The sequence below is a fragment of the Hypanus sabinus genome, chromosome 12 (genome assembly GCF_030144855.1).
Source record: "Hypanus sabinus isolate sHypSab1 chromosome 12, sHypSab1.hap1, whole genome shotgun sequence".
NCBI lineage: Eukaryota > Metazoa > Chordata > Chondrichthyes > Myliobatiformes > Dasyatidae > Hypanus > Hypanus sabinus.
In genome coordinates, this window is record NC_082717.1 from 78,089,636 (window position 1) to 78,233,814 (window position 144,179).

Here is a 144,179-nt window from a genome sequence, read left to right on the forward strand (position 1 = left end):
GAATGGATTAGTCTAATTGCCCATTTGATTACTCATTTAATTGGTATGGCATAACATTGTGGGCCGAAGGGCCTGTTTTTGTAATGTACTGTTCTATGATCTTATGTTCTTTTTCTCAATGTCAATGCGTTCCAGCATATTAGTCTGTTCCGCATTTATCAAGGCCCCTCTCACTGGTGAATACTGAAGCAAGGTATGAATTAAGTTTCTCCCCTGTCTCCTCAGAAGCCACACACCTCTTTTATCCTTGATCTGTCCTACCATCACTCTAATCATCCTCTTCTTCAAGCACCTGTAGAATCCCAGCAGACTGATAGCTACCAAAAATGGAGAAACCAGTCAAAAGGAAAATCAATGTATAGCCTAATGAGGCAATCACTATGCTATAGCAAACACGAGGAAATCTGCAGATGCTGGAAATTCAAGCAACACACACAAAATGCTGGTGGAACACAAAAGGCCAGGCAGCTTCTACAAGGAGAAGCACTGTCGACATTTCGGGCTGAGACCCTTCGTCAGGACTAACTGAAAATAAAGATACTAAGAGATTTGAAAGTAGTGGGGGGAAGGGGGAAATGCGAAATAATAGGAGAAGAGCAGTGGGGTGGGATGAAGCTAAGAGCTGGAAAGGTGATTGATTAAAGTTAATGCCCCTCCTCCCCTTCTTACCCCATCCCTGACATATTTAGTTGTTTGTTTTTTTTCTCTCTCTCTGCCCATCACTCTGCCTGTTCTCCATCTCCCTCTGGTGCTCCACTTTCTTACTCCCGAGGCCTCCCATCCCATGATCCTTTCCCTTCTCCAGCTCTGTATCACTTTCACCAATCACCTTTCCAGCTCTTAGTTTCACCCCACCCCCTCCGGTCTTCTCCCATCATTTTGCATTTCCCCCTCCCACCACTACTTTCAAATCTCTTACTATCTTTCCTTTCAGTTAGGCCTGATGAAGGGTCTCGGCCCGAAACGTCAACAGTGCTTCTCCTTATCGATGCTGCCTGGCCTGCTGTGTTCCACTAGCATTTTGTGTGTGCACTATGCTATAGGACTGATTTGAACAGACTAAAGGGAGATGTTCAAAGAGGCCACCACAGAAAGTGATGACACAGACCTTGAGGAATATGCCACATCTGCCACTGGCTATGTCTGTAAGTGTGTAGATGACATTGGTCATCTCACGGCCCAACCAGAAGCTCTGGCTGGATGCAGAGGTGTGCTTCCTGCTAAAATCCTGGGACACTGCCTTCAAGTCTGGAGATAGAACCACTCTCAGAGCAGCCAGGATAAATCCCATCTTAGGCAGCAAAACAGCAAGGAACACCAACACACAAAAAAACCAGGAACACCTGTCCGACAACAAACCTGTACGTGGCTAGTATTAAGGGGATTACCGACTATGCAAGAAAAAACAGCATTCACTGCATCAGGGACACGTCCATCCCTGATGCTCTGAAGAACTTTCATACATGCTTTGAGACATGCTACACAATGCCAGCCATGAAATCGCCCACCATCCCACCCTCCCCCACCCCCCAGATGAGCAGCCACTGTCTGTCATAGCAGCAAACATGAGAAGGACTCTGCAGAGAGTCAACCCCCGTAAGACAGCTGGGCCAGACAAAATCTCAGACCGAGTACTGAAGAAATGTGCACATCATCTCACTGACATCGTCAGAGTCATCGTCAACACTTCAATCATCCATATTTCAAATCAGCTTCCATCATCTCTATACTAAAGAACTCTACACCTTCACAACTAAGCAACTACCGCCTGGTGGCACTAACACAAATCATCATGAAGTGCTTTGAACAGCTGATAATGATGATAATAGAACATATCAAAAACTCTATTCCTGCCACATTGGACACTCATCAATATGCTTACCAACAGAATTGCTCTACCACAGACACCATAACATCTGTCATGAAACTGGCCCTGACACACCTAGAAAACTAGGACACGTATGTCAGAACTCTGTTTCTGGATTTCAGTTCAGTATTCAATACTATTCTTTCACTGACCTTGGTGAGCAAACTCCTATTTCTCAGTCTAAATACACGACTGTGCAACTGGCTGATATTATCGATTGCAAGAATTCCTACTGGTAGTATAAAAACATTTAAAAAATGTCCTGCAATCACTTGAGTTTAAAAAAACATGCAAATAAGTTACGGTAATTCCTAACCCTTGGTCTAAGTACCTCACTGTGCCACTGGGTGTTGGACTTCTGAAACCAACAGTCCTCAGATAGTCAGGATGTACAACCACTCCTCCCTCCCCATCATCCTCAACACACTACCATTGTTGGACCATTTCATTGTTTTTGCATTCACTGTACATATTCAAGGCTGATTTATACTTTTGCGTAGTAGTCTACGCTGTAGCCTTCGTAAGTGGCCTGTGCCATTGTGAGCATTTATAACTGTGCATTGGTGAGTCTGCGTCACTCTGCAATTCACCGCCAAAATGCTAGTTGGCTGTGGGGTTTCTATGCCACCGTGTAGTTTCTTCATGTACTGAGCACATCATGTTGGAGTTGGAGCTAATAAATGTTGAACAAGGGTTACTTTTATTGAAATTACTGCATCGCAGAAAAGAGAGAAAATGTCGGAGGAGATGGTATGTACGACCATTGAATGGATTGAGCCAAAAGGAGGGTGAATTTTCTGTGCTTGTCCAGCCACTGAGAGACATGGACAAGGAAATGCATTTCAAATATTTTCAGATGTCACAGGTAGATTTGATGATTTGGTTCATCATCTCCAACCATTTAATTCGCATCAGTGTACGCACAGTATGCCTATAGACAGGAGGAAATGCGATGCTACCAAGTGGACCAAAGACTGTTGTTGAGGTCTGCGTTGCCGCGACGCACAGTTATATTTTTGGAGAGGTGCGCGTCAGGCTACAGTGTAGGGTACAGCGTAGGTTACACAGCTACGCCGTACCTATGGTGTTAATTTGACGCAGAAGTATGAATCAGCCTTAATACCATGTATACTGTTTACTCTGAGCTTTACACATGCAAGGAATTTCCTTGCATCCTGGGGTATATGGCAATAAACTAATCTCACCTCCAATGTTCTCCTTTCCTCTCTGGGGTCACTGTGCACCATATACAGAACCACAGCAGCAAAGTGTCACTGTTTCATCAATAGCAAATCACAACCTGCAGACTTCAGCACCCAGGAAGACAGGAGGAGTGAATGACTGCAGCATCACGATCACAGAGATACCCCAGAGTCACGACCTCCTTTATAGAAACTTGCTCAACTGTTGTGTCATCATTGGGAGTCACAGTTCCAAAACTTGCTACATAACATATGCTGAGAAGTTTTCTTCACGATGTGAACTGCAACTGTTTAAGGCTGCCCAAAGGTGAACAGTAAGTGCTGACTTTGCCAGTAGACAGCACTTTCCAAGAATGAATACAACAAAGTCTGTGAGAAACCGAACAAGGAAACATTCTTAGCAGTGTCGGAATCATGAATCCGACACTGCTCGTGAATAATCATCAATTTTTATTCCTTCTGAATTTTAGTTTTTTGCATGACATCTATGATTTAAGTGACCAATTTATCAGTCAGGATCTCCTGTTTGCAACCACAGACTCTGAGATACAGTAACTCCTACTCATCAAGAAATCCATTATGTCAAAGATAGCATCAGAAAGTTGGCAGCAATTTTAATCTCAAACGTTACTTTTGGCAGTTTTGAAAGTAATGGAATGGAAGTGATTTATATGAGGACACTATTTTTGAAGCTGTCAGAAAAGAGGGTTTAAAATCTTTTTTAAATCTTTTGTGAACTTGCCCTGCCATCTGCTGCTTTTTCCATCATTAGAGACCAAGATGACATCTTTCCCATCAGCCTTTCTCCCTCGTTCTCTCCAAGGCCGGCACACAAATTACAGTGCAGCGCCAAAGGTAGCAGAGAGTTCACAAATATGGCCATGGCATCTGAGCTTGCTCCATGCCTTTCGCAGGATCAGTCCGTGGTTAATGATAAGAACAGCTCGATGTTCTATAGTGCAGGGACAATTAGGCCAACCATATTTATTTTCCAGCCTCAACAGCTGGTACCACTCATCACAACCAATCATGTCACTGGCCAACTTGTCCTCTAATTCTCCCACACCCCCTGCCCTAAAATCTTAACCTGACCCCTAACTCCCCCCTCTGTCCCCAAGATCATCCATTTGATGGGTTGTGGTGAACTACATATACCTGTCTGGACACGCCCCCTGCTGACTGCTCCTGTGGCTCCTCCCATGGACCCCGGTATAAAGGCGATTGGAGACACAGTCCTGGCCTCAGTCTCCAGGATGTAGTGTGGTGGTCAATTGCTGCTTGTTCTTTCTCCCTGCCAATAAAAGCCTATACCTCGCCTCACGTCTCTGAGAATTATTGATGGTGCATCATGGGTCTAGGGCTAGGCAAAATAACAGTTCAGCACAGACTAGATGGGCCAAAGGGCCTCTGTGCTGTAGTGCTGTATGACAGACACAGGGATCTTTCATGTCTGTCACTTAGCCGGATGCCAATATCCAACTTTATCCTTCTCTCCTTCCAGCAATCTGTTCCAAAAAGTGACTAGATTTCAGAAGTTCAGGAAGATTGAGATGCCAAGTGTCATCTTCAAATTCTCTGGAGATAGAAGAAATAGAACTTCAAATTTGTTGGTAAACATCTGATATGCTGAATTATTGAATTCTATTACTCAACTTTAATTTGAATTATTCAGTTAAAATCAAGTGTTGGGAAGATGCTCTCAGAATTCTTATGGTTCAAAATAACCTCTTACCCAGTGTGTGCCAAGGACCCAAAGAAGGCAAACATCTCAAAAGCCTGTTTGCCATTAATATGTGTGGGATCTTCAAAGAAAGGAGTGAGGAAACCATCTGATTCAGACCAAACAAACAAAAAACATCCAAATTTCAGAAGGAAATAGCCGCAAAATCATGTGGACATGAAGGCTGGCACCTCCCTAGGCCCTGATATGGGGTGAAAGGAAAGCTCATTGAATAATGTCAGGAGCCCTGGGAAAGAGGAAGGCAAGATTCCCAATGTGATCATTTCAAATTGGGAATGCTTCAGGCAATTTATGTCACCCAGGTGCAGGTCAATATTTGAGCTGAGAGAGCACAGGGATGAACCCAAACCTCAGCCTGCAGACACGGAGGCTGCTACTGAACAATCATATGTGCCTCTCCAGAAACTGATATGTGGCAGAAAGAAATGTCCAAGAAGGTAGATAAGGAGAGGAAGTATGTGCAGGGGCTGAAAGCAGAAGTAAACTCAATACAAAAAGTAGATACACATCTGACAATACCTTCTGGGCACTTTGACATTTTGGAGTTTGCCCAGCTGATACAAACATCCGGGACAACAGCAGAGGGAATACTTCCATGGGCTGACACTATGGCGAGCAGTGTCGTCTGTGAGGCGCTGAGAGAGGCCATTCAAAATGTGAAGCAGTTGGACCAACAAGCTGTGTCCTCCTGCCAGATGCAGGCTCTGCCTGGCATGTGAACTGACAGCTCCAACCAAGAGCTGGAGATTGCCACAGGGAAAAGTTCAGAGAAAGAGGAGGCAGGTACCTTCAAGACACCAGAGACAGCAACAGAGGTGGACTATCCAAAAACATCCTCCTGCGAGACTCAGGCTCTTCTTGGCTCCCAGGCTGATAGCTCCAAGCAAGAGCTGGAGGTTTCTACGGGGAAAATTCCAAGAAAGTGGAGCCAAGCACCTTCAAGACAGGAGCAACTGCTATGGTTGACTCTGCAGAGGTGGAGTGCAAGTTGCAAGGGACAATCTGCACCAATGGAAAAGATTTCACTTGTTCAGGGTGACCTGCTGGCTGCAAAAAGTCAAAGGTAAATGCAAGCAGGTTTTTTGCATGAGACCACAAGGGAAAAGGTGAAATGTCTTCACCCAGAGGGCAGTGAGAGTGTGCAATCAGCTGCGGGCAGAAGTGGTGAATGTGGGTTTGATTTCAACATTCAATAGAAATTTGAGTAAGTACATAGTTAGGAGGGGAATGGAGTGCTGGGGTCCAGATGCACTTTGGTCAGACTAGGCATAATAGTTTGGCATGGACTAAATGGTCTGAAGGACCTGTTTCTAAGCTGTAGGCCTCCATAATTCTACAACCTTCTATGCTATTCACAGCCCCACCTACCCTTGTGTCATCTCCAAACTTGCAAGCTAACCCACCCTTCCACTTTCTCAACCAAGTCATTTATTTTGAAGCCTCCATCGGTCAGAGTTGACCATGGATATTGCATAGCCTCGGCAGTACGAAATGGAGAGCAAGCTGTTGCCCATGTAGCAAGCTCCACCTCTCCATGCAACTGATGAACCCAAAGGAACAGCAGAGACTGATACAGTTCGATACCAGCAGTGTCAAAAGAGTTGCCAATCAGCATTGAATTCAATGTAGGACTGCCTTAGAGACTCCAGCTCTGGATTTTTCTCTCAGAGTTTAACCCCCAAAGCTTTCCCCATGAGTCGGTTTAACCACAAGGCAGTGAAGGTTTAAGATCAGAGTTTTCCTTCTCCTAGATGAGCTGCCAACCATGGCTGATGAGCCCCATCTGCCTGAAGCGACTGGTTTTAAGGCACCAGTAACCCACCTTGGCCCCTTCTCCTGTCAGTAGAAACAGTTCCACCAGACTTAGTAGCTAAGCCATGCATGAAGGCCAGGAGCTGGACTTGGTTGTCAGAGGCTATTTGAGGTGCACACCATTGGGAGCATTTAATAGGTAGTGGGAGCTTGTCACCATTACCACCCCTGACTATAACAACCTTAAGGAACCAAGTCATTTGTTAAAAGTCACAAAAAACAGTAGTCTCAGAACAGATCCCTGAAGAACAACTCTCCAGGCAGAATATGATGCATCTATTACCACCCTCCGCCTTCTGTTGGGCAAGCCAGTTCTGAATTCATGCAGCCCAGTTTTTGTGGATCTCTTGACTGTCTAAATGAGTCTAACATGCTCTTCTATATACCACATTCACTGCTCTACTTTCATCAACGTGGATTGTCACTACCTCAAAGAACTCAATCAGACTCATGAAGCACAGCCTGCCCCTCACAAACCCATGTTGACTATGCCTAATCATATTATGCTTCTTCAAATAATCATAAATCCTGTTTCTAAGAATCCTTTACAACAGTAGCCCAATGAGATTAATGCAAGAGTCTTGGAAAAATGATTTCCTCCTCCCTTGCATTCCAGGTGGTTGATCATGTGTAGTGAATGAAGTCATCACAGCTTTGGGCACTGTTCCTTAGCAGAGATTAGAGTGAAACCTCACCAATCTCTTAGCCAGTCCTCAACCATTCGAATTAGTGTCAAACATTAACATGCTATAGAATCTGAACTGACACAGCATTGAAAGCTACTGTGAGAAATTAAGTATAATTATGTGAAACTGATGTGTGCATATAGGTGCATTTGCAGACCTCCAAAAATAAAGAGACTTGGAGAATTTAAAAGTGGTCACAGGCGGCAGAGGAGCAGCTATGGGATTGCTTCACGTCAGTGGACTGCATTGTATTCAAGGACTCATCTGTGTACAGTTGAGATCATATGCACGGAGCATTGTCACAGGAAAGCAGTATCCATCATCAGGGATCCCTGCTACCCAGGACATGCCCTCTTCTCACTGCTACCATCAGAAAGATACAGGAGTGTCAGGACTCACACCACCAGTTTCAGGAAGTTATTACCTCTCAACCATCAGTTTCTTGAACCAGAGCAGATAACTTCACTTGCCTCATCATTGATATGTTACCACAACCGATGGACACACTTTCAAGGTCTCTTCATCTCATGTTCTCAATATTTATCTTTTATTTATCTATTATTATTATTATTATTATTTCCTTCTTTTTGTATTTGCAGCTTGTTGTCTTTTGCACACTGGTTGAATGCCCAAGTTGGGCAGTCTTCCATTGATTCATAATGGTTATTATTCTATAGATTTATTGAGCACACTAAGGTTGGCATGGCCAGGGGTATGGGGGTAAGCTCCCACTATCTATAAAGTGCTCCAAATGGCATGTGACTCTAACAACCTCTGACACCAAGTCCAACTCTTGGCCTTCATGTGTGGTTGAGCTACTAGGCATGATGGAACTGTTTCTACTGACAAGGGGCAAGGACGGACCACTGGTGCCTCAAAACCAGTTTTTTCAGGGAGCTGGGGCTCATCAGCCTTGGATGGCAGCTCACCTGGGAGAAGGAAAACGCTGATTTTAAACCTCTGCTGCCTTGCGGCAAAACCCATCCATAGGAAAGGCTTTGGGAGTAAACCCTGAGGAAGAAATCTGGAGCTGGGACCTAATCTGGAAATCTGGAGCTGGGATCTGCTTAGGGACCTAAGCAGTTTGATGTTGTTTACAATCACTTCTGGCAACGTGTGTGACACTGGTGCCAAGCTGTATCAGTGCATGCCCTTCCCTTGGATTGCATCAGTGTCATGGAGAGGGGGACCCTGCTGCATGGGCAACAGCCGGTTCTTCAAATCTTCCCTCCTAGGCTTGCAACCTGGAGAGGGCACAGTCCACCAGAGACGCAAATACATGATCTCCTGGGATCGACGGCTGCCTACTATTGAGTATGCTCACAAGAAAATGAATCTCAGGGTTTTATATATATAGACAGATATGCACTTTAATAATAAATTTACCTTGAACTTTGTTGTTGTTTCCCTGTAGTCCACATTTTTCATATGGGGAAGGAAATTATAACCTGACATTCAGGGAATAGTTACTGTATTTGTTCACAGAACAAAGGTGAAAGACTCCTTGTGTTCTTTAATGTGAAAGTTAATTCTAAAAATATCCTGAGATCCTTGTCAGTCTGATAAGAAAATAGAAATATTTTACATTCATGTTTGGTTCCTGATGCTCACCAAAGTAATCCAGTGGTGACAAGTTGAACAAACATCTTTATCTTGGATATGGACCAAAATAGTCCTGAAATGATGCACATTGGCATGAGCTCAAAGAGCCTTACAAAGGTGACCTGACTCTGTTCTTGAAACCTGATGGACAGTAGTATATTGATTAGAATTGATAAGCCATGCAGTGTGTTTAAACCAAGGCTGTAGTTTTATCAAATCTATCAGCAATGAACTGTCATTGTCTAAGGGATTGTATGTTAGCAGAGGCTACACTCACCAGAAAACTTGGTTCATCAAGAAATGAAGATCCATTAAATTGGGTTAACGTTTGCATTTTGTTTAGACTGCCTTGACAACTTCCTAAGATGTGCCTTATATTGCATATTATTAATGCTCAACACTTCATAATAATTGTTATGAGGGCTTTGAGGTTTCCTCTCTTTCTGAATACCTCACCCTACACCCAATGAAATATGCCACCTGTTATTAAGGTAATGTTGGGAATTGATTGTCCAAACTGGACTGTCCTTCCAGCTCACTTCCCTGCCTTTGATAGACCTATCTCCAAGACAGTTCCTGTTTCATTAGTGATATTTTCCAGTATGTCATTAGGTTAATAAGGCAAATGCTGAACAGAGATTTACCACATTTCATTAACCAGGACAGAAGTCACAATTCAGCTGTCCATATTTGTTTATAACTGAATGTGAAATTGGTATTTGTACAGATTATATTATCCACGTGCCAAAGATATACAGGATACTTACACAAATTAAATAAGGATTAACATTTTTTAATAGGAAGTGAGTTGACACGCTGCTCTAATTTCATTTAATTGTGCACTGCACTACTTAACTTTGGAGTGCTTAGCAACTTCATTTGTTTTGGGCATGAGTGGTTTAAAATCTGAGTTTTAATCAAAAAATAATGTTAAAATCAAAATATTCTTTATGTGATGAAATTATTTTTGATCTAGTAATGTTATTAATTGACCAATTCTTTTTCAATGTAACAAAGCCTACCCCTGGGCTTTCTGTTTGGTCTTTGTCACACAGCCCAACCAAACGTTTAAAGATTGTTTAATGTCATTTCCAATATACAAGTACAAAAGAGAATGGAGTAATTGTTACTCCGGATCTGATGCAACACAAAAAATACAAAAACAGTAAAAAGCACAATAAATATATTAAATAGCTTATGAATATGGATTGATTATATATTCATAAAATAACATCAGGCACATAAGGTGACTGAGAAGAAAGAAATGATAAAGTAATGGTGGTGGGTGGGTTAGTGGGTGAAGGTGTTGATCAGCCTTACTACTTGGTGAATGAGAAGAGAGCAGGATCTGAGTAGAGTGGGACCCAATTAAAAGCAAGTCTCAGGAGAGTGAGATTTATTTGAGTCAATAAAATGAAGTGAGGCTTGAGCAGAGTGGCCATTGTGGGAGTGAGCAGTGTGAGAGTGGAGAACTGTGGCTTTGGCCCCAGATGCTTTGGTGAGAAGAGGCGGCACACGAGATTAGCAGGTAAGAACAGGTAGGATTTTTCGTTATATGTAGTAATAGTTTTATATAACTATCCTTAGACCTTAATTCAATGTAGAGAGGATGGTAGTTAAAATAGTGGAATGCTCCTCCTGGAAGATGTGGGATTCCAGGGTACCTAACAGTCTTCCTGATGACTACATCTGCTGGAAGTGCACCCAACATCAGCTTCTGGCTGAGTAGGTCAAGAAAATGGAGCTAGAGCTGGAGGTACTGAAGACCATCTGGGAGGCTGGAAACCTCAATGATGAAACTTTTACTTGAGGTGGTCACACCCACAGTGCAGGCTTCAGATGGGTGACCACTGGGAAGAGGGTAGGAGTAAGTGACAGTACCAAGTTTCACATGGCCATTACCCTCAGCAACTCCTTTAGATACTGCTGGGGGGGGGGGGGGCACTGTTGTGGGAGGAAGGACCTATTAGGGCACAGCAGCAGTAGCAGCTAGTCAGTGGCACAATGGCTGGCTCTAATTCTCAGTAAGTAAGAGTAAAATCAGTCAGAGCAATAATGATGGGAGACTTAATAGTTAAGAGGATAGATGGGAGATTCTGCTGCTGCTGCAAAAAAGATGACAATATGGTGTATTGCCTCCCAAGTGCTAGAGTGCAGAATGTCTAAGACCAGCTACAGAATATTCTCGAGATCAAGTTTATTGCCATTATTGTCATTCAATGCATACCACTAAACGAAATAATGTTCCTCGTTGTAATTAATTTAGATCACTTTGTAGAGATCTTTTTCACTTTGACATGAGTCTTTTTCTGTTGATCAGTGTCAAAAAAGCCAAAGTAAATTCATTGTGATTCAATATTCTAAAACAAGGGGGAGAGGTGAATATTTTTATAGGCACTGAGTATACATTGAATATATAAAACTCACAAGGTAATATTACAATTAAATCCAGAGTGGCATTTAACATAAAGTGCATTTATGACATGTTTAAAAGCAAGCAGTATAATGCTTCTAGCTCTTCATTTCATTATCATGAACCATGTGGGCTCTATGGTGTGCCATAGAGCTTTGGCTTTCTCGGTGTCTTGAGCACCTATTTTTACTAGTTGTTGTCTTAATGACAGTCATTAAAGTCCATGTACTTTCTGTTTAATCTTGTCCAGTTAATTGTTACTGGCACAGGTTTTCTGCTTTCTATGATTATGGACTCACATTTAGCATTATTTGTGGAGTCCTTGTGTTGAGAATGATTTGCTTCATGATGTTGCTTGGTCATGCTTGATTCTATATAATCACCTCTTGTTTTTGTCTCGATGTGGGAGTCTGGTGTTGCTCCATACCCGGGTTCAGTCTTTGTCAGCACTCACTGTGACCGAATCTACTGTTCCTCAGGATTCAGTCACTGCCAGTGCTCACCATGACACTCATGACCAATGTTCCCTCTAACTTGTAATGACAGGTGTGTGCAAAAATCTTGTGCTGTGCAATTTTTTTGTCCAGTGGTGACAGCATGTTTGCTCTGAATTTTATACTTAGAGGTGTTCATTTTAATGGCTAGCTTTGGTCATTTTTGCTCTCATTCATTTGCCCTCTTACAAAGCATATGTAGTAGGCTTGTAGCAGGTCATGAGGGATTTTTTCACCAGAGTTTAGACACACTGTCCATATGTGATTTGCTTGTGAAATGATGCTTTAAAAAGTCAAGTTTACATTTATCAATCTACTTCTTCCCATTTGCAATTTCTCCAGCAACTTTTGCATCACAACAATTCACACAGGCAACCCCAGTTTCTGTAATATACATCAATATTTCTCATAGCTACCCATTCCCAAACTTGTGAGCTTTCGGTGTAGCAGTTTCTACTGTTTCATTAAGCTATTCTGCTTTAAATGAACTAGCAGTTCTTTTGCACTTCATGTCAGTTGGAATTCGACATTGTGAATCAATAATTTCAATAAAAACAGTATAAATAAGCCAGTTCTAAAACCTGCAAACAAATCATCACTCCACGTTGTCAACACCATCCACATCAGAAACTGGAAAAGGAAATGTGATTGTGTACGATTGTGAAATATACTTAACAGCCCGGAAGAAGCAGTTGTTCTCATAACAGCCCTTGTCCTAATACTACTGTATGGTAGCATTACCTTACCTGATGCTAGGGAAACTCAGCAATACCTTGTCCTTTTGTAACTTTCAAAAACACTGGTGGTGTGAGACAGAAAGTTGTGTGAACTCCAAATAAAATAACAAAAATTTTCCAGGCCTAGATCATGAATACACCGATCGATGCTGTTTTTCTCTAGTTATGGAGACAGAACAGCATTTTTATTCTCTATTAAATGTAAGTAAACAGAATAAATGTAAATAATCATGTAGGTCAAATTATCCCCAAACTTAATGAAATGATTACAGACCATTTGTAAGTTCAAAATGAATAACAGCAGCTTTAATCTTAAGGGTCTCAAAGTTACTAACTCTAAATATTAACATCATTGAATTAAATATTTTATACAGTATGAATTGTAAATTACTGTAATAACAGAGCAAAGTAGAGTGTATGTACCAGAAATGGAAAAAAATCCTTTTGCTTTTCCAGATTATATCTTCACATCTATAGTTGTGAAGTGCAGGGCATATTGACTGGCTGCATCACAGCGTGGTATGGAAACTCCAATGCCTTTGAACGTAAAAATCCTGCAAAAAGTAGTGGATACGGCCAAGTTCATCATGGGTAAAGCCCTCTCCACCACCCAGTTCATGATCTCTTCTCGCTGCTGCCATCAGGAAAGTACAGCAGCATTCCCAATTCACATTACCAGCTTCAGGAACAGTTAATACCTCTCATTCATAGGGCTCTTGAACCAGAGGTGATAACTTTACTTCCCAATCACAGAACCGTTCCAATGAACTATGGACTCGTTATCTTATGCTCTCGCTATTTATTTGTTTTCCTTTTTCCTTTGTATTTGCAGAGTTTGTTATTTTTTGCACACTGGCTGTCAATCCTGTTGGGTGTGCTCTTTATTCTATTGTGATTATTAGATTTACAGAGTACATTCTGCAAGAAAATTAATCTCAGGGTTGTATATTGTGACATGTATCTACTTGGTTAATAAACTTACTTTGAACTTTTAAACATGAAGTATCTGTATTCCACTTCTGAATTAATTTTTGTATTCTGAAAATTCAGATCATGTTTTTAAGTAAACAAAAACATGGAAGTCTAAATAAATTTATTACTCCAAACAATGTAAGGGTGTGGACATTAAGTATATTTCTAAACTTAAATAAAATATAATTTTAGTATTTATTACACTCTCAAGATACAGTTCTATAATACTCAGAGAAGGTTTATCCAGTACATTTGTAAAAATGATACAGTCACGGTATATTTGAATCAACTAAAAGCTGTTTAAATAAATAACTCATACTACTAATTATTAAAGTAACATTTCTGCAGTAATTAGATATGCATTTCCATTCAATAAATATGCAAAGTGACAAAACAGGAAAAGTATTTTCTGATTTTTTTTTTCCCTTTCACATATGCTGAAAACTTTTCCAAATGCCTCAAATCATTTCCACAGTGGACTCCTACTTGTGGACAAGCAGAGATAAAACTCAATTGAAGAAATAAAGTTAGCTGACATGAAAGTTTGTTTTTCTGAATTTGAGACACGCAACATCAAACAGGCATTACACTAATCCACACACTTCGTTTCTGTCCCACAACTGATTTCAAAGTAATAGTTTATTATATATACTTTGGTCAAGATGTTCATGGTAGAAATTCTTAGATTTATATTTCTAAATAGGTTAACGCCACAAAATGACAGGATAATCTGACATATTTAAATCAGAAATTTCCATTATGCATTTAAATAAGTATTTATAATTGCAAACATGGAGACAAAATAATACAATTTAAAAATGACAAGTAAATGTCTGCATATGGCCTATTTCTAACTGTTCTCTATCACGCCTTTTACAAAAGACTGTTTGCAAACTCAAACTTCCCTTTGTGATATTATGTTGATCATTTGTAGATTTCTAATTCTTCTCTCTCCCATGCAACATGGACATGATTTCTAACTTAAAAGACATACTTCATGGAAGTAGAACACACAAACTTCTGGAGGGACTCAGCAGGTCAGGCAGCATCTATGGAGATGAAAAGAGTCAACAGTCTGGGCTGAGACCCTTCATCAGGACTCGTGAAGAAATTTGTACCTCTCCATAGATGCTGCCTGACCTGCTGAGTTCCTCCAACATTTTGTGTACATTACTCTGGATTTGCAGCATCTGCAGAATCCCCTGTGTTTATGAATTCCTGATGGAATTAATATAACTTCAGCTTCTTTTGCCTTTGACAAGGTTAAAACGATTCAACAAAGATACTTACCATTGGAGAATCCTTAGTCAGCAAGGAAGAATACTGATTAGCCTGCAATTACATAGTTTGGAGTTGATAAAGCCTTGCACCCTTTTTTAACAAGTAGCCCTGGTCATTCAAAGAGTGAACAAATCCTTCAAAGTCAGATACCTGCATAATTTAAGACAATATATTGGACTTTAATCTTCATCTGTGGTTACTAACACCACAAGATTAGCAAAGCACCTTAAACATACGTTATCCCAAGGTATTTTGCAAAGACAATAAGGAAACATCAGAATAAAAAAAAAATGAGGATATTGAGAGTCAGAAGAATTCGCCAAGGTTAGATGAAAAAGACAGGCTTGCAAGAGGTTTGAGGAGAAATATGATTTGAGGCAACAGTTTCTAAGAAGAACCAAAATAACTTCCAAGTTCCACCAAAGGTGGGCTGAGAGGGCAGTCAGAAAGTGAAATGTTGAATCAAGATGAGGCGGGTATGGAATGTAAAAGGATAGGGAAGACAAGAAGGGAAAATAACTAAAGGACACAAGAAATAAAAAAACCAACAAATATCATTTATGTACTTATAAGCTTAGGGTATCTAAATTCACATACCAAGCATTATGGTTTTAAATTACCTGTATTTGTACTTCTCTTGCTATTTCTTTGAGTTGGTTAAATTCAAAAATAGTTCTACAAGTCCGTTCTGCTATTCTGTTCAGAGCAGCCACAAATCGTTTTGCCTGGGATCGTTTGCTCATACCAGATCCATGTTGTGAGCGCTGAAAATCTAATCTTCCAAACTCATCAGAGAAAGTATCTAATAAGCTGTGAAAACAATGAAAATGATTTACTGCAACAAAAGAAATACATTAATGTGATAAAATATATTATAAAACATGCAATGTGAAACTGCCCAAACAAAAATCAACATGGCAGAAGTGAGTTAACCGAAGTTGTCATTTAAAAATTTTAGTGCATAACTTTATTGATAAGATATGACTGCCAAAAAAGATTAAGTAAGTTTAATTGGTTGCAATTTTCCTTCTCCGATGCTTTCTTGCAATCTTAAATTTTTATAAAATCTTTGAAATAAGTCACCTAATAGCATTCAACTAAACAGTACTAATTCCAAGAAGAATCGTCTAGATTCATCAAATCAGTCATGGAATTGAAATGCTCATCCTGTTTCTCTCACAACTGATCCCACCTGACTTACTGGGTGCTTTCAGGATCTTCTGTTTCTATTTCACATTTCCAGAATATAAAGTTTTTTTTTAAACTTTTCCTTCTAACTGTTCACTGCCAACATTAAATACAATTATGAGGAAAAACTGAATTAGCCTATCTTCATAACATAAGTTTCATAATGTAGCCTTGTATATTTTGCTCTTTAATTTCTACTTCTCATCCTGTAAAAGAATATTTGCAGAATATTTTCAAGTTTATTGAGAATACCTCAGTAAATATATTTAACACAAGATTGAATAGATTTTTGCACAGTAGGGGAATTAAGGGTTATGGGGAAAAGGCAGGTAGATGGAGATGAGTCCATGGTCAAATCAGCCATGAACTTATAGAATGGCGGAGCCGGCTTGATGGGCCAGATGGCCTACTCCTGCTCCTATTTCTTATATTCTTATTTGAAAGATTACCTGTGTTTCATGATATCCACAACATCCTCTGCATCACATTTTGATGCAGTTTCTCGAAGTTCTAATCTTGCTCTTGCCTTTGAAACAAAAATATAAACAAAGATTTATTTTCTAATATCTATACATATCAAACTGAACTAAACAATAATATATTCCCTACATAGAAAGTGGTACAGCTGTGCTTAAGATGACAGAAAACTCAGCCTGTTCCAAATATTTCAGGAGAGGATATCCCTAATATAATCACAAGGCACTTCACAAAAAGAATATTAAGGATTAAGGTTAAAGTAACCAGCAAAACACTTTCAATGAGACCATGGAAGATGAGGTCCAGACTGAGATTTAAGAACAATGAGCCAGAAAACTGCATCAATACAGTTGAAAACATTGTTAATAATGGTGTACTGGAAGGTGCCTCAATGGGACCTTGCCCATTAGATTTACCCTCCTAACCTGCACTCTAGACTGCCAGTTTTGCCACTACATCTTAGGTTTAGGAACATCTACATTCCTACATTTATCACTTTCTTGAACTGACCTGCACAATCCTAATACTACCTCAGCAACAGAATACAATGGACCATCTCTTGTTTCTAATTGTTTTGCATGGTATTTTTCTTCACTATTCATAGTTGTCCATAATTCATGACCAATTTCTGCCTTCTGTGTACTTTGAATCTCCATATATGCCTGCAATACTGCCGTAGCTTTTACATTGCATCTGTACTTCACCATGCTTCTGCATACAACAATAAACTTGAAAACATACAATTAAGTCCAGGAGAAAAATTCAGTAATTTATGCCTTCATGATAGTGCTGAAATAAACATAATTTTTTTCAAATTCATAAGCAGTTGTTAGGAAACTTTAGCAATGTAAAGAAATGCTATAAGACACAATGCTAGAAATTAAAATTTGGGAGGACTAGGATTTAACAACTTGTAGCTCCAGAGGCTGGTGAATCTTAAATAGCACCAAATAATCTCATATTCATCTCTGAGATACGAATGCATAAAACTTGTAAAAGGAAATTAATCTGCATATTGGTCATTTAGAAGTAAGTATAATATCTTTATTTTAAATATTATTAAAAAACTGGATGACTGAGAATTCCAGGCTTCAATTCTAGCAGCTGAAACCGGGGAAGGAGGCGTGAGTCCATGAGTGAAGTGACTTTACAGCATTGTTCCTGGACCAGTAAGTACATAATTACCTGACCATCTAATTTCCCATTTTGACCCCAGCTGTTGATCCAGACCCCACCCAAACATGGGGATCTGTATCCAAAATCTGAATCCTCCTTCCTCACACCATACTGTATCTGCTGCTCTTATCAGCTATGACGTCTTGAGAAAAACCTCTAATCCAAAAGGCAGAATTTACTCATACAAGTCACAACTTTATACTTTAAATAAGGCTCAAAATCATGACCTGTTTCAAGATCAAAATGTAAAACAAGGAAAATAGAAAACTCTGACATAATTATAAACTTCATTTCTTTATGTCAAATGTAAAATCAGCATCACCAGATGCACCAAGAACATTACATGCACTTAATTAAAATTAAGAACTTACTCCACGAATCGCAAAGCCCACAATTTTCCTCTCAAGTCTTTTGTGCATTTGATACCTGAAAAGCTATCCGCTCTTTAAGGAGGGAGGGAAAAAAACCCAGGAAATTATAAGCCAATAAGCCTGACTGATGTTGGAATCCATTAGTAGCTGACTATGGGAAGCACAGTGGGAACAAAGAAGGCCTTTTCCGGTTGGATGCAAGTGACAAGTAGTTTTCCACAGGTGTTGTATTGGGACAGCTTCTTTTACGTTACATGACAATGATTTGGATGACAGAATTGATGGATTTATGGCCAAGATTCTGGATGATAAAAGATAAGTGGAAGAGCAGGTATTGTCGAGGAAGCATGGAGTCTGCAAAAGGACTAAGATTAGGGGAATAGACAAAGAGGTGGCAGATGGAAAACAGTGTAGGGAAGTGTATAGTCATGCACTTTGATTGGAGGAATAAAGGTATATATTATTTTCTAAATAGGAAGCAAACTCAGAAATCAGAGTTGTAAAGGGACTTGGAAGTCCTCATGCAGGATTCCCTAAAGGTTAACTTGCAGGTTAAGTTGGTGGTAAAGAAGGCAAATGCAATGTTAGCATGTATTTTGAGAGGATGAGAGTACAAGAACAAGGATGTAATGCTGAGGCTTTATATGGCATTGGACAGACTGCATTTGGAATATTATGAGCAGTTTTGGGCCTCTTATCTAAGAAAAGATGAGCTCACATTGGTGAGGGCCCAGAGAAATTTCACGAGAATGTTCCTGGGAAGTGCATTTGTTAGTTCCAGGCCTGTACTCACTGGAGTTTAGAAGAATGAGGGGTGGATCTCATTGAAACCTACTGAATATTGAAAAGTCTAGCGTGGACATGCAGAGGGTGTTTTCTTTACAGAGGAGTCTAACAGCCGTGAACACAGCTGCAGAATAGAAAGACATCCTTTTAGAAGGGATGAAGAGGAATTTCATTAAACAGAGTATTGTGAATCTATCAATTTTGTTGCTACAAACTGCTTTGAAGGACAAGTCATTGGGCATATTTAAAGCAGAAGTTGATAGGTACTTGGTTAGTAAGGGATTCAAAGGTTACGAGGAAAAGGCCAGATAATGGGGTTGAGAAGGATAACAAATCAGCCATTATGGAATGATAGAGCCTACTTGATGGGCCAAATAGCTTAATTCTGCTCCTATATCTAAACTGCTTACAGAAGTAGGAAACCTCTATGAATTTCATTTGCACATGTATATGGGCTACATCTGCAGAAACAACTCTGCTCAGGAAACGAGAGGCATGCTTTGCCATAAGTAAAAAGAGGATCTGTCAGAGAACCTGGTGCTGAAAAATAGCTTTTGGTTGGGTTTACTCTTAAAATTAAAAATATAACATTCATAGTGATTCTTGATTAATGACTGCCCAACCCAACTCCTTGATCCATTATGCCACACAACTAAATATGACACCCACCCTCTACAATTTTGAGGGTCCCACTTACTCTGATCATGCCTTTTCTTCACAGCCCTTAGTCTAAAAGCAGAGTGGGTGGTTTTGTCTACTGTTAAGAATGCAAGGCATGCACAACACATACACAAGAGAATTTGTAGTTTCAGGCACTCTTAAGGAAAAAAAAATCTGTTGGCCTATTGAAAACTTCCCACTGAACTCATCAAAGAATATTTTAGCTTTCTAAAAGACATGCATATTTACCTCTGTGAGCCTTATAAGAGACTCCAGCTGTCTTGTGGTAATTGGAGTACTATCTGGGCCTTGATTTTGTCTTCTCAACTCCAGGTAAAACTCTTGCAGTACTTGAGCTGCTTCAGCAGATAACTTTGGACAAACATAATGACGCGCATATCCTACATATTTTCTTAGTAACTGATGAGGTACAGGATCAAAATTTTCTCCAGAGGAAACCTTTAAACACAAACGGAATGTTATACTGTGAAGGTCATAGACATTAGATGTTTACAATCAATTATGGAAAATGACATCTCCAGTCAACAGGATGTACCTAATAAAGTAGCCACTAAGTTTGTGTTCTTAGCCCATCCACTTCAAGATTTGATGAGTTGTGTTTTCAGAGATGCTCCTCTGCACACCACATGGTTAACTGTTACTGTTGCCTTCCTGTCAGCTTAAACCAGTCTGGCCATTCTCCTCTGAATTCTCTCATTAACAAGACATTTTCACCCATAGAACTGCAACTCACTGGATGTTTTTTCTTTGTTTTTTGCATTATTCTCTGTAAACGCTAAGGACTGTTGTGTGTGAAAGTCCTAGCAGACCAGCAGTTTTTGAGGTACTCAAACCACCCTGTCTGGCACTAACAATCATTCCATGGACAAAATCACTTAGATCATATTTCTTCCCTATTCTGATGTTTGAGTCTGCATGACAACTGAACCTCTTGAACATATTTGCATTCTTTTATACATTATGTTGCTGTCACATGACTGGCTGATTAGATAGTTGCATTAATGAGCAGGTGCAGACATGCACCTAGAAGTGGCCACTGTGTGTAAATGCCTAAGTAGATTCAGAGGATCATTCAGTTTCTGAAATTCAATTCTGTTGGCACAGTAAAATGCTCTGATGCTACACTATTGCACATTTATTGCTGACAGGAAATTAATTTATAGACGTGTATTAAATTATCCAAAAAAATACTTGTTTCAAATACAGAAAGCTACTTCAGTGGAGCTTAGACAATCATAAAAGTCACAAAATAGATTAATATCTTTAGTTTTATGGGACAGTACTCAATTACCTGGATCCTTAATTTCTAAATCCACATTGTTTCCCATTTCTTACTACATGACAATTGTCCTGGTCTCGTGGAACAGTATTGCCTTCTTGGCACATAGCTACAGCAGACATTAAAAACTATGAATTACGTGTAAGTTCAGAAAAATCATCCTTTATTCTGTCTCCATTATCAACCTAAACATCAGTCTTCGAAATACATCATGAAGCTCAACTGTGAATCTTATATATCTTATACACACACCTGGTGAAAGGTACAAATGTACTAATTATGAAAAGATTTTGTTGTGCCTCCACACTCTAAAATTGATAAAATTTATATCCAGACACCAACAGTGAAAGGATACTCCTCACCCAATATAATGTACATTAGCCCAGAGATTTTTTTGATTCTAAATTTTGAAATTTTAGCAATTCCATAGTGGTTTAACATCATCTGTATGACAATTATAAAACAATTTCAGTTTTGGGTTATTGGCTGTTAAGAATTTAATTAATACTTTAATTCCAATGCTGGTTAGTTGCTGTCTTAATCATGATTATTATGTAATTAGATATCAATAAATATTAATAGTTTCATTATTTCTGGATGTGTCCTTACCTTTAATCTGTCAGATAAAGGTCTATCTGATGCATTTTCAAGAAATGAACCATTTAAATCTTGTGTGCTTTGACGTGATACTGTGGCACCGCTGAAGACCGCATTCTTCCCAGCATGCAAGGCCATCACGTGCTCCGAAATAAGGTTGTCGTGATCTTCATTCGGAGTATCAAGCAGAATAAATACCAAATCAAACCTTGAAAGAAGGGCACTTCCCATTCTACAATATTAAATATAAAAATGTACTGTAGATATGAAACACCATTGTTATTTGAGTATAATTTCTTACCAAAAATGCAATTTACGATTCATACTGACCGCCATGCTTAATATTACTCTACACAAAAAAAAATCATATAGTTATCCTCAGGAAGCAATTTTTCCTCAAAAATGCAACTAAATTTTACTACTTGAAACTTTAAGACCCTAAATTTAGTTCCTTCTGGCTAATTAATAAGGCTTAAGGAAAAGTTATAAGAAATTTGTAAGGAGAAATAGAACTATTATACAAGACAAAATGATATAAATTACACATACAATATTATATATTATGGAATGATGGAAGGGCTGCCTGACACATAAGCAGAACTTACTTCAAATTCTCAGACACTGTTTTAGCTTTACTGTAGTGACCTCCTACTGGATTTGCAGCTGCAAGGATTGAAGTTCTGGCTGGTAAATTGCAAACAATTCCAGCTTTGGCTAGACTAATACTTTGTTGCTCCATGGCTTCCAGTAAGGCCTGATGTTGGTTTCCCATTTTATCAAATTCATCAATACAGCAAATCCCTGAAATGTGACAGAGAAAATTTAGTAAAATAACCTAACCGAAGAAATTTTAATGGCCTGCATACCACAATGACTGAATAATACTGGTAGCTTCTGGCAAACTGATAACCCTACAATAACACAGACACAAAAAATTCTGGAGGTGCTGGAAATCTTGAGCAACATGTAGATAATGCTGGAGGAAATCAACACTGCAGGTAGAAGCAACAACGGATGGGAATAAACAATTGATGTTTTGGGGTGAGATTTTTCATCAGAACTAGAAAGAAAGTTGGGGGGGGGGGAGGGTGTAGAAGCCAGAATAAGGAAAGGGAAGGGGGAGGAATACCAGCTGGCTTGTGATAGATGAGACCAATTGAGTGGGAAGGTGGGTGAGTGGATGAAATGTATGATGTGAAAAACTGAGGTGATGGATGGGAAGAGGTAAAGAGCTGAAGAAGAAGGAATCCAAAAGGAGATTGCATTGAACCATGCAATACAGGGAAGAGGCTAAGGAATACAAGAGAGGCTATGGGAAAGCTATGAAGGTGAGGGAAGGGAAGGGGGAGAGGGTGGAAGTTCTATTTTACGGATCTTAATTCATGGAATAGTTTCTTAATTTTCCCTTTATTTTGCCACCTTTATCAGGAAGATAAAAGATTCAGAAATATCCAATAATGATGAAATAGCAAAACCAGAAATGGATCCTCAAATTTGAATGGCTGTTTTCTCCTCAACCTCTCCTGCCTTTAGGAAAATAATTACACCATTCCTTCGATCTTTACTTATAAATAAACTTCATCCCAAACAAATTCATTCTGTAATCTTTCCAATGTCTTGCTGAAACACAGAACTTTTCACCAAATTATAGTCACCAAGCACAGAAACAGTCCTTCAGCCGACCAAGCTCATGTTCCCTTTCATAATCATTCTATATGATTTCTTTTTTATTCTCCCCATTTCCAATACACAATACGAATCACTTACACAGTGGTGGGGATTCACAGTTGCCAATTAATATACTGACAATGCAACTTTGGGATGAAGGTGGAAAATCGAGCAACCAGAATAAACCCATGCAGTCACAGGGGAATTGTCAAATACCACACAAGCAGAACTTGAGGTCAGTGTTCATCCTCAGAGTAAAAGGCAGTGGCTGTGCACAGAGGGACAAATAGTTTCTTGCAAATATGATTTCTTTAGTTTGTATTCTCTGCCCCAAAATAAAAGTATCCCACACACTTTTCTCAGCTTCTTCACCAAGCTCATCTCAAAGATCAAAGTGTAAATTTATTATCGAACTACATACATCACCATACAGAACCCTGAGATTCATTTTCTTGCAAGCATTCACAGTAAATACAAAGAAACACAATAGAATCACAAAGACAAACACCAATGTGCAAATACAAAAATAGAAAAAAACAATAATGCAAGTTGAGTAGCCCTTATGCTTGGCACCGGAAGTGATTCGGTGTTTGGAGATTGGTGGATTTTGGAATATATAATAAAATATATAACTTGGGGTTGGCATAATTTCCGACTCTGACTTTATATGTTACTGGTAGCAGACACTGTCTTACACTTGTTCATCACACATACGTACTAAACAGTAAAAATTATTTCATATTATTAATATAATAAAAATATAGTCTGCAGGGTAACAAAAGCAGCACAGCAGCATTGGGAGAGTACCCGAATCAGCTGTTCAATAACAAACGGCAGGCTTTCAGTCTCTACTTATGATGCTGTGTTTTGATTAACAAGTTACAGTACACTGTATTTGTATTTACTTTTTTTAGGTTTTATGTCAGTATTGTGTACTTGATCTGAAGTTAGATTTTCATCAGCAATGCTCTTCATAAACATATCAAAGAATTTCTCTGCTGCTTTGTCATCAGTAGATGCTTTATCTTAAAAAAAATTAAATATTTTAAATTTAATGCCTTGCCTTTTCTTAATTTCTGCAACCAGCCTGCTGAATACTCACAATTGCCTTCAATTTAAAGTTTGCTTGTTTCATGATCAGCATACCATTAAGCGGCATATGTTTAGTCTGATGCTGACGAATTAATTCTTTCAATGCATAGCGATTTCATTTTTCACTTTATGCAGTATTTTCCTATTTTTTTATTAATTTCTGTTCATTACATATTTAGTGTAGAGACTTGTGCATCACATGGGAACCTTCCCAGCACCTTGTGAAATTTTCCATTTGTGAAGTCATGTCAGCACTCAAATCATTTTTGAATTTGGAATTTTGGATAAGGGATACTCAACCTGTAATAATAAATAAATAAGCAAGGAATTTGAATAACATGAGGAAGAGTCCTTGAAAAAGAGTCTATGTGGGAACAGTTCAGTGATGGAGTAAGGGAAATTAACTGAAGTTCTCCCCTCTGGTTCAAAAGCCTGATGGTTGATGAGTGATAACTGTTCCTCGGCTTGGCAGCGAGGGCCTTGAGGCTCCTGTGCCTCCTTCCTAAAGGCAGCATCGAGAAGTGCATGTTCTGGATGGTGGGGTCTTTGATGATGGATGCTGCTTTCTTGCGACAGCACTCTAAGTATCCGGACCTAACTTGCACTACCTTACTTTCCCTTTTCTATTATCTAATTATGATTCGTAATTTAAATTTTTATTATATTTACTTTGATTTGTACTCCAGGGAGGACAAAGTGCAGAATCAAATATTGCTGTGATGATTGTACGCTCTAGTATCAATTGTTTGGTGACAATAAAGTAAAGTAGATGTGCTCAATGATGGGGAGGACTTTACCCATGATAGACTGGGCCTTATCAACTACCTTTTGTTGGCTTTTCTGTTCAAGGCCATCAGTGTTTCCATACTCAGCCGTGAAGTAACCAGTCAGTATACTCTCCAACACACATCTATAAAAGTTTCAGATGACATACCAAATCTTCACAAACTTCTGAGAAAGTACAGGTACTGCAATGCCTTCTTTGTAATGACACTTATATATGGAACCCAGGACAGATCCTCTATAGTGTTAACACTGAGGAATTTAAAGTTTCTGACCTTCTCCACCTCTGATCCCTCAATGAGGACTGACTCATGGAACTTCAGTTTTCTCATCCCACAGTCAATAATTAACCCCTTGGCCTTGCTGACACTGAATGAAAGGCTGTTGTTGTGGCTTCTCAGCCAGATTTTCAACCTGCCACCTTCAGGAGGCTGGCATATTGAGCAGATGAACAAGTTGAGCAGTATGGTACCCACAAAGAGCTGAGGAAGGGGTTCCACTGGATGAGGTCTTCAAAAGAAATTGTGATTTTTTTTTTCTTTTGCCGACTCTTGTGTGACATTTTTCTGCATTACTGTGTGCAATTATGCATCAGAAATTTAATATGTTAACTTCCAGCCACATTTGTTGCACATGTTAATAGCATTTTTGTTTTTGAGTACTGGCATAGAAATTGTAGTGAACCCTAAGCAGCATGTTAATGTAACGCAAGGGCAATCAGTTGGAATAGCCCTTTATTTATGATGACATCATGTACAATAGAGATTCCTCTAAATCGGGAAGTTGACACAAAAGGTTCTCTCTAGGACTGCTGTCTCAGCAAAAAGTGAAGCTAGCAGAGGGAGAAAAGGATTGCAGAGCTGTTGGGGTCAAGCGACAGTCCATAGGAAAGGAAAAGAGGTTGGGTGTCAGGAAGTTTGCAGTAAAAACCTGAGGGCATTGGCATTGGAGAAACAGTGAAGTCTAGGAGAAAATCACAGAGGAAAATGACACTAGAAAGATAGTGCAGTGACTCACCAGGTGGAGCTGCTGTCTCACACCTCCAAGCACCTGGGTTTAATATGATCTCTGGTGCTGTGTGCAGTTTGCATGTCTGCCCTTCACCCCTCACTCCCTCAGTTTCACTTAGCACATACCACCTTCAAATTCTTCCTTCCTTCCCCCCTCATTCTTGCTCTGACTTCTCATCTTTTTCCAGTCCTGATGAAGAGTCTCGGCCCAAAGCTACAGTTGTTTACTCTTTTCCATAGATGCTGCCTGGCCTGCTGAATTCCTCCAGCATTTTTTGTGTGTTGCTTGGATTTCCAGCGTCTGCAGATTTTCTTGTGCTTGAAATACTACCAAGAATTCAATTTGTTTCCAAAATACAGTCAACTGTGCTTAGCACATTGCACCTAGTTTCCTGTTCCTTTTAAGTAACTGGCAATTATTAACAGACAGCACCTCACAGGCTGGTGAATTAGACTAAATTAATTTTACAATTCTTAAACACTCAACCATGTACTGTGATCAGAAATACATTCAATGAACTTGCAGTTGTATTGTAATACCCAAGTTTTACAATATTATCAATATCTAATTTGTGAATTACCTTGATCGCCAAGTACAAGAGCCCCAGCTTCTAATGCAAAATCTCCTGATCCACTGTCCCGAGACAAAGTGACAGTAAGGCCTGAAGTGGTGGTGGTGTTGCCACAGACATATACTCCCCGGGGAGCAATATTGCATACTGCCTACGAATAAAATTAGAGTAGGTATTCAAGTAAAGTGCTAAATTAACACCAAGTTATGCAATCAATAGTCAATAAAATCAAAAGAGCAAACATGCCCATAAGTATTAAATCTTAGTATTTATTAAGCTTTTAATATTCCACAGTACACTATTTCCAACAAGTGTTCTCAACTAAATAAAATGCTCAACTATCCTACAGGGAACATCTGACTAAACAGAACAAAATAAATTTAAGGTATATAAATACAGGTTTATATTTTAACATTTACAACAGGTCCTTGATTTTAATGATATAACCTACAAGAATGGCATTCAAATTATAGCATAACTATAATCTATTTTCAGCCATTTACCAGGCACATCTGTGTATTTCACCAATGAAAAAAATCCATTAAATTATTCTGAAATACTACTGCATGAGGAATCAACATATATAAAGTTACTGCATCAATATTTTATCCATAATAAAGGGCACAATTCATATGCAATACATAAAAAAATGCTGGAGGAATTCAGCAGGTCTTGCAGATCTATGGAGGGAAATGAACAGTTGATGCGTAGAGGCAGGACCGTTCATCAGAATTTCTTGTGACACAAATCATAATGGGTATTAAATTGCTTAAATGTGCTTTGTTTCATAACTGAGGTTGATAACGCAGAGACAAATAAAAACCCAGGAATCTTTTTTCCCCAACAGTGCTTACTTTGCCCATTATAATCTGCTTTGGAATCAGCATGTCTCATTAGTATACCGAACTTCATCCAATGGTCCAATGAAAACAAACTACATTGAACAGCATGAAAACTTAGGTTTTCCACAGTGCAATAGTATTAGCAGACACAGCAAAGTAGAATTCACTGGTGGGATTAAAGAACGAGAAACACATTCAGCAAAAATAAAAGGCCCTATCGTGTTCCTGCTCTCATTCGCTGACATCCATTCCAGCTGAAATTCTTAGGTGTAAGATATAAGTTGGAGAAAAATCAGTTAGATATCCTTATCTTAAAGATACATTCAGCCTCTAAACATATTTGATAATGATAAGGAACCAAGTATCAGATAACAGCTGACTCTCCAGCTACTGTGCCTTGGTCCATAACTCAAGAATAAAAAATGTTGAAGGTATTTTGTTTTAAGGAAATTATTTATGCAAGTTTGATAATGGTCAAATTTTGCTTCTAAAGGTAATACCTGTACTTTAATACTTGCCTGTAAGAGTTGGCTTTTTCCAAGTCCAGGATCACCAACTATCAGCACATGAGGATCACCTCGAACAGGAATACGATTTTTATCATCCACATATTTTTGGCAGCCTCCAAAGAGTGCTAATATCAATCCCGCTTTGACAAGCTACAAATAGTGAAATAATTATTTATCTAGAGTTTAAGTTGTATTAAAAAATGCTGAATTAAATATGTTTGAACAGGGGATAAAGTTGTGACTTTTTTAAAACTATACTGACACACTCACCTCATGACCATATATGGCAGGACATAATGAACTGTAAAACAAAATATAAATGCATATCTTTAAAATTGTGCAATCATTCTGAAAGACAATTAAAAGATACAAGAATCAACATACTTAACAAATAACTTGAGAAGATTTTCTTCAGCTTGAATCTCTTGAATTGCATAAAGATCTTTAAGCGTAAACTCCATGGAAGATGAATCACCAGAAACTTCTTCAGAAACCATGTTCCTCCGTCCTTTGCTATTACTTATAGAGTTGGCCTCAATATACAAGAGAAACATGCATTTGTCATCTTTGTTTTTAGATTTTCCTGAAGAGACATTGAACAGAATAATGAATATGTAGTTAAAGAGGACGAGTATATTTTCCTTGAACCTAGTCACAGTTAACCAAAAGAATGAATGGAGTAAAAATTGCACAGACTAGGAACAGTCTCCCACATTGATGTGATTATTTGTATGCATCTGGCAAGGAACTCTACCAATTTTAAGCAGCTTTTCTGGAATATAAATGTGCAAAACCCCAAGTATTACTTTAGCTCCAATAATTTGTTGATTCAGAAACTGCCACTAAGGGCACAATTTCCTTTATTATATCCACATACAGCCAAAAATGAAATATTCAGCATAATGAACTCAGCATGCAAATACCTAGCACCCAAATCTTTTAAGCTGAAAAATATCTCAGTGATTTAGGCTGCATTGCAAAATTAACAGGATGACTTACTGCTTTGAAGCACCCTCCATTCAAATCAGTTTTCTGATAGTAAAGACTCAGGAGCATTTAGTTTGGACCATTCTTTCGTTGCTTTGGCATTCTAGATTAGCATTTGGAGTGTGGTGTGAGTATTAGTTTCTAACTAAGCTATCATTCTAGAACACATCACTAACCTAGATCATTTGAATCTTGTACAATAGAATCAGTTGCAAAATTCAACACAATCTGTCTTTAAAGAATGGCACTTCAGATTGAAAATACTTTACTAAATTCCTTCAGATAATCTTACATCATTTCTGATTGCTATGGAAGTTTCAAAGGAAATGTAGCAAAATAAGTTAGTTAGTAGTGTTAAATAACTTTAGTGCATAATATGTTGAGAGGGGGGAAAAACACTGACTGCAGCAATGGCACAAACACAGAGAATTGCTCACAGCAATCAAGATGAGAGGCCAGCTTTTCAGAGAATGAGAAAAATGGCATATATTGTGGACTGCCAACAAAACTTTCAGGTTTTAAACCTTCTACAGTGGTGAGGGTCATTTAGTAAATAGTGAGACTTGAGCCTGGGGCTGGATAGGCCCAGTTTCAGAACTACAAAGATAATGAAGCAACCCCACCCTCAGGTCATCAATGTTGAATGTTATCCTATTCAGTCCCCAGTCCTAACATCAATATTAAAATGGAAACATAAGAGAATGCAGGTACTGAAAACTGGAGCAAAAAACAAACTGCTGGAGGAACTCAACTGGTGAAGCAGCATCTGTGGAGGGAAAGATTTTGGACTGGGACTCTTCATCTGGACAGTATGATGGTTGAGAACAAGTGAATATCAACAGGAGTGACAGGACGACATGGTATGAGGTTTCAAAAAAATATATAAGATATTCTATCTGCCAACTGTTTTTTTTGAAAATTATTGGTACTAATAAATGGTCAATATTACTTTTCTAACTTGTTTTGTCTATAATAGGGTGCGAGCTTTTACCATTCCTCTAGCAATTTTGGACAGGAGTTTATGCATAAAGCATTACCAAAGGATGGATTTTTTTGCAATAAGCAACCTCAAAATATAACTGAATTTGGCTGCAAGAAAAAGATATACAATTTACTTGAACGTCAGTCATACCTTCACTACTATTTGCCACTTTGACAATTCCCGTGACAGTTACCATATCACCTGGAACACAACTGTCTACCAAGTCCTGAACAAGTTCACACTCTATAGTTCGAGGAATTCTCCCAGCCTCTCGCTTATCATCTGATGCAAGTTCTTGGAGTCTGTGTAACAATAAAATACAATACTTTAGTTAAATTTTAAATGGGTTTTCCAGGGTGAAATATTTGTCCCCATGTGTATGCTAGAAGTAAATTAATGCTTCCACTTTAAAATTTTCTCCTTGGAAACCAGACAATTCTACCACATTTCGATTACAAACTGGAGCTCTTTGACATAGAAAGCACCTCTGCCATTAACATATACATGAAGAAGGAAACAACAGCGAAAATACTGCTGATTAGTTCAGCATAATATAAATCTAACAAGCTCAGGCAAAAATAAGTGAGCTATCCAGTATCAGGAAAGAATGAACAAAAAATTAGTTATTTTTTCTAGATAGAATGACATTAAGGACAAAGTTGTTTTGTGAAAATTTTCAGACACATGCGCTCACTGAAGCACTATGTAGGCCCCAATAATTTACTATCAATGGAAAACTACCTCCTCCCTTCCTCACTTTGGTTAAATCATACCTTCCCCATCACAGATTAAAAGAAAGCAATTCTACTGGCTCTCCATCCTCACCCACTCACTGTGCTAATATAATTATCTCTAACATTGATATATGATGAAATGTTTCTCATTTAATGTAGAGAACAAATTAAACTACAGCTTTAGATGTCCTTCAATATTCTCAATTTCAATTTTTCTTTTCAACATTCCCAATAAAGAGAATCAAGCTAAAATAATTTTGATTTTTTTTCTAATTTGTTCCCATTGAAGGGATAAATTGAATCACAAGCCATCCCTGACTGAATACTTATTCATGTGACAACACAAAGGTTGGGGGTGTTGTGGATAGTGTGGAGGGCTGTCAGAGGTTAAAGTGGAATGTCGATAGCATGCAAAACTGGGCTGAGAAGTGGCAGATGGAGTTCAACACAGATAAGTGTGAGATAGTTCATTTTGGTAGGTCAAATATGATGGCAGAATATAGTATTAATGGTAAGACTCTTGGCAGTATGGAGGATCAGAGGGATCTTGGGGTCTGAGTCCATAGGACACTCAAAGCTACTGCGCAGGTTGACTCTGTGGTTAAGAAAGCATATGGTGCATTGGCCTTCAACAACTATGGGATTGAGTTTAAGAGCCAAGAGGTAATGTTGCAGCAATATAGGACCCTGGTCAGACCCCACTTGGAGTACTGCGCTCAATTCTGGTCGCCTCACTACAGGAAGGATGTGGAAACCATAGAAAGGGTGCAGAGGAGATTTACAAGGATGTTGCCTGGATTGGGGAGCATGCCTTCTGAGAATAGGTTGAGTGAACTTAACCTTTTCTCCTTGGAGCGATGGAGGATGAGAGGTGACCTGATAGAGGTGTATAAGATGATGAGAGGCATTGATCATGTGGATAATCAGAGGCTTTTTCCCGTGGCTGAAATGGCTAACACAAGAGGGGACAGTTTAAGGTGCTTGGAAGTAGGTACAGAGGAGATGTCAGGGGTACAATTTTTATGCAGAGAGTGGTGAGTGCGTGGAATGGGCTGCTGGCAATGGTGGTGGAGGTGGATACAATAGCATCTTTTAAGAACTCCTGGATAGGTACATGGAACAGAAAAATAGAGGGCTATGGGTAACCCTAGGTAATTTCTAAAGTAAATACATGTTCGACACAGCATTGTGGGCCAAAGGGCCTGTATTGCGCTGTAGGTTTTCTATGTTTTTATGTATAGCAACTTCAAACAGAAAAGCTAAAACACATTAGTTCACTTACTTGATAGATTGCCAGTCTACCGTAACTGTTAATGAAGAACTTCTGTTCGGTGTAAATGATCGACTGCGACAATCAGGTGCCAAACACTAAATAAGATTTTTTAAATCAGGTTAGACATTTAATCACCAATTTATCAGTTCTTTTTCTCTGCAAAATCGTAATCCAAATACCTTTGTTGGGAGTGTGTATTTTCCATCAGGAAGAGGTAGACTTTGAATATCGCCACATGTATTGCACAAAAAAGCCATTCTAGTACAAAAAGGTTTGACGTTGCTGACACGAACAACAGTTCCACGCAAAGAAACATACTTTCCATAGCAATTAGCTCGCAAATTTTTTAACAATGTCGAAGGCTCATAGTTATAGACCCTAAAAACAAACAAACATTGCATTAGTTATATATATATTTTTTCTTAATTAAAATAAAATGTTTTAGATATATTTTCACATATTTTAGTTTTCTACATTTTTATGCAGATTTTCTGGAAAAATTACAAATGCAAAATTTGAACTTATAATATCACACTGGTAGGAAAGCAATATGGTGACCAGCCATCACAAATAAACAAAGTAATTCTTAGCTTCCCTTTCAGAACATTCAGATGTATATATTGTAGCATAAAATATACATTAGGTGAACAGCTTAATACTTAAAACAAATCATATATAATCACAAGAATAGAATAGTTATATCCAAACTTCAAATTTTATGTCATGTTACTATGTACAATGGCATCAGTGAACTTGAAATTGTGAAAAATATTATTTGGGTTAACATAGCTGAGGCATGGATAGCTTCCTTATTTGAAATGTTCTAAACTAGTGCTAATAATAGCAAGTGTTTGGCAAATTGCTTTTATTAATGATGTTCAAACAAAAACCTTGAAAGTTTGATCAATAAATCTGGCATTTGCACCAGACATGGTATTACCAAAACCTTTTCACTAGACATTAAAAATACAACCTTTCAAGAAAATATTTTCATTTCAAAATTCTTGTTGTTTCAACATACCGTACATGAATGAATGGAACATTTACAATTGCAGTCTCTTCACTTGGTAACCCTTGTTCCAACTGAGCTGCCTGCTTTTCCAGATCTCTAGTTATTACCTGAATTAATATAGTATATAAAGTTAGAGTCACAGAAAAGTAGAGCACAGAAACAGGGCATTTGGTACTTCCAGTCCGTACCAAACCATTTAAATTGCCTAGTCTCATTGACCTGCACCCGGACTATAGCATCCAATACCCCTGCCATCCATGTATCTATTCAAACTGCTCTTGAACATTGAGATTAAGCTCACATGTACCATTTGCGCTGGCAGCTCATTCAACACTCTCACAATTCTCTGAGTGAAGAAATCTCACCTCATTTTCTTCTTAAAGTTTTCACCTTTCACCCTTAACCAATGGCATCTAGTTGTAATCCCTTCCAAACTTAGTGGAAAAAGCTTGCTCGCATTTGCTCGATCTAGACCCTCATAATTTTGTATATCTCCATCAAATCTCTGATCAATTTTCTACATTCTAAGGAATAAAGTCCTAAACTATTTAATCTTCCCTTATAACTCAGGTCTGCTGAGCCAGCAATATCCTTGTAAATTTTCTCTATACCCTTTCCACCTTATTTACAACTTCCCTGTAGGTAGGTAACCAAAACTGTACATAATACTCCAAATCAGGCCTCATCAACATCTTACCCAACTTCAACATATCATCCTGTACTCACTACTTTAGTTTATGAAGGCCAATGTGCCAAAAGCTTTCTTTACGACTCTATCTACCTGTGACATCACTTTCAACGAATTATGGTCCTGCATTCCCAGATCCCTTTGTTCTACCACACTCCTCAGAGTCCTACTGGTGTTGATTTTAATCAACGTTTCAACGACAAACTCTACCACCTTCAGAGTTTGTCATCGATTCGTTGGTTAAAATTGATACCTGCACCTGGCTGAAAGCCCGAGAAAAGTTTTAAATACACCTGAAAATCACTAGATCCCTTTTCGCATTTGACAAACTCGATCCCATCTAGTTTTTTTACAGTATCTGAGTCCCTGTGGGTAGTTAACAACCTTTTGTTTCTTGCAAGTCTGCGATAATATTCTTTTTCTAAATCCCTAGGACTGTTGGGTGGACTATAATATAATCTAATTAATGTGGACATAGCTTTCATATTCCTTAGTTCCACACATAAAGCCTCACTTCAATTTGTCCTGACTGAGCACTACAATAACATTTTCCCTGACCAGTAACCACACCCCCCCCCTCATCCCTCCGGCTCTGTCAATCTAAATCGACAGAACCCCGGAATATTGACTGCTCGCCTTGCCCCTTCTGCAACAAAATCTCACTAGTGACTACAAAATATTAATTCCATGTGTTAATCCATGCCCTGAACTCATCTGCCTTTCCTACAATACTTCCTGCATTGAAATACACACAGTTTAGAACATTAGTTGCACAATGCTCAATCTTCAGATTCATGACTTTGTCTGAAGTCTTTCTCCACTATATGTTCTGGCACTCTGGTTCCCATCCCACTATAGAGTAGTTTACTTTTAAAAGATACATTGAGACTGAAGACTAGGATTTTCACAACAATAGAATTTTTGTAAAACAGACAATGCCCTTTTACCTTTAGTTTTAAAAGAACTACCCAAAAAAAAGTATCCATTTGTTCCTGTAAAATAATGTATATCATTTGTGGCTCAGCATGGACAATTAACTAAGTGACTATGCAAAGAGTTACAAGATACTTTACCTGATGAACTGCCAAACCCAGGCAATCTAACAATTTTTCTGGCATATCCCTCAATTCATTGGGCAAATCAGGCATGAGAACACTTAGATCCTTATCATTCACAAGCTCCTTAAAGTCAACCAGGATGCTTCCTTTTCTTTCTATTTCATCCTTTGAAGAGAAATATTTTATATTTTCAAATGAATTTCATTTTTTACTTCCCCTATTACTGAACAGTGAAATAAATTTACTTCCATTTTAATAACACTGTAATGCAGTATATGAGTACTGCATATCATAATTTGCATTGACTATTGCAGCATTTTGGAAAGCTTGACTAAGAATTCTCTCAAAGAGTGAATGTGTACTTCTGATATTAAAAAAACACAAATATCATAAGACTCTGTTACACATGTTTCCAATGCAATCAAATATATAAATTCACAAGAGTAGTGCAATGCTTTACACTGCCAGTGATCACTGATCTGGGTTCAATTCCCACTGTTATCTGTAATGAGTTTGTAAGTTCTCCCTATAACTGCCTGGGTTTCATCCAGGTGTTCCAGTTTCCTCTCACATTTAAAAAAAAACTGACATACAGGTTAGGGTTAGGGATTATTAAATTGTGGGCATGCCATATTGATGCCTGAAGAATGGCAGCACTTGTGGGCTACCCCAGTATATCCTTGGATTGTGTTGGTCATTAACGCAATTGATGCACTTCACTATATGTTTCAATGTATTTGTCAAATACGGCTAATCTCCATTATCTTACCTTTAAAATAAACTCAAGAAAGTTTCTAATAAACACTGATGCTTTAAAAACACTAAACTAGTACCTCTTTATTACCTATTTTGTAAGTCAAGAACTTGCTATGAAAGGCCTAGCTACAAAAATACACACTGAGGCTCAAAAGTACATAGAAGTATTCTTACCTTATCATACAAATCGATATGATTTGTGAAGAACTTTTCAAAAGCTTTAATCTTTTGTACAAAGGGGGAGCTTGCAGAATAAGCTTTAAAAGAAAGTTGAAAATCAAATTGTATCATTTGCTTTATGAATGCAACAATTTAAATATATTAGCCTTTCTGGGAATCTCAAATAAAGGTTCGCAATAAAATGAATAAATTCCTCAATCAACTTCAAACATTGATAGGGATACCCAGGTTCATTATATTTCACCATGTTCTGTACAAAGTTTATTTTCTTCTTGAATTCTTGCTCCCATTTGTTTTAATTAGGCATTTACAATTATATTACTTTAATAAAAAATTTGCAGTTTATCAGTTGAGCAGAGCTCTTTTGCTAAAAGGAAATGCTAACTTGAAAGTGGCAACCAGTTTATCTCTTTGAAATCTACTGAATAGTGAAAAGTCTGGATAGAGTGGATGCAGAGAGTATATTTCCTACAGTGGGGGAGTCTAGAACCAGAGGGCACAGCCACAGAATAGAAGGCCGTCCCTTTAGAATAGAGATGAGGAGGAACTTCTTCAGCCAGATGGAATTCAGTGCCACAGATGGCTGTGAAGGCCAAATCATTGGGTATATTTAAAACAGATGTTGATTGGTTCTTGGTATGGGTGTCAAAAGTTATGGGGAGAAGGCAGCAGAATAGGGATGAGATGGGGACAATAAATCAGCCTTGTTGGAATAGAAGAGCAGACTCGATCAGTTGAATGACATGATTCTGTTCCTATGTCTACTAGTTTCTTATGTGCTTACCTTGTCTACCACCAGCTTTTACATCCATAAAAACACCCATAATATTGATGTAACTACCCAGTAAAATATTTAGTTAAAATAAGTTATCAAAATCGTCTAGGCCCAAAACATTGGCAGACTGTTTGTCGAAAATCAGGTATGTGGTTCCTGCTTTTTCCTATTGAAGGAAATCATAATCTGGTATTTACAACACCAATTTTACCATCATTTGTCAGTTCAAGTTCTTCACAGGATACTTTATCACTAATTGAAAGACTGGATATAAGCACTGAAATTTCCAAAAATTATCACGAGTAGGTGGAAATGTGCAGCTGAAGTTACAAACAGAATAGCCATAATTTTGTTGAATGGTGTTGACTGAAAAGGGCTGAGGCACTCAACCAGAATAGCCTTATCTCATTGAATGGCAAAGCTAACTCAAGGGGCCATCACACAAACTTGTGACTGATGAGATACACAAATATTCTTTATATTTGTTAAAAATTAAAGGAAAATGCTAAAACTTTCATACAGACAATTGCGATTATGTTCAATATAATTTCTTTTGAAAGTTTTACCTTCTGAAAAGTAAAGCTTCCAACCCTTATAGGGTATAAATTCATTCAAAGTTCCTTGAATTGGACGAGGATGAAGCTTTGGCTGTTGAATACCTAAAATAAATGAGGATTTTCATTCATCAGAATTGTTTGCAACATTAAAAACAATTTTTAACATTTTCAACTAATTAATCTGTGAATCTTGGAAGACATGACTATAATTGGATTATTCATAGAGAATAATGGATAAATATGCTGCAAAATACTGAGCTTTATGCAAACAAGTGTTAGAAACACAAAATCAGCTTACATGGCTAAACATGGTTTCAGTTTTGGTTACCATTCAAAGTTTAAAGTACTTATATGTCACCATAACCAATCCTGAGATTTATTTTCTTGTGGCCGTTCTCAATACAACTGTAGCATAATAACCATAACAGAATCAATGAAAGATCACTCAACTTAGGCATTCAACCAGAATGCAGAAGACAACGAAGTGTGCAAATACAAAATGAAAGAAATGATAATCATAAATAAATAAGAAATAAATATAGAGAACATGAGATGAAGAGTCCTTGAATATGAGTCCATTGATTGTGGGAACATTTCAATGATGGGGCACGTGAAGTTAAATAAGGTTATCCACTTTGGCTCAAGAGCCAGATGGATGAGTTTCCAAACTTGGTGGAGTGAAGGCTGATTTATACTTCTGCGTCACATCTACGCCATAGGTACCATGTACCCTACACTATAGGGTGATATGCACCTCCCCAGAAAAGTAACTCACGCGTCACGGCGACGCAGACCGCAACAACTGTGATTAGTCCGCTTGGTAGCATTGCATTTCCTCCTACGCATTTCCAGTTGCTTCTTCTTCACCACGTCTGTACAACAATGCAAAATAGATGAACTAAATCGTCAAATCTACCTGCCAACATGCGAAAATGTTTGAAATGTATTTCCTCATCCATGTCTCTCACGAAGAAACTCAACACAGTGGCATAGAAACCCCACCTCCAACTAGCGTTTTGGCGCACATCAATGCATGCTTGCTACGGCGTAGAGCGACGCAGAAGTGAAAATCAGGGCTACAGTGTAGGCTGCGGCATAGGCCGTACGCACAAGTATAAATCAGCCTTGAGCCCTGAGGCTCCTGTATGGTTTGTTCAATGGCAACAGTGAGAAAAAGCATGTTCTGGGTGGTGGGGTCCCTAATGATGGATGCTGCTTTCCTGGAAACTCCTAAGTAGAGGTGCTGCTGTGCTTTCTTTGTAATTGCACTTACAGGTTCTCTGAAATAATAGCACTGAGGAATTTAAAGTTGCTGACCTTCTTCACTTCTGATGATGACTGGTTCATGGACCTCTGGTTTCCTTCCCTGGATGTCAATAATCAGCTCCTTGGTCCTGCTGACAGTGAGTAAGAGGTTGTTCTGGCATCACTTAGCCAGATTTTCAATTTCTATCCTATATGCTGATTGGTTACCACCTTTGATTCAGCCTACAGCAGTGGTGTAGTCTGCAATCTTGAATATGGCACCTGAGTTTAGCCACACAGTCATAGTCTAAAACAAATAGAGCAGAGGCTAAGCACACAGCCTTGAGGTGCACCTGTGCTGACGGAAATTGCGGAGGAGATGCTGTTGCCAATCCGAACTGACTGCCATCTGCAAGTTAATAAATTGAGAATCCAATTGCACAAAGAGATATTCAGGTCAAGGTCTTGGAACATAAACAGTATATGAAATTTGCTAGCAAATGTAAATAAATGGCTTCCAAACACAGCAAGTTAATTAAATCAGATTCAGATGGGGTTAAACACTTTTTTGCTTCCGGGAAAAAGTGTCTAATTCACCTGAACATGATATATGTTGTTCCTTTGCGTACTCTGAAATATGCGCAACTTGAATATCTTTAAGTCTTGGTGGAAAAGGCTCAATGGTACAAATTTGCCTCTGGATAGAGTCTTCTAAATTAGATTGCGAATGAACTACAGGGGGAAACCTGTTGTTCTTATGAAACACAATTTCTTTTTATTTTCAAGATGGGGCTGTGAAACTTAGACCATTAGTTATTGAATCTAGATATAGAATGTCTGTTTTTGGAGGCCTTGGTGCTTCAATAACTATAGCTTTTGTTATATAAAGATACTCATTGATATTTTTTCCTTAAAACAAATCCTTTCAATTCAGTGCAAATATTACATGTAGTTGGGCTGCTCATCTAAAAGATGTGCAGGCATTGGAGGGGGTTCAGAGGAGGTTCACAAGGATGATTCCAGGAATGAAAGGGTCATCATACAAGGACCGTTTGATAACTCTGGGTTGTACTCGCTGGAATTTAGAACGATGAGGCAGGGATCTCATTGAAACCTTTCAAATGTTGAAAGGCCTGGACAGATTAGAAGTGGAAAGGATGTTTCCCATGGTGGAGGAGTCTAGGATGAGAGGGCACAACCTCAGGATAGACCAGTGTCCATTTAAAACAGAGATGCATAGAAATTTCTTTAGCCAGATGGTGGTGAATTTGTTGAATTTATTACTCCAGACAGCTATGGAGGCCAGGTCATTGGGTGCATTTAAGGCAGAGCTTGATGCATAAGTTCTTGATTGGACACAGCATCAAAGGTTACAGGGAGAAGGCTGGGGAGTGAGGCTGAGGAGGGGAGAAAGAGGATCAGCTATGATTGAATGGCAGAGAAGACTTGATGGGTCAAATGGCCTAATTCTGTTCCTATGTCTTATGGTGCTTTTACAAAGAAAGAAAAGTGAACTTAAAAGAACTTTCTACAGGGGCATAATTGAGATAATCCTGACTGGCTGCATCACTGCCTGGTATGGGAACTGTACCTCCCTTAAGCTCAGGATTCTGCAGACAGTGGTGCGGACAGCCCAGCGCATCTGTAGTTGTGAACTTCCCATGATTCAGGACATTTACAACGACAGGTGTGAAAAATGGTCCTGAAGGATCATTGGGAACCCAAGTCACCCCAACCGCAAACTGTTCCAGCTGCTACCATCCGGGCAAAGGTATTGCAGCATAAAAGCCAGGACCAACAAGCTCCGCGTCAGCTTCTTCCACCAGACCATCAGATTGATTAATTCACGCTGATTTGAGTGTATTTCTAAGTTACATTGACTGTTCTATTTATTATAAATTACTATGATTGCACATTTAGATGGAGACATAATGTAAAGATTTTTACTCCTTATGTATGCGAAAGATATAAGAAATAAAGTGAATTCAATTCAATTATTGAGCTCCTTTATGGTCTTCAAGGCACTATTTAAGTTTTAATGAGAGCACTTGTTCTCCCTCCCCCAAAAAATCTTAATAAATCAACTAGTTTTCAAATGCAAGACTAGGATTTTGCAAGACACTTCCTGCCAAGTTTGATACAGATCCTTCAATGTAACTTGACTCTGTTTTCACTTGGCAATAAAGTAAAACTGAAAATTAACTAACACAAGAGATTCTGCAGATGCTGGAAACTTTGAGCAAAACAGGCAAAATGTTACAGGAACTCAGCAAGTCAGACAGAATCTACAGAACAGACAACTGATGTTTCAGGCTGAGATCAGAGCCCTAATGAAAGGTTTTGGCCCGAAACATCGACTGTGTTTGCCCTCAGCTACCTGATTTACCTCCAGCTTTTTGTATGTAGGTTTGAAAGTTCACTACCCTTTGCTATGTGGGAATTACACTTGCATTTAATGTTTTGATACACTCTAATTCTTGCTGTACCTGCTTCTCTTAGTATTTCTGTGCAAATGAGGTTATGAGCTAATTGTCAAAAATCATTAATCCTGAGAGAAAAGTTTACACATTTCATTTTAATGAAAGTTAATTTTCTTTACATGATAATCAATTTAAGCAGTTTCCCCCTACCATATTTCCAGATAAGTGAAGAGAATATGAAGAAATGGCTATTTTTCCCTCATTCATGTTATCACTCTATCATCACCCTGTTGCCATGCTCCACCATCAAGTTCTTGATTAGACCATTAGTTATTGTTCTAATTAGCAATATTAACTATGAAATGTTCTATGGCCATCATAAATTGATATAAAATCCATGATTGTCATGTAACTACCCCCATCCTTTATTCAATTACAGACCTTTCCAAATGACCATCTTCCAACTTTTTGTAGCAACCTTGAAAGCTTTTCATTCTCCAACTTCGACTAGTTTGATGAAATATCAACATAAAACATTAACTGGAATGTATGTACCCAGTGTTTTCTGTGCATTTCAGTCACAAAGTTAATAAGGTCCTAGCATACATTTGTGCCGACAATAGAAATAAAACTAAAAATTAGATTACTCATAATATAAGTTATCATTACTCAATGATAATAACCTACATTACAGTTTACAAAGATTTTTCCTCACTTCATGGGAGTAGGGGAAGTGAATACTAGAGCAGAAAAATGACAAAAGTAAAATTTAAAAATGGATCCTTTGAGAACAACTAAACAAGAAATAGCAGTGTTAGTATTGAATAGCAGCAAATGAAATCAAAGTGATTCAAAGTTGATGTACTGTACAAGACACAAAAGGAAACTGGGAGGGCTAATTTTGCAAGCAGTTATAGGGAAGGTAAAATAAAGATTAGAATCTTATATTGTAAATACCGCAGAAGTCATCACCCTGACAGCTGGTTGTGGACTACAGGAGGAATGGAGACAGGCTAACCCCCATTGACATTAATGGATCTGGGGTTGAGAGGGTGACAGCTTTAAGTTCCATGGCATACACATCACCGAGGACCTCACGTGGTCAGTACATACCAGCTGTGTGGTGAAAAAAGCACAACAGCCCCTCTTTCACCTCAGATGGTTGAGGAAGTTCGGTATGGGCCCCCAAATTCTAAGGACTTTCTACAGGGGCGCAATTGACAGCATCCTGACTGGCTGCATCACTGCCTGGTATGGGAACCGTACTTCCCTTAAACGCAGGGCTCTGCAGAGAGTGGTGTGGACAGCCCAGCGCATCGATAGATGTGAACTCTCCACTATTCAGGACATTTACAGAGACAGGTGGAGACCCGAGTCACCCCAACTACAAACTGTTCTAGCTGCTACCATCCGGGAAACAGTACCACAGCCTAACAAGCTCCGGGACAGCTTTTTCCACCAGCCCATCAGGCTGATTAATTCACGCTGATAATATTGTATTTCTGTGCTATATTGACTGTCCTGTTGTACAGTCTATTCATTACAAGTTATTATAAATTGCACATTAAGACAGAGACTTAACGTAAATATTTTTACTCAGGTATGTGAAGGATGTGAGTAATAAAGTCAATTCAATTCAGAAAGTCAAAACAGTGCAAAAAAAGTGGTGTGCTAATAACCAGGACTGAAAAGGTTTAGATGAAATGATGCTTAGGGAAAGTTCAAAACAAATGGCTAACTATAAAAAGCAGTGTAACAAAATGCATGCGGACTTCATCTTCAGTTAAAAAATATATAAAGTGAAATACTTCGCAAAGTCATTAAAAAATAGCAATGAGGTGGCATTGATTGGATAGCCTTACAATGAGATATGAATTCTATGAATTCCTTAATTCTACAATTCTGTTCACTGGGTACGATCAAATATCCAACGATGGAATGAAATGCAACAAGGTTGAGTGGGCACAAGGTGTCTTAGTGGGGCAGAGGACAACTGATGAAAGAAGGTGGCATCCCACAGGCTAATTGGGAATGGTCGTTCACTATATTTCTCTTTCCATACATGCTGCACAATTTGATGCAGGTTTCCAGCATTTTCTGCCTTTAATATATTTTGTTTTCAGATTTCCAGCTCCTGCCACTCATGTTTAGACTTCCATCGGACTTACTTCCATCACCTCGCCTGGATCTGTCCCAATTTCCTCTTCCTCGCCACGGCCTCCCCCTCCACGTTTCTCTACCAGCCCCTCTGCCGCCTCTCCACCCGGCTGACATTTTCCCTTCTGCACTTCACCTCAGACCGGGCAGGGCAGGGCAGGGCAGGGCAGGGCAAGGCACCAGAAGCGCGGTTCAAATCGGCGGCCCGGCCCCGCGCGCTGCGGGACGTCACTTCCGCTTCCGGCTTGCGCGCGCGCCCGGCCGGCCGGGGTGTTGGGTCCCGACCGGTTGTCTGTGGCGGGTTTTTTTTTGTCTTTCGTGTGGTTCGACAGCCCCGTCCGCTGCTCTATTCGGAAGGAATGCTGGAAAATGGAAATAATTTGAACATCCCTGACCGCGGGGGGGAAGGCGATGAGGAAACGGTGGCGACGTCAGCCGTGGCAGATGCACCGAGTCCCGACGCAATCTGTGAGGGACACCATGTGGTCCTAAAGCGAGACGAGGTCTTTAAAGCCGTGCAAGTGTGCAAGAGGAGGTATTTTTTGCTTTAGTACTGTACCAGTGTGTACTAGCTGGTCGTAGGTGGTGGCTTAGGGGTGTAGTTCTCGACTTCTGCTAGAACATTTTTAGTTCAATTGTTGATTTATTGTCACTTCTATTAACGACTTTAACGTTCACTTCATTGTTAAAGGCTATTATTCGTGACATTTTCTGCCTTTTAAGCAGTTGGATATTCGAGTTAATTAGGATACTAAGCTGGAAAATGCCTGTGCGTAAAATCTGTCAGTAGGAAGCAGCAGTTTAACTCTCAGCCACTTCCTGGACTTGACGACAGTGAGGAGGACCAAAAACTACAAACCAGGCTCGGTTGCATGGACTTAAACATAATGGGTGCGAGCATTTTGATTACCCTACGCATACGCATGTGCATCCTTTTCTCTCACACAGAATTTGTCCTTGTGCCTATGATGGAGCTGGCTGAGTTTACAACCTTTTGCGGCTTCTTTAGATCTTAAAAACAACTTATAAAGCACCTTCAGTTCGAAGTGCTTTACAACGGTATAAACTGCAAGCATGAAAATAAAAATTAAACATGAAAATAAAAGACAAGAAGATGTTAGTTAAAAGTTAAATAAGTAGGCTTTGATCCGCCGTTTAAAAGTGTAAACTGACTTTACATCCCTTATAGCTTTAGGTATTGAATTCCACTGTTTAGGAGCATAGTTGAAAATGAATAGTTGACCTGCCAATTATCTTTTGTAGTTTAAATTTAAGAGAGGCGGAAAAAGACTTGAGAGCTCTTGCAGGATTATTCTGTAATGTACTTCAGTCCCAGACCACTGAGTTTTAAAAACAAGTAAGAGATGTTTAAAATCAATTGTAAAAGATACAGTAAGTCACTGCAGAGTAGCTAGAATGGGAATGATCAGTTTCTTCATCCTAGATCTTGTGCATTGGAGCCTCCAAGCCAGGCTGTGATGGATCCAGTCAGAATATTCTCCACTGTTCAATTGTAGAAATTAGCTAGAGTCTTTGGTGACATACCAAATCTCCTCAAGCTCCTAGAGAGGTATAGCGTGCATTTTTCGTAATTGCATCAATATGTTGGGCCCAGGATAGATCTATAGGTTGACACATCAGGGTGTGCAGTCTCGTGACTTGATTGTGGTGCTCAGCTACTTGTAGGTTAACTTCCTGTTTTAATGAACAAACACACTAAACATCTGTTTATTCACCTTTATCCTGCTACTTAAAATATTTATTTCCTTGACAGAGAATAGTCAGTTTAACATTTACACCCTTTTGCCTACTGAACCTATTTCTGTCTCTTTGAGAATCTTTATCTTCTCTTGCAAGTTACTTTCTCACTTGGCTTTGTATCCGGAGCAAATCTGGATAATTTATTCATTTTAATCTCACTTATTAACATGCTAAGAGCCCAGTACTGAACTTGTGGTATCTTACTATTTATTACCTGTAAGAAAGTTTATTTACACCTCAAGGATCTGAATTAAATGCAGGCAATGGAACTAGTTTACAAACACTAGTTAGGATCTTGCTCAGCATGGATGAGTTGGGCTGAAGGGCCTGTTTCTCTGTTGACTCTCTGACTTCTCTGTCTGTTAATACATTACTCCCAACTGCATATAAATGTAGGTAAGATTGAAGACACAAGGTTTTTACCTAATCAGCTGTCTTTAAAAATTCAAATGTACAACATTGATTCCCACCTATTTTTCCTGGTAGTTGCATCTTCATAAAAACAGTCATCCAATCATGGTGTAGCCAGTCAGATAATAAATCTTCCATTCATAGAACCATGAGTATTCTGAATGTTGTGTTACCTTTTTTCATGTAAAAGATTTATTACTCAACTTTATTTACTCAATTTATTACTCCTTACTCAAGGCAGTAAGATCTTCTTTGTTACTTTCCTATCAGTTGAGATTTTTGCATAATTTTCGGATTTTTGGAAATCGTCCCAAATTACTCTCCATTTTGCTGGTCACCCATTAAAACACTGGGGAAATTTTTAGCTTTCTATAACTTGTATGTTTAAATTCTCTCACATCTTAAACTCATTTGTTTACCATTATTTTTGATGCTTTATTTCATCTTCTTAATTAAATTTTGTAAGTTCCATCAACTGGAAAAATTATTCAATAAAGTAGCCAATTCTTAATTTGCAGACTGGAGTCTGTTTTTGCTGCTTTCCCTTTTGCTGAGTCCATCAACTCAATAGTGCAACTAATTTGTTAATAATGCATTTTATGTTGTCTTAGCATGGAAGTGCTTTTGAATGCTCGAGTAGTTCAATTATTTTGTATTATACTACTTTTAAACCTCTTTTTTTAAAATAAGTGCTATTGATTTCAATATTTTAAGTTACACAACTACTCCTGGCATTAAAATTACTTGGATCCAACCCAATGTTCATGATATGCTGAAGTGTGTTCTTGAGGTTTCAAAAGTATTTTGGTGATGAGACTTGAGATGAAAAAAATAATTTTCAGGTCAGAGCCTAATATACTGCAAACATTTTCTCTCCAGAAAAATCATCTTTGAGAAGCAGTGGTTTTACTTGGACAACGCAATTGGACATAAATATGGCACAACTTTTGAAGTTTCGGCCGGTGGGGCACTGCAACCACGTAAAGCAGAATCTGAAGAAATTGAAGGTAATGACAAGCTTTTGTTTAGAATCTTGATCTGAGTTATACCTTCTGCAGCTTAGTGCCAGTGGTGCTGTTGATTTGCAATTATGGAACTAAAAGGAAGAGGAGTGAATTTGCTAACAAAATTAAGTATGATTTATTTGTTCCTTTTATTTGGGGAAAGGGGAAAAATGTGCTTTATTTTTGTCTGGGGGTTTGTAAGAGTATCAACAATAAGATGTTGCTCGTAAGATTGTGTGTTCAATCATAGAAATATGGAGTACACAACTACAGTTGCAAGAAGAAGTTTGTGAACCCTTTGCAATCACCTGGTTTTCTGCATTAATTGCTCATAAAATGTGGTCTGATTTTCATCTGTAACAATAATACAAACACATTCTACCTAAACTAGTAACTCACAAACAATTGTACTTCTCGTCAATACTTAGTACACCTTTTAAACAATCACAGTCTAGGTTAAAAAAAAGTATGTGAACCAATGGGGTACTGCCTTCTACAAAAGCTGTGCAAAGTCAGGTGTTCCAATCAATGAAATGAGATTGGAGGTATGGGTTGTAGAGGTGCCTCGCCCTAATTTTAAAAAAAAGTCAGGTTACTGACAGCCTGCTCTTCTCAAGAAAGATCTCTTTATGTGCAACATGCCTTGATCAAAACAACTTTCAGAGGACCTTAGAAGAAGAATTGTAGAGATGCATGAAGCTGGAAAAGGCTGCAAAAGCATTTTTAAAGACCTGAGTGTTCATCAGTCCATAGTAAAAGAAATTGTCTACAAATGGAGGGAATTCAGTACTGTTGCTGCTCTCCTTAGGAGTGGGCAACCTGCAAAGATCACACTAAGAGCACAACTTGCAATGCTGAATGAGATGAAAAAGAACCAAACAGTAAGAACAAAAGACCTGCAAAAATATCTAGAACTTGCTAATGTCTCTATTCATGTGTCCATTGTAAGAAAAACACTGAACAAGTATGGCGTTCATGGAAGAACACCATGGAGGAAGCCACTGCTCTAAGAAAAAAATCGCAGCACGTCTCAAGTTTGCAAGAGACCACCTGAATGTGCCACAATGTTTCTCGGACAATGTTCTGTGGACAGATGAGACAAAAATTGAACTTTTTGGCAGAACTGCCAACTGCTATGTTTGGAGGAAAAAGGGCACTGCACATCAACACCAAAACCCATCCCAACTGTGAAGCATGGTGAAAGGAGCATGAAGTTTGAGACTGCTTTGCTGCCTCAGGGCCTAGACAGCTTGCAATTGTTGAGGGGACAATGAATTCAAAATTGTATCAAGACATTTTACAGGAGGATGTCAGGGTAGCAATCTTGTCACCTAAAGCTTAATAGAAGTTGAATGATACAACAAGAGAATGATCCAAAACACAAGTAAATCAACAACAGAATGGATTAAAAAGAAGTAAATTCGTGTTTTGGAATGGCCAAGTCAGAGTCCAGACCTTTCACCCAATTGAGATGTTGAGGACTCCGCCTCCTATTTACGGGCATGTAAGACACAGTCGCTTCTTATCCGCCTTTAATTTCTCCCTTTTCTGACTTAAACTTTGAAATTTCAACTTTATTCAGTTCGGATCTGTAGAGTAACAGTTATAATTATGGCTACTCTCAGAAGCGCAAAAAGAAATCTGGACCTGGGCAATGGGAAGCCCAAAAAAGCTGACGAATTCTCGGAGGAACCCCTCTGGGTAAAGAGACTAGAATCTCAAATCAGCAATATCAGCATTGAGATAACTCAATTAAAAGAGAAATTTGAAGGAAAAATTGACTCTCTGAGCCTTGATCTTAAAGAAGTTAGTCGAAATGTTGCTGACCTTTCTTCTCGTTGATCTCAAAGCTCGATCATGTTGGAATAATACTCGAATTGTTGGATTAAAAGAGAAATCAGAATCAGCCGACACACTGGATTATTTCGCAAAAATGTTTCAGTCTTTATTTCCGGAGGTTTGTTTACAGCCTTCAGATATCGAAATGGCTCACTGAATCGGCACTTTAAAATTTTTGGATCAAGGTTAAAAACAGACACATTGTTGTGCGTTTTCTCTGTATCAGAGACAAAGACCGTATTATTAAGCTTGCAAGGAAAAAAAAGACTTTCAGTATCAGGATTCCGATACTTTTTTGAAGATTTTCCACACAGAGTTGTTAAGAAGCATGCTGGATTTGCATCGGTTATGAAATTAGTATATCAAAAAAAGCTCTTCCCACTGCTTCAGTACCCAGTGAAATTAAGGCATTTGTCAAAAAGTCTGGCGTTCATATTTTGGATGATCCAGCTGAAGATTGAGTTTTATTAACTCTACCTGATGCATCTGATGACGAGTCTGAAGCCTGAAGCTTGAATGATTTATAAAGTTTTGATTGTCTCGCGGTGTGAAGAGTAATGAGATTGGAAGATTTGATGGTTACAGAAGTCTTTTCCTTAAAATGCATTTTTATGCATTTTTGGATGGCTTCAACTTTAGAAGACATAGCAGGAGAACTGTTGATAGACTGTAATAAGTTTGAACCATTTAGAATTTTTTTCTGCAGCATTTAAATGAATTAATTGTTTTTTTTTGTTTCCTATGCTTTTGTAAAGATCTTTTAAGTAATTATTTGGATTTCCTTATGTTTTAAAGATGGACTGGACAATTTAAAGATGGCGATTGTTTTTCTTTGGTGCAAATATTTCAGGAATTGTTTTGGATGTGTTTTTCTTCCCTTATCTAATGTTATGAAGGTTACTTTCAAATTGAAGGTTGTTTTTTTTTACAAGAAAAACACTTTCCTTCCAAGTTAATTATGTTGAGATATATGTTGACTGTAATGAGTTTTATGTTCAGTAGAGGGAGAAAGATTATTTTTTTCTCTTTTTTACTTAAGTGGAGTTTGCATTTGCATTTATGCTTTTCTTGGGGCTTGTGTCGTTTGATATTGACTTGTTTCTGGGCTTTGTAGTTTGGGTGGGATTTTTTTTCCTTTTTTTCATTTTTTTCCCCCAATGTGGAATCCCGGAACATACGCCAATTATTTTTATTGTTGTTCGTCTCTGCCATTTTCGACTACCCTATCCTGGCATGCGTCTAACTACTCTTTTTGGATACAAAGCTCCATGATGATATCTAAACAGTTAAATTTTTTAACTTGGAATGTTCGCAGTTGGTATCATCCTATTAAGCATAAGAAAACATTTAAAGTTATTAACCGGTTCCAGCCTAATAAAATCTTTGCTCAAGAGACACGTATCAGGTTATGTGATAAAAATCGATTTTTTTTTAAATTTTGGAAGGGTCCTCAGTTTCATGCAAACTCCTAGAGTAAAACTAGAGGTGTCTCTATTTTTATTGCTTCCAATATTCCTTTTAATCAGGAGGATATTATAGCTGATATTAACAGTAGATTTTTGATTGTTAAAGGAATAATTTGTAATAGGAAAATAGTTTTGCTTAATATTTATGGGCCAAATGTTGATGATCCCTCATTTTTAAAGCTGTTTTTGCTCTATTACCTGATTTAAATGAATATATGTTATTAATGGGTGGTGATTTTAATATTTTTCTAAATCCTTTAATGGATAAAGTCATCATCCAAATATCAACTCCCTAATCATTCTACATCACTTACTAATTCCTTTTTAATTGATTAATAATATAGGAAACATCTCTATGTTAGTAATTTGGGATACATTAAAAGCTTATTTACGTGATCAAATTATTTCGTATATAGCTAAACTGAAGAAACAAACAAGAATGGATTTAGATAAAATTTCTAAACAAATTAAAGAATTAGATAACATCAATGCAATCTCTCCAAATGTTGTTTCATTTAAAAGAGTAGAATTACAATCACAGTATAATTTATTACTAGCATAGCCTATTGAAGGATATTAGCTTAAATTCAAAACTCAATTTTATATTTTTGGGGATAAAAATAATAAGCTTTTAGCTTCTCAATTAACAGCAGCTAGAGCTAAAAGACAAATTTTAAAGATTCGTAAAAATAATAGAGATATAGCAAGTAACCATGAGGACATTAATAATACTTCTCAAGATTTTTACTCTGATCTTTATAGATCTCAATTTCCTGCAGGTTTCTCCAAAATGGCTTTTTTTTTTATATAAGATTAAATTTCCACAAATTTCTGTTAAAGATCAACAGATGCTTGATGCTCCAATTACCGAGCATGAAATTCAGAAAGCTATTTTATCAACGCAATCAGGTAAAGCTCCTGGACTTGATGGTTATTCAGTGGGATTTTACAAAAAATTTGAAAGATTGCTTTCTCCATATCTTTTGGAAATATTAAATGAATCCTTTGAGATGGGTAATTTACCTTTTTATGAAGCATCTATTTCCTTAATTCTTAAAGAAGATAAAAATCCTGTTGATTGTTCATCATATAGACCTATTTCACTATTAAATGTGGATGCAAAAACTCTCTAAAATAATGGCTAATCGCTTAGAAAATATTTTTAACTAAAATCATTTCTACGGATCAAACGGGCTTTATTAAAGGCCATTACTCTTTCTCAGAAGTTCAGAGATTGATGAATATTATATATTCATCATTATCTAAGCAACCTCAATGTGTTATCTCTCTCGATGCAGAAAAGGCATTTGATAGAGTTGAGTGGCCATATTTGTTTAAGGTATTAGAAAAATTTGGTTTTGGTAATAATTTCAATAGATGGATTCAAATGATTTATGAGAATCCTATTGCCACGGTCATTACTAATAACTGCAGGTCTTTCTCACTTTCTTGTGGCATTAGACAGGGATGTCCATTAAGCCCTTTATTATTTAATCTTGTATTGGAGCCTTTTGCTATAACACTAGGTGAAGCTAAAAATATTCATGGTATCTCTATGAATTGAACCATACATAAGATTTCTCTTTATGCAGATGATCTTTTGGTTTATTTGATCTATTTCAAATCTTGAGGAATCAATTCTTAATCTTTTGGAAACACTTAAAGATTTTTTAAATTTTCAGGATATAAACTTAATTTGAATAAAAGTGAATTGTTTCCATTAAATGTCCCTGTTAGTATATATAATGATATTCCTTTTAGAATTGTTAATACATTTAGATATTTAGGTATTATAATTACTAACAAATATAAAGATCTCTATAATGCGAATATAGTTCCTTTAATGGATTCCATGAAACAACTATTTTCTTGATGGAATCCACTTACTCTTTCTTTAATAGGTCATATTCATGCTGTGAAAATGATGATTTTACCTAGATTTTTATATATTTTCCACAATATACCTATCTTTTTAACTAAAAAATGTTTCAATCAAATTGACTCTCCTATTTCTTCATTTATTTGGAACAATAAGAGACCAATAATTAATAAGTAACATTTACAAAAATCTAAAAAAGCTGGTGACTTGCACTTCCTAATTTAAGACTATTATTGGGCTGTGAATATCAGAAAATTATGTTTTTGGTTATATTGGCTCGATAAGAACCAACAACAATTATGGGTTGATTTGGAATTGAAAGCTGTTAAACAATTTCATTTAACTTCAATTTTAGGAGCTCCATTACCTTTACAGCTCTCTAAAATTCCAAATTTAAATCTTTACCTGGTTATTAAACAGTCCGTATGGATTTGGGTTCAGTTTCGTAATTTTTAAAATTTTAAACAATTTAAGTTGTCTAGTTTTTTATATCGAAACTTTTCATTTAAACCTTCAACAACTGACCCCATTTTTCTCCTATGTGAAAATAAAGGGATCCCTTCTTTTACAGATTTATTTTGTGATGGTCGATTGATGACCTTTGAAGAGTTAATTAACAAATATTCTCTTGCTCATACATATTTTTGCAATTTTTTCAGGTTAGACATTTTTTACAACAATATTTACCTAAGTTTCCATATTTACAGGATTCTGATTTGTTGGATACCCTTTTGAAATTGAATCCCTTAATGAAAGTTTCCATTAGCAGAATTTATAATTTATTTTTGTTACAAAAAGAGAACCTATCACTAAAGATTAAACAAGATTGGGAAAGAGTACTTAATATGACCTTTGTTAATGAAGATTGGCTTTGTGTTTTGAAAAACGTAAATTCTTCTGTATGTACCAACCATTGTTTAATGCAATTTAAAATTGTTCACCGTTATTATTTAACAAAGGAGAGACTATCTAAAATATTTCCTAGTATAGACAACTAGATGCGATAGATGTAAAACTGAAGTAGCTACTTTGTCACATAAGTTCTTGTCATGTACTTCATTAAAATAATTTTGGAAATCTTTATTTTCTACGATTTCTAAAGCTCTGAAAATTAATTTCCAACCTAATAGATTGACTGTTCTATTTGGAATAGTTCTGCATCATATTCAGGCTATTTCATCTTCAGATCAACATGTAATTGCATTTGTTACACTACTGGCAAGAAGGGCTATTTTATTAAAATGGAAAGATATTTATTCCCCTACATTAATTGAATGGTTTTCTCAATTAATGTTATGTCTTAGTTTGAAAAAAATAGAAGTAGAACTTTTGATCCTCGATTTGATTTTGAGAGAAGATGAGGTTCTTTTGCCAAATATTATCATTTAATTTGGATTATGCTATATGGTTTCATTCCAATTTTTTTTTTATAAATATGAAATGGCGGTTGAGGACTTTTTTTTATATTTAGATGATGGCCAAACGTATTGCTCCAGAGGGTTGATTCCTAATGGGTTTTTTCCCCTTTTTTTTGTTAGTGAGGGCTTTTTTCCTAGTTAGACGGGGTTCTTTTTTTCCCCTTTTTCCTATATACACATTAAAAAAAAATCTTTTTCCGTTTTTATATATTACAATCAGCTTTTTTTCTTCAGCTTTATTAATTGTATGCATATTAATCTGTTGAAGTTTTGTATCATTTTGTAGTTGTAAAAGATTATGTAGCAATAAAATGATTCTAAAAATAAAAATGAGATGTTGTGGCATGACCTGAAGAGGGTTGTTCATGTAAGGTATTCCTGAAATATTGGTGAATTGAAATAATTTTGCATGGAGGAATGATCTAAAAGTCCTCCTTGCCATTCTGCAAGTCTGATCAGCAGCTACAGGAAATGTTTCGGTGAAGGTATTTGTTGCTAAAGGAGGTTCTACCAGTTATTAAATGCAAGGGTCACATACTTTTTGCAGCCTGAACTGTGAATGATTAAACAATGTGTTCGATATAGACATGTAAAGTGCAGTTGTTCATGTGTTATTAATTTAGGCAGAATATTTTTGTCTATTATTGTGACCTAGATGAAAATCAGACCACATATTATGAGTAAAACCGGATATTTTAGATTCAGATTCAGTTTATTGTCATTTAGAAACCACGAATGCAATGCAGTTAAAAAATGAGACAACGTTCCCCCAGAATGACATACAAAAGCATATGACAAAACAGACTACACCAGAAAATCCACGTAACGTTTGGTAATCCCCAAACCAGAGTCCGGAGAGGCTGCTGCGTATTAATATCGCGATCCCCGGAAAGGAGCTCCAAATTCACCAGACAAAAACAAGACCAAAAACTAAAGCTACAAGACCTGCACAAAACCACATAATTACAAATTACAACATATAGTTACAAAATTGCAAACAATAGCATAATTGATTTAAAAAAACAGACTATGGGCACAGTAAAAATAGTCCAAGATGTTAAAGGACTGTAAGTTCAAAAGAAATCACCACAGTGTCCTCAAGTCCTCAGGGTCCCGACAGACTTGCCATCCCACGCCGGCGGCAGAAGGGAGTACCCCCACTATGGACTTCCAAGGCGCCGCCCGACTCAGCCTTGCAGACGCAGCACACACCGAAAGCGACCTGAGTCCGTCAAAAGGACTCCGAGCCGATGACCAGCCCCTCCAGCACAGCTTCTCCAAGCACCATCATCTGCCGAGTGTATTAAGACGGCCCCCGCCAATGGCCATCAGCAACGTGACCCCATGGACTGGGGGCCTGTTCTTCCCAGCAGAGTCCTGGACCTCACAGCAGCAGCAGCAACTAGGAAGGTCTTCCTGGAATTTCCCAATGTTTCTCCGTGCTTCCACGTCCGTTTTCAATCGATTATGATTGCACACGGCACCCCACTTCACAAATAACAGATAATCAGTTCCGGAGTGGCCGCTGCAAGCTGCGTTGCGCCACCATCTTGGATCAAGTGCCAAAGGGTTCACAAACTTTTTCTTGCATGGTTCTATACTTGGCACCATGTGCAATGGAAGAGTTTTATAATGATGTGTCAGATCAAATAGGGTGCTGGTTATTGCAAGATCGCATCCCAAATCTTGGGTAGCACAAACACCCTAACTAAGTCCATCAGAGAAGGAAATCTACCATCTTTCGTGGTCTGACCTATATGTGATTGCAAACTATCCAATGTGTTTGATGCTTAATTGTCTCCTTGGTTCAATGGCAATTGGGAATAGGCTATAAGTATCAACATTTTGCCAAAGATGTCTGTGCTCCTTTAATGAATAAGACAAATTTTATTGGTCCTATGGCTTTGTGCTAATTATTCATGGAAAAATTGAGTAAATATTTATATAATTGATAGCAACATTCTCATTTAATTTACTGCAGATACAATGACATAAATATTTTTTAAATATTTAAATTATACAAATCTTAAAATTCTATTTGGATGTTTCTGATCACCAGATGCATACAGAAGTGGTTGGTAGTCTAGGGTTCTGTTGCATTGGCCTAGTCACCACTTCTCACAGAATGAATCAATGCAGGTGAAGCCTCAAGCTCAATTAGTCCTGCAGGGCAGCAAAAATTAATGGTGGAAACCACAATCAATGGTAGGGTGTAGGCAGGAATGCAGAATTGAGGTATTAGCTTGATCAGCTATGAACTTATTGAATGACAGATCATGCTTTATTGTGCCATATGGCCTCTTTTGAATTTGTATGGGTGTAACTCATGGCACAGCCCAGTCAAACATCATCAGGCCCAAGATGTCTTCTGAATTCCCAATTGTTATTAAATTAGCTAGAATGCCTGTATCTTGAAAGATTAAACAAATGAGTGAAGCAAAATGTTTGTTCACCTTCACAATGTAAAAAGAATTTGAGTGCTTTTGTTTTGGAACATGACACATTTGTTTACTACAGAACTCAACGAAGCTGGTATTGATAATAGAAACATAATTGATGATGGCAAGTCTCAGAGGCTCAGCAGAGACGATATTGAGGCACTTAAAGGACAAGGCTTGAAAGGGCAGGTAGGAATTATTTTATACTATTGAGGATGGGCAATTGCAAAATGTTAAGTTTACGACTAGTATTCACAAAAAACACTATTCTTCAAAGCAATCTTTTATTTTTGCAGGATATTGTTCAACGATTAATAGAAAACAGCACAACATTTAGAGATAAAACTGAATTTTCTCAGGAAAAATATATCAAGAAAAAGAAAAAAAAGTAAGGTCATTGAATGAGGGATTAGGAAACAATTCTTATTTTCACCAAATTTTCATCTTTCCTTGGTATAATTTATAAATCAGTGGAGGGGGTGGTTGGGTGGTGGATAGTGATACCAGTTTCATGTATTTTGATTGTTTTTTTTTGTTAATTGTAATAAACAGTAGGAATTGTATTTTGAGGTCAGTTTTTCCTTTGGTAAAATCCTGATTCAGTGGCTGGCATTACACTGCAATGAATACAGCATATGTAGTTAACCAATGCATTGCATTGATACAAGATGTAAGCAAATTTCTGAATACTTGCATGGCAAACTTGTTTGTCTTTATATGTGGAAGCAAATAGTTTGTGTAATTAATAATTAATAGTTAACTGTTTTTGTAAAACAAAATTTTAAATTGTCTCCCAGATGGTGAAATCCAGACCCTGGTAAACTTTTGTACTTGGTTCACAGGTATGAAGCATTTATCACTATCTTGAAACCCACTGCAAGAATAATGGCAATGATGTATCATTCCCGTGAACCAGGTAAAATTTGGTGAGTGATTGTGCTGATATTTTTTCTCATTCATGTTTAAAACATATTCCAGACCAGTCACTGCTGTTTTAGATTATTTCAACAGCTGCTATTTCACCATAAGTAAAGCAGTTTGATAGCTTGTTATAAAAGTCTCTGGTGTGACTAATGAAGATTTCTTGATTAACATGTAGTGAACTTACTGTCTCAATTGTAGGGCTTGTAAATGGGTTTATTGTGCACTCAGGCTGTGCTATCTTCAATCACTTTACATAGAAAGATTAGTTTTAGCTTAGAATTGAAGGTTTGTAATATTATGCCTTTGAAAAGTGATTTTTGTTTTGGGGAAAGGCACAAGGAAGAGAAAAGCAACCTATTTGGCTTAGAAATCAGTCCAATTTTTCCACTAAATTTAATCTATTATTGTATTGGTTCCTTGGGTATCTTTAATGAGTGGAAAATTTATGTCATTTGTGTTGTATGAGGCCCGCGTCATCAGAGTTGACCATCGATGTTGCGTCCTAGATGCTGAGATATGCCAACCAGGACAGCATGATATAGACAGCAAGCTGTTGCCTATGTCGCAAGCTCCCTTCTCCATGTGTCTGATGAACCCGAAGGAACAGCAGAGACCAATACAGTTTGGTACCAGCAGCATTCGCAAGAGTTGCCAGTCAGCATTGAACTCGACATAGGACTGCATTAGGGACTTCAGCTCTGGATTTTTCCCTTGGGATTTAGTCCCGAAGCCTTCCCTATGAGTGGGTATAGCCGTAAGACAGTGGAAGTTTGATATCATAGTTTTCCTTCGCCTGGATGAGCTGCCACCCACAGCTGATGAGCCCCATCTGCCTGAAGTGACTGGTTTTAAGGCACCGATAACCTGTCTTTGCCCCTTCTGGCAGTAGGAATGGTTCCACTTGGCTTAGTAGCTAAGCCACATGTGAAGGCCGGGAGCTGGACGTGGTTGTCAAAGGCTATTTGAGGTGCAGACCATTGGGAGCATTTAATAGGTAGCAGGAGCTTCTCCCCATTACCACCACATTCCTCCCCCACCCCCAGTTATAACAACCTTAAGAAACCCATTTGTGTTGAATACCACTAAGTTAATAGTGCAGTACTTTCCAAAATGATTATGATTAATTGTCTGACAATGCCATTTTAAAAAAAAACTATTAACTAAACATTCTTTTCCAGCCATTTACGTTATGACACCCTGGCACAGATGCTCGCATTTGGGAATATCCACGCTGGCTGCAAAGTAATTGTAGTGGAAACATGTGCTGGCCTGGTACTAGGCTCTGTAATGGAAAGGTTAGGAGGTAAAAAAGAAATCTAAATATGCAGACTTCTAATGTGAGGATTTCTAATGTTGCAGACGTATTTCTTTTAAAATTGCATTGTCGTCTTCCCCCATAACAACCCTCTCCCAACTCCCTGAGAACTCTGTTGAACAAAGTATTCTTTATTTACAGTGAGGCCCTAAAACACAGTAGGAACTTCCACACTCAGGCCCTGTCACATTAGCCTGATTGGCTTGTAAACCTCTGCCCCTGAAAATTGGTGGTTATTGTTTATGCTGCCCGTTTAAAGTACTAAACTCTTTTTCATATTCTGAAGTATTGAAAAATATTCAAAATCTGTTATGAAATCTATTAAATTTGAAATAGTTCCATTTAATATCAGAGAATGTGTACAATATACAACCTGCAATTCTTGCTCTTTGCAGACATCCACAAAAACAGGAGTACCCCAGTAGCCCCCTCCCTCTCCCCCACAAAAGCAGCAGCAAAGCAACAACCCTCCACTTCCCTCACCCCCACTCACTTAAGCAAAAAGCATCAGCACCTGCTTATGTAAAAAAAATTACATATTTCTAAAGGAAAAAGATATTTTAAAAAACAGGCTTAATTGATCCTGAATAACCATGCAGGTTACTCTCCTCTTGTCCAACTTCAACTCCTTCTAGTCTGGAAGAAATAGAACTTTGCAGGTTACATATAACTAACTTAGCAACCTTGTTGTTAAATATTTGTTTTAATACCACTCTATCACCTCCACATTTGATGCCCTTGAGCAAATATCAGCCATTCCTACAAAACTGTGTGTCCTGCTCAAATACAACACTATCTTTGCATCACATGTATGACCCTTAGCATAAGTAGTAGTGTTTTCATCTCTGAGTGAATGTTATGGGTCCATATTGCACCCTGGAGAGCTGAGCGTAGAATTCTTGGCTGAAAGTCCAATGCATGTTTGAGTGAGCACTACATTATCTGAGCTATTACATTGAGGTATCATCAACTCTTGCAGGTACACATAAAGCTAGGAGTTCCCAACCTGGGGTCCAATGATCCTGCTGTTAATGATGGGTGCCATGGTATAAAAAGGGTTGGGAGCCCCTGATGTATGCAGTCCCATGACACTGTTTTGAAATAGAATCACAGTGATATGACTCATGTTTTCATCAATCTAATCAGCACCATTAAAACAGATGTATTTGTTGACAATAGCATTGGTGGATTTTAGTTGATGAACTAGCCACCTTGTTGTCAATGTTTATAGTAGTCATTACACTTCAAACATGCTTCATTAGGTATGGAACTCTTTGGGGTGTCCTGATATTGTCTATATTGATGCTGCTTTCAGTTATAAATGGTTTAACAGTCAATCTCCAGATCATTGCCTCACAATCTGACCCGCATGAATAGAATCAAAGGTAAACTGCACTGCTCTTAAGCCTGCCTTGACATTCATTATGATGGCCTTGATTCTCTCATTATCCAAGTCTGTAAATCTCCACCTTAAATTTAATCAGTGGCTGGCATCTATGGCTCTCTAGAGTATTTTCATCCCTTTGCATTTTTTTCATCTTATGCCCTAAAACATTGAATGCTTTATCCTACGAATATGCCCACAATTCTAATACTGTCTCAAATCACATCAACTTTTGACTAATTCTGACTCCACAGAGCAAGGGAGCTAGGCAGGCAAGTAATTAGGGAGACTTCGAGAGTATATCTCACTCCATATTCAATGCCCTGTGTTGGAAAATAATAGGCTTATTTTATCTCTGAGTAGTCTCAACTAGAATCAAGATTACAGACTGGGTAACTGGGCTGCACTAGGGAAGCAGATTAAAAGTGATTAGAGGAATGACAGGTGCTTCTGCAGCTAAAGACATGAACCCAAGATTATATTTTGCCTCTCGTTTGGGACCAAGATCAAGGTTGTCCCAGAAAGATTGCAGGGCAATTTAAAGGAAGATAAACAGCCAAAAGTCATTGTCCACATTGTTTCTCAAGCTCTAGGTAAAAACATCTTTATTGAATACAGAGGTGAAGGAAATTGCAGTGGAAGGATTTGGGGAGGGGAATGAGGAAATTCTGCAATGTGTTATTAAAAGGGGGAAGGTAATTGCACTGTAGAAAGTGTAGTGGAGATCCACCGGGATGTTGCATGGGTTAGAATGTTTCAGTTCTATGAATTGAATGGATAAGCTAGGTTTGTTTTCTTTGGAAATCAAAGTTGCATTTATTGTCATAAGCACAAACATAGAATCATATAAGCAGAAGCACATATTAAACATAAATTTTGCACACTGTAAGAAAAATTCCAATTTAATGCAAAGTGATCAAAGTACTCATAGTGTTTCAAAGATTCAAAGTACTTATATTATCAAAGTATGTATACAGAATATAACTCTGAGATTCATCTTCCTGCAGGCAGCCATGAAACAAAGAAACACCTTGGAACTTGTTCAAAGAAAACATCAAACACCCGATGCTTAGTGATTAGGGTTGTAGTAATAGGTTCTAGAACCAAATGGTTGAAGAGGAGTAGTTTTTCTTGAACTTGGTAGAATAAGACTTCAGGTTACTGTACCTCTTGCTCAATAGTGGCTGTAAAAAAAGGCAAGAGCCTGAAGTAAGACCTAATAGAAGTTTGCAAACTCATGAGGGTCATAGATAATCTCCAAATTAAGAAGCTTTTCTTCATGGCGGGAGTGTCAGTCTTACAGGGGTTTGCTTTTGCTTTAGTCAGATATTTAAAGGGAATGTTAGGAAGAACTTTTTATTTAGAGGGTAATTAAAATCTGGTAGGTGCTCCTTGACTGAATGGTCAATGCAGTTCTAAGAAATCTGTAGACAATCTCTTGAATTGGCATGGTATAGAAAGCTATGAACCAAGTGTTAGTAAAAGGGATTAAAATAAATACTTGATCTAGTGACCTATATTCTGGTATTCAGATAACTTTGGCAACTTTGTGCCTCTCATTTTACTCTGTTGGCATGGTCATGGTGGGCTGAAGGGTCTGATTCTACGATACCCACATCTTTAAATCTTTCAGTACTTTAAGAAATTCCCCTTTATTTTTCTACCAAAATGGATGACACTTTTGCACATTATATTCCATTCACCCATCATTGCCACCTAGTCTTTCTGTATCCCCTCAAAGCTTCTGTGTAGCCTCCTCGTAATTTATCACACAGTTTTGTATCATCAGTAAACTTAGCTCTATTAATTGTGATACCTTCAAACAAATCACTGATATTGATTTGCCTAGACCTAAACAGTAGTCCATAGAACCACCTATTATTTACGGCCCCCCAAGCTGAAACTAGAAAAAAAAGTTTACATTTGCTATTCTAACTTGCACATAGTTGTTCAACCATTCTTAACAATTTACACTTGTGTGTTACCTTTTCTATTCATGTTTTAGTCATCTGTTCCAGATTACATAAACTCCAGCATGCAAGCAACTCTTGTCAACTTCTAGCCTATTTCAGTAAAAATACTACAAGACAGCCCCAGATCAAATGATGGATGTATCTGAAATTAGCATACAATTTCTTATTTAACATAAACTATCAATTTTTCTCTGCAGGTTATGGCTCTGTTGTCCACATGTATCCAGGTAGCATGCCCGTTAGAGCAGCAATGGAGAACTTCGGATTTCCAAAATCATTTTACGATCACCTTTATGACTTCCCTATAAACAAACTGAACAGTTTTCTTTCTGGAAGATCTTTGGCAGAAAATGAAACATTACAGAATCAGACCAAAGTTACATTGGGAGAAGGTAATAGGAGCCCACTGAGCACACATCGAGGTGATGAGGTGCCTTGTGCTGAAACCGTGATGGATAACAACCAAGCTGGGAAAGTCCAGGATGTTGCTTTTTGCACGAAAGATAAAGACACAAATACAGATAGGAAAGCCAATGTAAGATTTGTTTCAGTAGGACATCAATGGAGAATGCTAAATTCTAATGTTTCTGATTTGTGGCGCTCAGTAATGAAAACATATATTGTGTGCGAGGGATAACTACTTCTTCAGATTGACTTTTTACTTGAAGATATTCAGTTTGGTTGATTGATGCTGAGAGCAGAAAATGGTGCCCATCCCCACTAACTTGAGCAAACATGAAGACCAATAAAATAATGTTCAGTATTTTCCTTTGTCACAATGAGGATATTTGGTTTGCATTTTATAGCTGAAATTATGTTTGAATGTAATTAACACTTAGCTCTGCTCTTAACTGTTTTGCAAGTTTGGTCTAGTGGAGAAATTGGGGTATGTACTTTAGCTGTGGCAGTGTCTCAGTCAATTATTTATCCATTCTCTCTTCATATGAGTCACAAGAGATGTTGCGGCAAATCACTGGTGTGGTAGAAATACTTGCTGTGGTGTAGACTTCCTCTCTTCAATCTATGCTGCAAATTACAGTATATATATTCTTATATTTATACTATGTGTAATGCTTGAATTTCAGCCTACAGAAATTCCCAAGTGGAAATGTTTCTTGGCAATTATGTATATAACCATTGACTTAAAACTACACTCAGAAAGTTCTAAATAGTCCCTCTTTGAATGTCCCAGCTGAAACACATCCTGGGCAACTGTTGGCAACTTTTTTTTTTAGCCCACCTCCTTTTCTGCTGAAAAAATTTGGTGGGGAGAGGATTGGAAACAGCTTGATCTTTCCCTTTCTGATAGTTCCTTACTTTCATATAGCTCCATGCTTTTCCTATCTGATTCTGGCTCTTAGTTGATAGCAGTATTGTTGATTTACTTCCTGTATGATGAGATTGATTTTAATATTAAAAAAATAAATAAACAGACAATGTGATCTTTAGGTAGGTTTTGTTTAGGCTTTTTAGAGCAAATTTATATTAACCTTTTTTTACACAAGTCAAAACATGTCTTGGCAGGTCGAAGAAAGGAACAGCAAGCAAGAAGATCGACTCAAGAAACTACAGGCTGCTGCTGCTGTGCTTCAGGAGAGAAATGCAGATGGGTCTGTTTTTTTAAAAACTCTTAGATTCTCTTGTTGAATGTCCTAACAGATTTGGTGTGCATTTGATCTGTATTTTTAAGGTGAATATATCATAGTTATGGTCATGGTCAAGGGAGATGAGCCAAGGAAAGGATCTCATTGAATCACCACTGGAGCAGTTAATTTCCTGAAAATTTTAGCAACTTTTGCTATTTTGTAGACCCATCTCCTGTGACCACCACCAATACAACTGACACAGAACAAAACCTACATGTGTTACACTCTACGCATGCTCTTTTCCCTTTAACTCTCCTTTTTTCCCCTCTCATCTCTGTGTGTGATGCCCCAGATGACATGAATTACTGCCAGCTAATATCCATTAAAGGGCTTTCTCCAACATGTGCAGTCTTTTTAAGTAAATTTTATTCATTTGAAAATGAAACTCTGACCCCAGACCACTCCCTTCCATGAAATCTATGGTAAGATCAGAGATTTTATGAATACCTGTCCATTTGTAAGTTATTTATAGATGTGCATAATTGCTTGTTTGCAGCAATCGCTTCTGATATAGCTTGTCATGTTTGAATGTACTGTAATGTCTTTTGGTATCTCTTTCCTAAATCTATGCTTTCACTTCATTTCTATCATTAAAATCTATTTTTAACCAAGTTTTTGCTGGTACAATTATACTTTGTGAACTAGCTTGGGACATTTTACTTTGTAAAGGCATCATTCAAAAGCAGTTTACTGGTAATGGCAGCTCTATGGAAATGCTGTGTGCCCACTTTGCTTTTCATATAGAACAATTATAGTAACCAGCTAACCTCATTTAAATTAAAATTCTTATTGCTTATTAAATTTTGATGTTTTAGGTTAATTATTGCAAGTCGACTATATCCTAGTCCCTTACTACTTTCTCTTCTGGAGTTTGTGGCACCATCCAGACCATTTGTCATCTACTGCCAATACAAAGAGGTAAAGACTAGATATTTGATACATAATTAGTTTGATTGCATATTTAAGAGCATAGCTGAATTCACTGATTGTTTTCTTACACTGTCTAGCCATTGCTCACGTGCTATGCAGATCTGCGAGAAAGAGGTGGAGTTATTAACTTACGACTATCTGAAACATGGCTGAGAGGTTATCAGGTAAATTTTAATTCATGCAGTTTAAATGTGCAATCTCCCCAGTAGAATTTCAGAAACAGATTTATGGCATCTTCAATTTTTATTAAATCTTCTTCAGGCTTCAAAGTAAATTTTATTATCAAAGTGCATATATTCACCATATACAATCCTGATATTTATTTTCCTTTGGGCATACTCAGCAAATCTATAGAATAGTAACTATAACAGGATCAATGAAAGATCAGCTAGAGTGCAGAAAACAACGAACTGTGTAAATGCAAGTATAAATAAATTGCAATAAATAATGAGAACATGAGGCTCTATAAGGCACTCATGAGACCACTTTAGGGGTATTGTGTGCACTTTTGGGGTCCTTATTATAGAAAGGATGTACTGACATTGGAGAGGGTTCAGAGAAGATTCACAAGAATGATTCCAGGAATCAAAGGGTTACTATATGAGGAACGTCTAGCATTTCTTAGGATGTATTCCCTGGAGTTCAAGAGAATGGGGGGGGGCGGGGGGATCTCATAGAAACATTCCAAAAGTTAAAAGGCCTGAAGAGATTGGATATGGGAAAGATATTTCCCATGTTAGGTGAGTCCAGGACAAAAGGGCACAACTTCAGGATTGAAGGACGTCCATTCAGAACAGAGATGCAGAGAAATTAGTCAGAGGATGGTAAATCTGTGGAATTTGCTGCCTTGATTGGCTGCGGAAGCAAAGTCATTGGGTGCATTTAAGGCAGAGATACATAGGTTCTTGATTAGCCAGGGCATCAAAGGGTATGGAGAGAAGGCAGGGGAGTGGGGATGACTGGAATAATTGGATCAGCCCATGATTGAATGGCAAAGCAGACTCGATGGGCTGAATAGCGTACTAATGCTCCTATATCTTATGGTCTTATAATCAGATAAGAATCATTAAAGTGATATTATCAGTTGCAGGAATATTTCAGTGATTGATAAGTAAATAGTTATTCCCTTTTGGTCAAGAGCCTGTTGGTTGAGGGATAGTAACTGTTCTTGAACCTGGTGGTGTGGATCCTGAGGCTCTTGAGTTCCACTCACCCACAGACTAGGGGGAATTTACAGTGGCTAACTAATCTCAGATGCATTGTATCTACCATAAAGATGAATGTAAAAAATATTTAATGTGATCTTTTCAAAACCTCCTTCAGGGTGCTGATGTCACCTTGGAGTTTTGTCATCCTTTTTCAACACAAATTGTTGTTTGTTCTTGTTTTCCTTGCGACTTTTCCTTCACGATTTATTTTGTTTGCCCTCCTATACTGGAATCTGAATTTATTTCAGTATAAGACTCCACTGCCAATATTTGGCTAATTGTTTTGTCCCTTGACTTAATCAACAAAACGAATCCTGGTTATTCAACTTTCCCGTGGAACCACAGAATCTTTTCTCACTACTGAATTTTTTTTTTGCTTAATGTCATGGATTACCTCCTTAACTGTCTGTCTCTGTTTGATCCCTTTCCACCTATTCTGTCTGCCTCAACCGCTTTAGCTAACTGTGTCCTTCCTTCAGTCAAACACAGTTGTTTCTCACTCTAGTTTCCACCTCCTCAAATCTAGTGGGTAGTCATCTCAGATAACCTATGCTAGGTTGATGTAGGGACCAAGCTTAGTGAAATGGCTTTTAAATATTTTGATTGATTTAAAAATTTTAATTCTAATCTTTCTAATTTCAAACGTTTTTAATAGCTTGATCTGTTCTTAATCCATTTTATGTTTTTGAAATATATCTTGAGAACATTCCAAAATTTTAGCAGCTTTTACACTCCTAGCTAAGGCAAAGAGGTATGACTTGGTCAGTGACACTTTTTTCATCTGTTTTATGTGCAAATCTCAGTTTTCTTCCCACTGCGTCCAGACTTCATCCTCCACCTTCACTCCACTGATACCATTTATATCATGAATGACTTCTCTGTACATTCTCAGTGAAGGAATTATGAGCTAAGTCTTGTCCTGAAGATCCTCATGAAAATGAGTTTCAGAATGGCTGACTTAACACTGACTGTAAATTCTGGGCCATTGACACCTATTTACAAATTGACCAAGTAAAAACAATTACTGCTTTTATGAACAGTTATTTGAAATGTGTCACTTTATAGAAAATACACTGAATGACTTTCTAATCTTAGCTAATTATAACAGTGTGCAAATTATTTTTTCATATTTTTCAGGTTTTGCCTAACCGAACTCATCCAAAATTGACAATGAGTGGAGGTGGTGGTTATATTCTGACTGGTATCACTGTTGCTGTGGATAGAGGCAAATCTGTTGCTAGTATTCCTGAGCCACAGGAGTCTGAAGAACCTCTAGCAAAAAGACAAAAGGTAGAAGGATGTATAAGTTAGCTGTCCATCGTCCCTTCAAGCATTACCAATTATCCTGAAGCTGCTCAATACTGGAACATCATGAGAAGTTCAAGCCATGGGTTTTGAAAGAGAAATGTAAAATGGAATGTGTGCTTTTTTGGAAAGAAATTTCAAAAGGTGCACTCAGTGCAGTAAAATATATAAATGTATATCAATGTAAAATCCTTATTTTTGTGTGGATTAAAAGAGGAAAGAAAGTATTTTGGAAAATGAGCACACGCTGAAGTTTAGTTCAAGAGCAGGTTGTAGAACTCTTATGCAGACAATGCTAATAGATTATTCCATTTGTCTTGTGCTGTTGGGCCTCCAACTATAGAAAATAGAAGTCCTATTTATTCTAGATTTCTGGAATTCTAAAGAGATAACTTGCAACAGGTCCTTTGGCCCATCATCCATGCTGCCGACATCAACTCATTTATTTTAGTCATTTTTTTTTATTCCACCTACCTTCCACTGACCTACATTATCAGGGGCAATTTCAGCAGCCAATTGATGTGCAGCTTTGGGAGGTGAGATGAAATTGGAGCGTATGGAGTCACACAAAGAATGTGTTAACTCTGCACAGTCAATACTGAGGTCATGATTGAACCCAAACCTCTAGTACTGTAGCTTTTAATATGTATGTAAATCAAGTTGTGGAAGCTAATTTACTGCACTAAATGTTTTTTTACTCAGTTTTTTTTTAGGGAATTTATTTATACATTTTATAAATGTTTTCAAGAGTAATTTAACCACATGGTCCCATCATCTTAATCAACAAATGGAATTACTTCAGATTTAATCAAATTTGGCTGCATTTTGAAAGTGATTCTGTGTGTCTTTCTGATATGTCCAATTGCTTTGACAAAATACAAGGATAAAAATACCCATATAATGCTTCCTCTTTATAAATCTTGTTACTTTGAAAATTGTTTTACTCTTTAACCCTTTTCTTTTAAATTTCTGCTTTAAAATCAACAGCTGCATGTGTGTTCAGAAAGCAACTTGTATTATAAGTTAGCATGCATTGGAGACTTAATTATGTTGCTTTCTGGGTTATAAACCAAGTTCCCAAATTGTAATAGTGGTACTTTCATATTTAAAAGTACTCATTTTAAATCGCAATAAATTGTCATTTAATTTGCTATGGAAATCATTTATATACATTTGAAAGTCTTTGAGAATGTTTTGATCTATTTTTAAATTGTTTCTTTTTGTTGTCATGCAAATGATAATGTTCCTTTTGGTTTTGACTCTTTCATTTCATCGAGATGATCCTAACTATCTTAAGATCATTATTCACAGTGTTAGATGAGCCTTCACAGTTTTCACTCCCAACATTCTGTTTGCATGTGCATTCTTACAATATTTAAAATGATTAAACCATTTCTGCCATATTCCTTGTATTGTGTACGGTCGTGTAATTTTTGTCATAATGTTTTGCTTATCTAGTAACAGTGAAAGTATGCGTGTCAGAAAGAAATCCATTTTTAGTATCCATTTTACACACAAAGCATAAACAACATGGTTTAACAGCTGTTAACTCATTTATGATTGCTGATGTTAACTTGTTAGTGTTATGAGAAGGGCTGCCTAAGTGGCACAAAAGTGCACAATTCCCAGGGTGCATTTGTGGAATAAGACTCTGCTACAAGATTAAACAAATGTTTAGAGTTATAAAATGGGCAAAGGGCAATATAAAAGTTTAAAAATGATACACACATGTTTATAAAACAGAATTTATGGTCAAAGTGTGACACATCTTACAGAATTTTTGAGATTTTAATTTGGTCATGGTCATGACTATCAACAATACTATGTTGCAGTACTTCGTAAAGCTATGGGTGGACATAAACTAAGTGTTGATTCTCCAGACCTATCTTACCTCTTCAATAGCTATGTGATTAGATCTATACCCAAGTACCAAATATACATAACATTGGAGGAGGATGGTGCTTTTCTTTTCCAGTCCCTGTGCCATGCCTGTGTTGGGGGTGTCGTTGCTGTAATTGGCAAAGTTCTAAACTAGTGATTCAAAGCAAAGTAGTTTTGCATATTTTCTAGGGACTGCCAAATGTCCTCTGCATGCCTTTATTGTGAACCATTTATTGCTAAAATGTTAAATAATTATAATCTGTCCCCACTTTCAGAAAGGAGCCAAACAGACTGCCAAAAGGAACTTAAGGTAAAGGAACCTTGAGGAGATTGTGATCATAATATGACAGATTCATTCTGCAGTTTGAGAGGGAGAAGATTAAAGTCAGATGTATCAGTATTACAGTGGAGTAAAGGGAATTACAGAGGCACATGAGAGGGGAGCTGGCCAAAGTTGATTAGTAAGGGACACTAGCAGGGATGACAGCAGACCAACAATGGCTGGAATTTCTGTGGTCAGTTTGGAAGGCACAGGATAGATACATCCAAAGATGATGATGTATTCTAAAGGGAGGATGAGGCCACCATGGCTGGCAAGGGAAGTCAAAGACAGCATAAAAGTAAATGAGAGGGCATATAATATAGCACAGATTAGTGGAAAGTTAGAGAATTGGGAAGCTTTAAAAAGTAACAGAAGGCAACTAAGAAAGCAGATGACGTAAGCAATCCAAAAATGTCAAAGAGGATACCAAAAGTCTTTTTCAGATATATAAAGAGTAAAAGAAAATCATTAGTGGACATTGGACCGCTGGAAAGGTTGTAATAGGGGACAAAGAAATGGCAGATGAACCTATTAAGTATTTTGTGTCAGTCTTCACAGTATTAAATAAATTGGAGTGTGTTGAGGGCAGAAGTGAGTGTAGTTACCATTACTATGGAGAAGGTGCTTGGGATGTTGAAAGGTCTGAAAGTAGGTATGTCATCTGCGCCAGATCGACTACGCTCCATGGTTTTGAAAGAGGTAGTTGAGATTGTGGAAGCATTAGTAGGTTCAGGTGGGTTGGAAAATGCATAAGTCATGCCATTCTTTAAGAAGGGAGCAAGGCAGAAGAAAGGAAATTATAGGCCAGATAGCCTGACTTTAATGGTTGAGAAGATGTTAATTCCATTATTAAGGATGAGATTTTGAGGAACTTGGAAGCACATGGTAAAATAAGCCAAAGTCAGCATTGTGTCATTGAGGGGAAATCCTGGCTGATAAATCTGCCTGTTAATTCCTCAAAGAATTCTCAAAGGAGAGTCGGCTGATGTTTGCTTGGATTTTCAGAAGGCCTTTGACATGTGCTGTATGTGAGGCTGCTTAACATATTACATGGTATTACAGGAAAGATACTAGCATGGATAGAAGATTTACTAGCAGGAGGCAAAGAGACTGCTGGAGACTAGTAGTGATTCACAGGTGTCAGGATTGAGACCACTTCTTTTCACATAATACTGCATGCCAATAGTTTGGATGACATAATTGATGGCTTTGTGACCAAGTCTGCAGACGATACAAGGAAGCAGGAAATCTGCAGGACTTGGACAGATTGAGAGAATGGGCAAAGTGGCAGATGTAATACAGTGTAGGGAAGTTTATGGTCATGCACTTTGGTAGAAGTTCTAAATGGGAATAAACTTCAAAAATCAGAGGTGCAAAGGGACTTGGAAGGGTTTCCTAAAGGTTAACTTGAGTCGATGGTAGGAAAGGCAAATGTAAAGATAGCATTCATTTCAAGAGGATAAGAGCAAGGATGTGATGCTGATGCTTTATAAGGCATTGGTCCGACTGCACTTAGAGTATGACAATATTGTGTGCTGTTTTGGGCCCCTTAGAAAAGACATTGGCACTGAAGAGGGTCCAGTGGAGGATTATGAGAGTGCTTCTTGGAATGAAAGTATGAGAAGTGTTTGTTGGCTCTCGGCCTATACTAGCTGAAGTTTACAAGAATAAGGGGGTACCTCATTGAAACCTACCAAATATTGAAAGGCTTAGATAGTGGATGTGGAGAGGATGTTTCCTATAGTGGATGAGTCTAGACCAGAGGACACAGCCCTCACAGGACACAGAGGGATGCCCATTTAGAATAGAGGTGAGATAGAATTTCTTCAGGCAGAGGGTGGTGAATCTGTGGAATTCATTGTGGTGGACAGGTGTGTAAAGCCAAGTCTTTGGGTATATTTAAAGTGAAGGTTGATAGGTTCCTGGTTATAGTCAGGGCATCAATGGTTACAGGGAAAAGCAGGAGAATGCGGTTGAGAGGGATAATAAATCGGCCATGATGGTGGAGCAGACTTAATGGGCTATTTCTGCTCCTATTTCTTATGCTCTAAAAATCCCACAAAGTGTTTTTTTTATAAAATTCAATATAGGGAAATACCATCAAGAACAATGGAGACATTCTAAGAAATATTCTTTCACCCAGATCAGAGAAAGTCTAGTGCAAGTTTTGGTAATGATTGGGGCAGCTTTAAATACTTGTGCATGAAAATTGCAGGCCTAGTAATCTGTGGGCATGAAAACTGTGGTATAACTTCGCCAAGTAAAGAAAATGAAACCTTGAAAGAAATTGGCAAAAAGCTTTCACTTCCAATTTTGGTCAGTAGTAGTCAATTCTCTGAGATTAATGGACTAGTAAGAAGCCTTACATAATATTTCTAATGTCAATCCCAAAATTTTAGCCATCCTTTTTCTTCTACAGTGCTGCTTGACCTGCTGTGTTTCTCTAGAATTTTATTTTTTGCACTATTATAATTTTCTCCTTTGAAGTGATCATAAATTAAATAAAATATCTATCCTACTGTTTCCCTGTTTTTGTTTATGTCTGCACAAATACTGTATATCATTTCACACATGCTGCTTGGGCTTTGAAGATCAAGTAACTTTGATGCTGAGTTAACCAGTTACAAATACTCCATTTTTACTTATGTAGCTATTTAAAGCAGAGAGGACACAGGGATTTGGTCTGAACACACTGTGATTTTTATTTCATCCAAATTGCAAGCTGAACTAGTACAATAACAACATGAAATCAGAATATGAAAATTGAGTTATAATTTTCTCATGACTATTATGAGAAAATAATTCCAACATGACCAAAATGTTGTTACTCGGTTTTTCATGCCTTTATATCTGTGTGATGTTTAGAAATATAGGAATACACAATAGAAATATATATATCCAACAGTTTAAGATATGTCACAAATAGACAGCAAAAGATTATCAATTCTTTGCAAGTAGCCTCTTTGCTGAATTTTTGTATGTATTATATGGAATTAATTTTTTTTAGTTTTTTTTTAAAAACATGTTCAATATAGCATGAGGTGTCTTGATAAGTAATTGACACTGCAAGCAACATTCTATTAATTTCTTTGATGGCCATTCATCTTCTCTGCTATTTTCTCCAATTCCAAGTCCATTGCTGCCAGATTTTCAAGATCCTTCTGCTTTGGAGACAATGGAAAGCATTTAGTAATTAGTATGATTAGCCTCTTCATGACTTACTTAACAAAAAGTTTACCCACTGTGGTACAGGCACTACGACATTCTAACTTCATAAATGTACTTTTGAGACAGGGTGTTCAATTGCCAATACGCTCTGTGTGAACAAAAGCCTGTGTAAGATCAATAAGAGAAAAGATTTAAAAAGCTAGTATACATTATTTTTTTATAACAAATGGGTACAGGCTGTGCTTTTTATAATTTCAGATATTGAATTAATTCATGTCCTAATTAATTGACTGAATGTGAGAAACATTCCATCTTATTTCAGTACCTGTGGAATTGTCAAGCAACATTTCATACAGATGCCATTTGGGCCATTGTGGCTATGCCAACTCCCCGAAAATAAGCTACCTAATGAATCACATTCCACCCTGTGTTTTATACTTTCAGTTACTTACCCATTTCATTCTTGAAGTTCTTCTTGAATGTACTTACACTGCCCAGTCAGACAGTGTATTCCAGATATATAGAACAGAGAACATTATAGCACAGTACAGGTCTTTCGGCCCAAGATATTATGTCAGCCTTTTAGCCTACTCTAAAATCAATCTAACCCTGCCCTCCCACATGACTTTTCTTTTATCCATGTTCCTATCTAAGAGTCTCTTAAATCTCCCTAATGTATCTATTTCTACCACCAATTCTGATAGAGCATACTGTGTACCCACCACTCACTGTGTAAAACATTTACCTCTGACAATACCCCCTGTACTTTCCTCCAATAACCTTAAAATTATGCCACCTCATACTAGTGCTTCCTTCCTGGAAAAAAAAAGGCCTCTGGCTGTCCACTTGATATACAATATGTTTCTTATTATCTTGTACACCTCTGTCAAGTCACCTCTCATCGTCCTTTACTCCCAAGACAGCTTGCTCAACCTATCTTCAAATGATATGCTCTCCAATCCAGGCAGCATCCTGGTATATCTCTGCACACTCTAAAACTTCCATATTCGTCCTATAACAGGAGACAAGACTGAACACAATATTCCAAGCATGGTCTAACCAGGACTTCATAGAGCTGCCACAAAACTTTATAGCTCTCGTACTCAATCCCCCAACTAATGAAGGCTAACACACCATACTCATTTTAAACAATTCTATCAACAGTTGCAGCAACTTTGAGGGTTCTATGGATGTGGACCCCAAGCTCTCTCTCTTCCTCCACATAGCTAAGAAACCTGCTATTAACCTTATATTCTGTCTCCAAACTAAACCTTCCAAAGTGAACCACTTCACACTTTTACTCCTGCTAACACTTCTCAGCCCCCCTCTGCATCATGTCAATCTATTGGAACCTACGACGACTTTTTACACTCTCCACAACTCCACCAACCTTCACGTCATCTGCAAACTTAATAACCCACCTTTGCACTTCTTCATCCAAATCATTTATTTAAAAAAAATCTCAAAGAGCAGAGTTTCCAGAATAACTGCCTACAGAATACACTCTATCTACAACTATCCTCATGGGCAAGCCAATTCTGAATCCACACAGCCAGGTTTTCCCAGATCCCATGCCTCTTAACTTTTTGAATGAGCCTGCCATGGGGGAACCTTAGCATATGCCTTACTAAAACCATATACACCACATTCACTGCTCCACCATTGTTTCTGTTATTATTTACATTTCTGCTTGCATCAGCAATCATAGTTTTGAATACTTCTATCAAATTGTTTTTCCTGGTTTGAGGAGATGAAATCCAGTTTCTCAATTCATTCTATATAATTGAAACCCCTTCACTCTGATTCTGTACCTCACTAAGGCATTAATGTGTTTTCTCAGGCATGAAATGCCCAGACCTTTTTACAATGCTTCAGGTGGGGTTTGAAAATGAGTCAATCAGATATAGGATGACCAAACTCAGTACGTAAAGGTAAGCACATATAATTATATATATTGCTGTGCAAAAGTCTTAGGCACATATATATAATAGCAAGGCTGCCTAAGACTTCTGCACAATTTTGTAGAAATTTTATGTATTGCACTGTACTGCTGCCAAAAAAAACCCACAAATTTTATGATGTATAGTATGTGAGTGATGATAAACCTGATTCTGATATGGGTCTGTATTGTGGACTGAGAGTGGGAAGGGGGCAGGGAGAGGGGAATCATGGTTGGGGAAGGGGGAAGGGAGAGGAGAGGGAGCAAAAGGCACCAGAGAGACATTCTGTAATGATCAATGAATCGATTATTTGGAATCAAATGACTTTGTCTGGTCTCTCAGGACTGGCTGTGTCTGCAACATCCACCCCCACCCCATCCCTGCCACTCCTCTGCCACCTGCCGCACATTGTCCCACGGAGCTCCATTCTCACCATTCCCAACATCCTTTGCTCCCACCAGATTTACAAACTCACTCTCCGCTCCACATTGACGAATACAGTAATGTGCAAAAGTCTTAGGCACCCTAGCTATATATATATATGTGCCTAAGACTTTTGCACAGTACTTGATGTATATTTAATAATATTTAACAAAATAAATCAAAATAAATGTATCAATAAAGGATGTGGCTAAAATGCCAACAATCTAATAAAAATCTGGAGTTCGGATTAGGAAAATAAGGATGGTTTTAAAGCATTTATTCTGCAGGAACTCAAAAATATGAAGTTATGTTGAATACAGTGCCTTGTAAAAGAATTCAGCCCCCAACTCTTCGTTCACATAATTGAGTATTACAACCAGGGATTTTGATCAATTTAACTGAGAATTTTTATTTGAGAATCACGTGCTCCTTTTTTCACAGTAAAGCACAGTAAACGGAAAGTTGTAAAGCATGAAAAGCAAAATAATAAAAAACTGAAATGTCATCAGTTCAAAAGTATTCATCCCCCTTTGATCTACACTTGGTTAAATCCTCTCTTGCATCTTTACAGCTAGTATTTTTGGATAAATCTCTGTTTGCTTTATGCAATATGATGGAGCAAGATTTGCCCATTCCTTCTTGCAGAATTGCTCAAGCTGTGCCAGGTTAGCTGGGGAACAGTGGTGGGCAGCAATCTCGAGGTCTTGCCAGAGGGTTAAGGTCAGGTCTCTGACTGGGCCACTCAGGTACATCAGTTTTTTTTTTCATTTGAAGCTACCACATGTTTGCTCTGGTAGTGTGCTTTGGGTCACTGTCCTGCAAGACAAACTTCTTCCCTAGTTTAAGCTTTCTGGCAGAGGCAAGCAGGTATTTATCCAGGATGTCTCTGCATTTAGTAGCATTCATCTTCCCATCAATCGAGCAGATTTCCAATCCCTGCTGCTAAAAAAAACATTTCCATAGCCTGATGCTACCTCCACCACACTTTACAGTAGGGACGGTGTTTCCTTGGCTGAGGTGCAGGTTTAGAATAGCACCACACATGCTGCTTAATGTTGACACCAAAATGTTTGGCTTCAGTCTCATTGACCACAAGATCTTCTTCCACATCTTCTAAGTGACACTTTGCAAAGTCTTTACAGGCAAGGATATGCTTTTTTTTAGCCAGAACTTCTTCTTTACCACTCTTCCATAAATACCCTTTTTGTGAAAGGCCTTAGAGATCATGGAGCCTTGAATTTCATCTCCAGTTGCAGACGCTGACTTCTGCAGCTCCGCCAGAGTAACTGTGTCACAGTAGTTTCTCTTACAAGTGCCATTCTTCTCTGGAGACTAAGTTTAGAAGGGTACTCTGACCTAAGCAGAGTGGCACTGGTTTCATATTTTTTCCACTTTTTCACAATGGAGGTATGTTCAGTGCCTTTGAGAAGGTCTGATGCCCTTCACTAGATTTGTGCTTCTCCATTATAATTTCCCTGACATGATTTGAATGTCCTTTTGTCTTCATTTTGGTTTGCTCTGTTGAAAATTTACCATAGACCTTACAGAGAGGGGTGGTATTTATTGTTATTAATTAATTGAAAACAGGTGATCCTCAAATTTTCTACAAGTTGGGTGATTTGTAAGGTAATATACAATATTGCACCTGAGGAAAGTTAGCATAGTAATTACAAAGAGGGTGAAAACTTTCAGCCTCACAATTTTGGTTTTTAATTTTTAGTGAATTGTCGACAGGTTTTCAAATTTTTCTTTTGATTTGACATGACATGCCATGTTTTGTTGACAAGCTGAAAAAAACCCAATATATTTTATATTTAGACTATGAGACAATAAAATGTGAAAATAATTGTGGGGGCTGAATACTTTTGCAAGGCACCATATAATCACCAAATACTTAATGCTAGTTTTCTAGTGGCAGCACTTTATTACTAGTATGCTTAAAAATATATATATAGTTATTCTTGAAATGATATCATTTTCCTTTATTACTTAATATCTCTAGAATATTAGTCACAAGAACCTAACCATTCCCCCATCATAAATTAGCAGCGTATAGTGAGTAAATTGAGGACGATTGATCTGGGACAGATCAGATTTTGCTGTCATCTTCCCCTCGATGTTCCACAGTTTAGCAGTAACTGGTGGATCAAGGCCAACTTGAAAACATTACTATTTCAGCTCAGCAAGGTAACCTTCTATTTCCTTTAGTTGCAATTCTGAGAAAACCTTCAAGAAATCGTTGGGCAGTGGAAGTGAAGATATTTGTTTCACTTTAATATTTGTTCAGATGGAAATGATTATAAACATCAGCAACAAAATAAATGAACTGAATGTATACTTCATTTTATGTGTTTAAATTACTGCATTACTTGTAATCTTACTAAACTCTATCTTACTAAATCTCCAGTATGTTTCCTCTGTGTTATGAATTATATTCAATCTTTTCAATATTATATTTAACATTGATGCATCAACATATTTTCAAATACACTATTAGATAGCTTTTTAAAATTTCACAATATCATTTCAAGTCTTGGCCACAGGATGGCAGCATGGAACAGGAATCTAAGTCTCCCAAATGGAAAAGTTTACTAACTACTTGAGTACTACAGATGTACCCACATCACTGGGACTTTAATGGTTTAAGAAGGTGAAGCACCACTATCACCATATCAAGGGACTAGAATGGGCAGTAATGCTGATATGGATTAACAAGGACAAAAAAACCCTTACATTTCTTAACTAATAAGCATTTTATTTACTAGCACCACAAATATCTCAATTATTGTTTGAAATGATCTGGGTATGGGAAAATAAATTTAGTCCATTCCTAAAATTAAAGGATAATCATATCTGTGCAACAAAACAATCAACTGGCACCAATTGCACAAAAATCCCATTCTAGTTTCTATCAAGAGAGCTTTTATCTGTAAGTCTAAGAGGATAATCTTATTGAGAGCTATGTTGGCTGGAGTCAGGGCTTTATGCTTTGGCTCTTGGTAGAGTCACCTATGCCAAACAGGTCAAAGGGTAGTGGGTGGATAAAGAGTGGTCCTCCAGGTTAACAACCCTGACTTGATAAAACAAAATTGCTACAGTAACAGCAACGGAGAATTGTTCTACATCTGAGTGCAATAGTATTCCTGAGTCTGTACCCAGAACTTGTATGACTGACAGTAGTCAAAACTGAGCTATGGACACAATAAAGGAAGCTGTGAACACCAGCAGAGATGGAGGACCTTTATTGCTGCCCTAAATGTCAGCATTTGTTGAGGAATCAATACCTCAACAAATTTCTATAGATGTGTGATGGAGAATATATTGAATGGCTGCATCACAGCCTGATATGGAAATGCTGATGCCCTTGAACAGAAAATTCTATGAGAAGTAATGGATTCAGCCCAGTTCATGAGGGGTAAAGTCCTCACAACCATTGGGCACATCTACATCAAACGTTGCTGTACGAAAGCAGGATCCATCATTGGATTCTTACCACCCAAGACGTTCTCTCTTCTTGGTGCTGCCGTCAGGAACAAGGTACAAGAGTCTCAGGACTCACACCATCAGGTTCAGGAACAGTTACTACCCCCTAACCATCAAGCTCTTGAATAACAGGGGATAACTTCATGCAAAGTCCCTTGTCCCACATTAAAAGTTCCCACAACCAATGGATTCACTTTCAAGCACTCTTCATCTTATGTTCTTGATATTTATTGCTTATTTATTTATATTTGCATTTACACAGTTTGTTGTCTTTTGCACTCTGGTTGATCTTTTAGTGATCCTGTTATAATTACCAATCTATAGATTTGTTGAGTATGCCCATAAGAAAATTAATCTCAGGGTTGTATATGGTGACATAAATGCACTTTGATAATAAAATTTGCTTTGAACTTTGAATTTTGTCTTGGAAATCCAACATCAAAGGCTGCCTTTGCTGAAAGGTGACTCACAAAATTAGGGAAATGAGCCATGTTGACCACAATCAGGTTGGCATTGTCTGAAGGAATAGGACTTGTAAAGAGCCTTTGTTCTCCTAGCTACTTAGTATAAGACTTATCCTCTCAAACAGCTCTGTGAAGAAATCCACAATGATTTAGAGCTCAGCAGATTTAGAGCAAGCTTCATCTGAATACTATAACTTAATGATCTTGGTTCAGGAAACAGAATAGTTTTCATATTCATCCTATAAACGAAGTGAAGCAACTTATACAAAAGTTGAAGAAGGGGTTAAAGCAGATTCCAATACCACAAACTTCTTTGATGCCTCTCTGCATTGGGTTGGGTATGTAATGGTTCACAGTTTGCATCATGGTGGAATAGATGGACGATAGCCAATTACTGCTAATTTGTTTTTCAGACTTCCTAGATGTTGATGAAGTTGACTTCCATATTCTCAACTTTTTCCACTCAACGGCTTTCCACTAACCATAATTTACTTGGTTCATCCTATTAAATAATGCTACTGCAGTTATTATCAGATGCTCCAGAATCTTACAGCCAGAAACTAGATGTCAAATGGTCTCATATGATGACAAAGCAAGTGTGCTCCTCCTGCACCGAAAAGTACAATCCAACATATCCATAAGAAGTATGTTCAGCATGAGCCCCCTACAATAAAGGTCTACAATTGATCCTAGGAAGAAGATCACATTCCATTTCTTGATGTCCACCTCTCCACCTAGACATAGAAGATGAAATTCAACACTGCTCTGATATGCCAGCACAGTCTTCAGCATTCTGAGGAAAACAGGGTTCAAAGACCAAGACCTCAAATCCAGCAGCACTGCTATGTTCTACCAGCCTCACCTGCATGTTTCTGAGGACATATCTCAAAGGACTGGTGAGATACCACCAGTGCTGTCTCGGCACATTCTAACTACTTAATTAGTGGGATAAGCAAATAAACATGAGCATCCTCTCCCAGGTCAATATCCCCAGCATTGAGTATAAGAAATAGGAGCAGGAGTAGGCCATCTGGCCCATTGAGCCTGCTCCACCATTCAAAAGATCATGGCTGATCTGACCATGGATTCATCTCTACCTACCTGCCTTTTCCCCATAAGCCTTAATTCCCCTACTATACAAAAATCTATCCAACCTCATCTTAAATATATTTACTGAGATAGCCTCCATTGTTTCATTGAGCAGAGAATTCCCCAGATTCACCACTCTTTGGGAAAAGCAGTTCCTCCTAAGCTTTGTCCTAAAATTACTCCTCTGAATCTTGAGGCTATGTCCCCAAGTTCTAGTCTCATCTTTCCTGCCTCTATGTTATCTATCCCTTTCATAATTTTATGTTTCTATCGGACCTTCTGTCATTCTTCTGAATTCCAGTGAGTACAGTCCCAGGCAACTCAATCTCTCCTCATAGGCTAACCCCCTCATCTCTGGAATCAACCTGGTGGATCCCCTCTGCACCGCTTCCAAAACCAATATATCCTTCCTCAAGTAAGAAGACCAGAAATGCACGCAGTACTCCAGATGCTGCCTCACCAGTACCCAGTAATCTTAAATTCAATCCCTCTAGCAATGAAGGCTAACATTTGCCTCTTGATGCCCTGCTGTTCCTGCAAACCAAAACCTTTTTCAATTCATACATAAACACTCCCAAGTCCTTCTACACAGTAGCATGCTGCAATCTTTAAACATTTAAATAATAATCTGATCTCCCATTTTTCCTTCCAAAGTGGATGACCTCATATTTACCAACATTGTACCGCATCGGCCCACTTACTTAACCTATCTATATCTCTCTGCAGACTCTCCTTTTCCTCTGCACAATTTGCTTTTCTACTCAATTTAGTGTCATCAATAAGCTTAGATACATTACACTCAATCACCTCTTCCAGGTCGTTAATGTATATGGTGAACAGTTGCAGGCCCAGCATCGACCCCTGCGGAACACCGCTCAACACTGATTGCCAACCAGAGAAACACCAATTCTCTGATTTCTATTGGCTAACCAAACCTCTGTCCATGCTAATACATCACCTCCAACTATGCATCCTTCTCTTATGGAGAAGTCTTTTATGTGGCACCTTATCAAATGCCTTCTGGAAATCTCAGTAAGTAATGTCCATCTGTTCCCCTTTATCCATTGTGCTTGGTATATCCTCAAGGAACTCCAGTAAGTTTGTCAAACTGGACCTGCCTTTGCTGAATCCATGCTGCATCTGTCTGACACATCCATTTCTTTCCAGATGCCTCGCTATTTCTTCTTTAATGATAGCTTCAAGCATTTTCCAAACTACAGATGATCCAGCTCTGTTCAGCAAGCTGTCTAATGGACATGTCCAACACTAGACTCTTCAAAGACATTTTAGTCTGGGCTCCACGGCTACTGAACCAGTACCAGACCCCCTGGAACAATAGTTCTGTGTGAGCATAACTTACCATGTGACGCAAAGCTTATGCTGCCGGCAATCAGCAGGAGCTCAAGAAAATCAACTACGATCTGCGCAAAGCTATCAAGGCTGCAAAACAACAATACAGGGACAAGATTGAGTCAAAATTCACAATGAATAGCACACGGGACTTGTGGCGAGGGCTGCATACCATCGCAGACTTCAAAGCCAAACGTAGTGGTGCTGCCAACATCGTGGCCTGTCTCCCAGATGAGATCGATCACTTTTGCGCTTGATTCGATGTCGCTAACTCTGAGCCTCCGAGGAAAGACACCACTGCAAACTGCAACCTGGTCATCTCGGAGGTACGCAGATATTTCTAACAAGTGGACAGCCACAAGGCTGCAGAACTGGATGGCATCCCAGGGCAAGTACTCAGGATGTACGCAGCACAACTGGCAGGTGTGTTTACTGACTTTTTTAAAGTCTCCCTCTTCCAGTGTAGAGTGCCCTCCTGCTTCAAGTTATCCACCATTGTCCCTTTACCAAAAAAGATCAAGGTAACATGCCTGAACTTCTGGCCTCCTGTCGCACTCACCTCAATAATAAGCAAATGCTTTGAAAGGCTGGTCAGGGATTACATCTGCAACTTGCCACCACCCATACTGGACCCCCTACAATTCACCTACCGACACAACCGATCAACAGATGATGCAATAGCCACTGCCGTACATACCATCCTTACACATCTGGAGAAGAAGGATGTTTATGTGAGAATGCTGTCCTTGGACTACAGTTCAGCATTCAACACCATAATTCCATCCAGGCTCAACAGGAAGCTCAGAGACTTCAGCCTTGACCCTGCCTTGTGCAGCTGCATCCTGGACTTCCCGTCAGATTGCCGGCAGGTGGTAAGAGTGGACTCCCTCACCTCCTCCCCTCAACACAGGAGCCCGTTAGGGCCGTGTGCTAAGTCCCTTCTTTTACTCTCTGTATAGCTCATGACTGTGTCGCCACCCACAGCTCCAATCTGCTAATTAAATTTGTCAATGACACTACATTGATTGGCCTAATCTCAAACAATAAGGAGGTGGCCTACAGGAAAGAAGTCATCTCTCTGACACGGTGGTGTCAAGAAAATAACCTCTCCCTCAATGTTGCAAAAACAAAGGAGGTGGCTGTGGATTACAGGAGGAATGGAGATGGGCTAACTCCTATTGACATCAATGGATCTGGGGCTGAGAGGGTGAACAGCTATAATTTCCTCGGCATCCACATCACCGAGGACCTCACGTGGTCTGTACACACCAGCTGTGTGGTGAAAAAGGTACAACAGCCCCTCTTTCACCTCAGACGGTTGAGGAAGTTTGGTATAGGCCCCTAAATCCTAATAAGTTTCTACAGGGGCACAATTGAGAGCATCCCAAACACAATCGATTCCAGCTGCTACAATCTGGGAAATGGTACCACAGCATAAAAGCCATGACCAAAAGGTTCTGGGACAGCTTCTTGCACCGGGCCATCATACTGAGTAACTCACGCTGATTTCAGTGTATAACTATGTTACATTGACTGTCTATTTATTATACATCACCATGATTGCATATTGCACATTTAGATGGAGACGTACAGTGAAGACCTTTACTCCTCATGCGTGTGAAGGATGTAAAAAAAAAGTCAATTCAATTATCAATTCAATTTCAGTCCAAGCTCCACAATTGATGTGTAACTTATTTACAAGTTGTATTCAGTATGCTGTCTGAATTTACTGTACGTACCCGTATGCTGCTGGGAAGAAGTTTTTCATTTTATCCATATCTCACCATACCTGTCCACATGATGATAAACTCAGCTTGACTTAACAGCAGGTTAGAGGAAATGATTCAATGATTTTCTTGAAGCTTCTATGAAAAGTGTGATATCCACATTGGCTCTTGGGAATGGTTGGTTACGACCACTCAGAAATGGAGAAAGCATTGAGGAGCTCCTGTTTCTTCATTAGGAGCAACATGGAAACCCAATGGCATTAGTGAAAAAAGAGTACCACTGGCCATACTACCCAACCATGTCCCATTAAACATCTCCTATCCCACTTGTGGCAGAGTCTTCCCACATTGCCTTCATAGTGTGTGTCAGAATATACAAAACCGGAGAGGAAGCAAACTACTCTCGACATTGGCAAGCTGTCAAAAAAAGTAGAAAGAGTAAGCATCCAGGACCCATGGGTGAAGAAGTATACAAATGTGAAACTTAAGACTAGCTCCAAGATCCTTTCTGAAAACAGAGTGGGTATAATAGCTTCATTTGCGATAGCCAACACAGATTTAGACTAACCTGTGATCTTCAGAGAGTCCACTGGAAGTTGATGCCAAAAAGATAATATTTAAAAATGCCAATCTTGATTTACTTTCTAGCCACATGCACCAAGCAATCCAACTAATCATTTCTGGCCCTCCTCATCCCTATTCACAATCATACCTTCCTCTTGCTAACCTTCTGAGACTTCTATCTATTTCACTAAATGGATAAATAAGGTTATGACATACCTGTGGATATAACAAAATATCATTTTAGGGTTCATCAGATTGGCTTAGAATAACAATGTGAAAATGGTCATTGTGCAAAATAAAGCCTATCAGTTATTCCCTCAAACATTAGTTATGTACTCCTAAAACTAAGAAATATAACTGAGGTAATACCTTTATTATTGTTCATTTAGAAATATTATTAGGCCTACCTCTTCTTCAGTTAGTACTCTGTGGTTCATTTTCTCCTTTCCCTCGTTATGATGTTGCTTTCCCTTCTCCTCCTCAGAATCATAAAGTTTTGGGTTTTCCATGGATGACTTCCTAGACTTCAGATAGTGTGCCAGCATGTCCATTCTGTCATACAACCTTCTGTTTTTGAAATCATTGTCAAGGTTTTGCTTTATGTGGTTTTCTTCAATACTTCCCTCATTCTGGCCTTGGTCTTCCTCGTGTCTTTTATCATCATTTGTTCTCCTCTTCATGTCATCATGTCCTTCGTATTCCGGATGGAAGTGACTATGCTCACTGCGCTTGATCTCCTCTTCACTACCTGGATTTCTATCAACCAAGTTATGCCTTTTTTTCCACCAAAACTGTTGGATTGTATTTCTTTCTTCCTCTTTATCTTTTCCATTGCTCAGGTATCTTTCTTCTGTGCTTTCTTCTCTTTGCTTATTATCATTAGGATTATTTATTTTTTCTTCACTGTTGTGTAGTTTTTCTTCACTATAATATCTCTTCTCATACTTCTCTTCTTCCTCGCCACTGTGGTGTCTCTTGTAGTCAGTATGATGTCTCTTTTCTTCCTCTTCACTATACATTTTTTCTTCACTCTTTGTCTTTTTGTTGAGATGCTTTTCCTCCTTTGATTCCTCTGAGCTACTCATCAAGTGCCTGTTTGCTTTATCCTCAAACTCCACCTGGTTTTTATTTCTCTTAAGATAATCATGAATATTTTTGATGTGTTCTAGATCTTCACTAGATTCATCAGACATATCTAAGTCCTCCTTATCATTGTGGACATTCCTATCCTCATCTGAATGACCATAGTTCTTTCCCACTTGGTAGTGTATGGCATCATTATGTAATTTCTCTCCTTCTTCACTACTTTTCTCTTCCAAATCCTCAGAGTCATATTTCTTGTGCTCATATTGACCATCCCTGTTATCTTCATTATTGAGATCTTCAATGGATCCCTTTGCACCTGTGTCAATATGTCCAAATCTTCTTTCATTTGAATGTCCATGAATGCCAAATTGCTTATCCTCCTTAGAAGAGTCTTCTTCACTTCTAAATTCATGTCGCTTATGATGAGACAAATTGATCATACTCTCAGTACTGTCTGCTTTTTCAGAGCCTTTTCCCTCATGAGTAGTATCTTCCTTGCTGTGTTTCCTGTATCTTCTTTCATTATCTTGTTCACTTATGTTACCTACATATCTCCTTTCTTCATGTTGTTGAGTAGAATGATGATCTCCATGGCTTCCGACATGATACATGTTTTTTACTGGATAGAAATCTTCTATACTTCTACTATCTTCCTCACTGTTATTCACTTCAGTATTTTCTTCACCATGGTCTTGCTTGTAATGTCGCTTTTCCTCACTCTCATCTTCACTTGGTTCGTCTTCCTCATAATGTGTCCTCTGGTACTCCTCAATAGCCCTCTGGTTTCCTTTGTCTTCATAGTGAGGATTTCCAGAGTCCTCAGTGTGTTTGTCATCTTCATAATAATTATTTCTTCCCTCAAATTTCTTTTCTGTTGTTTCAGGCTTCTCACCTGGACCAGGATGCAACAAAAAAACGTTAAACAACCATTATTAGTAGAAAGTAAACTGAACATTTATTCTTCTTATTATTCTCGAAGTCTAGTAGTACTACAACTGATACAACAAACAATAAATTTTACATTATTTAAGACAGTGACAATAAGCCTGATTCTGATTCTGCTATAGACAATCAGTGCGTTACAGACATGCATAGAATTTCAGCGATATTTTGATCATGTGATTCCACGCATGTAAAGCTGGTTATACGGTGGTGACATCAATTATTATCCATTGCAGATTTGATTTAACCATATAAGACCCCATATATGCAAAAGATCAATGGGCATCAGCATATAAATAACTATAGACAATTGGATACCAACAGAAGAAAACAGCATTGTTAGTGTAACACTTAAAGATCTACACCATTACTGATGATTTTGTGGATGAGCAGGTAGGAGAAAGGTTTGTTGTAGCAAATATCAGAGATAAGGTGAGTCACAATGATGGAATATGTAACTGAGCAAAATACTACGACACAGAATGAAACCATTCAGGTTCAGTCCACTTAGTCTGTATTACCTCTCTGCCAGAGCAAACCTCCACTTCCATTCATTGTCCCTTTCTTTACAGCTTTGCAAAATTTTCTTCATCATATATTTATCCAGTTCCTTCTTGGAGGGCACTGTGAGAGTTGTTGGTTCCAACTGCACAATTACAATTCTCCTATCATTTCGTATTTTCCCCTCCCCCTCCTACTTTCAAATCTCTTACTATCTTTCCTTTCAGTTGGTCCTGACGAAGGATCTCGGCCTGAAACATAGACAGCGCTTCTCCCTATAGATGCTGCCTGGCCTGCTGCATTCTACCAGCATTTTGTGTGTGTTGCTTGAATTTCCAGCATGTGCAGATTTCCTCGTGTTTGCACAATTACAAACATGTTTTTTTTCCTCTCATTATTCTTAGTTCTCTTCTCCTTTATGTTATACCTCAGCCTCCATTCTTCGGTAGAGAAGAAGTTTAACGGGATATTGAATAGATTGAAGACCATTAACTTTAAGAAGATTCTGGACAAACTTTGATTATTCCCTCTGGAATACCAAAGGCTAAGAAATGATTTGAAGTATTTTCAGATTATGAGAGGCATAGATAGGTGGAAACTCAGAGTCTTCCTTCACCATCCCCGCTCCCCCCCACCCCACCCCCCCCCCCCCCCCGCCAGGATGGAGATGTCCAATACAGATGTACAATACCAGGAACAAGTTTAAGTTGAGAGTGGGTAAGTTTAAAGGATACATGCAAGATAAGTTTTGCAAGAGTGCAGTAGGTTCCTATTATATGGATCAGGGGAGGAGGTAGAAATAGGAACAATATCATCATTTAAAATGTATAAAGACAGGCACGTGAACAGGCAGGGAAATGAGGAATGTGGACCATACGAAGAAGTTAGATTGGAATTGTGGTTAATGCAAACATACATTAACCACAGCATTTTCCTCTGCTGTGTGTTCTATCTTCTTCCACTGAAAGCCCCAATGAAGAAAAGGATATAGCAGCAGAGAGAATTCCCATAAAACAAAACTACCCTGGTGAACACTTAAAGAAAGCAAGTAAACAGTGTTTGAAAGACCTGGGGCTCGAAGTCCAAGGCTTGTACCTCCACAAGGGTTTCAGCACAGCCCTTCCAGGGAACCCCAGTCAAGCAACTGGCTTTCCTTCACATTAAGTAGTCAAGCAAGGACACAGAAAAGTCAATCTTTCTTCTTTACAAGTGAGTTTGGAATTCGGTGACTTGGGGCAAACTCAATTGTGTGCAAGGGAGTTACGTACTTTACTCAACTCGCTCCTCTCAATGCAAGGGTGACTTACATTTCTAAGACTTGTATGTAAGCATAAAAGAAACCTGAAACCACAAATTGGAAACTATTCGCATCACATTTCGTTGGGGATGACAGAAATTGTGTAGCAAATGCGCCAAATTTACTGATGGTTATTGAAGCTCATCTCATTGCCAGCTCACCAGATCTTCATATTGGTCCCTCTCCAAACAGACTTGGGAAAAAACGGTACCCTTCGCAAATCAGTACTCTTTATAAATTGCAAGTACACAGTTTAAGAAAATGTACTTAAAACATAGGAGCAATCAAAGGCAGTGAGATTCACTTTTAATGGATGTTGTTTGTTTCAGTCCCTCATTTGAAATGAATTGTATCTGATTATTATTTTAATTTACCACGATATTGAGTTGATCCCCACTCCCAACTATCTGGCTGGTGAATGTACAGTCCTTGAAAATAAAATTGAAGAGCTTAAGGCAAGATTGCAGTACTCGAGGGACAATAGAGACGGCAGTGTGCTTTGCTTCACAGAAACATGGCTCACCCTGGTCATTTTAGACACAGCACTGTAGTCCGATGGCTTCACTATTCTCCACAAAGACAGGTCAGGTGAGTATTTTAAAGGAAGTGGACTGAGAGTATGCTACATGATTAACTCATCTTGGTGGATGGACATGACGAACGTCTCTTACTCCCACTCACACCATCTGGAACCTCTAGTGATCAGGTGTGAGTATTTTATCTGCTGAGGGAGTTCTCCGTCATTATCCTAGTAGCAGTGTACATCCACATCAAGTACACAAAACAGCGCATGCTGAGGTCTTCCCTGTGATGGTGGGTGACTTCAACCAGGTTGGCTTGAAGAAGTCTCGGAACATCTACCACCAATATATCACCTACGAAACCAGAGCAGCCAGTACACTTGACCGCAGTTATACCACCGTCAAGAACGCTTATCGTGCCATCCTACACCTCCACTTGTGAAAGTCTGATCACCTGGCTGTATCTCTACTGCCTGTGAAATCTCTGCACCAGTGGTGAGGACCAAGAAAATATGGCCAAGGGATGGGGAGGAACTGCTTTGAGTTGGTAGCTGTCATCGAATTCTTCATGATGTATGTGGATCAGTGTGTGCCTTTGAGAATATACCAGACATATCCAAACCAAAAGCTATGGATGAACCAGGAGATTCATAGATTGCTGAGGACTAAATCTGAGGCATTCCAGACCAGTGATTCAGAATTATACAAGAAGTCAAGGTACGACCTACGGAAGGCTACATTTTAGAGCCAAAAAAAGATTCCAATTGAAGTTGGAGATGGAAATGATGCACGTCTGCTCTAGCAGGGTTTGCAGGTCATTATTTAGTATAAGGTGAAATCAAACATCATGAATGGCTGTGATGCTTCATTCCCAGGTGAACTCAATGCCTTTTATGCACTCTTTGAAAGGGAGATTAAAACTACACTTGTGCAGATCCCTGCAGCATCCTGTAACACTGTGATCTCTGTCTCAGAGGCCAATGTCAGAACCTCTTTCAAGAGGGTGAACCCTCTCAAGGCATCACGGGCTGATAGTGGACGTGACAGAGCTCTGACAAACTTTGCCGTCCAACTGGCAGGAGTGTTCAAGGACATCTTCGATCTCTCACTGCTGCAGTTGCAGGTTCCCACCTGCTTCTAAAGGATGCCCAAGAAGAGCACGTGAGCTGCTTCAATTTATGCCCAGTTGCGTACAAATTTACTGCGATGAAATGCTTAGAGAGTTTGGTTGTGGCCATAATCAACTCCTGCTTAAGCCAATACCCAGACCCGTTGCAATTTGCCAATTACCACAATCGGTCTATAGCGAATGAAACACACTGGCTCTCCACTCAGCCTTGGATCACCTGGACAATGGCAATACCTACATCAGGCTGTTGTTCATTGACTACAGCTCATGGTTCAGCACAAGCGTACCCTCTGTACTAATCAACAAACTCAAAAACCTGGGACCTGTAACTCCCTCTGCAACGGGATCCTTGACTTCCTGATTGGGAGACAATAGTCAGTGGGGATCAGAAATAACATCTCCGCCTCACTGGCAATCAACACTCCTCAAGGATGTGAGTTTAGCCCACTGCTCTACTCTCTACACCGACAACTTTATTGTTAGGCACAGCTCAAACGGCATCTATAAATTTGCTGATGTCACAACTCTTGTTGGCAGAATTTCAGATTGGTGACCAGAAGGCATACAGGAGCGAGATAGATCAGCTGGTTGACTGCTATCGCAACAACCTTACACTCAACGTCGGTAAGACCAAGGAACTGATTGGGGACTTCAAAAAAGGGAAGTCAATAGAACACACACCAGTCCTCATCCAAGGATCAGCAGTGGAAAGGGTGGGTTCTGACGAGCTATCCCGGGTTCATCATATTGAATTAATTATAAAGAAGACTCATGTGCGACTCTATTTCATTTGGAGTCTGAGGAGGTTTCGTATGTCACCAAAGACTCGTGCAAGTTTCTGCAGGTGTACTGTGAAGAACAATCTAACTGGTAGCATCACAGACAAGTACGGAGGGTTCACTGCACAGGATCGGGAAAAGCTGCAGAAAGTTGTAAACTCTTGCCAGATCCATCATGAGCACAAGCCTCCCCAGCATCGAGGACACTTTTAAAAGCATGCCTCAAATGTGACATCCGTTATTGCAGACCTCCATCACCCAGGTCATGCCCACTTCTCATTGTTACCGTCATGAAGGAGGTACAGAAGCCCGAAGACACACACTCAACGTTTCAGGAACAGCTTATTCCCCTCTGCCATCAGATTTCTCGAATAGACAGTGAACCTATGTACACAACTTCATTACTTTTGCTCTCTTATTGTACTACTTATTTATTTCAGTTTATATATGTACATACATATACACATATCTCTTATTCTAATTATAGGTTTTTTTAAATGATACATTGCAATGTACTGCTGACGCAAAACAACATATATCACGACATATGCTGGTGATATTAAACCGAATTCTGATTCAGATTTGGATTCTATTGCATCACAGTCAAAATATCGGGGCGGTTGATAGTATTGACTTAAAAAATATACTCTTACTTCTTAGGATTTCCTTGCATTCTGAGGTCACTGGAGAAGCGCCTTGCTTTGAAAAAGCACTGGAAAGTGCTTCGATTATGCACCGCGTTACCTAAACGAGAAACGTCGGACATGGTCAAACACTTGTCGCCTCTGCCTGAGTATCAAAAAGAGAGAATTAAGATACTGTTTTGGAGACACATTCATGCACCTTACCAGCTCATCTTTCTGTACGGCCCTTTCCGCTGGCAGCGCTCTGACCACTGCCAAAAACAAAAACAAAAATAAACACAATGATTGATCCTGGAACAAAAAGATGTCCCACGGGAAAACAAACTGAAGACTGGAGAATCGAGTTTTCTTTCCCCCACATTGCAGCGGAGATTCTGACCTTGTTTGCAATTTATAAAGTTACGGACGACGAAGAAACATACCATACATGCTTCCTGGGATGAAGAAATTGTGAAGGTTGAAGAGGTTGGGACTGTTTACTCCAAGAAAAGGGCGAGGGATGTTTGATAGAAGTGTATAAAACGATGACAGTCTGGGCGGGGTCGATAGAACGGAAGAAAACAGGAGATAGATTGGGCCACTCGGCCCTCGGGTCTGTCCCATTAGTCGATATGATCATGTTTGATCCATGCTGGTCTAATCTCCTCTTCCGTACCAGTTCACCCAAACCCTTAATTAAAACAGAAATGCTGGGGGAAAAAACTCATCCCCCGTTCTCTGGTGGAGCACTATTTCAGTGAAAGGTTTCCATTTAATATTAGAAAGAACCTTATTGGTTTGCTTTACATTTTGTGTATTATTGATTTTATAATGAAGTTACTGAAGAAAAAATATTGGGGTATCTGCGTGAGTCCTTGACGATATATTTACAATATGCCTAGTTCCATGACTTAATGTACACAGTAGACTGTCAATGGAACTGGTTGCAACTCTCCTTTCATGATACCGGGAATTGATCTTGACAATAAATGGCAGGTACTCTGGACAGCGGTTCTCAATACGTACTTTTAAGCAAAATAACGAAGAAATGATAGAAATAAAAACATAAAATATTGGAAATACTCAACAGGTTGGACAGCGTCTGTAGAAAGAGAAGCAGAAATAAGGTTTCAAGTCAAAATCCCTTCAAAACTGAGAAGAGAGAAAACGAACGAGGGAAAGAAATTATGGAAAATACTAAGAGGGTGTGGGAAATCTTGAAGAGAGTGAAACATAATTAACTTTCCATTAGAACCACAAGCCCCACGAAAACTTGTCCTGAATACGTTCCGACATATTGCTTTCATTTCCACTGTCAATATCACTGTATTTAGTTTGTATTCTTTTACATGAACACAGATTTAACAATAAACAGCTGTGGGGATATCACAAATCTAGTTGCTTTTGTTATGTCATCAAGACCATGGGGGAAAAAATGTCATCTAACTGCCTGCCCAATCCGATTTGGGCAAGGTTCGCCAGGCTGACGGGATCAGCAACCAAGGACCTATTCGCTATCCAAGGTGCTGAAACCGAGAAACTGGATTAAGAATGCGAATTGTAATAAATGACAAAAGCAAACATTACCTGCCACGGTAGACAGAAAAAACAAGGTTAGGAGAAGAAAAAAACGCATAGTCTTGTCGAAGCCGTGCGCGCTGAGGAGTTTGTTGTATGAGGGTGCTTTCCAACCCCTCTCTGCAGTCTCCGGATGGAGCCGAGTCCAGTGATCCCAATTTAAAGCGATCGTACAGCGCATGTATTGCTGTGCTAGTTTTGGAGGCGGAGGCAGACTCCACACCCGAGCATTATCGTCATCAAAGCTCCATAAAAGCGTCAGTGAAAAAATGTTTCTGCGTAATTGTTCACTTCCATTTATTATTTAATATTTTTTATTATGTAGATGGGCTGGATGAGTGAAGCTTTATCTCGTTTGTTTAGCTCAATCGCACCTTGGCGTTCTCGATTTATCAATTCTGTGTAGCAGCTTTTCAGCTATTGGGCGACGATATCATCCTCAGAACATACTGAGAAAATTATATTACACCTTCTGTTGCCATTTTAGTCCAATCTTCTCCCATTTACTTCTCTTTGTGGTATAATTCTTCAGGCAGTCAACCCCCTTCAACAAAAGATATTCTTTACCACAAAACAGCAAGCCGAGAAACAACTCTGACTGCAAAGCTTGAACTTTTGAAATATAATTAATCGACTTTCCCTAAGTATCAGACCTTACAATAAAAATAATGGGTTCTTAGATTTTTTTTTTAAATTTCCAGTTCCCTTTACAAGAATTGCTTGAAAGTTTAGCCTCTTTCCACTTGTCACATTGTTGACCTGTGTTGAAGTTAATGATGAAGACTAAATGCCTTTTTTATCTGCTTAACGCTATGTTTTTATATCGTATGTTATTTTCTTTATGTTGGTCAGATGCAATTGAGCTGAGGATGAAAGAGAAGCTAGTCTACCAATTTATTTTTAATGAGAATAGCCTAAAAGTTTCCTTAATTTAAGCTATGTTTCAATTCACACATACAATTGAGATCATGTAATATTTAAATGGAATCCAACTCTAGAAGAAACATTTGTGGTTAATTATGTAAAGCTATAAACAGTGACTGAAGATTTTTCCAGTACAATACATTTGAATTAAGAGCTGCAGCCAACGTCATTATACTTAGTCACCAAATGAATCTTCAAAAACTGTTGGACTACACTCTCAAGTTGTATGCTATTCCATCTGGATAGCCTCCAACTTGATGGTATGAATATCAAGTTCTTCAATTTGTTGTAATTTGCCACACCCCTTTTCCTCTTCTTCAGTTCCCCACTCTGACCTCCTTACCTCTTATCTTCTCCTCACCTGCCTAGCATCTTCCTCTGCTGCCCCTCCTTCCCTTTCTTCTATCATCTACTCCCCTCTCCTATCATATTCCTTGTTCTCCATATTTTTACCTTTTCCATCTATCACCTCCCAGCTTCTTACCTCACCTCTCCCACCCATCTGTTCTCACTTATTACCTTCTAGATTATATTCCTTCCCTTCCTGCACCTTCTTATGCTGACTTCTTCCCCCTTTCCTTCCCATCCTGATCTTGGCCCAAAACATTGATTGTTTATTCATTTCCATAGATGCTGCCTGACCTGCTGAGTTCGTCCAGTATTTTGTGTGTGTTGTTCCAGTACTGTTGTTTACTTTATTTGAACTGAGATTTTAAAACACTTTCTTCTCAGCCATTTGAGGATTAGAACATTACAGGATCAGAATTCAAATTAATTTTATCTTATCTGTAAAATATGCCCAAAGGGAACATAAAATTAATGAATCTGTGAAGAAAGTGGTATATTTCAGAAGGAAGAATTTTTATTAAATGTCAATCGACTCATAAGGCAATCTGATGTTTGATACAACACACTCAGCGGCACTTTATTAGGTACAGGAGTGGTCTTCTGCTGCTGTAGCCCATCCTCTTCAAGGTCTGATGTGTTGTGAGTTTGGAGATGTTCTTCAGCATACCACTGTTGTAATGCATGGTTATTTGAGTTACTATTGCCTTCCTGTCAGCTTGAACCAGTCTGGACACTCTCCTCTGACCATTTTCATTAACAAGGCATTTTCACCAAAAGGTTTGCCACACACTGGATGTCTTTTTGTTTCTCACACCACTGTCTGTAAACTCTAAAGACTACTGTGTATAAAAATCCCAGGAAGTTAACAGTTTATAAGATACTCAAGTCAAGTACCAACAATCATTCCATGGCCAAAGTCACTTAGATTACATTTTCTCCCATTCTGATGATACTGTGATACATTTCTGTGCTAATCTAATTTGCTTGCATTGGGCCAATATCTATCTCTGCTTTTCCTATCTAAGTATTTGTCAATATTTACCTTTTAAATATTTTTACTGTATCAGCCTTCACCACATTTCTGGCAGCTCATTCCATATATTTATTACCTTCATATTTCCTTAAAATTTCTTCCCTCTGACCTTCAACTTGTGCCCATTAGTTCCACTGTAGCCTTCTCTGTCTTCGGGAAAAAGATTCTTACTATTTATCCGATCTATAGCCCAAATAATTTTATAAACTCCTATAAAGGCAATTATTTGGGCTCCCTCACCTCCACACCTCTGAATTTCAACACAGGATCCCCTCAGGGCTGTGTACTAAGTCCTGTCCTTTGCTCCCTGTACTGTATATCCATGACTGTGTCACCACCCACAGCTCTAATTTGCTAATTAAATTTGCCAACACTACATTGATTGGCCTAATCTCAAATAATAGCAAGGTAGCCTACAGGGAAGGCTATGTCTCTGACACAGTGGTGTCAAGAAAACAACCTCTCCCTCAATGTTGCAAAAACAAAGGAGCTGGTTGTGGATTACAGGAGAAATGGAGACGGGTCAACCCCTATTGACATCAATGGATCTGGGGTTCAGAGGGTAAACAACTTTAAGTTCCTCGGCATCCACATCACCGAGGACCTCACATGGTCTGTACACACCAGTTGTGTGGTGAAAAAGACACAAACAGCACCTCTTTCACCTCAGACAGTTGAGTAAGTTTGATATAGGCCCCCAAATCCTAAGGACTTTCTCCAGGGGCACAACTGAGAGCATCCTGACTGGCTGCATCACTGCCTGGTATGGGAACTGCACCTCCCTTAATCACAGGATTCTGCAGAGAGTGTTGCAGACAGCCTAGCATAGCTGTAGTTGTGAACTTTGCATGATTCAGGACATATTTAAGGACAGGTGTGAAAAAGGGCCCATAGGATCATTGGGGACCTGAGTCACCCCAAGCACAATCTATTCCAGCTGCTAACATCTGGGCAATGGCACCACAGCATAAAAGCCAGGACCAAAAGGCTCCAGGATAGTTTCTTCCACCAGGCCATCAGACTGATTAACTCACGTTGATTTGAGTGTATTTCTATGTTTCAGACTCTTCTATTTATTATAAATTACTATGACTGCACATTACACATTTAGATGGAGATGTAATGTAAAGATTTTTACTTCTCACATATGTGAAGGATGTAAGAAATAAATTCAATTCATTTAGTCTTCCATGTTCCAGTGAGAATAAACCCAGTTATACAATTTTGCTTATAACTATCACCCTCAAATTCTTGGCAACACCCTAGTTTATCTCTTCTGCATTCATCTTAATTATGTATATAGGTATGACAAATGCACTCACTGACCACTTTATTAGGTACCCCTTGTACTTAATAAAGTGTCCACTGAAGGTATAGTATGTTCATTGTCTTCTGCTGCTATAGCCGATCCACTTCAGGACTTGATATGTTGTGCATTCAGAGATACTCTTCTGTACATCATTGTTGTTATCATATGGTTACTTTAGTTACTACTGCCTTCCTGTCAGCGTGAACAATTCTGGTCATTTTCACCCACAGAACTGCTGCTCAGTAGATGTTTTTCTTTGTATTTTGCACCATTCCCTATAAACGCTAGAGACTGCTGTGCATGAAAATCCCAGGAGATCAGCAGTTCCTGAGATACTGAAACCACTCCATCTGGCACCAACAATCATTCCACAGTCAAAGTCATTTAGGTCTTATTTCTTCCCCCATTCTAATGTTTCATTTGAGCAACAAGTGAACCTCTTGACCATGTCTGCCTTTATGCATTGAGTTGCTGTCAGATGATTGGCTGGCTGGATATTTGTATTAATGAGCAGGTGTACAGGTGTAGCGAAACAAAATAGCCTCCGAGTTGAACGCATCAAGTTGATGGTACATTGTGCATGCCTTGTGGTAATGCGTAGGCCCTAGAAATACAGTGATAGAGTGATAAAGCACAGAAACAATTCCTTTGGCTCACAATATTTGTGATGTCCATCAAGCACACATTTTCACACAAAGCATACCCTAACTGACTTTATGCTCCTCACAATTCCATGAATCACCTCTTAGGTTCTTGGATACCACAACACATGGCTTATTCAACTATTATCAGTTTCAACCAATCAACTTGCATGTTTTGGACAATAGGAGGAAAATGAGGACCCAGAGAAAATCCACACAGTGGCAGGGAAAATCCATAAACACTATACAGCCGGCATTTGAGGTCTGGATCAAAACATTCTTAGCACAGGATTTAGTGTCATATGATCTGACTGGTATTCAACAAAATAATGTCTAAATTACTTATTGTGAGACAGGGAATATCCTGATGCTCAATGTGTCGGAGATTGGGGCATTATAACCAACCACGGCAGCTTGGGAATTTGCCTTCAGGTGATAAAGTATATCCAGGATTTTGAAGAAGCTCTTTTCTATAATGATGATTTTGAAACTACTGATTTGTCATAGCAACCTAGCATATTCTTTTGTGGAAGACATCTTCTCCATGCCATGTTTCTGTAATGTGACTTCAAATGGACTCTTAAATGGATGGGTAAAAATCACCTGGAACACATAAAGGTGATGAATAAATGTCATCCCCGTAAGTGACATCCATGCTTCAGAATTAATTTGTAAAATTAATTTAATAACTGGAGATGCTTAAGGAAGTGTCATAGTACTATAGGTGATATCTCACAGCTTCAGTAACCTAGTTCAATGCTGACCTCTAGTGCTATCTGTGTGGAGTTTGCACATTCTTCCTGGGTTTTCTCCAGGTGCTCTAGCTTCCTCCCACATCCCAAATACGTGCATGTTGGTGGACTAAATGGCTATTGTAAATTGTCCCTACAGTGTAGGTGGGAAATGAGATTAGTGTATCTGGTGCTTGATGGACAGCAGTGACTTGGTTTCTGTTCTGTTTGACTCTATGAGAACCTTTCAAGATTAAAAAAGACATGGCCTTTTAAATGTGCGGTAATTAAAATGTGTTTAAGAAGATGTATTTCAGAAATAAGTAACAGAAATGTTCTGCCTTTACAAAATCAGGAAATTAAAGGAGACGTGGATCAAGAAAATGCAGGGCAGAACAAAATTTACTGTAAAAAGTGGCTTCAGAATGGCTACAAAGCAAAGGAAATTAATTAGTCCTTTAAATGGGCAGATGGAAAAACCAAGAACCCTAACAACAAGGAAGAACCTGTTATTACCGCATGTCTTCCCTATATTTCCAGTTTCTGGGAGGATTGCTAGGATCCTGAAGAGATACCAGATTATTATTATCCACAAACCTGTAAGGAAGCTCAAATCCCCACTACATGAGTCAAAGATGACTTGGGACTCAGGATGGCTGGCATTTACAGGATTTCCTGTGAATACAGAGCAGCATATATTAGCCCCACGGGGTGCATGGTGGAAAGCTGCATCAAGGAGCATAGGAGGTGTATCCATTTGGGTTACCCAGAGAAATCAGTGGTTGCAGAGCACTGCATACACAATGGTCACAGGATTGACTTCATTGGCACAAAAGTACTGTGCTGGGCAAATGGCTTTTGGGACTGCCTGGTGAAGGAAGCCATTGAAATAAGATGATTGTCTCACTCTAAGTAAGAACTAGAATACAATTGTAAACAAGGTGGGACAGCAGAAACATAATTGGTTGAAGACTAACAAGTCAGGTAGGACAGGTGACAGGGAACTATATACCACCAGACTAGATGTGCCTAGGCATCATCCCTGATGAACATGGCAGAGCTTGTCATCAAAACATTGGTTAAAGTTGATGCCTGTACCTGGTTGGAAGCCTGAGAAGAGTTTATTTGAAAAGTTAAAGTGTTGATTTGAAATGGTCAACTGAATAGTAGTTGAGTGCAATGTCATCCAGGTGAGGATGGTGTGTCCATATACAGGAATTTAAGAGGAAATAAATTAACTTCATCACAACTTCACAGAAGCTTTATAAAAACTTCAGTTAGAGTTGTCACAGTATCAATATAAAGACAGAAAACAAATCAAAGGGATTCAATCAAGGAACTCTAAGTAAGAGGGGCTTGAACTTGGGAGGATGCAATATCTTCAAGGCCATTGGCTGAATGGTTGACTCCCATTCCAATATTCAAATGCAATTTTTTCCTATTTGAAGAAGGTGAAGAGTTGTGCATTGACATGAATTGTACTGCTACATTGAACAGGTAAAATGGTCATTGAATGTTCATTAATTTCATCCTGCATATGACGTTTTGCTGCAACAATGATAACTTATAGCAAAATATAAACAGAAAAAAAGGACCTTTTCCACCAATCAATTATGCCTTAGCTGATTCATCAATGACATTTGTTCTAAAAACCGTGGAATCTTCAGTTTACAAAAATCTATCCTAGTGTTGAAATCTTCTATGAATTTGAGAATGTGGAAAAGCAGTTATTTAGAAATAGCCATGACAGGGTCGTGGGGAGTTATTATAGAAAGAATTGTTGAGAGATTTCCACTTTTGTTTTAAGAAGTTCAGATTTTTTCAAACAGGTTTGCACTTTATTTTTTAAAATCTAAATTCTTCTCTGGTGTCTCTTGACAACAGAAAGACTACAGTCAAGAGGGTTATTACTCTAACTTCCAGTCCCCTCAATGGCATCTTGCATAATGAAAAAAAGGCACGATTATTATAAATGCTTCAATTCCTCTTATGCCTTAACATCCTAAACGACAATGGGCTATGACAGGCCCTTCTTTATGCAACATCAATGCAGATGTGCTTCAGGATGAGACTTTATGGCCTGCCATATTAAAATATACTGTATAATCCTACAGAGAGTGACATACCTTATATATCACTCAACCAGATGAATTCATCCTCGTGACTGAAAAAGCCTTCCTCCAAATCCATGCAAATGGCGGAGTATGAAGATGTTCAAAATAGTTGGAGGCATACAACAGTAGTGCACAAGGAAAGGAATAAGGCCTGAATTTATACGATCTGTCACATTTTCAGAACATTCTACATAAGTCACAATTAGCCATTGATGTTTTCTTGAATGGGTTTCATTGCGTTTCTACTCTATATACATAGTTTGAATCTTTGGTTATAGGAAACACAATGGCTAATTTGCATACAAGCTTGCACAGATAACAAACAATACCAACCAGAGGTTAATTCTTGCAAGACTAAATAAGAATAAGACACTGAATACTACTGATATCACAATAAGAATAAATAAGAACATTGACCAGGACATATGCCACCTGCCCAAACTGATTAGAACTGTTTATGTGTCATGTCAATACACAAAATGTCAGGGACGATGGGAGTAATGACATACTTCCACAGTTCAAAACAAAAACCTTGAGGAGACAGCCCTTGTAAGCAGTTAAAAACTGAAAAAAGTAACAGATTGAAAAGTGCTGGCCATTTCTTGTTGGAAAGAGAAAAAGATGTTTTGGGAGTGACCATATCTGGCAAGGCAAAGGTCCAAGATACAGCACTGGCCATTTTGCCTTTTCCCAGACGCTGATTAATCTCTACAGGTGCAACCAGATCATTATTTTTAATTTGCTCTGTTGTTTTCCCATTGGTTTTGCCCTTTTGACATATTGATTGAACACAGTGTTCATGCTGAGCACCAAGTGAAGTAAAAACAAAATGTTTCAAGTTGTCTAATGAGAGGGATTTTATTAATTGGCTTCAGCCAGTCCTGACTTGATTAGTGAATTCAATAAATCAGACTATATTCCCTGAAAATGCAAAATCTGTTTCTCAATGCCAGATTAGTCTGCTCATCTTAGGTCATCCTAGAATCAGGGTACAGTGTAATGAAGTTAAAGCCAATCTTTTCCTCAATTTATATAATAAATCGTTTAAACATCAGGCTTATGTGGCAGTAAATTAAATTATATATTTAGTTGTCTCCACTGTAACGTAAAGTAAGTGTCATTAAGATTCATATCAGGCTCATTTTGTTGATGCCCAAGAAGATTCCCTTCACAGCACAGAATTCGATTGCTTTCACTGCAGGCTATGTAGCTGTCTGCCACACTTTCAGGGAGCAATGGTTTCTTTCACAAACCATTCTATCCAAATCAATAAAGACAAGTTACAGAAGACTTTCAGGACCACTGTGTGGTTAAAAGTGCTGATTACAAAGAGATGGAACTTAGTAAGACCCAGGTCTATAAATGATATGAAACGATTCATGTCACTTACTGTAATATGATTATATTTGTACTTCTGTTAGACAACACAAAGCTTTCAGTATTTGGTCCTGATTTAATCTCATGGACAATGAGAGCAGTAAATCAGAATACCCCAAGTGTTTAGAGAAAGTAATTTCAATACACACAACTTTATAGATGCTTGTAAGATTTCCAATTACAGCTCTGCTTTTCACCCCGGTGGTGCCATCCAAAGCCCCATTATAATCAGGAGTGAGTATTTTCAATTTTATTTTTGAAACGTAAGCATTTATTATCCCAAGTGGCCACAAGAAGGAAGTTGAGTGCTTTCATCGTGAACTATTGGAAGTTTTTACCTGCAATGGAGAGCTTGCAGGAGAGGTTCAAATTTAAGCTTATCAGTTGGACCAGTAACGGAAGGTAGATTTTATTTCCAAAGGGATGCTTGTTTACAAGCTGTGTCTTTAAAAACAAAATGCTGGCTTGGTATTTTCTTTCCATTTCCTTTTACCAGAGATGAAGGCTCATTGAGTGTCAACACACTCCCATCAGTCTCCTTCTTCCACTTTTTCCTGTAGCCTATTCTCCTGCACATGCTGATTGACTTACCTCGATTCTTCTGGCCACCCACTTATATGGGGGTGGGGACATGTAATTATATGGCAAGAGGAAATGAGCCCACTCAGGGTCACAGGAAGAACACACAAACCCCATGCAGACAACATCTAAGGTCAGGATCAAACTCTGGTCTCTGAGGCAGCTGGTCCAATTTGGTGCAGCAGTGCTTCACAAGAATTTCCACGAGTGTTAGCTTTCTCGCCCCCGCATTAGATTTCTGAATGGTGCACGAACCCATGAACACAAATATTATACAAACACAAAATTATATATATATGTTGCACTCTACTATTGCAGCAAAACCACAAATTTCATTGACAAATAAGTCAGTTATAATAAATCTATTTCTGATCTGATTCTGATTCCTATACCTTGGTGAGCAGGGAATAGAACTGCACACAGCTGAAGTGGGACCAAAGTTTTATAAAATTTTATCAAGAATAACTTCCCTATCCGGTGACCCAACTAATGAAGTCCAATATGCTTTGCTAACTATGTCATATACTTGCATTGCCACTTTCAAGGATCCATGGATGTACTTCGAGATCCCTTTGTTTCTCAATATTCACTAGGGCTTTACCATTTATGGTGTATGTCTTTGTCTCTTTAATGATCACAAGTTGCACCATCTCACATGTGTCTGGAAGAAACTCTGCTTGTTTTCAATCCATTTCACTAAAACATCAATATCTCTCTGCAGCCAAAGACTGCCTTCCACACTCTCAACAACTCCATTGACCTTTGTGTCTATCACTGTACCAAGTTAGAGCTTGTCTCCCACGTTGATATCCATGTCATACATGTATATTACACACAACAATGGTTCCACCACCAATCATTATTGGATACCACTAGTAAAAGGCATCCAATTGCAAAAACAACCCTATACCAGCTCTTTTCATCTCCTGCTGTCAAGCCAACTTGGGATCCAGTTTGCCTGGATCCTATCATTTTGAACCAGTCTCCCGAGTGAGACCTTGTCAAAAGTTTTACTAAAGTCCATGTAGGCTTAGTCCTGCTGAAGCGTCTCTGCCCGAAATGTCAACCATACTCTTTTCCATAGGTTCTGCCTGCCCTGCTGAGTTCCTCCAGCATTTTGTGTGGTTGCTTGGATTTCCAGCATCTGCAGATTTTCTCTTGTTTGTGAGCCTTAGCTTTATTTATTTGTCACTTGAACATCAAAACATAGAATGAAATTCATCATTTGCATCAAAAGAGTGTGAGTTGTGCTGGGTAACCCATAGGTACCGCCATGCTTCCAGCATGCCCACAACTTACCGTTTAACTTACTGCCCTTACTGTATAACTTTGAAACGTGGGAGGAAACTTGCACACTTGGATGGAATCCATGTGGTCATAGGGAGGATTCCTTAAAGGCAGCAGCAGGAATTGAACCCCAATCCACGATCACTGGCACTGAGAAGAGCTACACTAACCACCACGCCACTGTGCTTTGCCCACACCAATTCACTTCGTTACCTCTTCTAATTCATCTGACAATAACTGCTCTTGACAAAAGACATGCAGTTCTCCCTGATTAACCTCTGCCTTTGCAAGTTATAATTAACCCCCTTCCTCCAATTTTTTCCAGTAAAATAAATCAAAGAATATGAGGTAGGTTCAGGAAAGTAGCACTGAAATAGAGATTAGCCATGGTTTATTGAATGGGGGTGCACTCTTGGAGGACTGAATAGCCGATTCCTGCTTCTATTTCTTATGTTCTTATTACAACACTGAAATAAATAATTTGATCCAATAATTTATGCCTGTAATTATAGCTCACACAAGGTGTTTCCATTTGACTTAATCTAATTCTATGAACATATTCTTCTATTCTTTTCTTTGCTATGCTATGTATTTATTTAAATTCCCACAATGATGCAATTCACCTTGGCTAATCTTTTTCTGTTGGTGAACTCCATGTTTTAACACATTTTGGGAAAAAGATCAAACACGAGGAAACCTGCAGATGCTGGAAATTCAAACCACACACACAAAATGCTGCCTGGCCTGCTGTGTTCCACCAGCATTTTGTGTGTGTTGTTGGGGAAAAGATGTTCTCCTGACTTTGCAATTTACGAATGACATTCATTTGTTATTCCAGGTGGTTTTGGTCTTACACTCAAGCTGATAAACTGGGAGGATGTCTAACATTGGTGAGCACATGCAGTTGGATGTAGATGTTGGAATGAGGAAGGTAAAATATCCTTGCTGGGAAGAAGCTCAAATCCACCTTTAAGTCCGAGGGATATGGGAGAGGAGTTGTGCAGCCAATTTCTTTGGAGGAGACAGGTGGGAATCTGAATATGAGAAAAACAACCAATACATTAATAAAAAACTGAAAATTATTGAAATACTCACCAGCTAAAGTAGCTTAAGTTGATCAAGACTGTTAGTTAGCTCCATAAGAGTCATAGAGCACCAAAGCACAGAAACAGGCTCTTTGGCCCATCTAAAAGATTATTCTGCCAAGTCCTTTGCCCTGCAATTGGGCTATAGCCCTCCATACCCTTCCCATCCATGCATTTATCTGAACATCTCTTAAATATTGAAATCAAACCCTATATTGCTTTAGCTTGCTTTGCTGGCTTTGTGGATGGGTGGGTTTCCAAGCTGAAGAGAGGTTTCGGGGGAGGTAATTGGCTTTTTAGTAGCACTAATCGGGAAAGAGAAACAGAAGCTCTTCCACATTCCGCATCAGGTTACATTATTGTTATATTATGTCCCTCCAACGCCATTCACAAATTTAAAAATCATGATGAATCAAAAACCAAACTGGAATAGCCAATAAGAGCAGGTCATTTTACTTAACCTAGTTCTATGAAAATATATTTACCTAACATCTGCAACTGTAATTTTCCTGTTAGTGAACCCATGTTCTTAACTATCTTTGGATAAAGAGGTTCTCCTATTGTGTTTACACCCACTACCCCTGACTTTCCAAAGGCACCTAGGAGTTGTTTATCAGGGATATGATATGAATGCTCCACCTGCCTCATTGCATGTAGTTTCATTTGTATTCATGTAGCTCAAAACCAAGGAGGACAAAGTATTCTGTGAGTTAAGCACCTCATCTACCATATTCTCTACCACCACTCCAGAGTGACTGTTGTATGCTCTATTCAACAGTGTGCTGCTTTCACTTATCAGGGATTCTTTACCAGTTTTCCAAAAAATCCACATCCTCTACCACGAAGAAGGACACGGGGACACCACCATTTGCATGTTCCCCTTCATCTCACATTTCATCCTGCAATTGCATACCCAGTATTAAACACTTGCTTGGAAATCTCTATTGTAAGGTTGGATAAAGCGACTGGCTTTTCAAAATTGTTTTCCCCTTTGTTCGTCGTACCACTGATGTTCTGAAATTGAAGTCATTAACTGACTGCTGATTGTCTTAGCCTTGGGTCCCTTACCACCAGTTTCAAAGTTCAATGTTCAAAGCAAATTTATTATCAAATATATATATATATATGTCTCCATATACGACCTTGAGATTCATTTTCTTCATAGCAAATCCAAGAAACACAGTAGAATCAATGAAAGGATCAAACAACCAACGTGCAACAGACAACTGTGCAAATACAGAAGAAAAAAAAGGAAATAATAAATAAATAAACAAACAAATAAATAAATAAGCAATTGATATAAAGAACATGAGATGGAGAGTCTCTGAAAGTGCCTCCACAGGTTGTGGGACCAGTTCAAGGGCGAGTGAAGTTGAGTGAAGTTACCCCTATTGGTTCAAGAGCCTGATGGCTGAGGGGAACTAACTGTTCCTGAACCTAGTCATGTGGTTCCTGTGGCTCCTGTACCTTCTTCCTGATGGCAGCAGTGAGAAGAGTGCATGGCCTGAATGGTGGGGGCCCCTGAAGATGCATGCTGCTTTCCTGTGACAGTTCTCCATATAGATGTGGTAAGTAGCAGAGAGTGCTTTACCCATGATGGACTGGGCCGTATCCACTACTTCTTACAGGATTTTCTGTTCAAGGGAATAATTGGTGTTTCCATAACAGGCCATGATGCAACCAATCAATGTACTCTCCAATGCAGATCTATAGAAGTTAGTCAAAGTTTTAGGTGTCGTGCCAAATTTTCACAAATTTTTAAGGAAGTAAAGGCACTCCCCTGCTTTCTTCATAATTGCACTTATGTGCTGGGCCCAGGACAGATCCTCTGAAATGAAAACACCAAGGAATTTAAAGTTGGTGATCCTCTCCACCTCTGAAACCCTGATGAGGACTGTCTCACGGACCTCCAGTTTCCTCTTCTTGAAGTCAATAATCAGTTTCTTAGTCTTGCTGACATTGGGTGAGAGGTTGTTGTTATGGCAACTCTCAGGCCAACTTTCAATCTCTGTACTATATGTTGATTCATCACCAGCTTTGGTCAACAACAGTAGTGTCATCAGCAAACATAAATAAGGCATTGGAGCTGTGCTTCATCTCACAGACATAGGTATGAAGCAGATAGAGGGTTTAAGCACACAGTCATCTGGTGTTCTTGTGCTGATGGAGATTGTGGAGGAGATGTTGTTGCCAGTCCGAACAGATTGGGGTCTCCAAATAAATAATTTGAGGGTCGAATTGCACAGGAGTTGCAATTGCATAATTGAGACCAAAGTCTTGGAGCTTATTTACTGATTTTGAGGAGATGATGGTAGGGATGCCAAGCTGTAGGCAATAAAGAACATCCTGATATATGCATCTTTGTTGTTCAGGTGTTCCAGGGTTGAGTGAAGAAACAATGAAATGACATCTGCTGTGGACCTATTGGGCTAGTAGGTAACTGGAGCAGATCCAAGTCATTTTTCAGGCAACAGTTGATCACTAACCTCTCAAAGCATTTCATCACGGTACTACTGGATGATTAGTCATTGTGGCCAGTTACAATGTTCTTCGTAGGCACCTTTAGAAACAGTTATTACATTACAAACAACAAGCTCCTCAACCTGCATGGATAACTTCACTCACGTCTGCTGAAATGACTCCATATCCTATAGACTTATGAGTAAGGACTCTCAACTCAGTATTATATTTTTTATTTGCATGATTTGTCTTCTTTTGCTCATTGGTTTTTTGTCAGTATCTCATTGAAACCTTTTGAATGTTGAAAGGCCTAGACAGAGTAGATGTGGTAAGGATATTTCCCATGGTTGGAGAGGCTAGGACAAGAGGGCACAGCCTCAGGATAGAAGGGCACCCTTTCAAAACAGAGATGTGGATAAATTTCTATAGCCAAAGGGTGGTGAATTTCTGGAATTTGTTGCTACATGCAGCTGTGGAGGCCAGGTAGTTGGATGTATTTAAGGCAGAGATTGATAGGTTCTTGATTGGACATGGCATCAAAGGTTACGGGGAGAAGGCCGGGAACTGGTGTTGAGGAGGAGATAGAAAAAAAGATCAGCCACGATTGAATGGCAGAGCAGACTCGATGGGCCAAATGGCCTAATTCTGCTCCTATGTCTTATGGTTTTATTTGTTACTTATAGTTTTTCACAAATTCTGTTGTATTTCTTTATTTTCTGCAAGTAAACAAATCTCCAGGTAGAATATGGTGACAATTTGATAATAAATTCATTTTGAACTTTGATCTTTGATTTTAATTCACTGAAAAAACTGGTTTACAGCTGGAGAGCTAACCTCTTTTCTCCATATTCCTTCAATCCAATAACCACGGAAGTATGTTTGACAATTGGCAGAAATGCAGTTGAAATTTACCCAGCAGTGACCATCAATAGGAGACCTGCTACAGAGAAGCATAACTGCAGTTTCACTTACAATATGCTTCTGTTCATTTGTGGCTCTTAACCACACCTTCGTATGTGCTTAGATTTTGTAATTAAAGCCACTAAAGCTTCAGTAGAACCAATTTAATCAAAAGGAGCCAGGGCAACCATCACTGCAGTATTCCGTAGTATACTTTCATATCCTCACAAACTTGTGAATAATGCAACATGCCACCAAAGACTCCAGCAAATTTCTACATTCTGACAGGCTGCATGACTGTCTGGCATGGAGGGGCCAATGCACAGGATCGGAAAAAGCTGCAGAGGGTTGCAAACTCAGCCAGCTCCATCATGAGCACACGCCTCACGAGCATCATGGACATCTTCAAAATGGCGATACCTCAAAAAGGTGGCATCCATCATTAAGGACCTCCGTCACCCAGGACATGCTCTCTTCTTATTACTGGCATCAGAGAGGAGGTACAGGAGCCTGAAGACACACACTCAACACTTTATGAACAGCTTCTTCCCCTCTGCCATCATATTTCTGAGCATACAATGACTCAACCCATAAATGCTACCTCACTATTTTACTCTGTTTTGCCTACGTATTCAATTCGATTTGTAAATACAGATTTGTGCTGTAACTTATAGTTTTTTAAATGAATTGCTGCCACAAAGCAACACATTTCATGACATATGTCAGTGATATTAAACTTGATTCTGATTCTGACTTCTGTATTTCAGGTACAAATCTTAACCAAAAACACTCTACCTGCAACACTCTGAATTTCTTTTGATTTGCTTTATTTCTATGCATCATATCACATATCATATTCCATTGTGTATTTCCCTGTCATATGCACTAACAACTGTATTTAAATAAGAGAGTAATATCCTTGTAGTCCCTGCCAACTAGCTTTTGCTTATCATCAGTGTCAGTGAAGGTGAATTGTTGCTTCACGTACTGTGTATGTTTCATTTTAGATCAATATCATCATTGGTTTTCTTTCTGTGCTGAATTAGAGAGTTTGTCAATGTTACCTGCAACATCTTCTCTCTACATGTCAATATGTCAGATGACATTCTACATTAACTCAAACTCAGCAGTTTGACACTCCAATGCCAGTTGCATTCCAGAGTTGTACAGAAATAAAAGAAAATCAGTATAATTAATAGGAAAGGGCTGAAGTGGCTGAATAAAATATATATGCCAGTTATTCTTAACGGATTCAGAAAGTGATGTGGGGTCGTGAACAGAATGTTAATAGGAAAATCCCAATCAACTGAAAAGGTTGATTACATATTAGATAAATGAAGGGACCACTTAAATGTTGTGAAAATTTTCCCAGTTAAACATCATTTTGGTCAACTCTTGACAGATATGGAAGGATGGATTCTGAACGTGCATGTCCAATCTAATTTCACCATCTGTATCATGAGGTACTGTAATACTCACTAATAGCAAATTCCTTGCATAGTGCTGAATAATCAAGCACAATGCAATCTTATATAAGAGTTCATATTATAAAATGTGCACAGCTAAGGGACACATTTAGTCCATTTTTATCAATGTTGCATCATATAAAACAACAGATCTCACTTCATTTATTACATGGCAAATCAATTAAACAAGTCTTCAAAGACTGCTAATGATTTTTGTGTATGAGCTTGTTCAGTATCTTATAAACCCACTTTTATTACCGTGTATTATTGCTGTGTTCTCACAGGAGTCCTTAAGCAAAGTTTGCATCTGCAAACATTTATGTTTATCAAATATTAAAACGAACAGCACTGTGAAGTAAAGATTTTATCGGGCCTGACATTTGTAAAGCTAACAAGATTACCAAGGCAAACCACATGGAGAGTGGAGACATTCTGAAGCATACTGAGCAGCTTCAGTTGAAAGAGATTTAAATTTTAATCTGAGTTACTTTGGCAAGGAACAAAAAAGTCCTGGAACCATCAATAGTTGAAGAAATGTCACAGCACAGATACATGTTTTATGATCCCATAAAGCATCTTTTTTGTCACAAGTTTTCAAAGCTTTTCATGTCCTCCAGCTCACTGTAACTTATATTTCTCCTTTTCCAAGCACTCATTATTTTTTTAAAGTAAATCATTAAGTGAGAGTGCTATAGATAGGTATTTGAGAGTCAATATAAACACAATGGGCCAAAGAGCCTTTTCTGAGCTGTTTGTTCCATGCTTCTATGATTTAACAGCTGAGTTCTGGTTGCGGATGTAAGATTCCTCTATCCTTTTGTGTAAAGTTTAATTTAGTTTCCCAAACCATCTTTAATTCGTTTTGCCATTATCTTAAATCAGTGCTCTCTCTAGTGGCCACAGTCTTTGGCTATTTATTTATCTCATCACTTCTTCCCTTTGCCATCAGAATTACGAATGGTCCATGAATCCATGAACACTTCTTGTGCATCTTTTGCACTGTTTAGTTATTTTATAACACAGTATTTTTTTTTGTTTTGCACTGTATTGCTGCTGCAAAGCATCACACGTCATGACATATATCAATGTTAATTAACCTGATTCTGATTCTCAGGGCATTATTAGAATTCCAAAGTGGAATGCACAGACTTACATTTCATATTTTAACAACAAAATTACAAAGAGCAGCAGGGACATTAGAAAATCTTGCATTTGGTTATGTACCCAGGAAGAACCACCAAAAAGAGAATTGGTTCAAAGGAGAATCTCAAGATATTGACATGAAAAGCCAAGAAGCCTATGGGGTTGCATTAAGGTGTAAGTTGTTTTTATAGCTACCAGTTTCTCCACCCACACCTGAGGGAATTATATAAACAACCCGCATTTTATTCATCCTCCTTCATGCAATCTAATATTCAAAAGCACCACAATGAAATGTAATCAAGCATAATTTGGGAACAAGTCATAGAAGGAACTATTAAGAGATTGATCAGAAGTTTGGTCAAAGAGCTAGATTTTATGGAAGTAAGGTGAGACTGTTATAGAATGGTGGCAAGGTTTATGGATTTCGGACATAAACAGATGAAAGCACAGTGCTTTTCTGAAGATTCATTATTTTTTCCATTTAGTAGGATTGTCATTGACAGGCTTTTGATGGTTAACATGGAAATGATGGGCTGAAAGGCCTGTTTCTCAGCTGTTTGTTTAATTTGGGCATATGTTGAACTAGGAGTCAACATATGTTTTTAAGCTCAAAGCAAGATGTGAGTGGGAATGGGAAAGGTTTAAGAGACCCCAAAGTTAGTTCTCCCTATGAAATCAAACATTGCAAATTCTGAAAGGGTAGAATGAGGGAACACAAACCAATCCTCAAAGAGGTTTCAGAAGTAGAGAGAATGAGCAATTTCACATTCCTGGGTGTCAATATCTCTGAGGACCTAACCTGGTCACAACATATTGATGCAGCTACAAAGAAGGCAAGACGGAAGCTATATTTCATTAGGAGTTTGAATAGGTTTAGTTTGTCAACTATAATGCTCAAAAACATAGAAACATAGAAAACCTACGGCACAATAAAGGCTCTTCAGCCCACAAGGTTCTGCTGAACATTTCCCTACCTCAGAAATTACTAGGCTTACCTATAGCCCTCTATTTTTCTAAACTCCATGTATCTATCCAAAAGTCTCTTAAAAAACCCTATTGTATCCACCTCTACCACCTTTGCCAGCAGCACGTTCAATGCACTTACCACTCTCTGAGTGACCCTCTGACATCAAGACTTACCCCTGACATCTCTGTACCTACTCCCCAGCACCTTAAACCTGTCTCCTCTTGTGGCAACCATTTTAGCCCTGGGAAAAAAGCCTCTGACTATCCACACAATCAACGCCTCTCAACATCTTATATACATCTATCAGGTCACCTCTCATCTTCCGTCGCTCCAAGGAGAAAAGGCCGAGTTCACTCAACCTATCCTCATAAGACATGCTCCTCAATCTAGGAAACATCCTTGTAAATCTCCTCTGCACCCTTTCTATGGCTTCTACATCCTTCCTGTAGTGAGGCAACCAAAACTGAGCACAGTACTATAAGTGGGGTCCGACCAAGGTCCTATATAGCTGCAACATTACCTCTCAGCTCTTAAATTCAATTCCACAATTGATGAAGGCCAATACACTGTGTGCCTTCTTAACAATTGAGTAAACCTGCACAGCTGCTTTGAGCATCTTATGGATTCAGACCCCCTCTGATCCTCCACACTGCCAAGAGTCTTACCATTAATACTATATTCTGCCATCATATCTGACTTAACAAAATGAACCGCTTCACACTCATCTGGATTGAACTCCATCTGCCACTTCTTTGCCCAGTTTTGCATCCTATCAATGTCCTACTGTAACCTCTGACAGCCCTCCACACTATCCACAACACCCCCAACCTTTGTGTCATCAGAAAACTTACCAACCCATCCCTCCACTTCCTCATCCAGGTCATTTATAAAAATCACGAAGAGTAAGGGACCCAGAACAGATTCCTGAGGCACACCAATGGTCACCAACCTCCATGCAGAATATTACCCATCTGCAACCACATTTTGCCTTCTGTGGGCAAGCCAGTTCTCGATCCACAAAGCAATGTCCCAGTGGATCCCATGCCTCTTTACTTTCTCAATAAGCCTTGCATGGGGTAACTTATCAAATGCCTTGCTGAAATCCATATACACTACATCTACTGCTCTTGCTTCATCAATGTGTTTAGTCACATCCTCAAAAAATTCAGTCAGGGTCATAAGGCACAACCTGCCCTTGACAAAGTCAAGTTGACTATTCCTAATCACATTACACCTCTCCAAATGTTCATAAATCCTGCCTCTCAGGATCTTCTCCATCAACTTATCAACCACTGAGTTAAGACTCACTGGTGTTTAATTTCCTCGTCTGTCTCTACTCCCTTTCTTTTCAAGATTCAAGATTCAAGATTAAAAACTTTATTGTCATTCTAACCGTACATCAGCTCTGCAGGGCAGAATGAGACAGCGTTTCACCGGAGCAGTGCAATCATAACATAACAAACGCAACACTAAATAATAAACATAAAATAAATAGTAAAACACAACAGCCACATGTCAGTTAAAAACAAGTTATAAGTGTCCAGCGCAAGTTAAAAGTGTTTAGTAGCCTTGTGGTTTTAGTTTTGATGCTCCTGTAACGTTTACCTGATGGCAGAAGAACAAACAATTCACGGAGAGGGTGTGAGGGGTCTTTAATGATGTACTGCATCTTCTGGAGGCATCGACTCTGAAAGAGGTCTTGGACAGAAGATAGGGAGACCCCAATAACCTTCTCTGCTCCCCTAACCATTCTCTGCAAGGCTTTTTTGTCGGCAGCACTGCAGCTGGAGTACCAGGTTGTGATGCAAAAGGTCAGCACACTCTCAACCATGCCTCTGTAGAATGTAGTTAAGATGTTAGTGGGGAGTGATGCTTATTTAAGCTTCCTCAGAAAGTGCAATCTCTGCTGGGCTCGTTTCACAATCCCAGTGGTGTTCCTGGACCAGGTGAGATTGTCCGAGATCTGCACCCCAAGGAACTTGATGTTTTCCACTCTCTCCACTGTGGAGCCGCTGATGCTGAGGGGTGTGCGCTCAGGCTGAGACTGTCCAAAATCTTGAATAAAGGAACAACATTCGCAACCCTCCAATCCTCTGGGACCTCTCCCATCCCTATCGATGATGCAAAGATCATCGCCAGAGGCTCAGCAATCTAGTCCCTTGCCTCCCACAGTAACCTGGGGTACATCTCATCCAGTCCTGGTGACTTCTCCAACTTGATGCTTTCCAAAAGCTCCAGCTCATCCTCTTTCTTAATATCTACATGCTCAAGCTTTTCAATCTGCTGCAAGTTGTCACTATTATCACCAAGAGCCTTTTCCATAGTAAATACTGAAGAAAAGTATTCATTAAGTACCTCTGCTATTTCCTCCAGCTCCATACACTCTTTCCCACTGTCACATTTGATAGGTTCTATTCTTTCACATGTTATCATCCTGCTCTTCACATACTTATCGAATGCCTTGGGGTTTTCCTTGATCCGGCCCACCAAGGCCTTCTCATGGCCCCTTCTGGCTCTTCTAATTTCCTTCTTAAGCTTCTTCCTGTAGGCCTTATAATCTTCTAGATCTCTAACATTAACTAGCTCTCTGAACCTTTTGTAAGCTTTTCTTTTCTTCTTGACCAGATTTATTACAGCCTTTGTACATCACGGTTCCTGCTCCCTACCATAACTTCCCTGTCTCATTTGAATGTACCTATGCAGAACTTCACACAAATATTCCCTGAACATTTGCCACATTTCTTCCATACTTCTCCTTGAGAACATCGGTTTCCAATTTAAGCTTCCAATTTCCTGCCTGATAGCCTCATAATTCCTCTTACTCCAATTAAATGTTTTTCTGACTTGTCTGTTCCCATCTCTCTCTAATGCTAAAGGATGATGGTAGAAATGGTAAAGGAGATAGAATTATGATCACTATCTCCAAAATGCTCTCCCACTGAGAGATCTGACACCTGACCAGGTTCATTTCCCAATACCAAATCAAATATAGCCTCTGCTCTTATAGGCTTATCTACATATTGTGTCAACAAACCCTCCTGAACACACCTAACAAACTCCACCCCATCTAACCCCCTTGCTCTAGGGAGATGCCAATCTATTTTTGGGAAATTAAAATCTCCAATCATGACAACTCTGTTATTATTACACCCTTCCAGGATCTGTTTCCCTATCTGCTCTTCAATATCCCTGTTACTATTGGGCAGCCTATAAAAAACACCCAGTAAAGTTATTGACCCCTTCCTGTTCCTAACCTCCACCCACAGAGACTCTGTAGACAATCTCTCCATGGCATCCACCTTTTCTGCAGCCGTGACACTATCTCTGATCAACAGTGCCTCACCCCCACCTCTTTTGCCTCCCTCCCTGTCCTTTCTGAAACATCTAAAACCCGGCACTTGAAGTAACCAATCCTGTCCCTGAGCCATCCAAGTCTCTGTAATGGCCACCATATCATATCTCCAAGTACCAATCCACACTCTAAGCTCATCCGCTTTGTTCACAATACTCCTTGTGTTAAAATAGACACATCTCAAACCTTCGGTCTGAGCGTGTCCCTTCTCTATCACCTGCCTATCCTCCCTCACATTCTGCCTGCTATCTTTCTCTATTTGAGAGCCAGATGCCTCTTCCCCAGTCTCTTTAGTTTGGCACCTGAGAACATTTCTATCACATACAAAACCTCTACAAATGTACCGTGAAGAGCATTCTGACTGGCCACATCACTGACTGGTATGGGGGTTGGGGGGGCGGCGGCTACTCACAAGATCAAAATAAGCTGCAGAGACTTGTAATATTAGTCGGCCTCATCATGGGTACTAGCCTCCATAGTATAAAGACATCTTCAAGGGGCAGTGTTTCAGGAAGGCAATGTCCATTATTAAGGACACCAATCACCCAGGACATGCCCCCTTCTCAGTGCTACCATCGGGAAAGAGGTACAGAAGCCTGAAGACACACACTCAGTGATTCAGGAATAGCTTCTTCCCCTCTGCCATCTGATTTCTAAATGGACACTGAACCGATGAACAATATCTTCTTACTTTTTTTACTTATTCAAACGAGATTCAAACGAGAGGACATGATTTGAGAGTTAGGGGGCAGAAGTTTAAGGGAAACACGAGGGGGTATTTCTTTACTCAGAGAGTGATAGCTGTGTGGAATGAGCTTCCTGTAGAAGTAGTAGAGGCCAGTTCAGTTGTGTCATTTAAGGTAAAATTGGATAGGTATATGGACAGGAAAGGAGTGGAGGGTTATGGGCTGAGTGTGGGTAGGTGGGACTAGGTGAGATTAAGAGTTCGGCACGGACTAGGAGGGTCGAGATGGCCTGTTTCCGTGCTGTGATTGTTATATGGTTATATGGTTATTTCTGTTTTTGCACTACTTACTTAACTTTACTATTTAAAATACATATATATACTTACTATAATTAATTTTTCCCTGTATTTATCAAGTATTGCATTGTACTGCTGCTGCAAAGTTAACAAATTTCATGGCCAATGCCAGCAATATTAACCTTGATTTGGATTCTGAAGGAACAATTCTGCTCTGCTCACAAGGAATATCAATGGCTGGAAATACCTAGAGGAAGTTTATCTGTGTGTTGTTTACAGTTACCTAGCATTTAAATTGCATTCCAAACTCACGGTTGTCCACAACTACCTGGGTTTATCAGAAGTAGGGTATATTAAAAACTTTTCACTAATCTCCTAACAAGGACGAAAGTACATCTGAGAATATTTTTGCAGAACACAGCAGTGATGTAGACTTCAACCCCTAACCATCCTGAGTTTCCTATTCAAAATATTTGCTAGTGGGGATATGAGAATTAATTTTATTAGAAATAAAAAGGGATAGAGTTTCCATTTGATGCCCCCATCCCTAGAAAAAAGGATTCATCTGATAGATTATGTTGGCCTGAAGAGTCCTTTGCAAATAATTTGCTCATCTTGTTTTTAGTTGCTGAGCTATACTGGTCACTGAGCATTCTCAAAGTAAGGCCAGGAGATAGTTTCCTTGTTGCTAGGAAAGCTTTGAATCCTCATTATCAGGATAGAATATTCTGTTTATCATTAGAAAGCACAATAGCAAGTTAGATTGTTCCATCGGGCTTAATCTCAATGTTAGATCTCAGGAAGAAGATGCTGATAAATGAAGAAGATGCTTGATATAATATTCGCAGAGATGGCTTTTGCATCTGTGGGATGTTCTAAGCAGCAACCAACTTAAATCTATTCCACAAGTCCCTAACCAATCTGGAAGTCTGAATATAGACCATAAGATGTAAGAGCAAAATTAGGCCTTTGGCCCATTGAGACCAAACCACCATTCGATCAGCATCCTACCACAGATGCAGAATCATGAAGAGTCTAGTTACAGTGAAGCAGGCCATTTGGCCTATCAAGTCCATGCTGGTCCAAAGCAAGACAGGCACTTTTATTGTAAGATACAGGAACATAATGAGGCCATTCAACCTATCAGGTCTATTATGATTCATAGTATTTTTTCCACTAAATAAAAACAGCAAATCCTTAGAAGTACTGATGTACAGAGGGATCATGGGGTAGAAGTCCATAGCTCACTGAAAGTAGTAACACAAGTAGATAGGGTGATTAAGGAGGTACTCAGTAAACTTGGCTTTTTCTGGCCAAGGCCCTGAATTTAAAAGTCAGGAAGTCATGTTGCAGCCATATAAAGCTTTATGTAGATCACATTTGAAATATTGCATGCCATTCTGTTCATGCGATTACAGGAGGATATGGAAACCTTTGGAGAGGGTGCAGAGGAGGTTCACCAGAATGTTGCCCGGATTAGAGTGTATTAACTATAAGGAGAGGTTGAACAAACTTAGGTTGTTTTCTCTGGAGAGTCAGAGGGTGAGGGACAGACAGACAATGGTATATGAGGGGCATTGGCAGTGTAGATGTCAGTTTCTTTCTCCCAGGATTGAAATATCAAATAATAGAAAGCATAGCCTTCGGATAGTCAGCTGGTGTAGTGGCATCCGCACCAGGCACCAGTGGTTCTGGGTTCAAATCCAGCCGGTTCCTTGCATGCTTTCCATCCATGCTAGGTTGAGCGTCCTGCTGGCAACTCAGCAGAGAAACGGCAAGGTAGCAGTCTGATGTGCCAGAAGGCATGGAGAGGAACAACAATGATAGCTTCAGGATGGGAGAGGGGAAGTTGAATGAAAATTTACAGTATGAGGCAAGTGTTTTACTTAGAGAGTGATGGGTGGCTGAAACACACTGCCTGGGGAGGTGTTAGAAGCAGATACAACTGCAATATTTCAGAAGCATTTGGGCAGGCATGTGAACAGATAGGGCTGTAAAAAATGTACAGTTTAAATTGACATTGTGGTCTGGACCAATGTTGTGGGATGGAGGGACTCTTCCTCAGCTGTCCTGTTGCATGTACTTTGTCCACTCCATATCTAACTACATTACTCCACTGCCCTTTACAAGTTCTATTTTCAGTTTACATGTTAGGGTCACAAGGGATTACAATGCTGGCTAGCGAGATGGCATAAAACCAAAACAAACTCTTGCTCAAGTATTTCATCGAGTTCCACTTCCAAAATGTATTTGCGTTAATTAAATTTGGAAGGAAATATTTGGAACTCACAATAATCATGTTATTATTTATTATTATTTATCTGGCCCTTCGAGCCACTTTGCCCATCAACCCCCAACAAACCTGATTAACCCTAACCTAAAGTCAGGGCAATTTACAATGACCGGATAATCTCCCGAGTACATTTTTGGACTGTGGGAGGAGACCGGAGCAGTTTGCTGGTAGTCAGTGGGAAATTTGACAAAGTACAGGACCTCCAGTGAGCTCTCAAAATCATATGCATTAAGCCAACAATTTGTGAAAATTCTTCTGCCTTCAAAGACTTACTGGAATTTTTTTTGAGGATATAGAATTCTTTACTCAAGCTTTCAGAGATGCAGAAGTTTTATTAAAAAATCTTTTAAATATTTATCAACAGTCTAGTACTTTGAAATGAAAATTTAATCTCAACTGCAAAATCTTTCATTTCAGAAACATTAAAGTTACAAAATATCTAACATATCAAATTTAGTTTCTAAGTATTTATAGATATGTGTCTCATTGTATAAAAAATAACATAAGAAAGGCATTAACATTAAATGCAGTAGAACATTAAACAGTAAAACATTTCTATAATACTGTTAAAAATTTAACATTAGCATTTATTTATTCTTTATCAAGAAGTTTTTATGAAAATTTCATATGCTGTCAACAAATTTGAGCAGGTAATGGTAAAAAATGTTCTAGAATTAATAGTTCAACACAAGATATTTATTCAGGATGAATAACATCAATAACAGTAAATTTTCTCATTTTTTAAAATTTATTTGAGACTCGTGATTAGGCCCAAAATGCCAACTGTTTATTCTTCTCCAGGGATGCTGCCTGACCTGCTGAGTTCCTGCAGCATTTTGTGTTTGTTGATGGGAAACATGGCTGGCATGGAGGAATTGGGCCACATGGCCTGTTTGCGAAGAATAATACTCTATATTTATAACCAAGCTGAATTACATATCTTTTCAAACAATATGCTTCATTTAAATTCATTAAGTATATGTACAATAATTTTGCACAAGCAAAATTTCATTATATATCAATTTTACTGAATCTATAAGTATATTCTTCAAGAACTGAAACACACCATTTCATTTTTCTTCCTAATCTTTCACTGTGTGCTTGTCTGATAATTTGCACAAAACCTACACATTATAATCTTAAATGTCTTATTTTCACCATAAGACATAGGAGCAGAAATAGGCCATTCAGCCCATTGAGTCAACTCTGCCATTTCGTCATGGCTGATCTCGGATCCCACTCAGCCCCATACACCCACCTTCTCGCCACATCCCTTGATGCCCTAACCGATCAGGAAACGATCAACTTCCACCTGAAATATGCCCATGGACTTGGCCTCCATTGCAATCTGTGGCAGAAGGTTCCATAGATTCACCACTCTCTGTCTTAAAAAATTCCTCCTTATCTCTGTTCTTAAAGGTAATCCCTCAATTTTGAGGCTGTGCCCTCTAGTTGTGGATACCCCCAATATAGGAAACATCAACTCCACGTTCAAACTATCTAGTCCTTTCAACATGAGTCCTTTCACTTTCTTCTCTGCTTATCAAGATGATAACAGTCCACCAATAAGACATTTCCAGTGGAAAAGAAATGTGTCTAAAGAAGAAGTGAACAGTCAAATTAATATAATCAGGAGCATGACATCTCTGACCTGACAGGGCAACAAGAATAAAAACAGAAAATGCTGGAAATTCTTAGTAGATCTAATAGTGTTTATGGAGAGAGAAACAGAGTTAACAGGCTCAATTGTCCAGCCTACTGATGGGACAGATGTGATTTGGTGGAGCCATATATTGGATACCAAAATCGTGGCGTGATTGTCCCACTCCCATCAGGGAGGAGGTTACGTAGCATCTGTGGCAAGACAACTAGACTCAAAAACAGTTACTTTCCTCAAGCAGTAAGGCTGATTAACATCTCCACCTACTAACACACCCCTCCACACCCCCTACCACCACTATTTTATCATTTCTTGTCAATCATATGTACAGACACTCACATGCCTTGCATCACTTTATGGAAAATCATTCTATATATATAAACTATCTTACGTATTTATATTTATTGTCTATTTTTGTTATTGTGTTCTTTGTCTTATTGTGTCTTTTTGTGCTGCATCGGATCTGAAGTAACAATCATTTCAGTTTCCTTTTGTCTGCTTGAAATGACATTAAATAATCATGAGCACAAAGTGCACTGCAGATGCTGTGGTCAAATCAAGACGTACAAAAAGCTGAATGAACACAGCAGGTTGAGCAGCGTCCATTGAAAGAAGCAGTCAACGTCTCGACCCGAAACGTTGACTGCTTCTTTCAACGGATGCTGCCCGATCTGCTGAGTTCATCCAGCTTTTTGTACGTCTTGAAATAATCCTGAATCTTGAATCTGACAGGAGAAAACAGGAACACTCTCATAACCAACTAGATTTTGGGGATTAAGCGGGGATATGCAACAAGTGATGGATAACTATTCTGCACATATCCTTTGCAGGAAGAGTATTTAGTGTTGGGGTACTAGCCCAAGTATTTTTGGATATTGCTCACTGCTTTCCTCCTGTAATGCCCCTCCTCTTTTCTAATACCTGTCTTACCCCCCTCTATCCTTACAATGAAGGAAGATGGGCAGAATTGTGAAGGAGTTGCAAGGAATATGATGGAAGAATAGTATACAGACAAAATAAGATTGATCAGTGGGTTGGCGTACATTTGATACGCCAAAATAGACATTATTAATGTTGCAAGAAAACAGGGAATCATGGAAACTCTGCTGACAAGTTAAGTAACTGGTTATTTTTCTGAGATAAATGACCTTGCTATGCTGTAGTTGTTACCTGTCATTGGATCCCTTAGCTATGGCGTTACAGTGTTTCTATCCTTGTGTTCATTTTCCTCCATTGCCTTGTCCCCTCTCTTTACCTTTGTAATCTGCTGCCACAACTATACAAGGTTTTTGAACAGCTTAGCAATTCTGGCCATTTGAGTGCCCTATAATGTTAACTATTTCAGTATCAATTGCTGAAGTGCTGAACTCTGAAATAAGATGATTAGGAATACGAGCTGCTACAGGCTGCACAACTCTTCCAGCCTACCCATCCAATTCAATAAAATTATGGTTAATCTAATTGCTGGCCTCAATCTCACTTTCCTACCTGATCCTCACAACACATAATTCTCCAGTAGTCTAAATATCTGCCCCAGTCTTGAATGAAAAAGCTCTCTAGAGTAAATGCTACCATTCACAACAACCTTAAACCTGTCTGCCTTGCTTTTCTCCTGACAGAAATTCTATCTCTTTCATTCACAATAATATCTCATGTGGCTTCGAGACCACCTCAGTTTGATAAGGCACCTTTCAGGTTAATACTCATAACAAGACCATCAGCAAAATACAAGGTTGTTGTTGAAAATGAGGTATAAAGCTCTCAAGATCTTTCTTTATTCTCAAATGACAGCAAGAAGATGCAACCTTTTAAGCAATCAACTTACTTTTTACACAAAGGCTCTTCAAAGTGACTTGAACATTTAATGCTCCCCATACAACCATGCACTCAGAGAAAAGCTCCAGGTATAGGCAAGGTGCGGTGAACTGGTTGCTGGTTAGCAATGGTAGCAAAAGGAATCACAGTAAATCCAGCTGAAATATACTGGTGGGTTGATGACATCATATGATGTGGCTTCTAAGGAGATGGTATTAACAATCTTAAGCTTAGTTCAACTCCCACTCAGGACAACTGGGGAAGTTAAATATAATAACCTGGAATAAAAGGGAGGGATATAGGGGAGCAGTGAATTCCAGTGAATTTGTGGCTCTGCAGTGTAGCGGGGATAAGGGGAATGATCATGTAGCAGAGAGGTGAGGGGGTCTCCACAGGGTTGGTACAAGGCAGTGTAAGTCTAAACAGGCTCAAATTAGCCCAAGCTACAAACTGTAGCTAAAGTAAGCTATATTAAACTCGTGTCTGGATACCAGCTTAACATTAACTCCATAAACTCGAGAAATTAAGGATCTGGGTTTGAGAGTGGTTGATTTAGTTAACACTTTATTTTCTGGACCATAGGAGAACTAACATCCTAGGATTTAAACAAGAGTTGTAGGGGAATAGGAACCAGAGTGCCAGAACAGATAGTGGAGAGAGTGTGGAGACAGATGTTGTTAAGACCTCAGACAAAATTATGGATCAAGAGATAGAGTATGGTGCAAAAATGTTCTGAGCAGCATATTTCTATGCAAGAAGTATTGTGGGAAATGCAGGTGAACTCAAAGCATTGATCAACACATGGAATTATCATATTGTATCCATTGGTGAGACTTAGTTGCAGGAAGGACAGGACTGTCGGCTCAATGTTCAGTGGTTCTGTTGTTTTAGATGTCACAGAGTGGGGGGGGGGATTAAAGGAAGAAGGGTGGATTTACTAGTCATGGAAAATGTCATGGCAGTGCTCAGTCAGGACAGACTAGAGGCCTCATCTAGTGAAGCTTTCTGGGTGGAATTGAGGACTAAAAAAGGTATGATAACGTTAATAAGGCTCTACCATAGAGCACCCAACAGTCCACGGGATTTAGAGGAACAAGTTTGTAGAGAGATAACAGACTGTTGCAAGAAACATAAGGTTATTATAGTAGATGGCCTTAACTTTCCAGGTATCGACTGGGACTCCCATACTGCTTAAAGAACTAGATGGGATAGAGTTTGTCAAAGAAGCCCCTGTGAGAGATTGTGCAATATTTGATCTCCTGTCAGGGAATGAGACAGAGCAGGTGACAGAAGTTTGTGTAGGGAAACACTTTGTATCTACTGATCATAAGACCATTAGTTTCAAAGTAATTATGGAAAAAGATAGGTCTGGTTTGCAGGTTGAGATTTTAAATTGGAGAAAGGCTGATTTTCATGGTATCAGAAAAGAACTAGCAAGTGTGGACTGGGACAGGCTGCTTTCTGCCAAAGGTGTGGCTGGTAAGTGGGGGGGTCTTCAAAAGTGAAATCTTGAAAGTACAAAGCTTGTATGTGCCTATCAGAATAAAAGGTAAAGATAACAGGTTTAGGGAACCTTGGTTTTCAAGAGATATTGAAGCCCTGATTAAGGGGGAGAAAAGGAGGTTCATAGCAGTTATTGGAAGGTATTCTAAAGGACTGGATATATGAGTATTTGTAAAATCAGGCACTGATTAGGAATAGTCAGTATGGCTTTGTGCAGGGTAGGTCATGTCTAGCCAATCTTATAGAGGTTTTCAACCAGTCTACATGGACTTCAGCATGGCATTTGACATTTCACATGAGAGGTTGGTATAGAAGGTTCAGTCGCTCAGCATTCAAGAGGAGGTAGTAAATTGGATTAGACATTGGGTTTGTGGGAGAAGCCAGAGAGTGGTTTTTGATGGTTGCCTCTGTGACTGGAGGCCTGTGACTAATGGAGTGCTGCAAGGATCGGTGCTGGGTCAGTTGTTTGCATCTATGTCAATGATCTGCTTGATAATATGGTTAGCTGAATCAGCAAGTTTGCAGATAACACTAAGATTAGGTGTGTAGTAGACAGTGAGGAAGGTTATCAGAGTTTGCAGTAGGATCTGCAAAAGTGTTGTTTTTGGAACATTAGCCTTCAAATATTGAAGTATTGAACACAGGAGATGGGATGTTATGTTGAAGATGTTGGTGAGGCCTAATTTAGAGTGTTGTGTACAGTTTTTGACACCTACCTGCAGGAGATGTAAATAAGGTTGAAAGAATATAAAGAAAATTTAGAAGGATGTTGCCGGGACTGGAAGAGTTGAGTTAGAAGGAAAAGTTGAATAGGTTAGGACTTTAAATTGACGCAAGAGGTGGAGAGGGAAGAAGTAAAGGCATCTTGGAGAGAAGCCTTTTTTTTTAGCTGATTGGGGAAAAGAGGCTAGACTGCGCAGGTGCATGACGTAGTGTGCTAAAGGTTTAAAGAAAAGACTGCCATATATAGCAGCCATCATCATAGCAGACTGAGGCAGAGTGGGATGGTTTTGGCTCAACCAGGCTTCGACGAGAACAGGCAGAGGCGAGGTTTGAACGGGCAATGACTGCGCAAGCGCGTGAAAGTTGGCCTGTGAGGCAGAGGGAGAATTTAAAAAGCAAGCAGAGGCTGAGGACGAGCTTCACTCCAAGTGAGGTAAGGCCAGGTAAGTTCCTTTAATTAATTTAATTAGCTTAGGAGTAGGTAATGGAGGCAGCAGTTAGGGCAGTTGAATGCTCCGTTTGCAGTACGTGGGAAGACAGGACAAGCACAATTGTCCCTGATGACTACACCTGCCAAAGGTGCATCCAGCTGCAGCTCCTGACAAACCGAGCTAGGGAACTGGAGCTGGAGCTGGATGAACTTCGGATCATTCGGGAGGTAGAGGCAGAAATAGACAGCAGTTACAGGGAGGTAGTCACCCCTAAGAGTCAGGAGACAGATATCTGGGTGACTGTCAGGAGAGGGAAGGGGAATAGACAGAATGAGCAGAGCACCCCTGTGGCCATTCCCATCAATAATAAGTATACCGTTTTGGATACTGTTGGTAGGGATGACCTAGCAGGGACAAGCTGCAGTGGTTGCGTCTCTGGCACCGAGACTGGACCCTCAGCACAGAAGGGAAGGGGGGAAAAGAGGAAAGCAGTAGTGATAGGGGATACGATAGTTAGGGGGACAGATAGGAGGTTCTGTGGAAGAGATCGAGAATCCCGGATGGTCTGTTGCCTCCTTGGTACCAGGGTCCGTGATATCTCGGATCGAGTTCTCAGTATTCTCAAGAGGGAGGGTGAGCAGCCAGATGTCATGGTCCATGTAGGGACCAATGACGTGGGTAGGAAGAGCGAGGAGGTCCTGAAAGGTGAGCTTAGGGAGTTAGGTGCCAAGTTAAAGGACAGGACCTCCAGGATAGCAATCTCAGGATTGCTACCAGTGCCACATGCAGGTGGGTTTAGAAATAGTAAGATAGTGCAGATCAACACGTGGCTGAAGACATGGTACAAGAAGGAGGGCTTCAGATTTATAGATAATTGGGCAGTTTTCCAGGGAAGGTGGGACCTGTTCTAGCTGGACAGTTTACATCTGAACTGGAAGGGGACAAATATTCTTGCAGGTAGGTTTGCTAGAGAGGCTCCAGTGGATTTAAACTAGATACAAGGGGGGAGGGAAACCAGAGTGTAGGAACAGATGTTTGGGAGAAGAAAGAAAAAGAAGATAGTAAAGTTGTTTGCACCATTAGAGATAAACAGAGAGGAAGAGGTAGAGAATTTCTTAAATGCATTTATTTTAATGCTAGGAGCATTGTAAGAAAGGTGGTTGAGCTTAGAGCATGGATTGATACCTGGAAATATGATGTTGTAGCTGTTAGTGAAACATGGTTGCAGGAGGGATGTGATTGGCAACTAAATATTCCTGGATTTCATTGCTTCAAGTGTGATAGAATCGGACGAACAAAAGGTGGAGGTGTTGCATTGCTTTTAAGAGAAAAAAATTACGAAGGTGCTCTGGCAGGATAGATGAGAGGGCTCATCTAGGGAGGCTATTTGGGTGGAATTGAGGAATGGGAAAGGTGTTGTAACACTTATAGGGGTGTATTATAGACCACCTAATGGGGAGCAAGAATTGGAGGAGCAAATTTGTAAGGAGATAGCAGATATTTGTAGTAAGCACAGGGTTGTGATTGTGGGAGATTTTAATTTTCCACACATAGATTAGGAAGCCCATACTGTAAAAGGACTGGATGGTTTGAAGTTTGTAAAATGTGTGCAGGACAGTTTTTTGCAGCAATATATAGAGGTACCAACTAGAGAAGGGACAGTGTTGGATCTCTTGTTAGGCAATGACATAGCTCAGGTGACAGAGGTAAGTGTTGGGGAGCACTTCAGGTCCAGTGATCACAATGCCATTAATTTCAATATAATTATGGAGAAGGATGGGACTGGACCCAGGGTTGAGATTTTTGATTGGAGAAAGGCTAACTTTGAGGAGATGTGAAAGGATTTAGAAGGAGTGGATTGGGACAATTTGTTTTATGGGAAGGATGTAATAGAAAAATGGAGGTGATTTAAAGGTGAAATTTTGAGGGTACAGAATATTTATGTTCCTGTTAGGTTGAAAGTAAAGGTTAAAAGTTTGAGGGAGCCATGGTTTTCAAAGGATATTGGAAACTTGGTTCAGAAAAAGAGGGAGATCTACAATAATATAGGCAGCACGGAGTAAATGAGGTACTCGAGGAATATAAAGAATGTAAAAAGAATCTTAAGAAAGAAATTAGAAAAGCAAGGTTAGAATTAGAAGGTTGTATTAGAAAATACAAGGTTGCTTTGGCAAATAAGGTGAAAATAAATCCAAAGGGTTTCTACAGTTATATTAATAGCAAAAGGATAGTAAGGGATAAAATTGGTCCCTTAGAGAATCAGAGTGGACAGCTATGTGTGGAGCCAAAAGAGATGGGGGAGATTTTGAACAATTTATTTTTTTCGGTATTCACTAAGGAGAAGGATATTGAATTGTGTGAGGTAAGAGAAACAAGTAGGGAAGTTATGGAAACTATAACGATTAAAGAGGAGGACGTACTGGCGCTTTTAAGGAGTATAAAAGTGGATAAATCTCCAGGTTCTGACGAGATATTCCCTAGGACTTTAAGGGAAGTTAGTGTAGAAATAGTAGGGTCTCTGACAGAAATATTTCAAATGTCATTAGAAACAGGGATGGTGTTAGAGGATTGGCATATTGTTCATGTGGTTCCATTGTTTAAAAAGGGTTCTAAGAGTAAACCTAGCAATTATAGGCCTGTCAGTTTGAAGTCAGTGGTGGGTAAATTAATGGAAAGTATTCTTAGAGATGGCATATATAATAATCTGGATAGACAGGGTCTGATTAGGAACATTCAACATGGATTTGTGCGTGGAAGGTCACATTTGACAAAACTTATTGAATTTTTTGAAGAGGTTACTAGGAAAGTTGATGAGGGTAAGGCAGTGGATGTTGTCTATATGGACTTCAGTAAAGCCTTTGACAAGGTTCCACACAGAAGGTTAGTTAGGAAGGTTCAATTGTTAGGTATTAATATTGAAGTAGTAAAATGGATTCAACAGTGGCTGGATGGAAGATGCAAGAGAGTAGTGGTGGATAACTGTTTGTCAGGTTGGAGGCCGGTGACTAGTGGTGTGCCTCAGGGATCTGTAGTGGGTCCAATGTTGTTTGTCATATACATTAATGATCTGGATGATGGGGTGGTAAATTGGATTAGTAAGTATGCAGATGATACTAAGATGGGTGGTGTTGTGGATAATGAAGTAGGTTTTCAAAGCTTGCAGAGACATTTAGGCCAGTTAGAAGAGAGGGCTGAAAGATGGCAGATGGAGTTTAATGCTGATAAGTGTGAGGTGCTACATTTTGGTAGGACTAATCAAAACAGGACATACATGATAAATGGTAGGGCATTGAAGAATGTAGTAGAATAGAGTGATCAGGGAATAATGGTGCAGGGTTCCCTGAAGCTGGAATCTCATGTGGATAGGGCGGTAAAGAAAGCTTTTGGTATGCTGGCCTTTATAAATCAGAGCATTAAGTATAGGAGTTGGGATGTAATGTTAAAATTGTACAAGGCATTGGTAAGGCCAAATTTGGAGTATTGTGTACAGTTCTGGTCACCGAATTATAGGAAAGATGTCAATAAAATAGAGACAGTACAGAGAAGATTTACTAGAATGTTACCTGGGTTTCAGCACCTAAGTTACAGGGAAAGGTTTGGAGCGTAGAAGGTTGAGGGGGGACTTGATAGAGGTATTTAAAATTATGAGGGGGATAGATAGAGTTGATGTGGATAGACTTTTTCCATTGAGAGTAGGGGAGATTCAAACAAGAGGACATGAGTTGAGAGTTAGGGGGCTAAAGTTTAGGGATAACATGAGAGGGAATTTCTTTACTTGGAGAGTAGTAGCTGTGTGGAATGAGCTTCCAGTAGAAGTGGTAGAGGCAGGTTCGATATTGTTATTTAAAGTAAAATTAGATAGGTATATGGACAGGAAAGGAATGGGGGGTTATGGGCTGAGTGCAGGTCGGTGGGACTAGGTGAGAGTAAGTGTTCAGCACGGACTAGAAGGGTTGAGATGGCCTGTTTCCATGCTGTAATTGTTATATGGTTATATGGTTATTCCATGGAACATAAAAGAATGAGGGGAAATTTGATGAAGGTATACAAAATTATGAGGGGTATAGATAAGACTGAAAGGAAGCAGGCTTTTTCTACTGAGTTTGGGTGGGATCACAACTACAGGTCATAGGTTAAGAGTGAAACATGAAATCTTTAAGGTGGAACATGAACTTTTTCACTCAGGGAGTGATGAGAGTATGGAATAAGATGCTAGTGGAATTGATGGATGTGAGGGCTGTGATCCCGGTGCAGGTCGATGGGACGAGTGAGAATAATGGTTTGGTACATACAAGATGGGAAGACGGAAGTTCCTCATTGTACATATAAGGTAAATGTGGAATGTTTAACAGCTTATATACACAGAAAAAACTGAAGCTTAAAAGTTCACATAGCATGTAGGCGCTGAAGCTCAACGCTGGGAAGTCCTCACTCTGTGTATACACAACATGCAGGGGGGAGATAGTGGAGGGAAAAGCAGGTGAGAAATAATATCTGAATAATGAAGACTTTTGACTGGGGAGTGTTTGTTCCAGGATGAGTAACTCCCCTGTTGACATCAGCTTGTAACAAAGAAAAAGCTTGTTCTGAAAGTAAAATCCAGACTCTGTGTGAAATCTTTCCATCTATAGTATGAAATTTCTAAGTTAGTATCTGGTTCACCATTGCCTTTCAAGGGAGGAAACTTGTCATCAATGTAATCCGTAATATTCTGATGAAATGTCATTGATCCAAAATGTTTTTCTCTCTCTATGTTTTCTGTTCAAGAGTCTGATTTATTAATCATGTGCATATCAAAATACACAATGAGAAACATTGTTTGTGTAAACATCTGCCACACCCGCGAATATGCTGGAGGGTAGCCTACAAATATTACCACACATTCCGGTGCCAGTATAGCATGTTGTACACAATGCTCAGCAGAACAACACAGAACACAGCGTGCGGCAAAACAACAAAAGCAAACACAAGCCCTATTCCTCCCTCACTTATCCACCTACATGCACAGTCCTCCAACCTCAAGACAGGTTGTCTTCCAACTCCAGCCTCCAGTGGACCTGGTCACACAGACCTTGGACCTTCAACTTCCCCAGCAGATTCGGACAAGCAGACATTGGGCCTTTAACCTCCTCAGCAGATTCGGACAAGCAGACATTGGGCCTTTAACCTCCTCAGCAGACTCGGGGCTCTGGCTATCAGGCCTCGACTTCCAACTCCAGGACTCGCTGATCACTGAACACTAGTCTTCCTTTACATTTCCAGTCCTCCTTTACACCTGCAGTTTTCTTTTGTTTAGTTTATAATGTTACTCCATATGTGGCTAACTAAAGTAGTTCAGGATACAACACAGTTGTATCAAAGTGTATTGACTTCAGTGTTTCAAGGAGAAAAACACCATCTCCTCTGACCTTTGCAATAAAACCAAGGTTCCATGAGAAAATAAGAAATATCACCAGTGTTAGACTCCATTCTGTTGATTTAATAAGTAAGGAGGGAAGGAAAAGGATTTAATAAGTTATCTACTGATTGCTCGTGACTTCACCTGTGGTCATGTGTCACAGTGTGACTTAGCAGGACTATTTATGGATTTCAAATATCAGGATATAAAAACAGCAGGATTTTGTTTTTAATTATTGATGAACAATTTGTAGCTTCTGTGAAAGAACATTTAAATAAACATTATAAGCTGCACATCTTTGTAGCTGTAATGAGAAGAATGTTTGATGTTTCATCAACTTTTCCTCAAGGCATTGCTGTTAGCTTAGCCCTCGATTATTTTGCAGTGCTGGAGCGCTTGGGCAGTCCATTGAGATTCGGGTAGAAACTCCAATTCACTGTGGTACAACGTGGATTTGTAGCTCTGATCTCCTCATGTCAAGCTTTAATTAGAACAGAGGTCAGAGGTACCTCAGCTGAGAAAGAAAAGGAATTAAATTCTCAACTGCCTTGCCTTTGCACATCATGATGAGAGGGTTATAATGCAGGGAATTTCTAATTTTGTCAACACAGGAACAGTAGGATGTCAGAATGTTTCTGTTGAATTAGACACAGCTCTCAAGGGACAATTTCACAGAACAGCAGGGATGGGAAATTCAGATTTAGATTTCTGCCGAAGTATTTTGACCAATAAAAGATGGCATGGAAATTCCTGTGAAAACTCGGGTTTAGTTCTGGGAAGGATAAAGCCTTGAGAGCAATTGCCATCAGGCTGAATGGCAAATCACTGAACAGGGAAAGAAGTTGTCACCACAACGACTAGTTCAGAGCAAATAATCAAACAGCACCGTTTAAGAAACTCACAATTTCAACAAGAGGTGAAAACAAAACAAAAGTGTAGAATGGGCTGCCACTTTGCTATTGGCACCATATGTTGTTGCTCAAAATTAAAATACTGTTATACCTTAAAATGCCTCTGTTTTATTATCTTAAAAATGTGACATTTATAACCTTCCAAATGTTCTTATTTTTCATAGGTAAGAAATATATTTTAACTCTCATGATTTCAGGATATCAGCAACTTAATTGATGGAATCTTCCCTTTGTTCTCTGGACTTGACCCTTCCAGTTTATTCTGACTGGCCTCATATCTTTCATTCTTTATAAGATCTACAATTCAAATACCCCTGTCCCTAACACACAGCAGTTCCTCTTTACTAATCACCCCTGATCTACATTGGCTCCCAGGAAAATGAATGGTTTGAGATTTAAATGCTCATCTATGCTTTCAAATACTTCCAGAGCCGCCATTCTTTTCCTCTATAACCTTCCAATCCTACCACTGGATTGTCACAAAACCCCACCTCTTTCATTATTGCATTTTACAGAAGGAAATTTTATCCTTACTCTCTGCTCGATATCTGTAGCAATGTTGTTGGCTTTCAGCTGCCGTCTGAAAAGACCCAACAAGCCACTCAGCTCTGTACCTGCTACAAAAAGTGGTGGATACAGCCCAGTCCTTCACAGGAAAAACCCTCCTCACCATTAAGCACAGCCACAGGAAAGCAGCATCCAGGAAGGACCCCCATCAACCAGTCCATGCTCTCTTCTTGCTGCTGTCATTGGGAAGGAGTTACAGGAGCCTAAGGTCCCACACCACCGGCTTCAGAAAGTTATTAATGCTCAGCCATCAAATTTCTGAACCAATGTGGATAACTTCATTCACCTCAACACTGAACTGATTCCATAACCTATGGGTGCACTTTCAAGGACTCTTCAACTCATATTCTCAGTATTACTTATTTATCTATTTAATTATTATGATTTGTATTTGCGTGGCTTGTCTTCTTTTGCACATTGGTTGTTTGTCAATCTTTGTAGGTAGTGTTTCATTGATCCTATTGTATTTCATTATTCTGCTGTGAATGCCTTCAAGAAAATGAATCTCAGGGTGGCATATGGCGACATATTCGTACTTTGATAACAGCTCTATTTTGTACTTCGAACTTTACAACATGAATTAAACTGCACTGACCATTCACCTACTGCCGGGGTACTCAATTTGGATGCAGCAAAGTTGCTCCATCCTTGCAAAGCCATTCTCACAGACATTGGAGGTCTTGTGTCCAAACTGACAGTGCTGCCCCTCAGACTAATCAAGCAAAAGAATGACATACTGTAGTTGTGCTCAGAGAATCTGATCTCATGGGCAGTGTCTCACAGACTCTAGTACATCCAGCCTCACCAGCGGCCAGAGACTGTGGCACTGTGTTAATCAGAGAGAGTAATCCTTGGAATCTTTAATATTGACTCCAAAACCCACGAAATCTTGTGTCATCAGGCCTGCCCCTGAGTACCACCTCAGCTACTGTAACAGTATTTCTCTTTGATGACCAATACATGGAAGTAGGGTGGCACCATAGCATAGTGGTTAGCAAAATCGCTTTACCGTGCCAGTGTTCATTGATCTGGGTTTGATTCCTGTTGCAGTCTGTAAGGAGGTTGTATATTCTCTCCATGGCTATGTGGGTTTCCTCCTATAATCCAAAGAGTTAGTAAATTGTGGCACTGGAAGTATGGTGACATTTGCACACCACACTTGGACTGCGTTGGTCAGTGATGCAAACTGTGTACATGTAACAAATTAAGCTAATCATTAATCTTTTAATAAAGAAAGTACTTAAAAATTGTACTTGTACGCAGAAACATTGAAGATAGTAAGGAAATAGTATGTACTCTAGTTGAGAGGCTTCAACGTGACTTGGTAACACCACCACTTACCTAGTTGGTGGGGCACTAAGCAATATAGCTGGAAAGAGCTTAGAGCAGAAAGCAAGTGAATCCAATTGAGGGACAAGGCTATTTAACCTCATTCTCACAATCTCACCAAAAATCAGAACAGACTCCTGAATTCTGAGAAAAATTAACAAATAAGAGTGCCTCTAAGATTTGTTTGCACTTCCATACTGAGCTATTTGTGCACTGCTAATTTTAGGTGATCTACTAGTGGGGCTGTGCTTTCATCTGCTGAGCTTGAAGATCTGGAATTACACATTGTCTCTTATTTTCCAGTAAGACACACCTCTCAGGCTAAACTTTTGTTTGAACATAGAGGTCCTTAAATGGCTTGGAATCACTTATTTGCTGCTTCTTCTCAGGCAGTTCCCAAGGATCGAGAATGACTTATCTCCACTGCGGTTTTGTGGTTTCTGAGGCATCTCAGGAACACAGTGTGGAACATGGACTCTTTTGTAGATGGGGCAGATGGATGGGCTGCTTGTGAGGTGATCTGTTTTCCCTGCCACCTACACAGTGTTTCAGCATGCTCTAGATGCATGGTCTTAAGATTCCTGATATCCCAAGTTCTCTTTCTGCACTCTGACAGTCATAACCCAGAAATTCATGGGAGTCAAAAGGGACATTGCATTTCTTCAAGTAGGCTTAGAGCATATCTTTGAACCTTTTCTTCTAGTTGTCTAGCTAATGTGGTCTAGAATGTTTGAAATCTGTGTGAAGTTGTTGTTGTGGGATAATAAAGTGAAACACTGTTGCTTAATGAGGCATACAGGAAATACGACTTAGATTTGAAGGATAGATGACAAGACATTGAACCTTCTTTATAAAATGATCTTTGCCTGTGTGAATATGAACTGTTTTCAGCAGTAATTTGATATTCAGTGATGGGATCTAACCTGGATTGAAGGTACAAGTCACTCCTTATTGTAATGTCACTTGTAAGTAAATAGTCATATTAACTGGCATGTTCTTCTAGTCAATATGAACAAAACCGAGAAGTTACATCTATCTTCTTTGATGCAACAAAGATGAATTTTAAAACATTGCCTTAGTTAATAATCCAACTGTTCATAATTGCAACTGGCTGTCTTTGAAGCAAAGCATACTAATCTCTCAATAGTCTGCACTTCTTCCTCAATCCAGTGGACACATTTGGGCCAGTACACTTCAGCCCAATAAAGCGGCTGCCCCAATCATGGCAATAGTTAAAAATATATTTAAAGAAAACAAACTCCCCTTTAACTAACAAACAATGTATTTAAATGAAATACAGAACAAAATATTACAGTACCAATGCTACCATAGTAATATAAAACTATGTACTAGTTATCGATGGAGGAATTCATTTAGTGTACACTGCTGGGCACGGGGTGTCCAGGCAGGGTAGCACTGCTGGTGAAAGGGATTATTGTGTATGTGTCTGTTTACACAATAATATCATTAATAAAAATGCTGGAGACTGGAGCTATGTTAACAGGGTTCGTTACTAACTAAAACCGAACTGAACACATATATACAGAACAATATGCGCCCAATCGCGCATGCTCAATAACGTGTTACTACGACATAAGATTATCCCATATTATACAGTAGGCTATATGGTACACTCCTTCCCCTTTATTTAAAAAGTGTATCAACATTTTTTTACGCTAAACAAATACTGTATGTGTACCCTTAATATACAAATGCCCACCCACTGTTTAATTAGTAACATAATAATATGAAATTATAACAAGGTAACATAATAATAATAATTATAATTCAAGTCTTGGGGGGGGTCTTCTCTGCCCCACTGAGTAACATCTGTCAATAAACTTGTTTGTTTTAATACAGATTTCCATATAAAAGTCACGAAAAGTTGACCTCTGAGCATCAGAAGTTTCCTTGGTCTGCTTCAAAGATAACTTGCCACCAACAAAAGAAGTGGTTGGTGATCTGCTGTCTCTACTAGTTATTCAAAAGTCGGGGGAATCCAATGACTCACAGAAAGATCAGTACTTTACCAGTAATCTTTCACCATTTGGTGCAGCAGTTTATCAAAATCCTGTTGTTCGTTCCATTGTTCTTAAGCTGCTGTTAAAGTACAGTTTGCTGATATTAGACGTTACTTGCAGTGCTATCTGTCTGGCTCAAGAGAGAGATTTCCTTCAGATACACATTCAGCACGAGTGTGAAAATACAACAACAGAAACCTTACAGTTTGTTGTCAGAATTTGCCTCTGTTTTAATGCTGTTTCCCAACTTCTTTGTGGACAGGTTGGGTGAGTGGGCAAATGTCTGGCAGATGCAGTTTAATGTGGATAAATGTGAGGCTATCCACTTTGGTGGCAAGAACAGGAAGGCAGATTACTATCTAAATGGAGTCAAGTTAGGAAAAGGGGAAGTACAATGAGATCTAGGTGTTCTTGCACATCAGTCAATGAAAGCAAGCATGGAGGTACAGCAGGCAGTGAAGAAAGCTAATGGCATGCTGGCTTTTATAACAAGAGGAATTGTGTATAGGAGTAAAGAGGTCCTTCTGCAGCTGTACAGGGCCCTGGTGAGACCCCACCTGGAATATTGTGCGCAGTTTTGGTCTCCAAATTTGAGGAAGGACATTCTTGTTATTGAGGGAGTGCAGTGTAGGTTCACAAGATTAATTCCCGGAATGGCGAGACTGTCATATGTTGAAAGATTGGAGTGACTGGGCTTGTATACACCGGAATTTAGAAGGATCTGATTGAAACATACAAGATTATTAAGGGATTGGACACGCTGGAGGCAGGAAGCATGTTCCCGCTGATGGGTGAGTCCAGAACTAGAGGCCACAGTTTAAGAATAAGGGGTAGGCCATTTAGAACAGAGATGCGGAAAAACGTTTTCACCCAGAGAGTGGTGGATATGTGGAATGCTCTGCCCCAGAAAGCAGTCGAGGCCAAGTTTCTGGATGCATTCAAGAGAGAGTTAGATAGAGCTCTTATAGATATCAGGGTCAAGGGGTATGGGGAGAGGGCAGGAATGGGGTGCTGGCTAGAAGGGCCGAATTGCCTTCTCCTGCACCTACTGTCTAAAAACAAGACACATTGGCTGAGGATTCAAAATATGTATGTGCAAAAGAAACTTCCCCGCAAAGGATTAGGTGTATGATTCTCAATGGAGGAAAAAATTTATTCAAGATTTACCTTGTGTGAAAGCTATTCTGTTTGAATGGAATTGATTTTGTCCTCTGTTAAGATTACCTTCTTCCCCAGCAACCTGGTTTTCATTAGTTTCACCACCCTCAATAATTTCTCCCTGAGGCCGGTCGCTATATTGTGGGCGGTGACCATAGTGATGACGAACAAAGTAAGGTGGGTAACGGTGTCTTCTGTAAGGAGAGTGATGTCACTGATTTTGATAATCTTGGTTTTCTCCATCTGTTGCTGTCTCTGCTCCATCTCCTTTCTCTCCACCTTCAACGTTCTGTTGGTAATTATGTGGTGGACCTTGGTGGCGAGGGTTGCAGCAACGATAACCATGTCTGTCCGTGACATATCGGCTTCCTTGGGCTGGAACTCCTCCAGGACCAGTTATGTTTGCTGCTTCGGCACCATACTCACCTTCCACTAAGTTGAACTCCACAGTTTCACTGTCTCCAACACTGTGGAGGTATTTCCATGCATTACTCTTTTTTATAGCAGTCTGATGTACAACCACATCTTCCTTTGTATCATTCCTGTTGATGAATCCATATCTATTTTGTACATTCAACCACTTCACTGTGCCAAGAACCTTTGTTGTGATGACTTTCCTCTCCCCGGGGGATTTGGGTTTGTCTGGCTGTTGCTGCTGTTTGGATTGCTGCTCCATCTCGGCCTCGCTCACGGTGTTGAGGTGGTTACAGCTCGGACCGGTCTGAGGTGGGGGGGGGGCTCTGGTGCTCTCTCCGCTTCTTCCTTCTCTCTCATATAATTCCTTTCCTCTTTTTCTGTCTCCAGTTGCAGAAAAAGCTCTGCATTTCGTATTCCTTGCTTGTATTGTTGATCTAGTTTCTTCATCCTTTTCTGATACTCCTGCAAAGTGCCTTCCTGTAACTGCTGTAGCTGTCTTTTGAGAGATGTCAATTTCTTCTGGTACATCTGCTCTTTTACTTCCAGGTAGTCTTCATCATCCTGCTTATTGATAATACATGTGTGGTAAACTGTGTATACCTGTCGGGATACGCCCCTCTGCTGACTGCTCCCGTGGCTCCTCCCACAGACCCCTGTATAAAGGCGATTGGAGGCACTGCTCCCCCCTCAGTCTCCGAGATGCCATGCTCCCTTTTGCTGCCAACAAAAAGCCTATCGTTCACCTCCCGTCTCCTAGGGTTATTGATGGTGCATCAATATGTCTCCGTGTCGACGCTGCCTAGCTCCTCCTCACCGTTGTAATAGTCGACAATGGGTGAGAGGAGAGCTGCAGACGTCTTCCCCGCTGAGCTGCCCTCCTTTGTTGACACATCTAGTGCCTTGACGGTGTGCCAATCCAACTGGATTTTCCTGAGCCATTCACGTCCTCCATTTTTCAGTACTTAGAAGTTCAGCAGCTCTGTTTTGTCTCTGTACGTCACTGTCACCTTAATTTTACCTTTGCGACGCACTTTCTGTCCTGTGTAAGTCTTTAGCAATAGTTTAGTTTTTTTCAGAGGTATGTGAGAAAACAATCATTTGTAGTTGTGTACAGAGATCACTGTTAAAGCTGAGCCTGTGTCCAACTCCATTTTCAATCTCACGCCTGCCACCTGTGGAGTGATCCTTATTACTCTTCGATCATCTGTCTCCTTCACACTGTGAAGTTGCAGACAGACAATTCACTTTCATCTGAGTCGTTTTCATCAGAAGTGCTTTCTTCAGAACTGCCGCCTTTCATTTTGTGTATCCTCTTGTATTTTCCTTCCTGCAGTTTCTTGTTTCTCTGTATTTTGCCCTTTTCCTGCTATTTACTAGCTTTGCATATTCGGCCAGCATGGCCCTGTTTGCCACAGTTCCTGCATTCCTTGTCTATAAACCAACAGTCCTCAGGGTCATGTTCCCACAACGGTAACATATCTTTCCTTCATTTCTGTTCAGCATGTTCCCACAACGGTAACATTTCTTTCCTTCATTTCTGCTCAGTGACATTGTATTCGTAGCATATTCCAGAGATTTTTGTTATATCTGTGAAGTACCTCGTGCGGTTGTTTCTAATGATATTGAGATGTTTAGGGTTTTCTCGAATGTAAGGTCTTTTTCACACAGGAGCTTCTTCTGTGTGGTTTCACAGTACATGCCACATTCGAACCTATCCCTCAATGCGTCTGATAAACCAGCTCCAAATTGACAATGTTCTGATAATTTGCGCATTTGAGCACAATATTCAGAAGTGCTTTCATCTTTGCTCTGATTCCGTTTATGGAATTTAAATCTTTCGGCAATGACCAGTGGTTTGGGGTTTAAATGCTGTTGGAGAGTGTCTACTATTTGCTTGAACGTTGTGTCAGCTGGCTTTTCAGGGGTTAACAAGCTCCGTAGCAGGCTGTATGTTTTCACGCCTGTTACACTAAGGCCTTGTCCTCACTAGTCTGGATAAAGCCGTAACCGAAGCTTTTTCTCTTTGTTTTGACCCTCCGTCCACCCTGAAACAGCAATTTCCTCCCCCGAAAATGGAGCTTTTCTAAAATGCCCTCCAGAGTGTGTAAATTTGAAAACGCCAATTGGGCAGAGTAGTCTGGACGGGGTAACTGGAGATTTCTAAAAATGCTGTCATGACGTGCCAGAACAGATGGTGGCAGCAGCGTGGCATTTCATTGTTTTCTTGAACGCAACCCCCACACAACCTAACAATTTCAGAACAGACGGCAATAAGACTGAAGGCAGAAGAGTTAGAAATGTACTCACCAATAATTTGACCCATAACTTACTGAATAAATAAGTATACTCACTTTGCCCTGTTTTCTGTCCTTGCTTGTATGAAGATGGTTTACCTATTTATACAAGTACTTCTCTGACAATAGATGTCTAACAGCCTACTCTAACATTGTATGGAAATACAAAATAATACTGATGCAGACATGTTTTATACATTTAACAAGGTGCTTTATTAATGCAACAGAGTTAGTCAGTTTTTCAATGTTCATCGTCAGCTGGATCATACTGTCCGTGAACTCCCTGTCAGTTGCCTCCATACGCTCCAGTAATTTTTTTAGTTTTAAGTCGTTCTGTGCAAAAGGCAACAGCCGTCCGTTGTTTGGCAATTTTCTTTTAAGTTTTTCTAGTCTGTAACTACACAAACGTGCATTTTCACAGCGAGATTCGACACCAAACATCTCGCTTGTTTTCTGTAGATGCATCCTGCGCATGCCCAGTTGGAGGAGATTCGCCCAAATACCATTTTAATGTGGACAGAAGTATTTTCAAAAACGCTTGGTGTGGATGCCTATCGTTTTTATGCGAAACCGGCGTTTTCAAAATTATCCGGTCTACTGTGGACATAGCCTAAGTAAGACACTGGCTTTCTTTTCTTCATTAACTTTGTTAGCATTACAATATAACTCTATTCTTTCAATATAAGTAGTCCAATTTTCAATGTCACTATCAAATGCTGTAATGGTTCCATCCTTGTTATATTAGTTTATCCTTGTTATGTGAATTTAGCCTCGGTCTCTTGTTAATTTAGCCCTGGTCCCTTATTTTCTTTTTTGACTCACGTGACCTTTTCTTTTGCTAGCGTCGCGAGCGTACTCTGGCTAGATGCGTGTGTTGCTCCTTTTTTTTATCTCCCTTCTGGGGCAGGCGGACCTTCGGCCCCTGAAGTCAGTGCCGGCTGGTCTCGCCTGGACATGCTGCGGATCTGACTGTGTCTTTCGGTCTTCCGACGTTCCTGACTCCGGCTGAACTCCTGCTTCTCTTCCAGACTCGCGGCCTCACTCTGCCTCTTCTGAGTGCCATTATCAATTAAAACACGGCGTTCCAATACGATGCAGGTTCATTAACCTCGTCGCCAATTTGTTGTGTATGTGGCCATTTTACACATCAATATCATTAATAAAAACGCTGGAGACTGGAGCTACGTTCACAGGGTTCTTTATTAACTAAAACCGAACTGAACACATATATACAGATCAATACGTGCTCAATCGCGAACACTCAGTAACGTGTTACTACAACATAAAATAGTCCCATATTATACAGTAGGCTACGTGGTACAGGGATTGTTATGTCCATTGGGGCAGCTCACTTGCCTTTGGATCTTACCAGACAAGCAGCTCTCATCCGTGGCTCCAAATAGCTGTTTGTATGTGACAGCGGCCACACCCAGTAGACCTCTTTAACAGGCGGGCCAGACTAGGTGAGGGTAGCTGGATGGCCTTACACCCCAATGAAATAGGGACTGCCTGTCCTAGCATGTGAAGTCAGCTCTGGCAGACTGGGCAGATGAGATCAGCGGGCAGGAAGGCAGTTCTGCAAGTCTTCCTGAAAAGCAAAGGCACAGAGTAATTCATGGTATCAGTACAACGAAAGAGGACCCCAGTATGTGACAACTATTCGTACCACTGGAAACAGACTTCCAAGGTCGAGAGAGTGGAACTGTCTCAGCGCAGCAGCTTTTCCACATTAAAACTCTCCCACACAGGTTTCACTGTCATTGTTGGATACAACAAGCAACCAACACGCTCTGTGTTCTTTTGATTGACCGTAAGTGAACAAAATTAGTGCAGATAATGGACTGCCTTCACAGAATGCTTTTGCCCATTGCATCCTCCAAACCTTCACTTTCATTGTTACATTCAAGATAATTGTTGATAACTTCAAATTTTTTGTAGTTCCTAACTTGTTGAAGTAGAGAAATCATTTCATTCTCACTCCTGGTCATTTCCGGCATCTCCAAGTCTGAATGCTTGAAACCACAGTGAGAAAAATAATTCTAAATTGTCTTACTGCTTACTTCTTACCAACTATTAGGGACAAGATTACTGCTTTGCGAACACAAATGACGCTATTTAAGAACTCTTCACTCTCAGCACGGTGAAATGCCTAACGGCCAGCCATAAAATTCACATGACTGACACTAGTTAGAAACTGTTTGGTAATAGTCTCCTGTCCCAATTAAGTGGCATAGTGTCCCAATTTAAAGAAGAAAATGTTGGCTATTTACTTGATTAGTATTTGTTCTTTAGGAGTTGTCCCAAATAAAGTGGCTGCCCCGATTAACAGATGGCCCAATTATCCGGAATCCATAATATCAAAAATAGAACAAACTTCAATCCTCTTTTAAAGTTATTCACTAAACAGTTCACAAAATGGCGACTGCAAGGACAGTCTCACAAAATGGCCCCTTCCATTCCTGCAACCACAGAGCAAGAACTAGACTTTTGCTTTGTCAGTCTCCACCCCCTTTCCCTCATCCCTGTTCACAGATCTGTAGATTGTAGATTTTACTGACAAACAAGCACTTCTGTTGGCAATAAATGTCACAAGATATAACAGCTGAACATTCTTGTTTGTACCTAGAAACAACAATATTGTTACAAAAACTGGATTTCTGTATCTGGCAGATGGTTAAGTCATTCATTGTTCTTTACTTTGAAATCTCCCGTTGTATAAAATTGACAACATCCTGCGAGAGTCCAGGCAAAGGATGTAATTCAGTGGAATCACTTGCTAAATTGACAGAGGAACAGAAATGCATATTGTTAGAATTCCTTTGTTTGAAAATATCAGGGCCATGTGTATGAAACAAGACTAATGCCATTTGAAAACTTCGAAGGAGGTATTGACCACCCTTCTCTTGTTTCAATTGTGCAATTTTTGAGGTCAACAGATGTACAATTTTCTCTGAAAGAAGATCAGATTGCAGAGGCTTCCTTTGTTCTGTCTCTTGGAAAAAATCCTCCATTGTTTGTGTGACACCAATACATCGCTGCTTGTCCTCACTGTTTGGATGCAACTCTGCAGCCTCGACAGATGCAATGCCTTCTTCATAATCTGGATGGTCTGAACCTGCTGACAACATTAATTAACAGCTTTAATTATCATTCTCACCTTTATAATTTAGAATCAAAGTAAGAACAAATGAATAACAAATGACATTAATATCAACAACTTCACTTCTTCATTTTGTTCGTGACTTTAAAAGTGCTAAATTAACCTTTCATTCGCTGATATCATTTGTTGAACAAAACTGTATAAATAACTTTATAATTGGATTATGCCTGGATAGAAAAGTTAAAAGTACAGCAGTCCATGTTACATGTTATATTAAATGCCCTTTTAGTGCTCCTACACAACTTAAATAGATTGTTTAAAATGGCATTTTAAAGCATGCATTCTTATTCTCAGTTTTAAGTTAATTAATTCTGATTAATAACGATTAGCTGCTCATTATTAGTATATGCTCTATCATTGGTATTGCGTACATTTACTGGGATAATCATTGGAATAAAGAACAATGAGAGAGAGAGTCCCATTGAATCATGCAAGACTTTGAATGAAATTGACAGGTTAAATGCTGGAAGTTGTTTCATTAGGATGGAGGACGTAAACCTAAGAGGCATTGTCCGAAGGTGAGGAGTCAGCCACTTAAAACTGAAATAAAGATTTGTTTTTTATTCACAAGGCTAATACTGTAATAGTTAGAATTCTCTCTTGCACTTGGAAGCTCAGTCACTGGGCACACACAAACTAAGATAGAGAGATCTAAAGCTATTATTTGATATGGAACCGGGCAGCAAACCAAACTTGAGAACTGGGATTGGCTGTGAAGCTAAGTGTGAGAGTATGGCTTGGTTTTATTTCTTATATTCTTAAGTAACTATCAATCTAGTCACCTTGTGAACGTGGACATTAATAAATGGCTTATCATCAAGGGCACCATAAAAACTTGGTGACTTATTGTCTGTGGAATGGTGAGTTATTCATTGGCACTGAGTCAGGAGGTCTTGTACTGTTGGACTCACAGACCTCTGGATGAAAGAAAAATACATGTATATAATCATAACTTACAGGCAGACATTAAAAATAAATCAAGGAGAATCCCAATTTCTGCTCATGTGTGCTTTCTACGCTTGTTCAAATCCAGCATTGACAAGGACCCAGTGCCTATAAAAAGTATTTGCCGCCTTGGAAGCTTTCAATGCTTTTGTTTATTTTACGGCATTGAATTACGGTGGAGTTAAATTGGCTTTTTTTGACACCGATCAACAAAAAAAGACTCTTTTGTGTCAAAGTGAAAACAGATCTCTACAATGAGATCTAAATTAAATACAAATATAAAACACAAAATAAGTGATTGCCTAATCAGTATTTAGTAGATGCACCTCTGGCAGTAATTACAGCCTTGAGTCTGTGTGGATAGGTCTCTACCAGCTTTGCACATCAGGACACTGCAGTATTTCCCCATTCTTCTTTACAAAACTACTCAAGCTCTGTCAAATTGTATGAGGATCGGGACTGATCAAGAAATCAATTCTCAATTTGATTGGGGTCAGGACTCTGACTTGGCCACTCCAGAACATAAACTTTGTTGTTCTTAAGCCATTCCAGTGCAGCTGTGGCTTTATACTTGGGGCCATTGTCTTGCTGGAAAATAAATCATCTCCCAAATCACAGTTCTCTTGCAGTCTGCATCAGGTTCTCCTCCAGGATTTCCCTGTGTTTTGCTGCATTCATTTTACCCTCTACCTTCAGAAGCCTTCCCGGGCCTGTTGCAATGGAGCATTCCCACAACATGATGCAGCCACTACCGTGCTTCACAGTAGGGATGGTGTGTTTTTGATGATGTGCAGTGTTTGGCTTACATCAAACATAACCTTTGGTCTGATGGTCATAAGCTTAATTTTGGTGTCATCTGACCATAGAACCTTCTTCCAGCTGACTTCAGAGTTTCCCACGTGCCTTCTTGCAAACTCCAGCCAAGATATCATGTAAGTTTTTTTCAACAGTGGCTTTCTCTTTGCCACTCTCCCAAAAACTGCGACTGGTAAAGCACCCGGAGAACAGCTGTTGCATGCGCAGTCTCTCCCATCTCAGCCACTGAAGCTTGTAACTCCTCCAGAGTTGTCATAGGTCTCCTGGTGACCTCCCTCACTGGTCTGCTTCTTGCATGGTCACTCACTTTTTTAGGATGGTCTGCTCTAGGCAGATTTACAGCTGTGCCATATTCTTTCTATTTCTTGGTGACTGAATATCCAAGAGTGACTTGGAAATGTTCTTGTATCCATCTCCTGACCTGTGCTTTTCAATAACCTTCTCGTGGAGTTGCTTGGAGTGTTCTTTGACCTATCTCTGACATCCCCCCCATATACTTTCCTCCTAAAATCTTAAACATGTGCCCCCTTGTATTAGCCATTTCTGCCCTATGAAAAAGTCTTGGCTGTCCATTGATTCCAGCCTCTTATCATCTTGTACACCTCTACCAAATCACCTCTTATCCTCCTTCACTCCAAAAGAGTAAAGCTCTAGCTTGCTCATCCTATCCTCACAATGTAAGCTCTCCAATCCTGGGAACATCCTGGTAAATCTTCTCGGCACCTTCTCTAAAGCTTCCACATCTCCCAATAATGAGGGGACCAGAAAGGAAGACAATATTCCAACTGGTCATTTACTTGGGGAGGTAGGGTGGGGAGTCGGTCTATATAATCTGTGTATTGTTAATAACCTGAGACACTCTCTCTGGTTCACTCTCCATAGATTCTTTTTAATGTGCATTTGCAGTCTCTCCTTTCTCAGTTTTCAGCATTGCTAGTACTTTATTTTGGATTGAGTGGTGCATCAAGCATTTACCACTAAGGGGAATTGTTTCAGAGGACGCAAACTATTTCCATACCCAACATCCTGAACAGCAAGCACAGCACCACAAAGGTCTCACTGATAGAATGCACGTCAGATCCAACTGCTTGTTCAATTAATTCTCCGAGGTAAACAAGAAAAAAAAGAGATGGTAATTTTTCAGTTCCCATTCTTTATACAGTGTATTTTATCCTTGATCATGCCGTAATGGATATTCAGCTGCAGCTAACCTAAGGTCACTGTGACACCAACTCATTGGAGGCTGTAATTAGATCTAAATTCTATACTCAGTCTTTTCTGCAGTGCTTCAGACTGCACTGAGCAAATTGTTCCAGTGCAAATAAACAGAGAACGAGCACAATACCTGACTGTGTACACCTCAAGTAACACTTTGGTTAGACCCTATTACAAAAATAACTGACAACGTGGAGTTCACCGCCTCAGCATGACTGAAGCATATCTCTCTGTGCACATTATTCATAGTTTGAACCTGGAAACCTTGAAGTGATGAATAATACACAGTACATTGGGGAATAAGGGCTGCATTATAATTTCATTTTGTCAAGAGCAATGGCTTATATTTTGAGCAAAGATATCTCTGTGGCAAGGCAAATATTTCCCTTTCTCGTGATGCCGTCCAAAAAAATAGGAATTGTACCTTAGAAGAAATAAACTTTATTCTGTTTGCCATTTAACCGAACTCAATTTGACAATCTTGAGCACAAATTTAAGAATGAGTGATGTCTCACTCCTTATTTGTTTTACTTTCTTCACAGTAATTGACTTCTGATGCATATCAACAGAATAAACTAAATCAGCACCTTTCACATCTCTACAGTAATGAAAGGCAGAAATGGTATCATTACTCCCAATCAGCAGCAGAAGTCAAAGGTACAGATTTTGATCTGGTAAAAGCTGGTCAAAATCTTAATGCTGTTTTGGTCCTTAATAGCTTTCTTTTCAGATTTCTATCTGTATCCTATTTCATGTTTGCCAGCCCCGCTTTAATGAGGTGGGATGGCACTTGAGGATCAGGTCTATAGACCTGACTCAGCAGTTTTAGTGGACTGAGCTGCCATAGAACCTGAGCTACCTGCAGCAAGTACCGCAAGGGGCTGCAAAGAGACCACCAGCTCCGCAGAATTCTCCCAGTTTCCTGGAGAATTAATCAAACCAACAACCGTGTCCTCTTCCAGGCCAACATTCCCCATGGCTTAGTTGGCTTTGTTGCACCATGTGACATGACAGACAGACAGACATACTTTATTGATCCCGAGGGAAATTGGGTTTCGTTACAGTCGCACCAACCAAGAATAGTGTCGAAATATAGCAATATAAACCATAAATAATTAAATAATAATAAGTAAATTATGCCAAGTGGAAATAAGTCCAGGACCAGCCTATTGGCTCAGGGTGTCTGACACACCGAGGGAGGAGTTGTAAGGTTTGATGGCCACAAGCAGAAATGACTTCCTATGACGCTCAGTGTTACATCTCGGTGGAATGAGTCTCTGGCTGAACGTACTCCTGTGCCTAACCAGTACATTATGGAGTGGATGGGAGACATTGTCCAAGATGGCATGCAACTTGAACAGCATCCTCTTTTCAGACACCACCGTCAGAGACCCCACCAACACCACTCTGCTGAAACAGACGCCTCTATTCAAGAGACACAAAAGGCTCCAGATGGTGAGATTTGGAGCAATAAATAAACTGGTGTGGGAGCTCAGCAGGTCTAGCAAACTCAATAGAGAGAAATGAACTGTCAACGTTGCGGGTCGACACACTGGGCCCTTTTTACACACCACTGACTGTAAATGTCCTGAATAGTGGGAAGTTCACATCTACAGATGTGCTGGGCTGTCCACACCACTCTCTGCAGAGCCCTGCGATTGAGGGAAGTACAGTTCCCATACCAGGCAGTGATGCAGCCAGTCAGGATGCTCTCAGTTGTGTCCCCATAGAAAGTCCTTAGGATTTGGGGACTCTTGCTGAACTTCTTCAACCGTCTGAGGTGAAAGAGGCACTGTTGTGCATTTTTTCACCACACAGCCGGTATGTAAAGACCACGTGAGGTCCTCGATGACGTGTATACTGAGGAACTTGAAACTGTTCACTCTCTCAACCCCAGATCCACTGACGTCAATAGGGGTTAGCCTGTCTCCATTCCTCCTGCAGTCCACAACCAACTCTTTTGTTTTTGGGGTATTGAGTGAGAGGTTGTTTTCTTGACACCACTGTGTCAGCATGATGACTTCTCTGCAGGCTGTCTCATTATTATTTGAGATAAGGCCAATCAATGTAGTATCATCTGCAGATTTAATTAGCAGATTGGAGCTGAAGGTGGTGACACAGTCATGGGTTTACAGAGAGTAAAGGTATACAGGCTTAGGACACAACCCTGGGGAGCAACTGTGTAATCCTATAACTCTACACATCTTTGGAACTCCCATCATCAAAGGGCAGTGGAAACAGAGTGTTTGGATAACTCTATGCCAGGGTCAGATAGATTCTTATTAAAGAAGGGGGTGAAATGCTAGAATAAGATGACCCAGAAACTTATTGAAAGGTGAAGCAGTTCCTGAGAAGCTGAACAGCCCATTTATGCTCTTAATTTGAATGTCTCAAC

General features: G+C 39.1%; 3 protein-coding genes and 1 pseudogene across 5 annotated transcripts; 1 reads left to right on the forward strand and 3 right to left on the reverse strand.

Moving 5' to 3' along the window:
* Positions 1 to 9,990: 9,990 nt before the first annotated feature.
* mcm8 (minichromosome maintenance 8 homologous recombination repair factor) lies at positions 9,991 to 42,820 on the reverse strand. Of its 3 annotated transcripts, none has more exons than XM_059986257.1 (19): positions 42,674 to 42,820; positions 36,850 to 36,942; positions 35,503 to 35,585; positions 34,588 to 34,737; positions 32,836 to 32,933; positions 31,994 to 32,192; positions 31,824 to 31,909; positions 29,958 to 30,109; positions 28,223 to 28,421; positions 28,109 to 28,139; positions 27,844 to 27,988; positions 26,497 to 26,634; positions 21,968 to 22,163; positions 21,375 to 21,594; positions 19,715 to 19,924; positions 16,445 to 16,521; positions 15,428 to 15,617; positions 14,817 to 14,858; positions 9,991 to 13,108 (listed from the first exon to the last, which is right to left on the reverse strand). In XM_059986257.1, the coding sequence occupies exons 1-19, from the start codon at positions 42,777 to 42,779 to the stop codon at positions 13,064 to 13,066; spliced, it is 2,460 nt and encodes an 819-aa protein (XP_059842240.1). In that variant the 5' UTR covers positions 42,780 to 42,820; the 3' UTR covers positions 9,991 to 13,063. The 3 variants fall into 3 exon arrangements, with proteins under 3 accessions (XP_059842240.1, XP_059842239.1, XP_059842238.1); XM_059986256.1 differs by having other exon boundaries at positions 14,817 to 14,957; XM_059986255.1 differs by having other exon boundaries at positions 9,991 to 14,957.
* Positions 42,821 to 42,910: 90 nt separating this feature from the next.
* trmt6 (tRNA methyltransferase 6 non-catalytic subunit) lies at positions 42,911 to 66,973 on the forward strand. Its single transcript, XM_059986262.1, has 11 exons — positions 42,911 to 43,197; positions 45,714 to 45,841; positions 54,958 to 55,067; positions 55,175 to 55,266; positions 55,721 to 55,804; positions 56,981 to 57,105; positions 60,672 to 61,009; positions 61,999 to 62,084; positions 62,936 to 63,038; positions 63,128 to 63,214; positions 65,396 to 66,973. Exons 1-11 carry the CDS (start codon positions 43,022 to 43,024, stop codon positions 65,567 to 65,569), a joined length of 1,503 nt encoding a protein of 500 aa, XP_059842245.1. The 5' UTR covers positions 42,911 to 43,021; the 3' UTR covers positions 65,570 to 66,973.
* A 3,480-nt stretch (positions 66,974 to 70,453) lies between these two features.
* On the reverse strand, positions 70,454 to 95,937 carry chgb (chromogranin B). Its single transcript, XM_059985251.1, has 5 exons — positions 95,933 to 95,937; positions 89,078 to 89,252; positions 88,883 to 88,973; positions 82,382 to 83,952; positions 70,454 to 70,930 (listed from the first exon to the last, which is right to left on the reverse strand). The coding sequence occupies exons 1-5, from the start codon at positions 95,935 to 95,937 to the stop codon at positions 70,847 to 70,849; spliced, it is 1,926 nt and encodes a 641-aa protein (XP_059841234.1). The 3' UTR covers positions 70,454 to 70,846.
* Positions 95,938 to 132,935: 36,998 nt separating this feature from the next.
* Positions 132,936 to 134,654, reverse strand: LOC132402394 (Y-box-binding protein 1-like; annotated as a pseudogene).
* Between the last annotated feature and the right edge of the window lie 9,525 nt (positions 134,655 to 144,179).

Bases quoted from the DNA above. Each gene is read 5' to 3' on its own strand.
- trmt6 (XM_059986262.1), top strand. From the start codon at position 43,022: ATGCTGGAAAATGGAAATAATTTGAACATCCCTGACCGCGGGGGGGAA. The intron at 63,039-63,127 runs GTAAAGACTAGA...TACACTGTCTAG, and splicing joins TCTACTGCCAATACAAAGAG to CCATTGCTCACGTGCTATGC. The intron at 63,215-65,395 runs GTAAATTTTAAT...CATATTTTTCAG, and splicing joins CATGGCTGAGAGGTTATCAG to GTTTTGCCTAACCGAACTCA.
- chgb (XM_059985251.1), bottom strand. The intron at 83,953-88,882 runs GTAAGAGTATAT...ATCCTGGTCCAG, and splicing joins ATGCAAGGAAATCCTAAGAA to GTGAGAAGCCTGAAACAACA. The intron at 70,931-82,381 runs GTAGGCCTAATA...TTGTCTCCAAAG, and splicing joins GAGTACTAACTGAAGAAGAG to CAGAAGGATCTTGAAAATCT.
- mcm8 (XM_059986256.1), bottom strand. From the start codon at position 42,779: ATGTCAGCCGGGTGGAGAGGCGGCAGAGGGGCTGGTAGAGAAACGTGG. The intron at 31,910-31,993 runs GTATTTGGATTA...AATCTTATTTAG, and splicing joins AATACACACTCCCAACAAAG to TGTTTGGCACCTGATTGTCG. The intron at 19,925-21,374 runs GTAAGGACACAT...TTGTGTTTAAAG, and splicing joins CTTTATCTGACAGATTAAAG to GTTTCCTCTGGAGAAAATTT.